The 141788-nt window shown below is 48.7% G+C and overlaps 4 protein-coding genes across 9 annotated transcripts in view; 1 reads left to right on the top strand and 3 right to left on the bottom strand.

The window, feature by feature from the left end:
• GDF15 (growth differentiation factor 15) overlaps positions 1-2161 on the bottom strand; it is a 4814-nt gene extending 2653 nt beyond the window's left edge. The window contains exons 1-2 of one of the 2 annotated variants that reach the window (XM_079961160.1): positions 1691-2161; positions 67-483 (exon numbers count right to left, since the gene is read on the bottom strand). In XM_079961160.1, the coding sequence (XP_079817286.1) occupies positions 67-364 (298 nt within the window). In that variant the 5' untranslated portion in view covers positions 365-483; positions 1691-2161. Of the gene's footprint in view, positions 1-66; positions 667-1690 lie in introns of those variants that run through there. The other variant, XM_079961159.1, reaches the window with a different exon arrangement.
• A 3007-nt stretch (positions 2162-5168) lies between these two features.
• Positions 5169-29286, top strand: LOC307207264 (proprotein convertase subtilisin/kexin type 4-like). The gene is made up of 14 exons (XM_079961082.1): positions 5169-5521; positions 9589-9693; positions 10294-10389; positions 12098-12226; positions 15460-15536; positions 17423-17511; positions 18695-18867; positions 19874-20086; positions 21810-21910; positions 23350-23453; positions 24155-24272; positions 25422-25607; positions 26682-26926; positions 28684-29286. Exons 1-14 carry the CDS (start codon positions 5345-5347, stop codon positions 29163-29165), a joined length of 2295 nt encoding a protein of 764 aa, XP_079817208.1. The 5' UTR covers positions 5169-5344; the 3' UTR covers positions 29166-29286.
• Positions 29287-29625: 339 nt separating this feature from the next.
• Positions 29626-39967, bottom strand: LOC307207079 (uncharacterized protein). Of its 3 annotated transcripts, none has more exons than XM_079960784.1 (4): positions 39917-39967; positions 37087-37947; positions 33114-33327; positions 29626-31538 (listed from the first exon to the last, which is right to left on the bottom strand). In XM_079960784.1, the coding sequence occupies exons 2-4, from the start codon at positions 37910-37912 to the stop codon at positions 31337-31339; spliced, it is 1242 nt and encodes a 413-aa protein (XP_079816910.1). In that variant the 5' UTR covers positions 37913-37947; positions 39917-39967; the 3' UTR covers positions 29626-31336. The 3 variants fall into 3 exon arrangements, with proteins under 3 accessions (XP_079816910.1, XP_079816911.1, XP_079816909.1); XM_079960785.1 differs by lacking the exon at positions 39917-39967 and adding an exon at positions 38914-39183; XM_079960783.1 differs by lacking the exon at positions 39917-39967 and having other exon boundaries at positions 37087-37988.
• A 4712-nt stretch (positions 39968-44679) lies between these two features.
• On the bottom strand, positions 44680-141479 carry CERS4 (ceramide synthase 4). 3 transcript variants are annotated; one of them, XM_079960824.1, is made up of 11 exons: positions 141384-141479; positions 75560-75733; positions 68309-68426; positions 66496-66614; positions 61006-61063; positions 57687-57737; positions 55024-55116; positions 52978-53106; positions 50833-50939; positions 48716-48872; positions 44680-47828 (listed from the first exon to the last, which is right to left on the bottom strand). In XM_079960824.1, exons 2-11 carry the CDS (start codon positions 75730-75732, stop codon positions 47640-47642), a joined length of 1194 nt encoding a protein of 397 aa, XP_079816950.1. In that variant the 5' UTR covers position 75733; positions 141384-141479; the 3' UTR covers positions 44680-47639. The 3 variants fall into 3 exon arrangements, with proteins under 3 accessions (XP_079816950.1, XP_079816949.1, XP_079816948.1); XM_079960823.1 differs by lacking the exon at positions 141384-141479 and adding an exon at positions 119944-120091; XM_079960822.1 differs by lacking the exon at positions 141384-141479 and adding an exon at positions 91806-91962.
• Between the last annotated feature and the right edge of the window lie 309 nt (positions 141480-141788).

The following is a 141788-nucleotide window of genomic DNA, read 5'->3' as shown; positions in this document are numbered from 1 at the left end:
GATTGAAAGTGAACTGAACGATGTCAAATTTTGTGTCAAAAGCTTTAGGAATGCAGTGAAGCTTACCTTTCGCCCTCAAGGTATGAACAGTTTTCGCTGCCGTTGTCAAGGTCTGGTTCGCTCTGAGTTGTGCCAGCATCTCCCGGTAGACCAGGTGAGCCCCTTGCAGCCCACCTTGACCCAAAGCCCCTCGGATGCTGGGAGGTTTCTCCATCCCAAGGCGGTCCAGGATGCTTTGTTTGACAGCCTCCAGTTGCGGGTGGGTGTCTTGGGGGCCGTGGGGTCGCAGGTCAACCACACCGGACAGGAGAGACTGCAGGAACAGCACCCAAAGGCTGGTGGCAAGGTGAGAGGCTCCGGGCATCGTGGTTGGAAGTCAGAGACTTCGGAGGTGGCAAATTTCTCCAGCGAGCTGTGCTTGGCTGGCCCAGACCTTTGGTTTTATACCCGAGGCGAAGTTAAGTCACCAATGACGTGGAAGTACTGTAAACAGAGAAAAGGAAGGGAAAAAAAAGAAAAAGATTTTGACAGTCGGCTGTGTGTGTTTTTCTTCCTTGGAGCAGACAGGTTTATAATAACTCGAAGATGCTTGGGGTGTGTGGGGCCAAAGGCCAGGACTTCTGCCCTCTGCGGCAGTGCCCAAGCGGACAGCGATTTTTGGGAAGCCGCAAAGCGGGAACGGTTGCATTTCCCTCGGTTGTGGACTCTCCTTCCTTGCGGGTTTTTCAGCAGAGGTCGGATGGTCATCTGCCGTGGGTGCTTGAGCCGAGATTCCTGCATTGCTGGGGTTGGGCTGGATGACCCTTGGGCGTCCCACACAACTCTAGTTCTATGATTTTCCATGTGGTTTCCAGGAACTGGGTCTCAGAGGCGTACTCTCGGCTCAAGCATCCAGGACAGATGTCCGTCCAACCTCTGCTGAAAAACCTCCAAGGGAGACCGTTCCACTGTCAAACAGCTCCTACCACCAGAAAGTTATTCTTCATATTTAGCTGGAATCTCCTTTCTTGGAACTTGAAGCCGTGGGTTCAAGTCCTACCCTCCAGAGCTCAGGCTTGCAAAATGATAGGTTAATAATAATAATAATAATAATAATAATAATAATAATAATAATTTATTTATACCCCCGCCCATCTGGTTGGGCTTCCCCAGCCACTCTGGGCGGCTTCCAACAAAACATTAAAATACAGTAATGCATCAAACATTAAAAGCTTCCCTAAACAGGGCTGCCTTCAGATGTCTTCTAAAAGTCTGGTAGTTGTTGTTCTCTTTGACATCTGGTGGGAGGGCGTTCCACAGGGCGGGTGCCACCACCGAGAAGGCCCTCTGCCTGGTTCCCTGTAACTTGGCTTCTCGCAGGGAGGGAACCGCCAGAAGGCCCTCGGCGCTGGACCTCTATAGAGTTCAAATCGGGCTTTCAGCCTGATCCAGGAAGGCTCTCTTTGTGAGTTTGCTCCTTCTCCAAACGAGCCTTTGTCTTTTGCTTTTCTGGCAACTGGTCTGAACAGAAAACATCAGCCAGAGGCGGGTTCGAATCCGCCTCCAAACATGGCCATTTTGTATGTCCAACTAAGGCAAAAGACCAGGATGGGGGGCAGGGGGGGTCACCTGTGGCTCCCTCCATATGTGTATGGCCTCCCAAATCCCACCAGCCTCAACTGAATCGGTGAAGAATGATGAGAGAGACCACCAACATTACACTGCGGGGGTTGGACTAGATGACCCCTGGGTCCCTTCCTTTGATGCAATCACATGATTCTGATGTTCCCTTCCTTTGATGCGAGGCTTCCTTTCAGAACCCCCAGCGCAAACCGGATCGCACCCTCTCAAAAGGGGCTGGAACGTCAAGTGTTTTTTTTGGAATCTGGGCCTCCTTTTCCCATCCAAATATTTTTGCGGTGATTCGACGCCTTCCATTATTGGGTCAGTCGGTGGTGAGCTTTCGTGAAGAGTCTTCGTTCCGAAAATGCCGGCCGGGCGATTTACAAGGCAGAGGAAGCCATAAAACAGGCCCGGGTGATCCGTGTGGAATGAACCCGTCCAAACATTGGAGTCGCGAGGGATGTTGATTCACGAGGGCGTCATTGCCGCTGCATCCCATACGCCACCCCTTCGCCCATCACTAGGGGACCTGCAACCCAAAAACCCTTCCCTGGAGGGAAACAAGACTCTCACAATCATTTCACAACCTCCCCTCCGGGACTAGGAACAAATTCCTCACCATATTTGAGAAGCCGCGAGCCAATTCTGTTGGGAAACCTTCGCTGAAAGCATGGCTTTGGAGCTGTTTGCGAATGTTTCGCCTCTATGAGACCAGAGGGCTGCTCCTTATAGGGTGGGGATTAGCTTTATGGGACGCTGGGGGGCTGGTTTGGGGGGAGCGGGGCCTCACAGGGTGTGGCCCAGGCCCCCAAATCATTTTATTTTTTTAATGGCCTCTGTTCAGGCAATTGATTTAGAGGGGGGAATCCGAATTGGTTTCTCTCAGCCGTCCATGGAGAATTGAAGCTTCTGAGACGTTCGTTGTGCAAAGAGGATCCTTTTCTTTTTTTATATAGAATATTTATTAAAGTTTTCAAAAATAATACAATGTAAAATAAAAAGAAAAAATAACAAAAATACAAAAATAAAAACAATTAAAAACACATAGAATTTCCATTACTTATTTTCTTTTAACTTATTTTCCAGACCTCCTCATACCTCCCTTTTTTGTATTCCAATTCAAATTGTTAGTTCAGCAAATCCTCACCATTAGTTTTTACATATTTCTAAACCTTTTTTTCATATTCTCTTAAGCATTACAGCTGGAAACCACTTAATTTCTTTAGTCTTTAAATTTCTTCCAGTCTTCTTCCGCCGACTCTTTTCCCTGGTCTCGGATTCTGCCAGTCATTTCTGCCACAAAGAGGATCCTTTTCCCGGGAGACTGCAACCTTCTCACAAAGAAAGTATGTCATTTCAGGGTCCCCTAAAAGGGCAGTGAAAACAGCCCAGGAGGTGTCAGCGAGACGCCCAGAAAGCGTTGAGATTCCACAGCAGAAGAATTAATTGAGGCTGCTTCCAGGCAAAAGTCAAACCCCGCTGCTGCAGCTCCATAGAGATTCTTTCCATTCCAGAAATCCAGCGTCATCATTGATGGAGGCGAGAAGAGGACCAAAAGGCCAGTTTTGACCTGGATCCCACCCAACCATGGAGGAGTTGGTGAACTCACTTCTCTGGGCGCCAAGGCCAAAAACAAAACATTTATATATGGGAGTAGTTCCAGGTGGTGCTGTGGGTTAAACCACAGAGCCTAGGACTTGCCGATCAGAAGGTCGGCGGTTCGAATCCCCGCAATGACGGGGTGAGCTCCCGTTGCTCGGTCCCTGCTCCTGCCCACCTAGAAGTTCGAAAGCACGTCAAAGTGCAAGTAGATAAATAGGTACCACTCCGGCGGGAAGGTAAACAGCGTTTCCGTGCGCGGCTTAGTCATGCTGCTGTTGTAAATAAAAATATGCCCTTTTCCCTTATGGGGTATCCAAGAGCCCATATAGAGTCCTTACATAGGTTCCCTATTGGTAGGAGAAAATAACAGAGGCCAACCAGAGAATATTGAGAAGCAAAGCAGCTAGTAAGCTTGATCTTTATTGATCTGTTGCAACAGGGTGCTCCCCTCATACGCAGGAGAGGAAGAGGACCCCAAAAATTGCTGTGCAAGGGCTTATAAAGACTTTTGAAATTCCCATCCTGTAGATCAAGACCACCCCCAGAAACATTATGCATTCATCACAGAAGGGGTGTAACCTAAGACCACCCCTCAGATAAGGCAGATCTAAAACAGAACATTTGCATGTTGTTTTCTCCTGTCGCTTTATTTCCTGTCTGGCAGGTTAAGTAAAGGTAAAGGTACCCCTGCCCGTACGGGCCAGTCTTGACAGACTCTGGGGTTGTGCGCCCATCTCACTTAAGAGGCCAGGGGCCAGCGCTGTCCGGAGACACTTCCGGGTCACGTGGCCAGCGTGACAAAGCTGCATCTGGCGAGCCAGAGCCGCACACGGAAACGCCGTTTACCTTCCCGCTGGTAAGCGGTCCCTATTTATCTACTTGCACCCGGAGGTGCTTTCGAATTGCTAGGTTGGCAGGCGCTGGGACCGAGCAGCGGGAGCGCACCCCGCCGCAGGGATTCGAACCGCCGACCTTTCGATCGGCAAGCCCTAGGCGCTGAGGCTTTAACCCACAGCGCCACCTGCGTCCCTTCACCACCTGCGTCCCTTCGCCACCTGCATCCCTTCGCCACCTGATTGGATTTCTTGGGGAGCCTGGGCAGTCTTTTGTAATGATAAGGCTCACACCCTTATTCAAACACAGATTAAGACAGGATTTGTGAAGGAAGAGACAATGGGGAGGCTTTTCCAGTTTAAGCTTGCAGAGAAAGGATTGGGTCAGTTTAGGAATCAAAATGGTTCCAGGCTGGTCTTCCTGTGTTGATCTATGTATGTGCGGTTATGAACATTGCCATATATCTAAGACCATAAAATTCCTATCACACTGCCCACATGACCCAGAAGCTGTACGCCGGCTCCCTTGGCCAATAAAGCGAGATGAGCGCCGCAACCCCAGAGTCGGCCACGACTGGACCTCATGGTCAGGGGTCCCTTTAGACAGAGATGGCTCCCTGTCATGGATGCTTTAGCTGAGATTCCTGCAGGGGGTTGGACTAGATGACCCTTGGCTCCCAACTCTTAAGATTCTATGATTCTGTGATTCTCTCCATTGATGAATGCCCAGGTACTCTGCAGATGGGCAGAGGCACGCTTTCTCTCTCCTATTTATGACTGTAAACCACTTTTTGCATTAAAAAAAATTGGAAATGTGGTACTTTACAGTTTTATTATGAATATTTGGGCTGATTCTGATGCCAGTAAAAGCATCTATGTAAAAAAGCAATAAATACTGCACGTAGATAAAATCAAGTAGATTGTGGCTGTGCTGTTTTAAGCACACCTGCACCGTTTACAAACGCAAACAAGCAACTTATTCACAATAGGGCGAACGCCTTGCTTTAAGAAAATAAAAAAAAAACTTCAACTCCCAGCAGAACTTGCGCCGCCCGCCCCTTTCCTTTCGCTTTACAAATAAACGCAAGGCCTCACGGGACTCGTAGTTCCCGCGCCCTCCCGTTCCGGCTTCCCGTCGCCATGGCGACCGCGCGCCTCCGAACACGTGGAGCTTGACGAGCCCGCCCTTGGCCCCCTGGCGGCGGGCGTGGAGTGAAAATCGAGGCCCAGGCTTCGGCGGGGCGTGCTAGGCCGCACCCCGCTATAAAAGCCACCTGGGGGGCCAAGTCTTCCGTTCCCTGGAAGCCATGAAGCGGGTGGTGGCTGCGGGGCTGGGGCTCTGCCTCTTGCTCCTCTGGGGCCGGTTCTCCCGAGGGGCCGCGGGGCCGCGCGTCTACCTGAGCAGCTGGGCGGTGCGCGTCCCCGCGGGCGCCCAGGTGGCCCGGCGCCTGGCGCGCAGGCATGGGATGCTTTACCTGGGACAGGTGAGGGTGGCTTGCATCTACCTGGGCAAGGAGAGCAGCAGCCATCCTTCTCCCCAGTGAAATAGGAGGGGGGGGAATAATAATAATAATAATAATAATAATAATAATAATAATATTGTGTCCCCCACCCATCTGACCGCCCTTCTCCAGGGATGAGAAGGGATAGGAAAGATGGGGCCAATTTCTTTCCCTGGAAAGAGTCGGGTCGAGTGTGGCCTCTGAGCACGCGCGGAGTGCATTCTGCACTGGAAGACTTGGTGCCAGCCGTTGGTGGTTGCCCCGATATGGAGTTTTGATTGAGCCGGGTTGATGGGATCGGGGCGACCCACGAGCAGTCCCAAGGCTCTGCCCTCCTAGCTGGGGTCGAGTGTGTCCTCTGAGCATGTCTGGAGTGCTTTTGCACCGAAAGGCTTGGCGCACCCGGACCCAGTGCCCACCCGGAGCAGCGTCCAGGTTTTGCGAGCGGCCCGATAGGCTGCTCTTGGACATGGAGGTTTGATTGAGCTGGGTTAACGTGATCGGGGCAACCCACAAGCTCTGCCCTCCTAGCTCGGGTTGAGGGTAGCCTCTGAGCATATGTGGAGTGCCTTCTGCACCGAAAGACTTTGCGCACCCGGACCGAACAGTCTCAAAGCTCAGCACACCTAGGTCTGGTCCTTACAGATAGACTGTTTCTGAGTATGGGGTTTCCACTTAGTCTTGGTGGCTGATAGCGCCCGGGTGCGGCATCTCAATGCATTTCTTCAGGGAAGTTTTTAATGTGTGACATCGTAGTGTATTTTTGGTCTTTGTGGAAGCCGCCCAGAGTGGCTGGCGAAACCCAGCCAGATGGGCGGGGTACAAATAATAAATTATTATTATTATTATTGTTGCCGCTGTTGTGTCCTGTGGTAGTGTAGTTGCCTTTAAGCGGCAGAAAAGCTATGCATTCCTTTTTGTGTGTTTTGTTTAGAATAGGGTTGTGGGCAAAGTGCCTCTGGACCTATGCAGAATGCCGTAATTGTAACAGCTGACAACTCTTCTGTGATAACACACACACACACACACAGAATCAGAAGTGTAGAATTTGAAGGCACCCCAGAGCTCATCTAGTCCAACCTGCCGCAGTGCAGGAATCTTAGCTAAAGCATCCAGGGCCCACCAGTGTGTAGATATTGCTGGACTCAGCCATGTGAGCAAAACGAAATAGGTCCATGCCCAAGGGAGCTTCCAGTTGAAAATTCAACACAGGGTGGCTATTGAGAACGGTAAGAAATATGGGCTGCATCAGCCAGAGTCGGCATGTTGTTCTTGTTGTTGTTTAGTCGCTTAGTCGTGTCCGACTCTTCGTGACCCCCTGGACCAGAGCACGCCAGGCACTCCTGTCTTCCATTGCCTCCCGCAGTTTGGTCAAACTCATGCTGGTAGCTTCGAGAACACTGTCCCACCATCTCGTCCTCTGTCATCCCCTTCTCCTTGTGCCCTCCATCTTTCCCCACATCAGGGTCTTTTCCAGGGAGTCTTCTCTTCTCCTGAGGTGGCCAAAGTCTTGGAGCCTCAGCTTCAGGATCTGTCCTTCCAGTGAGCACTCAGGGCTGATTTCCTTCAGAATGGTGAGGTTTGATCTTCTTGCAGTCCATGGGACTCTCAAGAGTCTCCTCCAGCACCAGAATTCAAAAGCATCCATTCTTCGGCGATCAGCCTTCTTTATGGTCCAGCTCTCACTTCCATACATCACTACTGGGAAAACCAGAGCTTTAACTATACTGGCCTTTGGCGGCAAGGTGATGTCTCTGCTTTTTAAGATGCTGTCTAGGTTTGTCATTGCTTTTCTCCCAAGAAGCAGGTGTCTTTTAATTTCGTGACTGCTGTCACCATCTGCAGTGATCATGGAGCCCAAGAAAGTAAAATCTCTCTCTGCCTCCATTTCTTCCCCTTCTATTTGCCAGGAGGTGATGGGACCAGTGGCCATGATCTTCGTTTTTTTGATGTTGAGCTTCAGGCCATATTTTGCACTCTCCTCTTTCACCCCCATTAAAAGGTTCTTTAATTCCTCCTCACTTTCTGCCCATCAAGGTTGTGTCATCTGCATATCTGAGGTTGTTGATATTTCTTCCGGCATACCGGAAGAGTCGGCATAACCTTCCATTTTTGAGGTTTCCTTATATATGGTAGTCTTTCATCCCGCCCCCCAAATCGTGCCCCAAAACCAATCCATTGCACCGTTGTTGGCGTCCGTCCATCTTGAGAGACAATGGAGTGCGCCTCCGGTGGTGAAGTACCGCTGCATTGGCAGCACCGAAGTGACTTTCCCAGGGTACAAGCTTGGGCTGTGTGTCTGGAGGTCCCGGGCAGCCCAGACGACAAGTCACCCCTCTTTGACCTCAAGGATGGGTCCAAAGGAAAGCAGAGCGAGATGTTTGGCACCAGCTTGGCTGCAGGAATTGCCGGAAGGAGGTGTACAAGGCGCCATCTAACCGTCTCTAAATCTGTGTCGGATTTCCTCGTGCTTTTTCTTTCCCCAAAGATGTCCCCGCAAAATAGTCAGGGCTTCGGGTCAGAGCTCGTACAAAAACCCACCATCTTTTTTTTTTTTTTAAATAATATTTATTCAGAGTTTTGAAGATTACAAAAGAAAAAAGAAAAAAGAAAATAAAAAACAGAAAAAATACAATCATTTAAAAAAGAAAAAGAACCGATTAAACCTTTACATAACTTTCTTCCTTTACTTATTTCCTTGACCTCCTCACACCTCCCTTTTTTGTATTCTAGTTCAAATTGTTATTTCAGCAAATCCTTCCAACCTTGTTTTTATCTTAATAATTTGATTTAAATATATTGTAATTTTACTTAATCCTTTATATCATTTCTACCAAAACCACATAATTTTCTTTTTCCAACATCTTTCTAACAATCCTTAATTTTACAATATTTTTGAAGATATACTTTAAATATTTTCCAATCTTCTTCCACCGACTCTTCTCCTTGGTCCCGGATTCTGCCAGTCATCTCAGCCAATTCCATATATTCCATCACCTTCGTCTGCCATTCTTCCCGGGTGGGTAGATCTTGTGTTTTCCAATACTTTGTGATGAGTATTCTTGCTGCTGTTGTGGCCAAAAACCCACCTTCTGGACTGTTGGACCCATCCTTGCTCACACCAACACCATCTCCAGGAGCCTGTCTTTGCATGCAAAAATAGGTTTATTTATTCATTCCGTCTAAATCACAAATTTCCTCCCCATTGTATCTTCTCAACAACCCTAGGCCGGAAAGAAAGCACAGGCCACCCCAGGTACTAATCTGACACTCTAACCCAGGGGTCAGCAAACTTTTTCAGCAGGGGGCCGGTCCACTGTCCCTCAGACCTTATGGGGGGCCAGATTATTTTTTTTGGGGGGGAAATGAACGAATTCCTGTGTCCCACAAATAACCCAGAGATGCATTTTAAATAAAAGGACACACATGTAGAAACACGCTGATCCCCGGACCGTCTGCGGGCTGGATTGAGAAGGTGATTGGGCTGGATCCGGCCCCTGGGCCTTAATTTGCCTACCCATGGGATAATAAGGGTAAAGGGACCCCTGACCATTAGGTCCAGTCGTGACCGACTTGGGTTGCAGCGCTCATCTCGCTTTATTGGCCAAGGAAGCCGGCGTACAGCTTCCGGGTCATGTGGCCAGCAGGACTAAGCCGCTTCTGGTGAACCAGAGCAGCGCACGGAAACGCTGTTTACCTTCCCGCCGGAGCGGTGCCTATTTCTCTACTTGCACTTTGATGTGCTTTCGAACTGCTAGGTTGGCAGGAGCAGGGACTGAGCAACGGGAGCTCACCCCGTCATTGCGGGGATTCGAACCGCCGACCTTCTGATCGGCAAGTCCTAGGCTCTGTGGTTTAACCCACAGCACCACCTGCATCCCTACCCCTGGGATAGGTCTTTCCTTTTGTCACTGCCCTCCTTCTGTGTCTTAAAAATGCTCCCTTTCCTCTGTGCTGAAGTTTCCCCCTTGCCTTTTTCAGTCCTGTTGGCCAAGGAGGAGGGGAAAGCTCAGCCTAAGACTTCCTGATTCTTCCTTTTGTTCTGGCAGGTGATCGAGGGGGAGCCTTATTACCACCTGAAGCACAGAGGCATCGCACAGAGGTCACTGACTCGACACTGGGGCTGGCACATCCGTCTGAAGAGAGAGCCTCTGGTAAGCTGAGCGAATTGTGGAAGGGGGCTGCAGGGAGAGAGAGACTCAACTCGTTTTACCTTGGCTCTATCCACTGTTGTTGTTGAGTCTTTTAGTCGTGTCCACCTCTTTGTGACCCCTGGACCAGAGCACGCCAGGCACTCCTGTCTTCCACTGCCTCCCGCAGTTTGGTCAAACTCATGTTGGCAGCTTCGAGAACACTGTCCAACCATCTCGTCCTCTGTCGTCCCCTTCTCCTTGCGCCCTCCATCTTTCCCAACATCAGGGTCTTTTCCAGGGAGTCTTCTCTTCTCCTGAGGTGGCCAAAGTCTTGGAGCCTCAGCTTCAGGATCTGTCCTTCCAGTGAGCACTCAGGGCTGATTTCCTTCAGAATGGAGAGGTTTGATCTTCTTGCAGTCCATGGGACTCTCAAGAGTCTCCTCCAGCACCACAATTCAAAAGCATCCATTTTTCGGCGATCAGTATAGCCGCCAGTAAATTTCATATCAACTCTACATTGCATGCAATCTTGACAGGCAGCCCATAAGATCATACTTGAATCACTGGGGTGGCGAGCGAGGAGGCAAACACTTTTTAAAATGCCCGTCATTTTGCCTTTAGGTCCCCTGGTTTGAACAGCAGACAGTGAAGAGGAGAGCGAAGAGAGCCGTCACAGTCGTCCCCACCGATCCGTGGTTTTACAAGCAGTGGTACATAGTGAGTGTCATCAGAAACAGCCTGGGGCTGGAGGGTACGCAAGGAGTTCATAGAGGTTCCGGCAGGGGTAGGCAACTTAAGGCACGTGGGCCAGATGCGGCCCCATCGCCTTCTCAATCTGGCCCATGGACGGTCCGGGAATCAGCGGTTTTTTACATGAGTAGAATGTGTGCTTTTATTTAAAATGCATCTCTGGGTTATTTGTGGGGCCTGCCTGGTGTTTTTACATGAGTAGAATGTGTCCTTTTATTTAAAATGCATCTCTGGGTTATTTGTGGGGCCTGCCTGGTGTTTTTACATGAGTAGAATGTGTGCTTTTATTTAAAATGCACCTCTGGGTTATTTGTGGGGCCTGCCTGGTGTTTTTACATGAGTAGAATGTGTCCTTTTATTTAAAATGCATCTCTGGGTTATTTGTGGGGCCTGCCTGGTGTTTTTACATGAGTAGAATGTGTGCTTTTATTTAAAATGCATCTCTGGGTTATTTGTGGGGCCTGCCTGGTGTTTTTACATGTGTAGAATGTGTGCTTTTATTTAAAATGCACCTCTGGGTTATTTGTGGGGCCTGCCTGGTGTTTTTACATGAGTAGAATGTGTGCTTTTATTTAAAATGCATCTCTGGGTTATTTGTCGGGCATAGGAATTCATTCATTTCCCCCTCCAAAAATATAGACCGGCCCACCACATGGTCTGCGGGACGGTGGACCGTCCCCCTGCTGAAAAAGATTGCTGACCCCTGGGCTCAGGGGTTGGCCCGAGAGGTTGCTGAGAGAAATGGGGCAAATGTTTTTATTATTGTTTCGATTTTGATTTTATATATTGTGATCTTTTCTGTGAATCGCTCCAAGACCTCTGGGTATAGGGCAGTATATTAAATCAATAAATGAAATAATATATAAATAAGTAAAGGACTTGATTTAAATCATTTTAGTTTTACAGAAAGACTCCTTCTTTGCAACCAGATGAAGCTTTCATTTTTGGAATAATAAATTTTCAGAGTGGTTTTTACTGTTATATCAGAAATGACTGGTTTGGTTATACTGTTAGAAATACATTGACCGATAATTATGAAATTATCGTGAGGTTTAATAAGTTAACTGTTTGGACAACTTTTCTGCTGTACTTTATTGGAAGGAGAAAAGCAATTATTTCCTTAACAATTCGAACCATTTATTTAACGAAAACAATAACATTATAGCCTATGTATCCATGTTGTTTAAGCACATGGATACATAGGCTATAATGTTATTGTTTTCGTTAAATAAATGGTTCAAATTGTTATTAAGGAAATGGTTTTTTCAATTGTTTAAATTGAAAAAAGAAACTTAGACTGAGTTTTAGCACAAATGGAAAAACTGAAAACAAATCCTTATTTCCTGATGAACTTTGGACTACAATGTATTTTAATGTAATGTAACTTATATAATGTAACTTATAGCCTTTGGACTATAATGTAACTTAAAGAGAAAATCATTGGAAAGATTCCCCCCCAAAGCATTTTACTTTAAAGATCTGATTTAAATAAAAAAATCTGATTTAAATAAAGAAAATTCAATTTTTAAAAGAAATCCAATGGTTTTGATTATTTATTTTTAAAAAAATCATTTTTATCCACCTTGCTCCTTTGAAAAGATGGGTTGAGAGAGAGCAAAACAGAACAGTAAAGCCAACCTCGTTTCCTGCCGTCTTTTGTGCTCTTCCATTTCAGAACAGTGATGTGTTTCCGGACCTCAACGTCCTCTCAGCCTGGAGCCAAGGCTATACGGGCTCAGGGGTGGTTGTGAGCATCTTAGATGACGGTATTGAGAAGGACCACCCTGACCTCGTAGCAAACTATGTAGGTAGAATCGGGGTCTCTTGTTTAGGGAGGGGGAGAAACACAGTTCAGCTCATATTTTATTTCACGTTTTCTGAAATGGTAAACGAACTGAAACAAACAGCAACAACTGAAACAAACTTATTGCAGTTACAGATAGGTAGCCGTGTTGGTCTGCCATAGTAAAAAATAATAATAAAAAAATTCCTTCCAGTAGCACCTTAAAGACCAACTAAGTTAGTTCTTGGTATGAGCTTTCGTGTGCATGCACACTTCTTCAGATACACTGAAACAGAAGTCACCAGACCCTTCTATATAGTGTGAAAGTGGGGAGGGGTATTACTCAGAAGGGTGGTGGGATTGGGTGATTGGCAGATAGCTGTGATGAGCCTGTTGACGACTCTTAACGACTGCAATAGGTCTTACAGGAAAAAGCAAGGGGTGAGAAGGTGAAAAATGGCTTTGTCATGTATAATGAGATAAGAATCCAATGTCTTTGTTCAGACCAGGTCTCTCCATGGTTTTAAGTTTGGTGATAAGTTGCAATTCAGCAGCTTCTCTTTCCAGTCTATTTCTGAAATTCCTTTGTAATAGAACAGCTACTTTGAGATCTTGTATAGAATGTCCTTGTATAGATCTTGTATAGAATGCAGGAAGTATAAATGCGATTTATGAGAAGCAGCAGGCTAGTTTAATAAATAATAGTGTCAAGACAGAATGCTTTCCAGTGGAGAAGGGCACCAGACAAGGATGTCCTCTCACCTTTACTTTTTATATTGACGTTAGAAATATTGTTGTCGGAAATAAGGGGAGAAAGAGACCATATATAAGATCAGGGCCTATGCGGATGATATTTTGTTAACAACAGAAGAACCAGAAGCAAGTATCGCTAAAGCAATAAAGATAATATATGATTTCGGCGATGGGGACGCAGGTGGCGCTGTGGGTTAAAGCCTCAGCGCCTAGGACTTGCCGATCGAAAGGTCGGCGGTTCGAATCCCTGCGGCGGGGTGCGCTCCCGCTGCTCGGTCCCAGCGCCTGCCAACCTAGCAGCTCGAAAGCACCTCCGGGTGCAAGTAGATAAATAGGGACCGCTTACCGGCGGGAAGGTAAACGGCGTTTCCGTGTGCGGCTCTGGCTCGCCAGAGCAGCGATGTCACGCTGGCCACGTGACCCGGAAGTGTCTCCGGACAGCGCTGGCCCCTGGCCTCTTAAGTGAGATGGGCGCACAGAGTCTGTCAAGACTGGCCCGTACGGGCAGGGGTACCTTTACCTTTACCTTATGATTTCGGCAAGGTGTCTGGCTTTGGAATGAATATGGAGAAGACAAAACTTATGGTAAAAAATATACAAGAACACAAAGAACTTCAGGAAAAGGTTGGCTTACAGATTGTTAAGAAAGTAAAATATTTGGGTATAGATCTAACTATGAAGAATATCAGTCTGTACAAAAATAATTATGAGAAAGTTTGGAAAGGAATAAAGAAAGATTTTGAAACCTGGAGTAGATTAAAGTTACCATTATGGGGAACGGTCTCCATAATTAAAATGAATGTCCTGCCAAAAATGCTATGTTTGTTCCAAAATATACCAATTATAAATAAAGAGAATTGCTTTGAGGAATGGAGGAAAGATATAACGAGATTTGTATGGCAAGGAGAAAAACCGCAGATAAAATATAAATTATTGACAGAAAGAAAGGAAACGGGAGGATTATCATTGCCAAATTTAAAGTTATATTATGTTTAATTTGGGTAAGAGATTGGATTAGATTGGAAAAACTAATATATTGAAACAAACAGCTTTTCTTCTTCATGTGCCTACTCGATGAGAGGTCCAGAACGTGGCAACACAAGAAGAGGGCCTTTTCTGCGGTGGCTCCCCGTTTGCCTCCCAGTACACTGTACGTTTCCAAGCACAATTCAAAGTGTTGGTGCTGACCTTTAAACCCCTCAACGGCCTCGGCCCAGTAGACCTAAAGGAGCGTCTCCACCGCCATTGTTCTGCCCGGACACTGAGGTCCAGCGCCGAGGTCTTCTGGTGGTTCCCTCCCTGCAAGAAGCCAGGTTACAGGGAACCAGGCAGAAGGCCTTCTTGGTGGTGGCTCCCACCCTGTGGAACGCCCTCCCACCAGATGTCAAAGAGGAAAACAACTACCAAACCTTTAGAAGACATCTGAAGGCAGCCCCATTTAGGGAAGCTTTTAATGTTTAATAGACTATTGTATTTTAATATTCTGTCGGCAGCTGCCCAGAGTGGCTGGGGAAACCTAGCCAGATGGGTGGGATATTATTATTATTATTATTATTATTATTATTATTATTATTATGGAATGCTCTCCCCAGGGAGACTCGCCTGGCGCCTTCATTATATACCTTTATACACTGTATACAACGTATACGTCAAGTGAAAACGTTGTTCTGCAACCAGGCTTGGGGATGATTAACACCCTTTTAAATGTGTTTGTGGGTTTGGGTTACTGGTTTGTGGGGTTTTTTTGTTCTTGTTTTTATCGTGCGCTTCCAGTTTTTATATTGCATTTTTACGTTGTGAACATCCCCGAGGACTGCGAACGAAGGGTAGGATACAAATTTAACAAAATCCTTTGACATTCACACTTGCTGCTGTAGCAGCATTCATAAGTAAATTTATATCCCAATCTGTCCCTATAATTCCCAAAAGAAAAGCTTCTGACTTTTTTTGAACATCCTTTTCAATTCATCGTATATCATTTCCCATTCAGCTTTAACCTTACTACAAGGCCACCACATGTGATAAAAAGAACCTTCTTTCTTTTTACATTTCCAACATTTGTTCTACAGTGATACCTCAGGTTAAGTACTTAATTTGTTCTGGAGGTCCGTTCTTAACCTGAAACTGTTCTTAACCTGAAGCACCACTTTAGCTAATGGGGCCTCCTGCTGCAGCCGGAGCACAATTTCTGTTCTCATCCTGAAGCAAAGTGCTTAACCTGAAGCACTATTTCTGGGTTAGCTGAGTCTGTAACCTGAAGCGTATGTAACCTGAAGCGCATGTAACCCGAGGTACCACTACTGTATTTAGATTTATACATTTTTGCCAATTTACTTGGTGTTAGATACCAACAATATATCATTTTCATATAATTTTCTCTTAAACCACAACATGCTGTAAATTTTATATCCATATTCCACTCTCACCAGACTGCTATTAACTGGTTTTTTTTCTTGTTTCTTGGGAACTGGATCTTCATTGATCTTGGCTTTTTCTTTTAGGACCCCGAGGCCAGTTACGACTTCAATGACGATGACCCTGACCCGCAGCCTCGATACAATGCATGGGATGAGAATCGGTGAGTTTATTCTTCTGCCAGAGTCTTGTGGCGTGGAGTCAGATCTGTTCTGGCAAGCGCGATCCATCTTGGGAGTGGCCGCAACTGGACTGAGGAACACGGAGGAATTACCGTATTTTTTGCTCCATAAGACTTTTCCCCTCCTAAAAAGTAAGGGGAAATGTGTGTGCATCTTATGGAGCGAATGCAGGCTGCGCAGCTATCCCAGAAGCCAGAACAGCAAGAGGGATCGCTGCTGTGCAGCGATCCCTCTTGCTGTTCTGGCTTCTTGGATTCAGAATATTTCTTTTCTTGTTTTCCTCCTCCAAAAACTAGGTGCGCCTTATGGTCTGGTGCGTCTTATAGAGCGAAAAATACGGTATTTGACAAACATTCTTCCTAAATCCTAAATTCAGTACAGTGGTACCTTGGTTCTCAAACTTCATCCGTTCCGGAAGTCCGTTCCAAAACAAAAGCGTTCCAAAACCAAGGCACGCTTTCCCATAGAAAGTAATGCAAAACAGATTAATCGATTCCAGATTTTTAAAAACAACCCCCAAAACAGTAATTTAGCATGAATTTTACTATCTGACGAGACTATTGATCCATAAAATGAAAGCAATAATCAATGTAATGTACTATAAAATAAGACAGTATTGTAGATGATAAAAATTAAAATTGTTACTGTTTTCTTACCTGCACTGATGATCGTCATTGTTTGGATGGGGGGCCTTTTATCCATGTCCGCAGTCACACAATCAATCCATCAGTAGCTGAGCTGGTTTCCACACGGTCACAAAAACAAATGAACCGAAAAAACCTCAGAAACAAAAAATGCAAAATAAATATTTTTTTAAAAAGCGCCAAATTTCTGGAAGTCCGTTTGACTTCTGAAATGTTCAAAAACCAAGGTGCAGCTTCTGATTGACGCAGGCGCCCCGGAAACAATAGCCGACAGCCGCATCGGACGTTTGGCTTCTCAAAAATGTTCGAAAACCGGAACACTTCCAGGTTTGTGGCATTTGGGAACCAAGGCATTTGAGAACCAAGGTACCACTGTACTCTGCATTTCCCCATCAATTTGCAATTTATTATTTTTTTAAAAAAAGTCACCATGAAAATTCACCAGCATTTTAGTGTGAATTTCCCTAAATGTACATGTTTGCATGCCATTTCGCCTCCTGCCCATGAGTTTTCTGCAGCTATTTCCCTTAAAATTATGCACATTATTTCCAGGCGCAGCTCCTAATAGGTGCGTATTTCTGATCCATCCGTTGGCTGGAGAAACGCACTGCAGAACTCTTGTTGTTGTTTAGTCGTTTAGTTGTGTCCGACTCTTCGTAACCCCCTGGACCAGAGCATGCCAGGCCCTCCTGTCTTCCACTGCCTCCCGCAGTTTGGTCAAACTCATGCTGGTAGCTTCGAGAACACTGTCCAACCATCTCGTCCTCTGTCGTCCCCTTCTCCTTGCGCCCTCCATCTTTCCCAACATCAGGGTCTTTTCCAGGGAGTCTTCTCTCCTCATGAGGTGGCCAAAGTACTGGAGCCTCAGCTTCATGATCTGTCCTTCTAGTGAGCACTCAGGCCTGATTTCCTTCCGAATGGAGAGGTTTGATCTTCTTGCAGTCCATGGGACTCTCAAGAGTCTCCTCCAGCACCAGAATTCAAAAGCATCCATTCTTCGGTGATCAGCCTTCTTTTATGGTCCAGCTTTCACTTCCATACATCACTACTGGGAAAACCAGAGCTTTTACTATACTGCAGAACTCAGAGAAGCACAAATTTTAAAACGCAGCAGCGTTTAGGTTTGCGAGTTGCTTTGTTTTTTGGTAGGTTCGCCTTTAAACGCGGAACAGAACTGGACTGCTCCCTTGTCCTTAACTGCTGTTTGCATCTTTTAATCGCAGGCACGGGACTCGCTGTGCTGGGGAGGTCGCCGCCACTGCCGACAACGACGTTTGCGGAGCCGGCATCGCTTATCGGGCAAAGATCGGGGGCGAGTGAGCCCTTGTTTTTGGGATGACTTGGGGAAAGGAATGGGGTTTGGGGTTTGGAGTGAATTGCAAAGAGGATGGCAGCGGAGGAAACAGCCCAGGTTCCCTTCCCAGGAGGCTGCTACAAGAAAGGGGACAAAAGACTCCAGATTATATGACTGGGTTTTTTTGGTTTCATGCACCCCATACCTTTAAAGTACACCCAAAGCCCACACACCTCCAAGAATCCTTTCTCAGCTACAATTCTCAGCATCCTTAAACTACAGGTTTAGAGGTCCCGGGCCCTAAGGAAGTCAGACTATCGTCCACCAGAGTCAGGGACTTTTCAGTGATGGCTCCGACCTCGTGGAATGCTCTGTCCCACGAGACCAGGGCCCTGCAGGATTTAACCTCCTTCCATCTGGCCTGTAAGACAGAGCTATTCCGCCTGGCCTTTAATTTGAATTCAGCCTGATCTTTTATTTACCTTCTCTTCCCTCCCCCTCCCTTTTTATGAAGATCTCCCACTCTGAGACCCCACAGCTAATTCTCCCCTGACCACCTCGCTGGCCTAAGTAGGACCAATTCAGCCAGCTAATTGATTTTTGAATTTTATGGTTATTTGTGTTTTTATACTGTATTTTATGCTGCTTTCATAATTAAATGTTTTAAATTTGTTGTTAGCCGCCCTGAATTGATAATTGATTTATAGATATCAGCAACTTGGTATTAATGTACCTCCTTGTATACGCAGTGAATTTTTTGGGGAAATATTTCTGTTTAATTTGTCTGTTGTGGCTTCAGGTTTAAGATATATTTTGTAAGATATTAAGCTGTATGGAAAACAACTACAGTGGTGCCCCGCAAGACGAATGCCTCGCAAGACGGAAAACCCGCTAGACGAAAGGGTTTTCCGTTTTTCGAGGCGCTTCGCAAGACGAATTTCCCTATGGGCTTCCTTCGCAAGACGAAAACGTCTTGCGAGTCTTGCGAGTTTTTTCCCTTTCCCCCCTTTTTCTAAGCCGATAAGCCGCTAATAGGGATGCTTCGCAAGACGAAAAAACCGCTAGACGAAGAGACTCGCGGAACAGATTATTTTCGTCTTGCGAGGCACCACTGTAAACATATAGATATAAATAAAATAATGGAGACTGCGGCCTGGGAAAACTGACAGAGCATCTCATCCTTTTTCCCTCTTCCTCTCAGGGGTGAGAATGCTTGATGGCACCGTGACGGACATTGTCGAGGCTCAGTCCTTGAGTTTCCACCCTCAGCACATTGATATCTACAGTGCTAGCTGGGGCCCGGAAGATGATGGGAAAACAGTGGATGGTCCCGGCATTCTGGCCACGGAAGCCTTCCGCAAGGGCATAATTAATGTAAGATTTCGCATCCACCCAAACGGTCCCCGGCAAATTGTTTCCAGCGTTTGGAATGCTGCAAGCTGCTGGGCTGAAGTATAGCCTCTTGGGCTTGCTGATCAGAAGGTCTGTGGTTCGAATCCCCACAACGGGGTGAGCTCCCGTTGCTCAGTCCCAGCTCCTGCCGACCTAGCAGTTCAAAAGCACGCCAGCGCAAGTAGATAAATAGGTACCGCTCTGGCGGGAAGGTAAACGGTGTTTCCATGTGCTCTGGTTTCAGTCACGGTGTCCCTTTGCACCAGAAGCAGTTTAGTCCTGCTGGCCACATGACCCGGAAAGCTGTCTGTGGACAAATACCGGCTCTTTCGGCCTGAAAGCGAGATGAGCACCACAACCCCATAGTTGCTTTTGACTGGACTTAACCGTCCGGGGTTTATCTTTTAAAGGTAAAGGGACCCCTGACCATTAGGTCCAGTCATGGCTGACTCTGGGGTTGTGGCGCTCATCTCGCTTTATTGGCCGAGGGAGCCGGCGTACAGCTTCTGGGTCATGTGGCCAGCAGGACTAAGCCGCTTCTGGCGAACCAGAGCAGCGCACGGAAACGCTGTTTACCTTCCCGCCAGACCAGTACCTATTTATCTACTTGCACTTTGAAGTGCTTTCGAACCGCTGGGTTGGCAGGAGCTGGGACTGAGCAACGGGAGCTCACCCCGTTGTGGGGATTCGAACCACCGACCTTCTGATTGGCAAGCCCAAGAGGCTCTGTGGTTTAACCCACCCACAAATGCATCTTTCTTGATGGTAACATTTCCTTACCTCCCACCAGTGCTCGATGGAAAGAGGATTCAGCTTGTTCCCCTACCGCCCCCCCCCCTAGAATCCGGAAACACCCACAATTGGGCTGTAGGGACCAGGTTGACAACCCTTGATCTATGCATATCTACATGCAGGAAATGGATCCATCAGAATGATGCAGCTTTATGGAATTATATCCCCCCAACAGATTTTCTCCTTCTGTTTTCAGGGCCGCCAGGGGCTGGGCTCTCTCTTCGTCTGGGCCTCGGGGAATGGCGGCCTCCGCAGCGACAACTGCAACTGCGACGGCTACACCAACAGCATCTATACCTTGTCGGTGGGCAGCACGACCGAGAGGGGCAGAGTGCCCTGGTACAACGAGGCCTGCGCCTCGACCCTCACCACCACTTACAGCAGCGGGGCGAAAGGCGAAAAGCAGATTGTGAGATGCCTTTTTGCTCGCTGTTTTCTTGACGGGGACGGGAGGGCAGGCAGGGCATTCAGCCAATCTCACACACACGCAGTTTGGTAAAAAGGCTGTTTTCAGAATACATACATCTTCTTCTTTGGCGATCCCTCGTAGTCGAGTAAGATTGTCTTCCATAAACACGGTTTTAACCGTGAGTCCGTAAGTGACTGTGGAGGCCAATTCTGGATCCAAACGTCCTTCTGCAGGGGGGACATAGGTTTCCGGGCAGGAGTTGATCCCGGTGAGGGTTTGCCAAGCGTGCCGTCCGCTTAGCACGTTTCTCCCTTGCGTCCTGAGTTTGAACGTCTTGGAAGCCCACAACACCTTTGGTAAAGGCTGTTCTCCAATTGGATGAACTTGTGAGCAGGATGCGAGCTATGAGTAGCAGAGAGAGTTAGAGATTGCTGTATTAGAGTTAGGATAGGAAAGGAGGAAGATAAGGTCTACAGCAAAGAGTGGAAAGGAAAAATATCACAGAAAATGGGGGGAGGGAAGTCAATAATATAAAAGAAAAACTTACGTCTTGGAATTTTATGTGCAATTTGTGGAAATTTAATTTGATATACACACACTCACACACAGTATATTAAACAACAAGAACAACAAAACAACAACAACAATAAAGACTTGAGAAATGGCCCAACCTCAAAGACCACTGTTAGAGGATTTATATATATGATACCTTTGTTGTTGTTGTTGAGTCGTTTAGTCGTGTCCGCCTCTTCGTGACCCCCTGGACCAGAGCACGCCAGGTACTCCTGTCTTCCACTGCCTCCTGCAGTTTGGTCAAACTCATGCTGGTCGCTTCGAGAACACTGTCCCACCATCTCGTCCTCTGTTGTCCCCTTCTCCTTGTGCCCTCCATCTTTCCCAACATCAGGGTCTTTTCCAGGGAGTCTTCTCTTCTCAGGAGGTGGCCAAAGTCTTGGAGCCTCAGCTTCAGGATCTGTCCTTCCAGTGAGCACTCAGGGCTGATTTCCTTTCGAATGGAGAGGTTTGATCTTCTTGCAGTCCATGGGACTCTCAAGAGTCTCCTCCAGCACCAGAATTCAAAAGCATCCATTCTTTGGCGATCAGCCTTCTTTATGGTCCAGCTCTCACTTCCATACATCACTTCTGGAAAACCATAGCTTTAAGTATACGGACCTTTGTTGGCAAGGTGATGTCTCTACTTTTTAAGATGCTGTCTATGACACCTTAGAATTCCTATAACACCACCCGAAAGCTTCATGCAAGCGTCACAGAAAAAGGCGGTTTGCAACAGAAATGTGAGAGACTGTGGCTTTTGTCTCCTGTTTTGTTGAGATACCTGATAATGTTTGCCGATTGCCTTAACCTGGCTAGTCTTAGTTCTCAAACCCAGTTCACTGGCCTCCCCTATTCACACACAAAACATGCCCTTTTGATTGGATCTGAAGCCTTTGGAGTGAAAAAAACAATTGGGAGAGATTTTCCCCAAGATATTTCCTTCTGCAGAGGAAATATGGGGGCAAGGGGGGGGGTCATTAAGAATAATGGAATTGCAGGATAGCTCTCCTGTACTATTTCGGACCTGTGGTCTATGCACCTTGCCCATGAACATTTGTTTTATTGACGGCACCTTAGAACTCTTATAATAATGGGAGAAGGCTGGCTGTGGAATCTGTGCAACCTGTACTTCTGATTTTGTTTTTGGTGATTCTCTTTCCCCTCGCAGGTGACCACAGACCTGCGCCACACCTGTACCAGCGGCCACACAGGAACGTCGGCTTCCGCCCCTCTCGCGGCCGGCATGATTTCGCTCGCTTTGGAAGCCAAGTAAGAGGGGAGGAGAGTCGGCTAACCTCTTTGGGGTCCAAGGGCCCCACCACAAATCTGACTTCTCAGCTCAGTTGATTTGATCTCTTTCAAATCGGAACCAGTGAAGGCGGTGAAGGTCCTGTGTGAGTGTCTGGAGGCGGTTGGAGGATGGATGGCGGCTAACAGATTGAGGTTGAATCCTGACAAGACAGAAGTACTGTTTTTGGGGTACGGGGCGGGTGGGTGTGGAGGACTCCCTGGTCCTGAATGGGGTAACTGTGCCCCTGAGGGACCAGGTGCGCAGTCTGGGAGTCATTCTGGACTTACAGCTGTCCATGGAGGCGCAGGTCAAATCTGTGTCCAGGGCAGCTGTCTACCAGCTCCATCTGGTACGCAGGATGAGACCCTGCCTGCCTGCGGATTGTCTCGCCAGAGTGGCGCATGCTTTAGTTATCTCCCGCTTGGACTACTGCAATGCGCTCTACGTGGGGCTACCTTTGAAGGTGACCCGGAAACTACAACTAATCCAGAATGCGGCAGCCAGACTGGTGACTGGGAGCGGCTGCAGAGACCATATAACACCGGTCTTGAAAGACCTACATTGGCTCCCAGTACGTTTCCTAGCACAATTCAAAGTGTTGGTGCTGACCTTGAAAGCCCTAAACGGCCTTGGTCCAGTATACCTGAAGGAGCGTCTCCACCTCCATCGTTCTGCCCGGACACTGAGGTCCAGCTCCGAGGTCCTTCTGGCGGTTCCCTCCCTGTGAGAAGTGAGGTTACAGGGAACCAGGCAGGGGCCTTCTTGGTGGTGGCGCCCGCCCTGTGGAACGGCCTCCCACCAGATGTCAAAGAGAACAACAACTACCAGACTTTTAGAAGACATCTGAAGACAGCCATGTTTAGGGAAGCTTTTAATATTCAATAGACTATTGTATTTTAATATTCTGTTGGAAGTCGCCCAGAGTGGCTGGGGAAACCCAGGCAGATGGGCGGGATATAAATAAATTATTATTATTATTATTACTACTACTACTACTACTACAGTGGTGCCCCGCAAGACGAATGCCTCGCAAGACAAAAAACCCGCTAGACGAAAGGGTTTTCCATTTTTCAAGGCGCTTCGCAAGAGGAATTTCCCTATGGGCTTGCTTCACAAGACGAAAACGTCTTGCGAGTCTTGCGAGTTTTTTCCCCTCCCCCCCCTTTTTCTAAGCCGCTAAGCCGCTAATAGCGCTAATCCGCTAAGCCGCTAATAGGGTTGCTTCGCAAGACGAAAAAACCGCTAGACGAAGAGACTCGCGGAACGGATTATTTTCGTCTTGCGAGGCACCACTGTATTATTGATTAGAACCTGGTGATGATAATGCCAAAGTCAGGGGCTCAATCTCCATACAGGCCACCTGCATATTCCTGCATTGCAACTCTTATGATTCTCACTCCCTTCTCCATCTTTATAGCCCATCCCTGACCTGGCGTGATATGCAGCACATCGTCGTGAGGGCTTCCAGGCCAGCCCACCTCCAGGCAGACGACTGGGCTGTGAATGGTGTGGGCCGCAAAGGTGAGGGTGGGGAGACCTGGGATCGCGGCAACATCTGGAAGGCTGCCACATCTGGAGTGCTGCATGTTCCTCCTCCTCCTCTGTCTTTTGTTGTTGTTGTTGTTGTTTAGTCGTCTAGTCGTGTCCGCCTCTTTGTGACCCCCTGGACCAGAGCATGCCAGGCACTCCTGTCTTCCACTGCCCCCCTCAGTTTGGTCAAACTCACGTTCATAGCTTCGAGAACACTGTCCCACCATCTCATCCTCTGTCGTCCCCTTCTCCTTGCGCCCTCCATCTTTCCCAACATCAGGGTCTTTTCCAGGGAGTCTTCTCTTCTCATGAGGTGGCCAAAGTCTTGGAGCCTCAGCTTCAGGATCTGTCCTTCCAGTGAGCACTCAGGGCTGATTTCCTTCAGAATGGAGAGGTTTGATCTTCTTGCAGTCCATGGGACTCTCAAGAGTCTCCTCCAGCACCAGAATTCAGAAGCATCAATTCTTCGGCGATCAGCCTTCTTTATGGTCCAGCTCTCACTTCCATACATCTCCAAATCAGCACTTCCCAAACTTAGGTCTCCAGCTGTTTGGGGACCACAACACCCATCCTCCCTAGCTAGCAGGGCCAGTGGTCAGGGAGGATGGGATTTGTAGTCCACGTTTGGGGAAATGCTGCTCTAATTCCTCCGAGGGAGCAGGATCTCACCATTGTTTCTCTCCCCCCTTCAGTGAGTCACTATTACGGATACGGGCTCTTAGACGCTGGACGCCTGGTGGATCTGGCCAAGAGGTGGAATACGACGGGGCCGCAGAGGAAATGCTCCATCAGAATCGTCTACAAGCCATTGTAAGGGACGGGCTCTCAACAGGCAGAGGGCCTTCTCGGTGGTGGCGCCCGCCCTGTGGAATGCCCTCCCATTAGATGTCCAGGAAATAAACAACTACAGTGGTACCTCAGGTTAAGTACTTAATTCGTTCTGGAGGTCCGTTCTTAACCTGAAACTGTTCTTAACCTGAAGCACCACTTTAGCTAATGGGGCCTCCTGCTGCAGCTGCACTGCCGGAGCACAATTTCTGTTCTCATCCTGAAGCAAAGTTCTTAACCCGAGGTATCATTTCTGGGTTAGCCGAGTCTGTAACCTGAAGCGTATGTAACCTGAAGCGTATGTAACCTGAGGTACCACTGTATCTGACTTTTAGAAGGCATCTGAAGGCAGCCCTGCTTAGGGAGGTTTTTAATGTTTGATGTTCTTTTGTGTTTTTAATATTCTGTTGGAAGCCGCCCAGAGTGGCTGGGGAGACCCAGCCAAGTGGGCGGTGTATAAATAATAAATAATTTATTTATTTATTTATTTATTTATTTATTATTATTAATATTTACACTCATACCTCATAATATTTACAGATGCTTCAAGTTGCGCGTTTTTGGGTTGCGTACCAGGCCAAACCCGGAAGTACAGGAATGGGTTACTTACGGGTTTCAGTGCTCACGCATGCACAGAAGCGCTAAATCGCGCTTTGCGCGTGCGCAGGGGTGCCGAACTATGACCCGTGCATGCGCGGACACGGCGCTGCAAGTTGGAATGCTGCGGGTTGTGAACATGCCTCCTGCACGGATCACGTTCGCAACCTGGGCATCCACAATATTATTATTATTATTAATATTATTATTATTAACCCTCCAAGCAGCTTGGCAACTAATGTGCTAGCTTAAAAAGCCACTTTCTGGGTCATGTGGCCAGCAGGACTAAGCCGCTTCTGGCGAACCAGAGCAGCGCACGGAAACGCCGTTTACCTTCCCACCGGAGTGGTACCTATTTATCTACTTGCACTTTGACGTGCTTTCGAACTGCTAGGTGGGCAGGAGCAGGGACCGAGCAACGGGAGCTCACTCCATCGCGGGATAGCTCCTCTTGAATGGTGCTGAGCATGTTCGAACCCTACTGCAAATAACTCCGCCTCTTCTTCCTCTCCCTCCCCGTTGGCTTTTTGGCAGGCCGATTGGTTCAAGGCTCTCCATCGCCAAAAACGTTACCACCTCCTCCTGCCAGAGGAAGGACCAGAGCATCCGCTCCCTGGAGCACGTCCAGGTCCAGCTCTCCCTCCGCTACAGCCGCCGAGGAGATTTAGCCATCTCTCTGACCAGCCCCATGGGGACCAAATCCACTCTGGTGGCTGTCAGGTAAGGCAAGGCAATATATTGGTACAGTGGTGCCTCGCAAGACGAAAAGAATCCGTTCCGCGAGTCTCTTCGTCTTGCGGTTTTTTCGTCTTGCGAAGCAAGCCCATTAGCGGCTTAGCTGATTAGCGCTATTAGCGGCTTAGCGGATCAGCTGATAAGCGGCTTAGGGCTTAGAAAAAGGGGGGGGGGAGAGGAAAAAAAACCCGCTGGAACTCGCAAGACATTTTCGTCTTGCGAAGCAAGCCCATAGGAAATTCATTTTGCGAAGCACCTCCAAAACGGAAAACCCTTTCGTCTAGCAAGTTTTCCATCTTGCGAGGCATTCGTCTTGCGGGGCACCACTATACATCGTTCCAAACCGAAGTCCATATTGTGATGTCAGCTTCACTGTTTCTGACCGGCCCTAATTTTGCAAATCATGATGGGTTGTACAGTGGTCCCTCGGGTTAAGTACTTAATTCGTTCCAGAGGTCCGTTCTTAACCTGAAACTGTTCTTAACCTGAAGCACCACTTTAGCTAATGGGGCCTCCTGCTGCCGCCGCGCCGCCAAAGCACGATTTTTGTTCTTATCCTGAAGCAAAGTTCTTAACCTGAAGCACTATTTCTGGGTTAGCGGAGTCTGTAACCTGAAGCATATGTAACCTGAAGCGTATGTAACCCGAGGTACCACTGTATTTTGCCCTGAAGCCAGTTTCAAGCCTGTGTTGTGATATTAATCATTATAAATTTCCCCCAAATAAATAAAAGATAGTTAGTCAAGCATTTCCCAATACAGTGGTACCTTGGTTTAAGAACAGCTTAGTTTATGAACAACTTGGATTAATAATAATACCTTTATTGTCATTGTGTTTCCCTTACTCTGGTTCGCCAGAAGGGGTTTAGTCCTGCTGGCCACATGACCCAGAAGCTGTACGCCGGCTCCCTCAGCCAATAAAGTGTATATTATCACCCTTGTTTTAGACACTATGTAATTCTGTGGATGCAGCCCAGAAGAGTGTTAGCTTTATTTGCTGCCGCATCACACCGTCGGCTCATGTTAAGCTCGTGCACGATTTTTCTCTCTTGCCCGCTAGGCCTCATGACACCAGCCGTGAGGGGTACAGGGACTGGTCTTTCATGTCCACACACTATTGGGACGAAAATCCGCGGGGCATCTGGTCCCTTCTGCTGGAGAACAAAGGTGACGCGTACAACACGGGGTCCCTCGACAGCTTTGTGTTAAAACTATACGGCACGGAGGAAGATATGAAGGCGAGACCGGTCGCAGCCTCGATGGTGGGCAGCTGTGCTGTGCGAAGCGCTGATGGAGAATGCCTGGGTAAGTTGCGTCCATCCCTCCTTACCCCAGCCTGCGGAACTCCTTGCCACTGGATCCCAGTATCAAAACAAATGGACTGTTGGGAAATGGAGGGGTAGGGCTCTTTTGGTTTGGTGGGAGGGACCATTAATCTCCCCCACCCCAGGCCGATTTTGGTAGGTGATTGACAGGTGGGGGAGTCCGAACCATCTAGTCATGTGCGTTGATGTCTTTCCTGCTGGGAAATGCAGCGCGCAGCAGGTGCAGACGGCGATTAGACTTTGGAAAGCTGGCGCCGCTGGATCAAGTACCGTATTTTTTCTATAAGACGCACCAGACCATAAGACGCACCTAGTTTTTGGAGGAGGAAAACAAGAAAAGAAATATTCTGAATCCCAGAAGCCAGAACAGCAAGAGGGATCTGGCTTCTGGGATAGCCTCTTGCTGTTCTGCCTTCTGGGATAGCAGCGCGAAGCCTCTTCGGGGCAGCAGGAAGAAGGCTCCCCCAAGAGCCACACTCCCTTTAAAAAGCTTGTGGAGCGTGTGGGGGCTTTTCCACGAGGAGGGAGAAGGGCAGCTCTTTAAAGGGAGCACTGAGCAGAGCCTCCCGCCTGCATTCGCTCCATAAGACACACACACACATTTCCCCTTACTTTTTAGGAGGAGAAAAGTATGTCTTATTATAGAGCGAAAAATATGGTACATCAAATTTGCCACGAGAGTTCTGGGTTTGGAACAAATGCGCAATGAATAATACAGTAAAATCCAAGCCGCGAGCCCCCCGCTGCTTTTCACGCCGTTGACTCTCGAGACGGGTGGATGCCAACAATTCTGAATACAGCCGTGCCTTGGAATAATAATAATAATAATAATAATAATAATAATAATAATAATAATAATTTATTCTTTATACCCCGCCCATCTGGCTGGGTTTCCCCAGCCACTCTGGGCGGCTTCTAACAAAACACTAAAATACAATAACCTATTAAACATTAAAAGCTTCTTCTAAAAGCCTTCAGTGTCTTCTAAAAGTTTGGTAGTTACTTTTCTCTTTGACATCTGGTGGGAGGGCGTTCCACAGGGTGGGTGCCACCACCAAGAAGGCCCTCTGCCTGGTGCCCTGTAACTTGGCTTCTCGTAGCGAGGGAACCACCAGAAGGCCCTCGGCACTGGCCCTCAGCGTCCAGACAGAACAATGGGGGTGGAGACGCTCCTTCAGGTATACTGGACCGAGGCCGTTTAGGGCTTTAAAGCTCAGTACCAGCACTTTGAATTGTGTTCGGAAACATACTGGGAGCCAATGTAGGTTTTTCAAGACCAGTGTTATGTGGTCTCAGCGGCCGTCCCCAGTCCCCAGTCTAGCTGCCACATTCTGGATTAATTGCAGTTTCTGGGTCACCTTCAAAGGTAGCCCCACATAGAGCACATTGCAGTAGTCCGACTTCCAAAACATTCGGAAACCAAGGCGCAGCTTCCGATTGGCTGCAGGAAGTTCCTGCAGCCAATTGGAAGCCGCGTCGAAACATTTGGGTTCCAAAGAACATTCGCAAACCGGAACGCTCACTTCTGGGTTTGCGGCGTTCGGGAGCCGAGACGTTCGACTCGCAAGGCATCCGGCTTCCGAAGTACCACCGTAATGCTGTTTTTACAGGGTAGGGGGGGCCCGTTCCTGGGAATGAGTTCATGGAATCCTGCGGCCGTTCCGACAAAATTTGGGAACCGTTGTTCTCCCCTCCGGCATCTCTCCTGCGTCGCTCACCCTCTCTTTCTCTTCTCAGAATGCCACGGCCCCTTCTACGTCCTCCAGCGCCGATGCGTCTCCTACTGCCCCCCCAGATACTACACCCTCTCCCGGCCCTCGCTGGCTCCCGACGGGACACCCCGCAACGCCCGGTCGTGCGCCGCTTGCCACCCGTCCTGCTACACCTGTCTCGGAGGTGCGGAAAACAACTGCACCGCTTGCCCGCCATTCAGTAGCTTCCAAGAGGCCGCCCACCGCTGTCTCCAGCACCCGTACTACACGTCCCGGGGTGGGGAGGTCGCCCGGGGGCACGGGCACCTTCCGCTCCTGCTTGCAGTGGCCCTGATGTTTGTGGGGCCCGTCGTCTTCTCCCTCCTCTACGGGGCTTACCGCCTGGCATCCCGAAGGGGCAAGGGGCGGAAGGGGGCAGTGGCCCGGGCCGAATCCGGGTCGGAACCACTGTGCCTGAACGAGACAGAGGAATGTTTAAAGGAGCCGCTGCGGAAGCCTTTCCCGTGAAAACGAAAGCTGGGGGACTCGAACCCGGCTCTGCATTGATGCCTTGTTTTGTTTTTTTACTCTCACTCCAAAAAACACCAAACCCTGTTTTTTCTTGAATGCAATACAATCTCAGCCTGTGTATTGTGTGTTTGTGATTTAGGGGTGCAGTTTCAACCCCCCGCCCCCAGAATCTATTTATTTATTTTTACTTATTGAATTCATATGAGGGTCGCGGGTGGCACTGTGGGTTAAACCACAGAGCCTAGGACTTGCCGATCAGAAGGTCGGCGGTTCGAATCCCCGCAACGGGGTGAGCTCCCGTTGCTCAGTCCCTGCTCCTGCCAACCTAGCAGTTCGAAAGCACACCAGTGCAAGTAGATAAATAGGTACCGCTCCAGCAGGAAGGTAAACGGCGTTTCCATGCGCTGCTCTCGTTCACCAGAAGCGGCTTAGTCCTGCTGGCCACATGACCCGGAAGCTGTATGCTGGCTCCCTCAGCCAGTAAAGCGAGATGAGCGCCGCAACCCCAGAGTCGTCTGCAACTGGACCTAATGGTCAGGGGTCCCTTTACCTTTACCTTGCGTCTTTAAGTTTCGCGGGTTGTTTATTATTGCTTGTATCTTGAGGGTTTGTGCCAGAGCACACCTGGTAGCGCTTACCAAAGGGAACTGCGCTCTGCACATGCTCTGTGACATTTCTTTTACTGCTATCCCTGCCCGCTGCAGGCCAAGGCTTCTGGTATTCCTCAGGTCCTTGCTTAGATGGTCCATTCCTGAAAATGGAAAAAGCCTCTGGGTTCACCCTTGACTTTGGAGCTTCCCTTGGGCTTCCAGTTTTCGATATGGGAGCGGGAGGGAACAGCAACACTTTGCGTATGCTCAAAAGCACTATGAACAATCACATCGCTGGAAGGGGATTTCATACGTCACCGATTTCCAACCAGTTACAAATACAGGACATTTGAGTGCGGAAAAGCAAATACCGTATTTTTCGCTCTATAAGACGCACCAGACCACAAGACGCACTTAGTTTTTGGAGGAGGAAAACAAGGAAAAAAATATTCTGAATCTCAGAAGCCAGAACAGCAAGAGGGATCGCTGCGCAGTGAAAGCAGCAATCCCTCTTGCTGTTCTGGCTTCTTGGATAGCTGCGCAGCCTGCATTCGCTCCATAAGACGCACACACATTTCCCCTTACTTTTTAGGAGGGAAAAAGTGAGTCATAGAGCAAAAAATACGGTACTTCTCTCTGCACGTTCCCCAGAGGCTCGATTTAAATCTGTTCTTATTTATGGAAGACATTTCCCCCTTACGACATCAGATGTTCGGTAGGATTGCAGAAGTGTAGAGTTTAAAGTGCCCCCCGAAGTTCATCTGATCCAACCCCTTGGCAACGCAGGAACCTTTTTGCAAAGAGAAATTTCACAGACCAGTAGAGTTGGAAGGGACCCTGAAGAAAATCTAGTCCAACCCCTTTGCAACACAGCTGCCCCACCCGGGAATCGAACCTGTGACCTTGGCGTCATCACCACCACGCTCTCACCAACTGAGCTTTCCACGCTCAGTTGGCAGAAACCCCTGTGCCTTGTGTATACAGTGTGGTACCTCTGGTTGCGAACGGGATCCGTTCCGGAGGCCCGTTCGCAAGATGAAAAGTGCGCAACCTGCAGCGGCGCGTCTGCGCATGCGCGGGTTGCAATTCGCCACTTCTGTGCATGCGCATGACGTCATTTTGCACTTCTGTGCATGTACAAGCAGCGAAACCCGGAAGTAACCTTTTCTGGTACTTCCTGGTCGCCACAGGACGTAACCTGAAAGAATGTAACATGAAGCGGACATAACATGAGGTATGACTACCAGGAAGCGTCGAAAAATCCCCTGCATGTGGAAATTCAGTATTTCCGGGGGGGGGGGGGGAGCTCCAGCCTAGCTTCCTTCTGGAATGCTAACATTTGCTTTTTTAAGGGAGGAGCATTTGACCCTGCCTGCAAATTTAGTCCCTTCTTGCAAAGCCACTGGGATTTTGCAAACAAAACCCGTGTTTCGAAGCAGATGGCTGGTCTCTTTTAAGTCCTTCTGGAGTTGACCCAGAAATTTACAGGGGTGTTGCAGAGTTGCTGTTTTTTTGTGGGGATGGGGCGCTTGAGAAGGGGGCGGGGGGGCGGAAACAGTTTTGTAGGCGCCTCGTCCCTCATCTCTTGGGCATAGTCAATTCAAGCGTCGGAGCAGATGTGTTGCGGACATCGGGCAAGGCTGCAAACAGGAACCCCAAGCCCAGGTGGTAGAGGCAGAAGAGGTTGTAGATACTCATGGCGACTGTTGGGAAGAAGGAGAGGCCGAACCCGAACCCACGGTATGTGCTACAGAGGTGCAGGCAGGCCCAGTAGCAGCACCTGTGAAGCGAAGCAGAGCAAAGAAGAAATTCTCAATCAGCGTTTCCCAAATTTGGTTCTCCGGTTGCTTGGGGACTACAATTCCCATCATCCACGGCCGCCAGTCTTGCTAGCTAGGGATGATGGGCATTGTAGTCCCCAAAGAGCTGGAGACCCAAGTTTGGGAAACTTTGCTCCAAAGGGACAGAAAGAGAACGAACTTGAACATAACTAGAAGTCATTAAGGTTCCTAACCCCAAACAAACGTTGTTCACGTTCAATTTACCTAGAACCTTTCAGGAGAAGTTCAGAGATTTCTGTACCAGATCGGTGAACTTCGATAAACAACCGGTTTGTTCCTATTCAGGGCTCCCCCCCCCCCCAGCTAGAACTCTATTCTAAGAGAACAACAGAGGCGTTCGTGGTGAGTTCCAGCACCTCTTTTTCTAGAAAAATAGCACTGAATTAGTGGCATTTGTTAGGGACGCAGGTGGCGCTGTGGGTTAAACCACAGAGCCTAGGATTTGCCGATTAGAAGGTTGGCGGTTCGAATCTCTGCGACGGGGTGAGCTCCCGTTGCTCGGTCCCTGCTCCTGCCAACCTAGCAGTTCGAAAGCACAAAGTGCAAGTAGATAAATAGGTACCGCTCCAGCGGGAAGGTAAACGGCATTTCCGTGCGCTGCTCTGGTTCACCAGAAGTGGGTTTGTCCTGCTGGCTACATGACCCCGAAGCTGTACGCCGGCTCCCTTGGCCACTAAAGCGAGATGAGCCCCGCAACCCCAGAGTCAGCCACGACTGGACCTAATGGTCAGGGGTCCCTTTACCTTTAGTGGCATTCGTTAAATGCAGCACAAAGCTGCTTAGAGTGGAACCTTGGAAGCCGAACGCCTCTGAACTCGAACGTTTCAACTCCAGAACGATTGAAAATCGGAAGTGATTGTTCCGGTTTTCAAATGATTTTCGGAAGCCGAACGTCCAGCACGGCTTCCAGTTGTTAATAATAATAATAATAATAATTTATTATTTATACCCCGCCCATCTGGCTGGCTCCCCCCAGCCACTCAGGGCGGCTTCCAACAAAACACTAAAATACAATAACCTATTAAACATTAAAAGCTTCTCTAAACAGGGCTGCCTTCAGATGTCTTCTAAAAGTTTGGTAGTTATTTTTCTCTTTGACATCTGGTGGGAGGGCGTTCCACAGGGTGGGAGCCACCACCAAGAAGTGTTTTGTTGGAAGCCGCCCAGAGTGGCTGGGGAAACCCAGCCAGATGGGCGGGGTATAAATAACAAATTACTATTACTATCATCATCATCATCCATCATCATCATCATCATTATTATTCCTGTGTTGCTCTTAAAAGCGGGACTGCTTTCAGAACAATGAGGTCTGGGAACTTGGGTTTTGTTTTTAGGGGGTAGGCTGCAATCTCTTTGAGAGGTACGTTCCTGTTGGGCAAAACCCCTAGACGAAAAGTGTAGAGCAGGATTGCCGGAGGTTACCTAGCCTGGAGATTTGAGGGTTTGGCCCGAGAAAGGTCCCAAGGGTCAGGCAGAGATGCCTAGGGGCCGCAGTCCCCGACCCTGCACCTCACCTTCCAACAGCAAAGAGCCCCACGAGGATCGGGATGAGACCCAAGTGCTCCTGGGGGAGTAAAGTCGCCGTCACCACCACGTTGAGGGCAAAGACAGAGAGCTGGTCCACGGAGCCCACGACAAAAAGCTGGTGGAGGAGGACGGGTCGAGAGCGAGTGCCCAGGGGGCCGACGTTGTCCAGGCACAAGGCAGAAAAAGCCCTCAGAACAATGCCTGCAGCCAGGAGAGAAAGGAGGGCAGTTTTTTTCGGAGACCGTTTCCAGTTCAGCAGCATCGGAGTGAAATGGGAATACAGTGGTACCTTGCGTTAAGTACTTAATTCGTTCTGGACCTAAAACTGGCCTCCTGCTGCCACCGCACAATTTCTGTTCTCATCCTGAAGCAAAGTTCTTAACCTGAAGCACTATTTCTGGGTTAGCGGAGTCTGTAACCTGAAGCATATGTAACTTGAAGCGTCTGTAACCCGAGGTACCACTGTATATCAGACTATAATGATACACTGGGTGAGAGACTTTGGGTACAATATACAACTTACAGCTTGGGAGAAGTTATGAAAACGGGACTTAAAGTTCACGGCGTGTTATACAGTGGTACCTCGGGTTACATACACTTTGACATGTTTTCGAACTGCTAGGTTGGCAGGAGCAGGGACTGAGCAATGGGAGCTCACACTGTCATTGCAGGGATTCGAACCGCCGACCTTCTGATCGGCAAGTCCTAGGCGCTGAGGTTTAACCCACAGTGCCACCCGCGTCCCAACTACAGGTAGTAAAGGTAAAGGGAGCCCTGATCGTTAGGTCCAGTCACGGACAACTCTGGGTTTGCGGTGCTCATCTCGCGTTACTGGCCGAGGGAGCCGGCATTTGTCCGCAGACAGTTTTTCCAGGTGATGTGGCCAGTAGGACTAAGCCGCTTCTGGTGAAACCAGAGCAGTGCACAGAAACACCTCGAGATCTTGGGAAGCTGAATATGGCATATAGATGTAAGAAATGAAAAAGTTTTGTCTTTTTATATTGTGATTTTATGTTGCATCCGCCTTGAGACCTACAGGTATAGGCGGTATATAAATTTACTATACTATATTATTATTATTCGGGACATGGGTGGCGCTGTGGGTAAAAGCCTCAGCGCCTAGGGCTTGCCGATCGGAAGGTCGGCGGTTCGAATCCCCGCAGCGGGGTGCGCTCCCGCTGCTCGGTCCCAGCGCCTGCCAACCTAGCAGTTCGAAAGCACCCCCGGGTGCAAGTAGATAAATAGGGACCGCTTACTGGAGGGAAGGTAAATGGCGTTTCCGTGTGCTGCGCTGGCTCACCAGATGCAGCTTTGTCACGCTGGCCACGTGACCCGGAAGTGTCTCCGGACAGCGCTGGCCCCCGGCCTCTTGAGTGAGATGGGCGCACCAACCCCAGAGTCTGTCAAGACTGGCCCGTACGGGCAGGGGTACCTTTACTTTTACCTTTTATTATTATTATTACTACTAGACCCGGAAGTGTCTCCGGACAGCGCTGGCCCCCGGCCTCTTGAGTGAGATGGGCGCACCAACCCCAGAGTCTGTCAAGACTGGCCCGTACGGGCAGGGGTACCTTTACCTTTACCTTTTATTATTATTATTACTACTACTACTACTGCTACTACTACTAATTTAATAGAAGATTTGGTGACAGTGCTGAGCGTTTCCAGAACACCTCTATTCCCCCTACAGAGCTATAATGCCCAAATTTGCCTGGGGAAAGAGAGGGTCCGATTGTTAAACCACTCTGAGAATTACCGATACATCTCCATAACAGAGGGGACAGCTCCCAGCAGCCTTGACAAACCAGCCTCGCCCATTCATTTCAGTGGGTCTACTCTGAGTAGGGCCAGAGCTGCCTGCAACCTGGGACTTTCAGCCTCCAAGATAAATAACCCACGTTGCTTTTTGCAACGTTCGGAGGAATCGCGGCTTGAAAGCTGCCCACTTTGCAAATTGTTCTGTCCGCTCCTCCAAACGTCCCATTAAGACAGGAATGCTCAGCTTGGGGAAAAAAATCTCTGCGTTTGGACCCCCGCAAATAACACCCCGTCCTCTGTTTGCAGAAATAACAGCAGGTGGCTGGAATTGGTTTTCTCTTTCTGCCTTAATGGAAACAAAGATGGGAAAGGTGATGGGGCAGACAAGAATCTCAGCCGCCCCAAACACATTGAAGAAGAGTTTGGATTTGATATCCTGCTTTCTCACTACCCGAAGGAGTCTCAAAGCGGCTAACTTTCTCCTTTCCCTTCCTCCCCCACAACAAACACTCTGTGAGGTGAGTGGGGCTGAGAGACTTCAGAGAAGTGTGACTGGCCCAAGGTCACCCAGCAGCTGCAGGTGGAGGAGCGGAGACGCGAACCCGGTTCACCAGATTACAAGTCCACTGCTCTTAACCACTACACCACACTGGCTCCACACTGGGACCCATTGGGTTAGAGAATTACTGGTATACATTTCTGGGCACAATTCAAAGTGTTGGTGCTGACCTTGAAAGCCCTAAATGGCCCTGTATCCCTGAAGGAGCGTCTCCACCCCCAACGTCCAGCCCGGACACTGAGGTCCAGCTCTGAGGCCTTCTGGCGGTTCCCTCCCTGCGAGAAGCGAGGTTACAGGGAACCAGGCAGAGGGCCTTCTTGGTGGTGGCGCCCGCCCTGTGGAATGCCCTCCCATTAGATGGCAAGGAAATAAACAGCTCTCTGACTTTTAGAAGACATCTGAAGGCAGCCCTGTTTAGGGAAGCTTTTAATGTTTGATGTTCTATCATGCTTTTCATATTCTGTTGGGAGCCGCCCAGAGTGGCTGGGGAGACCCAGCCAGATGGGTGGGGTATAAATAATAAATTATTGTTATTATCAAAAGGCAAGTGAGAACGGGGGTGGGGGGTGATGGAAGGAGAGAGAAATGGGGGTGATCAAAAGCAGGGTGTCCGAAAGAGGGAGCTAAGGTTGGCGCAGCAATAAAACTGCCCGCACATCTGCAAAGCTAAGCAGGGTTAAATTTGATGTAGGGAGTGTGGGGGTGGGTAGCCATGTGTTGAGATTCCTGGATTTCAGGGGGTTGGACTAGATGACCCCTGGAGGTCCCTTGCGACTCTGCCGTGCTGTGATCCTGCAAAAAGAGAAGGGAGGGGAATGTAACGCGAGAGAAAGGGTGGCAAAAAGAAGAGGAGGAGATGAAAGGGAGAGGCGGAAATAAAGGTTGCGCCACCCAACTCTGGCAAATGAACCCGGAGGGAATTTGGCCCTTGAGAGAGAACGTGTTGTGGAGCCTGAGATGGGAGCTTATGTCTCCAGGGCACACCTGTGGACTTGGAACAGGTCTCCGCAAAAACTACCACCTTGTCCTCATTATGGTGTCAAGGAGATAAACAGCTATCTGATTTTTAGAAGATATCTGAAGGCAGCCTTGTTTTCACTCCAACATTTCCCCGATGAAAATAAGGGACGTCCCCGGGATCAAATCAGAAACCGTGGCGGCTTCTGTAAATTTGGGACTGTCCCTGCAAAATAGCAACATTAGGAGATAATAATATTATTATTAATAATAGTAATAATAGTAATAATTTATACCACACCCATCTGGCTGGGCTTCCCCAGCCACTCTGGGCGGCTTCCAAAAAAAATATTAAAATACTGTAATACATCAAACATTAAAAGCTTCCCTAAACAGGGCTGCCTTCAGATGTCTTCTAAAAGTCTGGTAGTTGTTGTTCTCTTTGACATCTGGTGGGAGGGTTTTCCACAGGGTGGGTGCCACCACCGAGAAGGCCCTCTGCCTGGTTCCCTGTAACTTGGCTTCTCGCAACGAGGGAACCGCCAGAAGGCCCTCGGCGCTGGACCTCAGTGTCCGGGCAGAACGATGGGGGTGGAGATGCTCCTTCAGATATACTGGACTGAGGCTGGAGAGTCTGCACCTTCTGTTTGCTGCTCCCCCAACCCCCCAAAACACACATCTTTTACCGAGGAGAATAGGCAGCCCAGCGACCGGCAGGCAACGAAGAGCCAAAGCGACCCGGCTGGCAAGATCCGGGCAGTCAGGGGCTGGCAGTGGAAGGAAGTAGTAGCTTCCATACAGGAACCACGGAGCCAGGAGGAGGGCGACGAAGGCCGAGGCCACAGCTTTCATGCGCTCGCCGGAGCAGGCCTGGCAACCCCCGCTGCCCCCCGAGCGGGCGGTCAGCTCCCCCGAGGAGCCGTGGTGCAAAACCGGGCAGGCGCCGTCTCCCGCTTCCAGCCAGGGCTGGCGTTCGTGGGGAGGCCGACCAGTCAGTGCGAGAGTCCCGGTTTGGCCGCCTTCTGACCTTCGCTCGGGATCAGGAAGGGGGCAGCGTGGCACGACGTGGACGGAGTCCAAAAAGGATGCCTCTTTGGGCAAGCGGGGGGCCGCAGTGTCGGCTGCAGGCATGGGGGGCTGCCCCACGTCGCTCTCTTCTGGGGCCTGTGGAGGAGGGAGTCTGGGTTGACCCAGAGGGCCTGTAAAGGCTTGAAGAGGTCTGGGAGAGGTCATTCCTTCTTCCTCTTCTTCCTCTTCTTCCTCCTCTCCTTCTTCTCTTCCTCCTTCTCCTTCCTCCTCTGTTTCAGTAGAATGTAGCTCCTCCAGAGACGATTCAGGGCTGTCCGAGATGGGCGCCATTGAAATCTGGGTGTCAAGGTCCAGAAAAGGAGAGAAAGAGAGGTGGTTTGGGTCAATGTCTTGGAGCTGGCCGATGATATTGGCAAGGGAATCTCGGACGCTGTCAAACTCCTTCAGCTGACAGGGGCTGGCAGGGCTCCTTGTGGTCGCCATGGTAGGGAGAGAGGGCGAGCAACGGGCGAGGGTGTCTGGAAAGAAGATGACAGAGGCATGACCTGGCATCCTTGAATAATTGCCCGGCCCCTTCCCCAATGCTACTGCTTCCTGACATTTCAACCGCCCGCCCCCAGAATCTATTTATTTATTTTTACTTATTGAATTCATCTGAGGGACGTGGGTGGTGCTGTGGGTTAAACCACAGAGCCTAGGACTTGCCGATCAGAAGGTCGGCAGTTCGAATCCCCACGACAGGGTGAGCTCCCGTTGTTCGGTCCCTGCTCCTGCCAACCTAGCAGTTCGAAAGCACGTCAAAGTGCAAGTAGATAAATAGGTACCGCTCCGGCGGGAAGGTAAACAGCGTTTCCGTGCACTGCTCTGGTTCGCCAGAAGCGGCTTAGTCCTGCTGGCCACATGACCTGGAAGCTGTATGCCGGCTCCCTCGGCCAATAAAGCGAGATGAGCGCCACAACTCCAGAGTTAGCCATGACTGGACCTAACGGTCAGGGGTCCCTTTACCTTTACCTATGGCAGGGGTCTGCAACCCGCGGCTCCGGAGCCGCATGTGGCTCTTTTACACCTTTGCCCCGGCTCCGGGGTGGATACTAGCGAGGGGAGGAGGCACATTGTGCGCCCCGACACTCCCCACTGTGGCGGGTGCTGTACTGGCTGTGATGTCGCATGGGGGCGGTGTGTGCGTTAGTCACACACCATCCCAACGTCACCTTCCCGCCCGCCCGCCCGCTACATTGTAAGGGGCATGTATGCTGGTCACTGTTTTGAAGGGGAGTGAAGAACACACACACAAAAAAGGGTAACTTGTTAATTTAACGTTTATTTCTATGAGGAGCAGTAATTCTGAGGGGTCAAACAAAGAAATAATAAAAAGTGACAAAAAAGTTATTTTTATAATGACGAGTTTTGCGGCTCCTAGGTTTTTTTTCTTTAGAAACAGGTCCAAGTGGCTCTTTTTGTCTTAAAGGTTGCAGACCCCTGACCTATGGCATAAATGCAGCTGTCTTCCACCTCCAAGCAGTTGACCTCTTTCTCTTGCCCCCAAATGCTGCGGAGGAAATAAATGCAGCCCCCCCCCACTCCTATAGATCCAAAATACAAGGGTTTCCCCACTTCTTAGGAAGGGTTCTGGCCAAAAACAGGGATCTCTCTCGGCCTCTGCCACTCCCCCCCCCCCAAAAGCGGCAAAAAGTCCTGTTGAGTAGGGTTTGTTGTTTGATGCCTTAAAAGTACAGCAAAAGTGGGGAGGGGGGTTGCAACCCCACCCCACCCCAAATCTGTCACCGACTCCCCATTCCAAGAACAAACCTACCATGTTTCATTTGTTGCTTTTAACCCCCCCAGCGCCCCAGCCAAGTTGGGCCCCCATCTGGGCTAAACAGCACCCACATTTTCTGCCACCCCCAGATCCAGCCTGCCCCACACATCCCCCCTCTCCAAATCAACCCCACGCCAACACCCCAAGACTCAAGCGGTGAACCCCCAAAACCTCAAAGGACCCCCAACACTATTCTCTTCCCAGCCCAGCTCTTTTCTGTGTGCTGCCCCCCCAAAAAAATTCCCCACCCCCCAATCAGCCTATCTCCATCATACCACCCCTCAAATCTCGGCCTCTTAACCCATAAGAAAACAAATTAAATTCCTTCTCCAGCTTTCGGCCCCCCCACTCCAGAACAATGTTACCCCCACCCCAGTTTTTACTTCCACAAACAGCCCTCCCCAAATTCAGCCTACCAAACACCACCCTCTTTATTGAGCTTCACCTCCCACTGTGCAACACGCCCCCCCAGCCCCCCCAAAAATCCTTCCCCGCAGCTCTCTGCGTTTCCATCTTGAATTCCTTTTCAGCACCGCTTCTCCTGGCACCCCAGATCTCCCCCCCCCCGATTATCCCCTATTATTTGAGATCTCTTCCCTCACCATGCTGCCCCCCCCAAAAATCGCTACCTCCTATTTTATGGGCGCCCCCTCCCCAATTTTCTTTACCCGTCTGCGCGCGCTTCTCCGGGTTCCGCTAGAAAAAATTGTATTAAAAAAACCTGCTACAAACTTTCACTGATTCGTACTCTGTCCCGCCTCCCCCCCCCCCCGCACATCTGTTCCTAGAGGCTCCGCCCCTCCCCCTCCCACCAGCCAATCGCTGCTCTCAAACGCCAAGCGGCGGCGGGGGGGGCCCCCCCTTTATCAACGCATTCCAAAGCCCCTTCCCCCTCTGGCTGGGAGCCCGGAGGGGGCTGGGCCTGGGGGGGGGGCTAACTTCATTCATGGGGTGTTAACACAAAGAGAGGGTCCTGGGGTGGGGATGGGGTCTGAGCGCAACAGCCTGGGAGGCTTGCAAGGGTTAAATTACAATGGGGGGGGGGGTCCTTCCCTTTCTGCGAATCTAGAAGGCTCCTTTAAGGATGTCTCTGCTGCGGGGAGGGGGCGCTAATTATAGGAGCCAACTCCTAGGGCAAGCATCCCTTTAACCCCCCCAATAAAATATTTGGGGGGGGGCAAAGTGGATGGCCTGTTGTCTTTGTCCGTGGAGTTTTCTTGGCAGGGATACTGGAGTGGCTTGTGGGTTCCTGCTCCAGGTGGATCACATTTAGGCAAAACTCTCCACTATGACCTGTCCATCTATGGCTCATAGCTTTTCTGAGTTATTCAAGCCCCTTTGACATGAAGGATAATATGGTCTGAAGCTCAACATCAAAAAACCCTAAGATCATGGCCACTGGTCCCATCACCTCCTGGCAAATAGAAGGGGAAGAAATGGAGGCAGTGAGAGATTTTACTTTCTTGGGCTCCATGGTCACTGCAGATGGTGACAGCAGCCACGAAATTAAAAGACGCCTGCTTCTTGGGAGAAAAGCGATGACAAACCTAGACAGCATCTTAAAAAGCAGAGACATCACCTTGCCGACAAAGGTCAGTATAGTTAAGGCTATGGTTTTCCCAGTAGTGATGTATGGAAGTGAGAGCTGGACCATAAAGAAGGCTGATCGCCGAAGAATGGATGCTTTTGAATTATGGTGCTGGAGGAGACTCTTGAGAGTCCCATGGACTGCAAGAAGATCAAACCGATCCATTCTGAAGGAAATCAGCCCTGAATGCTCACTGGAAGGACAGATCCTGAAGCTGAGGCTCCAAGACTTTGGCCACCTCAGGAGAAGAGAAGACTCCCTGGAAAAGACCCTGATGTTGGGAAAGATGGAGGGCGCAAGGAGAAGGGGACGACAGAGGACGAGATGGTGGGACACTGTTCTCGAAGCTACCAGCATGAGTTTGACCAAACTGGGGGAGGCAGTGGAAGACAGGAGGGCCTGGCGTGCTCTGGTCCAGGGGGTCACGAAGAGGTGGACACCACTAAACAACTCAACAACAACAAAGTTGATGGGAACTGCCATTCGAATGGTCTGCGTGCACCGCATCATGTGATCCAATATTGTGGGGCGAGGCTTACCTTCTCCCCCCCCCCCATATTTTATTCAAGTTGGCACACCTGGCTCTAATTATTCTTAATGGGGCTTAAATTTGGCTGTGTGGTGGGGAGATGTGTCTTCGTTTCAGTGGCTCCCAGCATCCTCCTTGGCTCGGGAGGAAGGGGCTCCGTTCGGAGGGAGTTGGGGGCTCATGTAAATTTGCTGGGGGCTGCAGCACTAGGAAGCATTGGTTGGCTGGGGCGAGGGTGGTGTAGTGGTTAGAGCAGGGCTGGCCTAAGTTGTTTTGGCCACAAAATGACACCTTTCCACCCACCGCCAAGGAAGAAGGGGTGAGTGATTTGGAACAAGGTGGGGAAATCAAATCAAACAATCTTACCTTTGTGGGGAACACAGAGAAATGTTATTGGGTGACAGAGAAAAAGCGGAACTGCTCAACAGCTACTTTGTCTCGGGCTTATTCAAATCTCCAGGGCTCTTAGGGACACGGGTGGTGCTGTGGGTTAAACCACAGAGCCTAGGACTTGCCGATCGGAAGGTCGGTGGTTCGAATCCCCGTGACGGGGTGAGCTCCCGTTGCTCGGTCCCTGCTCCTGCCAACCTAGCAGTCTGAAAGCGCGTCAAAGTGAAAGTAGATAAATAGGTACCGCTCCGGCGGGAAGGTAAACGGCGTTTCTGTGCGCTGCTCTGGTTCGCCAGAAGCGGCTTAGTCCTGCTGGCCACATGACCCGGAAGCTGTACGCCGGCTCCCTCGGCCAGTAAAGCGAGATGAGCGCTGCAACCCCAGAGTCGGCCACGACTGGACCTAATGGTCAGGGGTCCCTTTACCTTTACCTTTACCTTTATCATATACTTTTTACTAGGGCCTTATGAGCTGCATCCATGCATACTAAAGGACCTTGAGGGTGAAATTTCAGAACCTTTGTCTATGATTTTTGCTTTCAAACCTGGAGGTTCCACTGCAATGATGGTTCATATCTATCCAGACTTCTGTGCCTCCTCCAGGAATTTGCCCAAGCTCACTTTAAAGTTTGTATCTGTGGTTTCATCTGCTCAGGTGGTTGGGCATCTGCCATAGGGCCATCACAACTTGCAAGTCTGTTTAACATCTATATGAAGCCACTGCAAGGGGTTCTGGAGCACAATGCCATTCGCTGATTGCACACGTCTATTCCACCAAATGATTTGAATAACGGGACATGGGCATCTGTATCCCATAACGGGACACGGGTGGCGCTGTGGTCTAAACCCCTGAGCCTCTTGGGCTTGCCGATCAGAAGGTCAACGGTTCGAATCCCCACGACGGGGTGAGCTCCTGTTGCTCTGTCTCAGCTCCTGCCAACCTAGCAGTTTGAAAGCACACCAGCGCAAGTAGATAAAGAGGTACTGCTCCGGCGGGAAGGTAAACGGCGTTTCCGTGCGCTCTGGTTTCCATCATGGTGTCCTGTTGCACCAGAAGCGGTTTAGTCCTGCTGGCCACATGACCCGGAAAGCTGTCTGCGGACAAATGCCAGCTCCCTTGGCCTGAAAGCGAGATGAGCGCTGCAACCCCGTAGTCGCCTTTGGCTGGACTTAAGCGTCCAGGTGTCCTTTTTATTTATTTGAAAGCGCAAAATCCTGGACACAGGAATGTCCAAAGGAAAATTGGGGCATCCTGGGATCAAATCAGAAACTGTTGCGGCTACTTTGAATCCGGGATTGTCTCTCAAAAATAGAGACATTTGGAGGGTCTGCATTCAGGTCAACCTTGCAAGCTTCGCAGACACAAATGCCAGCTCCCTTGGCCTGAAAGCGAGCTGAGCGTTGCAACCCCATAGTCGCCTTTGACTGGACTTAATTGTCCAGGGGTCCTTTACTTTTTAACCTTTTATGATTTGAAGAAGCAGAGTTGGTGCAAATTCTGGACCAGTTGCGAGTTGAATAAAGGCCAATAAAGGGAGAGGGTCTGGTTCACTGGATGGAAGAAAGTTTCTAGCTTTAATCATCTACATGCGCTCTACGTGGGGCTACCTTTGAAGGTGACCCGGAAACTGCAATTAATCCAGAATGCGGCAGCTAGACTGGTGACTGGGACTGGCCACTGGGACCACATAACACCAGTCCTGAAAGATCTGCATTGGCTCCCAGTACGTTTCTGAGCACAATTCAAAGTGTTGGTGCTGACCTTGAAAGCCCTAAATGGCCTCGGTCCTGTATACCTGAAGGAGCATCTCCACCCCCATCATAGAATCATAGAATCCTAGAGTTGGAAGAGACCACAAGGGCCATTGAGTCCAACCCCCTGCCAAGCAGGAAACACCATCAGAGCACTCCTGACATATGGTTGTCAAGCCTCTGCTTAAAGACCTCCAAAGAAGGAGACTCCACCACACTCCTTGGCAGCAAATTCCACTGTCAAACAGCTCTTACTGTCAGGAAGTTCTTTCTAATGTTTAGGTGGAATCTTCTTTCTTGTAGTTTGGAACCATTGCTCCGTGTCCGCTTCTCTGGAGCAGCAGAAAACAACCTTTCTCCCTCCTCTATGTGACATCCTTTTATATATTTGAACATGGCTATCATATCACCCCTTAACCTCCTCTTCTCCAGGCTAAACATGCCCAGCTCCTTTAGCCGTTCTTCATAAGGCATCGTTTCCAGGCCTTTGACCATTTTGGTTGCCCTCCTCTGGACACGTTCCAGTTTGTCAGTGTCCTTCTTGAACTGTGGTACCCATCGTTCAGCCCAGACACTGAGATCCAGCGCCGAGGGCCTTCTGGCGGTTCCCTCCCTGCGAGAAGTGAGGTTACAGGGAATCAGACAGAGGGCCTTCTCGGTGGTGGCGCCCGCCCTGTGGAATGCCCTCCCTTCAGATGTGAAGGAAATAAGCAGCTATCTTCTCTTTAAAAGACATCTGAAGGCAGCCCTGTTCAGGGAAGTTTTTAATATTTAATGCTGTGCTGTTTTTAACACTTGATTGGGAGCCGCCCAGAGTGGCTGGGGAAACTCAGCCAGGTGGGCGGGGTATAAATAATAAATTATTATTATTAATCATGCCTAGAATGTTTTTAAATATATCTGTGAATAGTGCTTAGAGGTTAAATAACAGGTTTGTTTTTTTAAAATGAATGATCAGCTGGAATGGAAACTGCCCGTTGGAAGGCATGGCTTGAACTGGACCTCTCGCATCTCAACTGCAAATTATCATTCTGTGTCTGGGCCATGGCCTCTCCCCCGATCTATAAAAGCAGAATATGAGAACAAAGAAAAAACTCTACCCATCTTGTCCAGAATCCTGTTCTCACAACATGCCACAACGGGAACCCCAAAAAGCATTGCTGCCTCTGACTCTTAAATCAATGCACTTTTAATAAGATCGACATCACAGTCCTGTTGGTGGAAGGGGGGAAAAGTCCTTTAATCTTGCCTTGATGGAAAATTGGCGGCTCCCCCCAGTGGTAATTTTGAGGAAAGACACATATTAGTCTGTTCAGAAGCAGCTAGACAGGTCATGATGGCACCTGTATCCCATTCTAGAACCAACCTCCCAGACCAGGTCCCCGGTTACAGTATATTTTGCATTGTTTGGTTACACGTGCATTTGCCAAGAGTTTACAGGTAGCTCCTCCCTGACATGGAGCGGTGTCCGGCAGCCAACATGCAGCAGTAGTTAGTACTTAGCAGCATATTGGGTTGCTGGCATGCAAGAGCGGGTGGAATTTGACGGCTCGCAATGAGATACTTGCACTTTTTTGTGTGTGAATGCCCCTAGATTTGTTACTGGAAGCTGTTCTGGTTTCTCCCCAACCCCCACCAATATATGTTGGTCCCGGAAGTGGAACAGGATCCCAATAGCAGCTCTCCTTCGGGGCCCAATCCACCAGGGCATTCTCCTATAAAAGGCCCACTGAAATGAACGGAAGGGGTTGATCCTGGCCTAACACTCCGATTCCAGCAGAGCTTTGCTTATGGAAATGCCAATTATTGACCCAAGGTAAAAAGAACCTTGGTGCTGTTTTTTTTTAAACAGATCTATGAAGCGGCAAGGAGAGCTGAAAACAATGCCAACGTATTTAACATCTGGCAAACCCTGGGTTTCAGATAGTACATAGGTAGATGAGTCTCAGAAACCTGGGGCTCAATTTTCCCAGCCCTTTTGTGGTTATGGCGGCACGCATATATTTCCAGAGTTGATGCTAAATACATTACTTCTGGTCAACAAAACACCATAGCCATGAAAATTTATGTCTCAGATTTTTTAGACTCATCTACCCATGTACTATCTGAAACCAAAGGGATGAATTGGTTGTCAAAATTAAATATTTCAGTTCTTCTACCCCATGAATGAATATGTTAGGGACAGACAAGGGCTGTTTGTTTTCATCTCAGTCTATCTGTAGGGCTTCCTATTTTGGCTGTCCTCTTTTGGAAACTGTACGCTGGGGAACCCGGTGCCTTTCAGATATGGTTGTGACCTCCAACATCAGCCAGCACTGGTCAGAGACGATGGGGCCAAATAGGATCCCCAAACCATCTCACTTTCCTTATCCCTAAACTCAGATGGATCTCTTCTCTTGGCCAAATCCAGCCACCCGTTTTCTCACAATCTTACCTTCCGTGGGAATTGTGCAGCAAACACCCCCAACCCAACTCCTGCGGCGTGCTGTGCCGTCAGGCCAGACTCACACGGCTCATCCTCCAGCGGCTCTCCAAACCAGCTTTTCAAAGATCCCATTGGGATTCAATCGGGGTACGTTTAAGAACGTCGAGAGCGCCTCTGAGCGCACGCGGGGTGCGTTTCTCATAGGGCACAAGCCGAAACTGCGGTGGCGATGGTGGAAGGAGGGGGCGGAGGGAAGAAGTTTCTTCTCCTGGTATGTCCCACGGAGGACCTTACGGTCTTCAAACAAAAACATCTTGGAGATCCCGGGCCACAGAGAGGTTAGGCTGGCCTCAACCAGAGCCAGGGCTTTTTCGGCTGTGGCTCCGATCTGGTGGAACGCTCTGCCACAAGAGACTAGGGCCCTGGGGGACTTGACATCTTTCCGCAGGGCCTGCAAGACAGAGCTGTTCCACCAATCCTTTGGCCAGGGCACAGCCTGACTCCCTCCTTTGGCAATCTTCACAGAACTCTAGCCCAATGGTTGCCATCCATTTGATTTGGAGTCATTTTTTAATGAAATGATTTTAGAAGGTTGCATTATTTTATTGTTGTTAGCCGCCCTGAGCCCGGCTTCGGTTGGGGAGGGCGGGATATAAATAAAAAATTAATATTATTATTTGTGTTTCTGACGGGGAGGCGCTAAGAGCGAGCGGATGAAAATGGAGAGAGTCAAATGCTTTTTCTGCTTTTTGTTTTGCTTTTCTTATCTGCAATGAGTTTATTGGTTCCAGCAATTTAGTGCACCCTCTCCCTGTCTAGGTCACTGGAACGGGGACCCCACCTCTCCCCTGTGCTCCCCCCCCCCGCAACCCGTGCTCAGGAAGAGGTCCAATCCTGACTCTTTTTCCTCGGGATTAGCCAGTGGTCCGCTCAACACAGGCGTAATACGTTCACACAAGAAGCAGCAGCGGCAGTGGCAGCAGCAGCAGCAGCGACAACAACAACATCCCTTCATCCTCTCGTTTCTTCTCTCCAAAGAGACAGCAATGTCATTCTCGCTCCCTCTCCTGGAGCACGGCTTCAAAACACAGGCCTTCAACAGCATCCTTTGTCCAATGGCGACCCACCGACGACTCGCCTCCTCCTTCTTGGCTAACCCCACAACCCACCGCAAAAAAAACCCCAGGCAGACCGAGGACTCGATACCCGCCTGAAGACGCATCTCCGCGTGCCCTCGGGACGGAGGCTCGGCCCAGCTTCCGCGAAGACGTCATCGCCTCCCACTCCCACCCCTTTTGATTGAGGAGCTGGGGTCCCTTGTTGTTGAACCCGCCCGCTTTTCCAGCTGGCGGAAGCGAAAACAACCGATTGGGTGGGATTCGAATGGGTCCCTCGCCCACCCAGCAGCCTTGCCAAGCTGTACTCAGGACCGGCTGAATAGAACGGGGGAAGGCTGCCTTTATATTCCACCCAACTTCACCCCTCCCCGCCAGACCTCGCGGCGACCGACGCCGCCCACAGGAAAATATTGCGAAAAGAAGCACAGTCCTTTTGTTGGTTTTGTTTTGTTGTTCCTGGAGGGAGCAGAGAATCAGCTAGGAGGCTATGTTCGCGCCCTTGCGGGCCTACAAGAAGGAAAGACAAGCTGGTATGGACACAGGGGCAGGGTTGGTTAAGGGGCAGGGCAGTCGATGGCGCCAGGCTCGAGTTATCTGGTTTTGGCGTCTCCATTGGCGGCAGGGCTCCTGCCATTCAGTTGCAGCGGGGTTTCCTTGCTGATGCAGCTACCGCTAGGCTCTGCGTGGATAGCGCCATTCCTCTTAGCTTCTTTCACCTGCCCTGCCTCGTCGTCACCCTTCTCGCTTTCGTCCGAGTCGCTCCGGAGATCCTTCTCCATCTGCCGGGAGAGAAACAGCTTTGGTCAACGGCGGCGGCTGCCCCTTTCCTTCTCCCCCATTGTGCGGTTCAATTTGGAGCGCTGGCAAGGGTTACTCCTTGACCAGGGCTGGATGAACCATTGAGCAAAATCAGCCCGTGCTTTAAGCAGCAAGGCCACCACAGAAATCTCCCATTGTCAGGATCGTCTCCACCCCCATCGTTCTGCCCGGACGCTGAGGTCCAGCGCCGAGGGCCTTCTGGCGGTTCCCTCACTGCGAGAAGCCAGGTTAGAGGGAACCAGACAGGCTCTGGTTATCTCTCGCTTGGACTACTGCAATGCGCTCTATGTGGGGCTCCCTTTGAAGGTGACCCAGAAACTACAACTAATCCAGAATGCGGCAGCTGGACTGGGGACTGGGAGCGGCTACTGAGACCACATAACACCGGTCTTGAAAGACCTACATTGGCTCCCAGGACATTTCCGAGCACAATTCAAAGTGTTGGTGCTGACCTTTAAAGTCCTAAACGGCCTCCGTCCAGTATACCTGAAGGAGTATCTCCACCCCCATCGTTCTGCCTGGATGCTGAGGTCCAGCACCGAGGGCCTTCTGGTGGTTCCCTCACTGCGAGAAGCAAAGCTACAAGGAACCAAGCAGAGGGCCTTCTCGGTGGTGGCGCCCGCCCTGTGGAACGCCCTCCTACCAGATGTCAAAGAGAAAAACAACTACCAGACTTTTAGAAGACATCCAACAGAATATTAAAATACAATAATCTATTAAACATTAAAAGCGTCCCTAAACAGGGCTGCCTTCAGATGTCTTCTAAAAGTCCATTAAAAGTTGTATAATTTAACTTAGGCAAACGGTCGCACCCGCCCACTGACCCTCGCCCAATTCCGGTCCCTACCGTGCCACTTTTGACAAACTTGTAGACCATGTGGATGATTAAGAAAGACCAGAAGATGTGGAGAAGTTGGAGAATCATCAGAAGGGCATTCATGAAGTAATAGCCAAAGAAAGGCTGGTAGAGTTCCATTGAGTAGTAATACGTGTTGTAGATGACCCTGTGAGGAAGGGATTAATAACAACAACAGCATTCAGCAGCCCTTCCTTTAGTCTGACATCAGTTAAAGAACAACAATATAGTTTAAAAGAAATTTCCACCACAAGCGAGTTGTAAAAATGTGCACATCGATTGTCTAAGTCAGGGGTCAGCAAACTTTTTCAGCAGGGGGCCAGTCCACTGTCCCTCAGACCTTGTGGGGGGCCGGACTATATTTTGACGAAAAAATAATGAACGAATTCCTATGCCCCACAAATAACCCAGAGATGCATTTTAAATACAGTGGTACCTCAGGTTACATACGCTTCAGGTTACATACGCTTCAGGTTACAGACTCCACTAACCCAAAAATAGTGCTTCAGGTTAAGAACTTTGCTTCAAGATGAGAACAGAAATCGTGCTCCGGCGGCAGTGGGAAGCCCCATTAGCTAAAGTGGTGCTGCAGGTTAAGAACAGTTTCAGGTTAAGAACGGACCTCCGGAACGAATTAAGTACTTAACCTGAGGTACCACTGTAAAAGGAGACATTCTACTCATGTAAAAACACCAGGCAGGCCCCACAAATAACCCAGAGATGCATTTTAAATAAAAGGACGCATTCTACTCATGTAAAAACACGCTGATACCTGGACCATTTGCAGGCCGGATTTAGAAGGCGATTAGGCCGGATCCAGCCCCCGGGCCTTAGTTTGCCTACCCATGGTCTAAGTCCAAGGCATGCCTTCTAAATGTCCCTATTTTCTTGGGACATTTCGTAGATTTACAGAAGCGGTCCCGGTTTCTGATTTGATCCCAGAATGGAAGTAAGCGTTCCAGTTTGCGAACATTTTTTGGAAGCCGAACATGCTCTGTTTTGAGTGTTATGTTTTCGATTTGAGTGTTACGCTGAGGTCTGTCTGTTTTTGCTATGTATTTTGCGTTTTTGTGGCTCTTTTTGTTTTCATGACTGTGGAACCCAGTCCAGATGGATTGTGTGACTGCAGTACATTGTTTATTGCTTTCATTTTGTGGATCAATGGTCTCGTTCGATAGTAAAAATCATGTTCAATTGCTGTTTTAGGGGTTGTTTTTAAAAGTCTGGAATGGATTAATCTGTTTTGCATTACTTTCAATGGGAAAGCACGCCTTGGTTTTGGAACGCTTTGGTTTTGGAACGGACTTCTGGAACGGATTAAGTTTGAGAACCAAGGTAACGCTGTATAACATAAACAGATTGGTTCGGGTCCTACCCTTCGGAGAAAACGAAACTGCTCCATCTCCCATAGAACAGCCCTTCAGATCCCTATCACATATAATATCTCAATCGCGTCTTCCTTGAGCTAAACGTACACAACTTTCTCAACCATTCCTCATAAGGCTTAGTTTCTAGAGGCCTGGCTGTGCTTGGCACACATTCCAGCTTGTCAATAGAGATTATTTGACTGATTTGTTGATTTCTATACTGATTAAAGGTAAAGGTAAAGGGACCCCTGACCATTAGGTCCAGTCGTGACCGACTCTGGGGTTGCGGCGCTCATCTTGCTTTACTGGCCAAGGAAGCTGGCGTACAATTTCCGGGTCATGTGGCCAGCAGGACTAAGCCGCTTCTGGCGAACAAGAGCAGCGCACGGAAACGCCATTTACCTTCCCGCCGGAGCGGTACCTATTTATCTACTTGTACTTTGACGTGCTTTCAAACTGCTAGGTTGGCAGGAGCAGGGACCGAGCAACGGGAGCTCACCCATCGCGGGGATTCGAACCGCCGACCTTCTGATCGGCAAGTCCTAGGCTCTGTGGTTTAACCCACAGCGCCACCCGCGTCCCTTTCTATACTGCTTAATATATATCAAAAATCTCTCTAAGCGGCGTGCAAAAAACCCAACAATGAAGCAACAACAGACAGGTCCCACCCACCGGAGCAGGGGGAAAACCAAGATTTCTCGATTTTCTAGCCCTTGGGATATTTGAAGGTGTCTTACTTACTTGTAGGGGAAAATAACCAGGCGGGTGAAAAGGAAAACAGCAGAGAAAGTGAGGAAAAGGATGTCACATACACGACGCCATTTCAGATAGTTGAATATCTTCGTGGGCTGGAGAAGGGTGTGGGGAGAGACGGGGGGAGGAAAATGACAGAGGGACACAAATGAGGTTTCCTTTCAGCTTGTGACCGGACTGCAAAGTTTCTCTGAGTTTTCAGTGCAAACTCCAAAGATCACAGTGAACTGCAGTGGTGGCTTGTGTCCTTTGGGGTGGGTGGAAACCAGGGAGCCCCACAGGTAAAGGTAAAAATAAAGGTAAAGGACCCCTGGATGGTTAAGTCCAGTCAAAGGCGATTATGGGTTGCGGTGCTCATCTCGCTTTCAGGCCGAGGGAGCCGGCGTTTGTCCGCAGACAGCTTTCCAGGTCATGTGGCCAGCAGGACTAAACCGCTTCTGATGCAATGGCACACTGTGACGGAAACCAGAGCGCACAGAAACGCCGTTTACCTTCCTGCCGGAGTGGTACCTATTTATCTACTTGTGCTGGTGTGCTTTCGAACTGCTAGGTTGGCAGGAGCTGGGACAGAGCAACGGGAAGCTCACTCACGGGGATTCAAACTGCCGACCTTCGGATCGGCAAGTCCAAGAGGCTCCGTGGTTTTAGACTACAGCGCCACCTGTGTCCCAACAGAAGGCGACACCAGAGCCACTGATTCTCATATTGCATCCTCCTGCTCTTCCCTGCTGAGTTCTGCAAAGGGCAACTGTGAGTCTATGGAAGAGGAAGAATCTGCCCTCTCAAGTTGGCATAAACAGCCAACTTGGACTGGCTGTGATTGATGGGGCAGTTTGCCATTCACCTTGTTATAAAATTTCAGGGAGCCCTCACATACCCGTCACACACTCCCCAGATTGTTTCAAGGTATGGCAAAAAAAAATATTTCTAACTATATCTGGCAAGGGGGAAAACCCGAGAATAAAATATTGATAGATACAAAAGAAAGAGGTTTCCCCCTTGCCAGATATGAGATTATATTATGAGGCATCTCGTCTTTGTTGGTTGAAGGAATGGATGACATTAGAGAATTCACATATATTAGACGTAGAAGGTCATGATAATATTTTTGGCTGGCACGCTTATCTATGGTGCGAAAAGGTGAAAGTCCATAGGGATTGAAATCAATTTCCATCAGGAGTGGGGCCAATACAGAGTTCAGCATCTACATCTAGGTATTGGGCAAATTCCCATGAGAGGATGCATCCAGGGCTGGCTTACCCAAAGGCGCCAGGGGTGTGGGGCACCCGGGCGCCGGGCTCTCAGGAGTGCCAGGCCGAGAGTCCTGGGCAGAGATTTGGAGTCGGGGAATTGAAGAGCCAGGCCAGCCGAGTGTAGCAGAGCCCATCGGAGCGCCACAGGCTTTTCTGCTGCGGGCACTGAGGCAGCCAGCTGACTCTGCCCTTCTGGGATTGGCGGGCTGTCGAGAGGCCCACCCAGTGCATGCACACTGCTCACATGAGGCACATAACTTCCCTGCCAAGTCTCTGCGGGGATTACTCTCTTCCCAGTGGCACAGCTGTCAAGCGTCCCTTATTTGGCGGGAAAGTCCCTTATCCCAGCGCCATGTCCCGCTGCTGTCCCTTATTGATGATGTCCCTTAAATTTCCCGGGTTTCAAAGCAAGCAGCTCCTCTCCCTCGTTCCCTCCCTGCTGGCCAGGGAGGAGGGAGGCTCCAGCTGTGTTGCTTGGCTGCGTTGCTCACCCAATAAGGAGTCTAAGAATGACTAGGGGGTGGAGCTTGCATGCCTTGTGCCGATCAAATCAGCCGCGTTGCCTGGGGACTCGCCTTTGCTCAGCACTTCCCAGCGGAGAGGTGACGGTGGTTTTCCTTGCTGCATCCCCTTTGCTGGGTTGCTGCGCTGTGGGAACCACCGCTTGAGGCTTCGCTTGGCTGCTGGCTGGGCTTTCTGCCTTTGGCTCGGAGGGGCTCAGAAGTCGAACATACCTGTGCTTGGAAAATCCCTTATTTTGGCTGCTGATCCCTTATTTTCGAGGCTGCTGGTCCCTTATTTTCGAATCTGTAAGTTGACAGCTATGGGCTAGGCCAGCCCCTCTGGGTTTCCCCCCTTCTGGGGCAGGGGCGTCACTTACCTCCAGGAAGCAGTCGGATGCATCGTGGATGACCATGACGAGGGTGCCAATACGGATGTAGTTGGCGCAGTAGGAGAAGCTGATGAGGAAAATCGTGGCTGCATGGTGGACAATCTGTTCGCTGAAGTCCTGTAGTGCCGCGGGGAGAGAAAACAGCAATGGAATGGCTGAGGAAGCGAGGTGGATATATCGTTGGTATCTACCGTATTTTTCGCCCTATAGGATGCACCTTTTCCCCTCCAAAAATGAAGGGGAAATGCGTGTGCGTCCTATGGGGCGAATGCAGGCTTTCGCTGAAGCCTGGAGAGCGAGAGGGGTCGGTGCGCACCGACCCCTCTCGCTCTCCAGGCTTCAGGAGAGCCGCAGCGCCAGTCCCACAAGGTCGGAGGACAGCGGGGAGGCGGAACGCCGCCATCCCGCTGTCTCCCGATGTGGTTTGGAGGCGGGCGGCGGGGAGAAGAGCACTTCTCCCCGCTGCCGGCCCCACAAGCGCCTGGGGGGGAAATATTTTTTTTCCTTTATTTCCCCCCAAAAAAACTTGGTGCGTCCTATGGGCCGGTAACTGGCAAAAACGTATACAGTGGTACCTTGGAAGTCGAATGGAATCTGTTCTGGAAGTCCGTCCGACTTCCAAAACGTTCGGAAACCACGCGCCGATTCCGATTGGCTGCGGGAAGCCTCTGCAGCCAATCGGAAGCAACGTTGGACGTTCGGGTTCCAAAGAACGTTCGCAAACCGGAACACTCGCTTCCGGGTTAATTTAAAGGAGCATATTAAATGAATTTGGGTATGCAGAAGATAATAATAATAAAAATAATTCTATACATTTCATTAGTTTAATGATCCATTTGACATTTCAAAAGTTGACTTCCTTTCCCCTCTTAAATGTATTTTCAATATCTTCTGCATATCCTAATTAAATTAATTTGCTCATTCATTCATCTACTAATATTACCCTATTTCAGGCACGGCCAATTCTGGCCCTCCAGCTGTTTTGGGGCTACAGTTCCCATCATTCCCGACCACTGGTCCTGTTAGCTAGGGATGGTGGGAGTTGTAGTCCCAAAACAGCTGGAGGGCCAGGATGCCTGCCCTATTTGCTCAAGTTTAATGCGCCATCAAATCTAATGCGCATATTAATTTCCAGAACCTTGAAACCCTCCCAGAGGTATTTGCTGGCGCATGTAAATGTGCCGATGCGTGCCTTAATTTCCGCGAACATAATCTGGCCGAAAAAGGCGAGCGTTCGAATTCTACTGGCGAAGTATTGGAAGATGCAAGAACTACCTACTCTGGAGGAATGGCAAACAAAGGTAATGGACTTTATGGGACTGGCTGAGATGACGGGCAGAATTCGCGACCAGGGGAAGGAGACAGTGGAAGAGGACTGGAAGAAATTTAAAATATACCTTAAAAACTATTGTAATATTGAGGAATGCTAAGATGTCAGGGGGTAAGAAGCAGAGAATTGCAGTTGTAACTATTAAGCTAAAGGAAATTTAATGAAAGGGAATTAGGATAATTGACTAAAGGGTTGCTAAAGAATCACTAAACAAGGATGCAGGGATGGGGAGGTATGGGGAAGTCATAAGAAAGAAGGGAATGAAAATATAATCTTGAAGTTATACTGGTTTAAATGTTTTGCATGTTTTTGTTTGTGTTTTGAACTTTTTGTTTTTCTGTTTTGTATTGTTTTTAATATATGTTTGGAAAACGAATAAAAATTATTTAAAAGAAAAAAAAGAAAAAGGCGAGCGTTCAAGTAAATGTGGTATTCATCGGGGGAAGGTTTTCACCTGGTGCCTACAGACAGGCAAGGAAGGCGCCCGGCGAGTTTCCCTGGGGAGAGCGTTCCATAGACGGGGAGCCACCACAGAAAAGACCCCGTTCTCATGTTGCTGCCCTCTGGACCTCTCATGGAGGAGGCCCATAAAGAAGGGACTCAGAGGATGAACCTAGAGTCTGGGACGGTTTATAGGGAGAGAGGCACGTCTTAACTTGTTTGAGTTTCGACTGACTGCGCCCCCCAAAAATGTTTCCACTCACCTTTCTCTTGATGTCAAAAGGCAGCGTGAAGACCAGCGAGCAATAAAACGACAGCTCCAGCATGTAGTAGCTGAAGATGGAGGGGAGAAGAGGCTGCGGGGCCAAAAACGAGAGGCGTAGGAAGGAGAGAGAGAAGCAAGGTTATTCGGATAAATCTGAAAACGCATCTCAAGACTAGACTACCGCCGTGGGCTTTGCGTGGGGCTGCCCTTGGGCCCGGTCCGGTAATCTCAGTCTGTTTGCATTTAATAATAATAATAATAATAATAATAATAATAATAATAATAATAATTTATTTATACCCCACCCATCTGGCTGGGCTTCCCCAGCCACTCTGGGCGGCTTCCAACAAAATATTAAAATACTGTAATACATCAAACATTAAAAGCTTCCCTAAACAGGGCTGCCTTCAGATGTTTTCTAAAAGTCTGGTAGTTGTTGTTCTCTTTGACATCTGGTAGCAGGACATTCCACAGGGCGGGCGCCACCACCGAGAAGGCCCTCTGCCTGGTTCCCTGTAACTTAGCTTCTCACAGTGAGGGAACCGCCAGAAGGCCCTCGGAGCTGGACCTCAGTGTCCGGGTAGAATGATGGGGGTGGAGATGCTCCTTCAGGTATACTGGACCAAGGCCATTTAGGGCTTTCAAGGTCAGCACCAACACTTTGAATTGTGCTCGGAAACGTCCTGGGAGCCAATGTAGGTCTTTCAAGACCGGTGTTATGTGGTCTCGGCAGCCGCTCCCTGTCACCAGTCTAGCTGCCGCTTTCTGGATTAGTTGTAGTTTCCGAGTCACCTTCAAAGGTAGCCCCACGTAGAGCGCATTGCAGTAGTCCAAGCGGGAGCATGCACCACTCTGGTGAGACAGTCTGCGGGCAGGGAGGGTCTCATCCTGCGTACTAGATAGAGCTGGTAGACAGCTGCCCTGAACACAGATTTGACCTGTGCCTCCATGGACAGCGGTGAGTCTAAAATGACTCCCAGGCTGCGCACCTGGTCCTTCAGGGGCACAGTGACCAGGGAGCCCTCCACACCTGCCTGCCTCCTGTCCCCCCAAAGCAGTACTTCTGTCTTGTCAGGATTCAACCTCAATAATAATAATAATAATGTTTATTTATACCCCGCCCTCCCCAGCCAAGGCCAGGCTCAGGGCGGCTCACAAGCAATAATAAAAGCAAGTTGAATGAATACAACTTAAAAACAAGATTAAAATACAAGATTAAAATAGTAGTGCAGAAATGAATGAAACAAGAAGCTGTATTGTTTTTAATATTCGGCTGGAAGCTGCCCAGAGTGGCTGGGGAAACCCAGCCAGATGGGCAGGGTATAAATTTATTATTATTATTATTATTATTATTATTATTATTATTATTATTATTATTATCTGCGTCAGGCATAGCAATAAAGCAGGCATGTCCAAAGACTGTTTTGGGGGCCTAATTCGGCCTTCAACCCTAAAAGAAACTCAACAACTTCAAACTTCAACAACTTTGGTCGGCCCCTCACGCATGTTCACTTCATCAAATCTGACCCTCTTTGAAAAAAGTTTGGGCACTCCTGCAAAGCAACACGACGATATACAAAGAATAGAAATAAAAAGTCAATAATATAAAACGCATTTTAGGGTTTTGAATTGATAGTCAAATAGTGGATCTTATTCTGATTGCCCCAGCTAAAAACCTTGCCACCTTTGCTGTCACCTTCTCATCTTGATCTGCCAGGAGAAAGGACGCTTGGGCAGTGGCTGGGCGACCCGGAATGGACGATAAAAGAAGGGTGATAATCTCATTCCTCAAGTCTTTATAAAGAGTGCAAGCCAGAAGGGTATGCGCCACTGATTCGGGACTGCCATCTCCACAGGGACATAAGCATTTTTCGTGTGGAATCTGTTGGAAGTCCAGTCAAGGGCAAGACATTCAATCTTGCGAGAGTAAAATCCCGTCTATGTTTTAGAATTGCTAGGTTATGCAGATAGGGTGCCAGAGAGTCAAAATGGGAAGGTGGGAAATTGTCGTACCACGGGCAAAATTTCCTTATTGTGACCCAGTTGTTCTGATGCTCGATTATCATTTAAGTTAAAGGTAAAGGGACCCCTGAACGTTAGGTCCAGTCGTGGCTGACTCTGGGGTTGCGGCGCTCATCTCGCTTTATTAGCCGAGGGAGCCGGCGTACAGCTTCCAGGTCATGTGGCCAGCAGGACTAAGCCGCTTCTGGCAAACCAAAGCAGCACATGGAAACGTCGTTTACCTTCCCGCCGGAGCGGTACCTATTTATCTACTTGCACTTTGATGTGCTTTCGAACTGCTAGGTGGGCAGGAGCAGGGACCGAGCAACGGGAGCTCACCCCATTGCGGGGATTCGAACCGCTGACTTACTGATTGGCAAGTCCTAGGCTCTGTGGTGTAGCCCACAGCACCACCCGCGTCCATGATTATCATTTAGGCACTGACAAATTGGACTGTTTGCTTTACTAAAACCCAAAGTGAGTAGCTGTTGTGGGGATAAAACCACAAGAGGGAAGTGTCTGATAGACAACTTTTGCCCAGGCGCTCTTGTGACAATCTTGTAGCAGATTCTTAGTGCAGAAAGTATTGATCTGATGTGTAGAGATCTTTTCCATCCTGATTAATTCAGGAAGGTTATCGGAAGCTTCTCGGCTGCTTACCTGTTGTGGATACCTGACCCAACACTCACGGTGGTCCCAGAACCAGGGTTTCTGCAAGGAGACAAAAATCTGTAAGAATAATTGCACATATCTCTATTGTCCCATCTGCCCCATAGGAAAACGGGTGGCAACATACAACTTTAGGGCCAGATGTTGGGATATTGGGTGTGGGGAGCTCTGGGAGTTGTCGTTCAACAACATCTCTTTCCCCTTAAGGCATTTTCAGGACACAGGCTGCCCCTGTGACTGTAAATTGCTTTAGAGTGGTTCCTTGATGTGGGAATGTGGAGGGTGGCAGGAGAGGATATATTGTTGATTAATATCCATCCTAACTTGCGCTAGCAAGTTTCTTACTTAGCAGAGTTTACACCCCCTTTTTTACATGCACATCAGACGGCTGGCTGCAGGCTCGTGTGAGCCTCTCACTATTATACAATTCAGTCTGTCTCAGATTGAATTGTACGTTCCTGGTAAGTTCCCTTGAATCCCTCTTAAATGAATAAAGACGTGTGGGGAAGTTCAGGGTGGCAGGAGAGGATATATTGTTTATTAAGATCCTTCTTAACTTGCGCTAGCAAGTTCCTTTCCGTAGCAGAGTTTACATTCCTCTTTTTACATGCACATCAGACGGCTGGCTGCAGGCTCGTGTGAGCCTCTCACTATTATACAATTCAGTCTATCTCAGATTGAATTGTACGTTCCTGGTAAGTTCCCTTGAATCCCTCTTAAATGAATAAAGATGTGTGGGGAAGTTCAGGGTGGCAGGAGAGGATATATTGTTTATTAAGATCCTGCTTAACTTGTGCTAGCAAGTTCCTTTCCGTAGCAGAGTTTACATACCTCTTTTTACATGCACAGCAGATAGCTGGCTGCAGGCTCGTGTGAGCCCCTCACTATTATACAATTCAGTCTGTCCCAGATTGAATTGTATGTTCCTGGTAAGTTCCCTTCAACCCCTCTTAAAAGAATAAAGACGCCACAATCTTATTCAAAGTCAATAAAAGAAGTTGACTCACATCAGTTCACAGTTGGATTCCTGAAGGCAGACTTAGTTACAAATATGTACATGTGGATCTACCCCATATGGGGGAATAATCCCAGTGATTCTGCTAGCTGAGAGCTAGCAGAGCAGTTCTAGCTAAAGGCTGGTCAAATGAAGAAGGAAGTCAAAAAGAGAGAGGGGCGCTGTGTGACTCGTCCTGTTATTACCTGGACAGGTAAGGTCACGTCCACTTTCTATCACACGCAAAAGGAATAAAAATAATAATAATTTATTATTTATATCCCGCCCATCTGGCTGGGCTTCCCCAGCCACTCTGGGTGGCTTCCAAAAAAATATTAAAATACTGTAATACATCAAACATTAAAAGCTTCCCTAAACAGGGCTGCCTTCAGATGTCTTCTAAAAGTCTGGTAGTTGTTGTTCTCTTTGACATCTGGTGGGAGGGCGTTCCACAGGGCGGGTGCCACAACTGAGAAGGCCCTCTGCTTGGTTCCCTGTAACTTAGCTTCTCGCAGTGAGGGAACCGCCAGAAGGCCCTCAGTGCTGGACCTCAGTGTCCAGGTAGAACAATGGAGGTGGAGACGCTCCTTCAGATATACTGGACCAAGGCCAGCACCAACACTTTGAATTGTGCTCGGAAACGTCCTGGGAGCCAATGTAGGTCTTTCAAGACCGGTGTTATGTGGTCTCGGCAGCCGCCCCCAGTCCCCAGTCTGGCTGCCGCATTCTGGATTAGTTGTAGTTTCTGGGTCACCTTCAAAGGCAGCCCCACGTAGAGTGCATTGCAGTAGTCCAAGCGGGAGATAACCAGAGCATGCACCAGTCTGGCGAGGCAGTCCGCAGGCAGGGAGGGTCTCAGCCTGCGTACCAGATGGAGCTGGTAGACAGCTGCCCTGGACACAGAATTGACCTGTTCCTCCATGGAAGGATGCTCCAACCAGGAGGAACAGGAAGTTTTGACTGGCTGGACCAAACATCCCCTCGCATGTCTTCTCTAGCATTACAAGGAATGTTGTACTTGACTGCCTCTCATGGGTCACAGCCCATACTTGGTACTCAACTGGCTTGGCTCACAAACAAATTGGCTTCCGAACGCCGCAAATACCGGAAGTGAGTGTTCCGGTTTGCGGACTTTTCCGGAAGCCCAACCTACAACGCAGCTTCCGATTGAGTGCAGGAAGCTCCTGCAGCCAATCGAAAGCCGCGCTTCGGTTTCCGAACCGTTTCGGGAGTCGAACGGACTCCCGGAATGGATTAAGTTCGAGAACCAAGGTACCACTGTTAATTGTATTTAGTGCCTGCATTTTATTTATTTATTTTTCAAAAAAACCCCCAACACATTCCATTTATAGTTTTCAGTTTTACAACAAATAGGAAAAGGGACCCCTGACCGTTAAGTCCAGTCATGGCTGACTCTGGGGTTGCGGCGCTCATCTCGCTTTATTGGCCGAGGAGCCGGTGTACAGCTTCCAGGTCATGTGGCCAGCATGACTAAGCCGCCTCTGGCGAACCAGAGCTGCACACGGAAACACCATTTACCTTCCCGCCGGAGCGATACCTACTGATCTACTTGCACTTTGACGTGCTTTTGAACTGCTAGGTTGGCAGGAGCAGGGACCGGGCAACGGGAGCTCACCCCGTCGCGGGGATTTGAACCGCCGACCTTCTAATCGGCAAGTCCTAGGCTCTGTGGTTTAACCCACAGCGCCACCCCCATCCCTTTACAACAAGCACATCATTATTAATATCACTTCGTTATCCCTGACTTCCCTTCCCCTGCATTCCACGGTTCGTTAAAATTTCCCCTGTTTGACTGTATATCTGAAATACCCCTTTAGCCTTTGATTCCCCCCTTCTGTCTTATTTCATTTTATTAATCTTTCTGTGCTCTGATTATTCTAATAATCTGCTGGCGTTTTAAGATGTTTACAAAATTTCCTTCACGTATTCTGCAAATTTCCCCCTGGTTCTTTCTTAAAAACTGCCCATTCACAGCACCTCTGTGTAATCTGCGGGTCACCACAGTCCGACTGCAGTTTTGTCATCGGACCTCAGCCTGCCTTTTGGATAAGGAGCTAAGAAGCTGAAAAGTTTCCTTTCAGATGTGAAGGAAATAAGTAGCTATCTTATCTTTAAAAGACATCTGAAGGCAGCCCTGTTTAGAGAGGTTTTTAATATTTAACGCTGTATTGTTTTTAACACTCAATTGGAAGCCACCCAGAGTGGCTGGGGAAACTCAGCCAGATGGGCGGGGTATAAATAAATTAATTATTATTATTATTATTATTATTATTAAGTGTTGTTGTTGCAACTCACGTCGTGAAGGACTGCCAAACCGGTGCAAAAGGATGTGTAGTAAAACGTGCACCTCCAGCTGGAAGAGAATAAGAAAAATCAGGGCAGATCTGTGAATTCATGACTTGGGAGCAGGACTAAGATGAACACCAAACAAGAGTCCAATGGATACAACTTGTTTTTTTTGTTTTAATAAATAATAAATTTTATTAGCATTTTCCACACAACAACAGCACGAAAAATATCAAAAAATAACAATACACAAAACACAAAAACCAGCAAAACAAATCCATATCTTACAAGTTAATAATATAAACACTAAAAAGAAAAACCAAAATTGACTTCCACCAATCCCACAGCACCTCCTTTACCTCTCATTGTATCATCCTGTTTTCCTTATCATTTCTATCCTAGCATCTAGATATAAATCCCTCTTTCTTATCCTTTCACTTCACAAGGTTATTCCAGACTCAGCCAGATTTCTGTCCTCAAACCTTGGCTTTTAAGGTATTCATTTAGGCGCTCCCATTCCTTTTTCACTTCACTTTTTGAATTTTGTCTTATTATATCTGTCAATTTGGCTAATTCTAAATATTCTGAAAGCTTACATAACCATTCTCCCCTAGTGGGTAACTGATTCCCTTCACTGGATACAACTTGAGTTCTCCCAATATTCCACAAAGCGGTTTTGTCTTACAGGGCACATTTTCTATATGCTAACTTGGCTAATATACTAACTTGGCTACCTAGACAGCATCTTAAAAAGTAGAGACATCACCTTGCCAACAAAGGTCCGTATAGTAAAAGCTATGGTTTTCCCAGTAGTGATATATGGAAGTGAAAGCTGGACCATAAAGAAGGCTGATCGCCGAAGAATTGATGCTTTTGAATTCTGGTGCTGGAGGAGACTCTTGAGAGTCCCATGGACTGCAAGAAGATCCAACCTCTCCATTCTGAAGGAAATCAGCCCTGAGTGCTCACTGGAAGGACAGATCCTGAAGCTGAGGCTCCAAGACTTTGGCCACCTCATGAGAAGAGAAGACTCACTGGAAAAGACCCTGATAGATGGAGGGCACAAGGAGAAGGGGAGGACAGAGGACGAGATGGTTGGATAGTGTTCTTGAAGCTACCAGCATGAGTTTGACCAAACTGCGGGAGGCAGTGGAAGACAGGAGTGCCTGGCGTGCTCTGGTCCATGGGGTCACAAAGAGCCGGACACGACTAAACAACAACAACTTGGCTAATATGTGGATTTTTGTTGTTGTTGTTGTTATGCACACTTCTTCCTAGTAGAATTACATTTTGTGCAGGTTACTTGCCTGGAGATCTGCGCTGCAAAAATTCTGGGAAGCGTGAATTTTGGAAAGACGACAGTGTTTCAAGTCCATATATTGTGCATATTAAAAAAGGTTGGTCTTAGTATGCGTATTGAATTGAGTTTCACCCACATTCCTAATTCAGATACACATTTTGTCTCATTCAGTGCTGGATTTACGTATAAGCTAAACAAGCTATAGCTTAGGGCCCCACTCTCTTGGGGGCCCCCCGAAAAAATTGAAAGGAAAACAACAACCTGGATGTACATTTCAAAAATATAAGATAAAAAGAAATAAAATAAAACCTACATACAGCAACAATGGCAAAGGGCTTGGGATACCTATTAGGTCCATCAATTACCATATAGCATATAATCGACAAAAAAACACAGCGGCAATTTGTTGTTGACAAAGGACAGCTGGACATATAAAGGGCCCCATTACCTTCAGTAGCTGAGGGCCTCATCAAACATAAATCCCGCCCTGGTCTCATTGTACAGATTTCTAAGTGTGTATCATGTTTAGAGACATTTTTAATGTTTGATGTTTCATGGTGTTTTTAATATTCTGTTGGGAGCCGCTCAGAGTGGCTGGGGAAACCCATTCAGATGGGTGGGGTATAAATTATTATTATTATTATTATTATTATTATTATTATTATTATTATTATTATTATTATTCTAGATGAGGGCCTCGGTCCAGTATACCTCAAGGAGTGTCTCCACCTCCATCGTTCTGCCCGGACACTGAGGTCCAGTTCCAAGGGCCTTTTGGCGGTTCCCTCCCTGCGAGAAGCCAAGTTATAGGGAACCAGGCAGAGGGCCTTCTCGGTAGTGGCACCCGCCCTGTGGAACGCCCTCCCACCAGATGTCAAAGAGAACAACTACTACCAAACTTTTAGAAGACATCTGAAGGCAGCCCTCTTTAAGGAAGCTTTTAATGTTTAATAAAGGTAAAGGTAAAGGTACCCCTGCCCGTACGGGCCAGTCTTGAAAGACTCTAGGGTTGTGTGCTCATCTCACTCTAGAGACCGGGAGCTGGCGCTGTCCGCAGACACTTCCGGGTCACGTGGCCAGTGTGACATCGCTGCTCTGGCGAGCCTGCACCAGCGCAGCACACGGAACGCCGTTTACCTTCCCGCCGGAGCGGTACCTATTTATCTACTTGCACTTTAAGGGTGCTTTCGAACTGCTAGGTGGGCAGGAGCTGGGACCGAAAGACGGGAGCTCACCCCGCCGCGGGGATTCGAACCACCGACCATACGATTGGCAAGTCCTAGGCACTGTGGTTTTACCCACAGCGCCACCCGCGTCCCGGTTTTAATGTTTAATAAGTTATTGCATTTTAGTGTTTTGTTGGAAGCCGCCCAGAGTGGCTGGGGAAACCCAGCCAGATGGGTAGGGTATAAATAATAAATTATTATTATTATTATTATTATTATTATTATTATTATTATTAAGAGGGCAGTCCAACTTTTCATACCCAGTGGGTTGCAAGAAGTGCTTTGACACAGAACCCAGAGACTGTACACTGAATTAAATGTCCATATCTCACGTTAAAGGGTTTGCAGTATATTTATTATTATTTAATAGGCACGATTAATATATTTAAATGTAATCAAATATGTACAATTAAACACACAATTAATAGATTAAATGAATTTAATTATTAAACAGATTTAATACGCCATTAGGTGCATGCGCTTTCGTCGACAGCACCTGACACAAAAAGATGTTTAAGGCTTTAGGATGTTGCTAGATAATGTAGCCACTTCTGCATTTTGGTGCTCTATTCAGATGTGGAAATATGAAGGATAATTAAGTTCTGCTTTTGTGTACTATGCTCGAACCTCTATTGGCATATGGACAAGATTGCAGCAGAGCTGAGTGCAATAAAACCGCTCCGCAAAATTTGCATCTAATACTTTTGTTAATGTTGCATGATGTTCACAAACCCTTGTGTTGCAAAAACCTGGCTGCTGTCTCCATCTAATCTCCATCCTGAGTAAACACCAGAAAGGATAACTTTTATCTGAGTGCCGCTCCCTGTAACAACCAACTGATTAGTTAATTTAGATTGAACCATCTGATACCGGGGGCTGTGCAAAACAACAGGCAGGGCTGAGTCTAGATTATATGATAAAGGTAAAGGTAAAGGGACCCCTGACCGTTAGGTCCAGTTGTGGCCGACTCTGGGGTTGCGGTGCTCATCTCGCTTTACAGGCCGAGGGAGCCGGCGTACAGCTTCTGGGTCATGTACGTTTCCGAGCACAATTCAAAGTGTTGGTGCTGACCTTTAAAGCCCTAAATGGCCTCGGTCCAGTATATCTGAAGGAGCGTCTCCTCCCCCATCGGTCTGCCCGGACACTGAGGTCCAGCTCCGAGGGCCTTCTGGCGGTTCCCTCACTGCGAGAGGCCAAGTTGCAGGGAACCAGGCAGAGGGCCTTCTCGGTGGTGGCGCCCGCCCTGTGGAATGCCCTCCCATCGGATGTCAAGGCGATGGACAACTACCTGACATTCAGAAAACATCTGAAGGCAGCCCTGTTCAGGGAAGTTTTTAATATGTGATATTTTAGTGTATTTTTCATCTCTGTTGGAAGCCGCCCAGAGTGGCTGGGGAAACCCAGCCAGATGGGCGGGGTACAAATAATAAATTATTATTATTATTATTATTATTATTATTATTATTATTATTATTATGTGGCCAGCAGGACTAAGCCGCTTCTGGCGAACCAGAGCTGCGCACGGAAACGCCGTTTACCTTTCCGCTGGAGCGGTACCTATTTATCTACTTGCACTTTGACGTGCTTTCGAACTGCTAGGTTGGCAGGAGCAGGGACCGAGCAACGGGAGCTCACCCCGTCATTGCGAGGATTCAAACCGCTGACCTTCCAATCGGCAAGTCCTAGGCTCTGTGGTTTAACTCACAGCGCCACCTGCGTCCCTTAAGAACAAACTTAGTTGGTCTCTAAGGTGCTACTGGACAATTTTTTAAAATTTTTAAATACATTTTGACTGCGTCAGACCAACACAGCTACCTACCCGAGTCAAAATATGTAGCTCTACTCGATTTCGCTAAAGGCAACAACACTCTATTTACTGGTTGCTGCTAATAGGATTCAATAATAATAGGATCAGGCCGAAAGAAGCAAATAATAATAATAATAATAAATCACTTGGATATTGCTAGGAAAATAGGCATGGCACTTATTCCAGATCTAACAGCTTCACTTAAGAAGCTGTTGCTTTTAGGAAATTATGATTCAGAACTGATAAATCTGACCAATGCAGACAAAGAAAATAGAATTGTGAACTCCAAGGGTCTAGAGTTTCCCAAATTTGGGTCTGCAGCCGTTTCTGGACTACAATTCCCATCATCCCTGAGCGCTGGTCCTGCTAACTGTGGATAATGGGAGTTGTAGTCCCCCAAACAGCTGGAGTTTGGGAAACCCTGTTTTAGAGTCTCCGGGCCTTTTAAGCTTAAACATTGCCATTTCTGGGTGAAATATCTTAAACCAGCCCAGAAATGGAAGCAAGAAGAAATCCCGACGAAAGAAGAATGGCATATAAAATTAACGGGCTATGCAGAATTGGATAAAATGACAGGAAGGATTCGAAACCTGCAGGACCAGAGATTTACAGAAGATTGGAAGAAGTATACGAATTATTTGAAGAGCAATTGTCATCCACAAATTACATTAGTAGGACTACAAGAAGTTTTGTATGAAACGTTACGAAATAGGAAAAGGATAGAGATATTAGTTATGAGATTTAAATGTACAGTGGTACCTCATGTTAAGTACTTAATTCGTTCCGCAGGTCCGTTCTCAACCTGAAACTGTTCTTAACCTGAAGCACCACTTTAGCTAATGGGGCCTCCTGCTGCCGCCGCGCTGCCAGAGCACGATTTCTGTTCTCATCCTGAAGCAAAGTTCTTAACCTGAAGCACTATTTCTGGGTTAACGGAGTCTGTAACCTGAAGCGTATGTAACCAGAAGCATATGTAACCCGAGGTACCACTATGTATGTATATTAAGAGATTAGATTGGAAAATTTTCAGACATGATTGATGGAAGTCAAAAAATTGTATAAGGTGCAAAAGTATGTTTAATTACTGTTGAAAATGATATGTTAAAAAACTAATAAAATTATATATGAAATAACTTAAACTGCGTGTGTGTTTTGATGTTTTTTACCTGGCTTCGCAGAACTTCTTGGTCAAGCTCGGCCGGTCCTGGTTACGGCGATATCGAAACCATCGCTCCACCTGCCTGGGCTGTAAGTCGCACTGTTTGGCCAGACCGACAAGTTCCCCCTGAAAAAAAAGCCGGGGAACAGGTAGATTGCAGTAGATCACGGGAAACACCTCCCCCCCAATCTAAAAAACTCAATGTCTCTTAGCTCAACAACTCTAGCAGATCGCCGCCAGTTTTGTTATAGCGGGAGAAGATCTAAGTCTCTTGAAAGTTGGATGTCAGTTGATTGGCAGGTGGGTGTGGCTTGGCAGACTGTCGGTCAGGTGGTCGACAGGTGTGTTATCCCACCTACCTATTAAGGTTGGCCCCACAGGGCCAAAAAAGTTCAACACCCCTGCTTTAGGTTTTAGCTATGGTTTATTACTGATGGCTAACATGGCTAATATAGAGGGACGTGGGTGGCGCTGTGGGTTAAACCACAGAGCCTAGGGCTTGCCGATCAGAAGGTCGGAGGTTCGAATCCCTGCAATGACGGGGTGAGCTCCTGTTGCTCAGTCCCTGCTCCTGCCAACCTAGCAGTTCGAAAGCACATCAAAGCGCAAGTAGATAAATAGGTACCGCTCCGGCAGGAAGGTCAATGGCGTTTCCGTGCGCTGTTCACCAGAAGCGGCTTAGTCATGCTGGCCACATGACCTGGAAACTGTACGCCGGCTCCCTCGGCCAATAAAGCGAGATGAGCGCTGCAACCCCAGAGTCGGCCAGGACTGGACCTAATGGTCAGGGGTCCCTTTACCTTTTTAACATGGCTAATTGAAAACCAGACAGTTGTAGAAAAAGTGATCTGGATGCAATTCCATGCATACATGTTTTTGGGGCCAGGGGCCAGTTGTGGGGGACTCCCTGGTCCTGAATGGGGTCATTGTGCCCCTGAAGGACCAGGTGCACAGCCTCAGAGTCATTTTGGACTCACAGCTGTCCATGAAGGCGCAGGTCTATTCTGCATCCAGGGCAGCTCCATCTGGTACGCAGGATGAGTCCCTCCCTGCCCACAGACTGTCTTGCCAGAGTGGTGCATGCTCCGGTTATCTCCCGCTTGGACTACTGCAATGCGCTCTATGTCAGGCTCCCTTTGAAGGTGACCCGGAAACGACAGCTAATCCAGAATGCGGCAGCTAGACTGGTGACTGGGAGCGGCCCCTGGGACCACATAACACCAGTCCTGAAAGACTTACATTGGCTCCCAGTATGTTTCCAAGCACAATTCAAAGTGTTGGGGCTGACCTTGAAAGCCCTAAACGGCCCAGTATCCCTGAAGGAGCGTCTCCACCCCCATCATTCAGCCCAGACACTGAGGTCCAGCTCCAAGGGCCTTCTGGTGGTTCCCTCCCTGCAAGAAGTGAGGTTACAGGGAACCAGGCAGAGGGCCTTCTCGGTAGTGGCGCCCGCCCTGTGGAACGCCCTTCCTTCAGATGTCAAGGAAATAAACAACTATCTGACTCTTAGAAGACATCTGAAGGCAGCCCTGTTTAGGGAAGTTTTTAGTGTGTGACATTTTATTGTGTTTTCAGTATTCTCTTGGGAGCTGCCCAGAGTGGCAGGGGAAACCCAGCTAGATGAGCGGGGTATAAATAATATAATATTATTATTGTTGTTGTTGTTGTTGTTTCTCTTTTTCGGAGGGGAGGTGCTGGTGTTCTACATTCACATTCCACTTTGTTTAGTGGCTGAAGAATAGCAAATCTCGCAGGAGAAAAACAGCCCTCCTTCTAGTAACCAGTAGAACCTGGTTGCAAAGACTTCTGCAGCCACTTACGTCTTTGGGGATTTTCCCTTGCGTGGTGTAAAAAGCTTCCAGGACGGGGTTCGGAGGAGCTTTCCTTCGTACTTTCTCCCTCAGTCCCATTTTTCTGCTCAGCGGCACAGCGATGATCCTAGAGGAGAATGAGTCGGGTAAGCAGGCGTTGTTCTCTGCCTGGGTTTGGTCACAAGATGCCAGGAAAAGGAACAGAAGGCAACTTGGGGTCAAACACTGCTTGTTAGCCACTTGGGACGCGGGTGGCGCTGTGGGTTAAACCACAGAGCCTAGGACTTGCCATTCAGAACGTCGGCGGTTCGAATCCCCACAATGACGGTGTGAGCTCCCATTGCTCGATCCCTGCTCCTGCCAACCTAGCAGTTCAAAAGCACATCAAAGTGCAAGTAGATAAAAAGGTACCGCTCCGCCGGGAAGGTAAACGGCGTTTCCGTGTGCTGCTCTGGTTTGCCAGAAGCGGCTTAGTCCTGCTGGCCACATGACCCGGAAGCTGTACGCCGGCTCCCTCGGCCAATAAAGCAAGATGAGCGCTGCAACCCCAGAGTCGGTCACGACTGGACCTAATGGTCAGGGGTCCCTTTACATTACTGGAGTCACTACAGGTAGAACGAGGCTTCCTTGCTGTCGTCACAAATAAAGGTAAAGGACCCCTGGACGGTTAAGTCCAGTCAAAGGCGACTAGGGGGTTGTGGCGCTCATCTCGCTTTCAGGCCGAGGGAGCCAGCGTTTGTCCGCAGATTGTTTTCCGGGTCGTGTGGCCAGCAGGACTAAACTGCTTCTGGTGCAACGAGACACCGTGATGGAAACCAGAGCTCATGGAAACACTGTTTACCTTCCCGCCGGAGTGGTTTTATCTACTTGCGCTTTGACGTGCTTTCAAACTGCTAGGTTGGCAGGAGCTGGGACAGAGCAACAGGAGCTCACCCCGTCGCGGGGACTCGAACCGCCGACCTTTGGATCCCTGCTCCTGCCAACCTAGCAGTTCGAAAGCACGTCAAAGTGCAAGTAGATAAATAGGTACCCCTCCAGCGGGAAGGTAAACAGCGCTTCTGTGCGCTGCTCTGGTTCCCCAGAAGCGGCTTAGTCCTGCTGGCCACATGACCCAGAAGCTGTACGCTGGCTCCCTCGGCCAGTAAAGCGAGATGAGCGCCGCAACCCCAGAGTCGGCCATGACTGGACCTAATGGTTAGGGATCCCTTTACCTTTTACCAGCTCTGTGATTCTGTCCCCTTCCACACGCCCAAAGCAGTTTCCAGAAAATTCTCAATATCCCTCGCTCCCGAAACCCTTTTTGCCTATAAAGCAGCCGCTCTGTAATGGAGCAATTATCTCTCAGAGCGATGCTCTCCGGCCTTTATAGAGATGGCTCATCAATAAATACTCATCTGGCTCTTCCTTTAAACCCCGTCGCCCCAGGGACTGGCTGTGCTTACAGAGAAGCAATTTAGCAATGCCTGAAGGCAGGCTGTTGCAGCTTACAAGATGAAAATGTGAGGTGGAGGCTGGATCCAGTCTAGCACCCACAAGTCGTAAAAGAGAAAAGGCAGATGCAGATGCCCAGAGGCAATGTAGGTTGAAAGACATGGGTTGCAGAGAACTGGTTTCAAATCCCCAACTACCTATAGGAACGTAAGTCCAGCATCCCATTCCCGTGGCCACCTTGTGTCCCAAATGCAACATTATGACTGGGGGCAAGTCTTCCCTCTGTAGAAGCTCAGTCCTGCCAAAGAACTCTTAATTATTGGTTCCGTCTAAATCTAAATCCACCCGGTCTACTGCCCTCAGTGACACAAGACCCCCATAAGAGTGCGTGGTCTAAAACTGTGCACCAAAAATTCCTCTCCTTTTTTTAAAATAATAATTTTTATTAAGTTTCTTACAGATATAACACATATCACAACAAAAGAAAAACAGAGAAAAAAGAAAAAAGACAAATCACAAATATAAACAATAAAATAAAATAAAAACAAGGTACCTAAATACCTAAACAAGCTAAACAACACAAACTAATTAATTATTTGGACTTCTAACCTTATAAACATATTTTGGGCTTCCTCTGAGCCCTCCCATCTGAATTTCCTTGTAATTAAAATGTAGCAGTTTTCTGGTATCATTTTTTAAAAACACAGTATTCCAATTAAAATAAAATTTCTTAACTTTCCTTTAGGTTCTAAATCTTATTTATTTAATTAACTCTTAATTTAATCCTAGGCCTAATCTGGTACTTTCAAGTCATTTCTAATTTTTGATATCACAGTATTCATTCAAATAGTCCTTAAATTTCTTCCACTCTTCTTGGTATTCCTCTTCTTTTTGGTCGCGGATTCTTCCAGTAAGGTCAGCCAGCTCCATATATCCCATCATTTTCATCTGCCATTCTTCCACAGTTGGTAATTCTTGTGTTTTCCATTTCTTGGCTATAAGAATTCGAGCAGCCAAAAATGGCTCTCCTGCGGACTCCACCTACATCAGCTTCTCACTATGGGGTTTATTAAAGCAAAAAAGCTAATTGGACAGCGTCTGAAGGACTTAGAGCAACAGAACAATCTGGCCATTATAAAGAAACTCTGTCCTTGGTATGCCTTTCCCCCCCCTTCTCAGTTCATATTTGTATAAATTGTTGTTTAGTCGTTTAGTCGTGTCCGACTCTTCGTGAGCCCAGCATGAGTTTGACCAAACTGTGGGAGGCAGTGGAAGACAGGAGTGCCTGGCGTGCTCTGGTCCAGGGGGTCACGAAGAGTCGGACACAACTAAACGACTAAACAACAAACAACAAATATGTTGGAAGCCGCTGAGAGCGGCTGGGGCAACCCAGACAGATGGGCGGGGTAAAAATAATAAAATTATTACCTACAGGACCGCCTCTCCTGGTATGCCCCGCGGAGGACCTTAAGGTCCACAAATGACAACACCTTGGAGGTCCCAAGTTGCAAGGTGGTTAGATTGGTCTCAACTAGGGCCAGGGCCTTTTCAGTACTGGCCCCGACTTGGTGGAACGCTCTGTCACAAGAGACTAGGGCCCTGCGGGACTTGACATCTTTCCGCAGGGCCTGCAAGACAGAACTGTTCTGCCTGGCCTTATGTTTCCCTCCCCTTATGGTTTTGATCTATGGGCTACTTTTAAAATGAGGCTGCATTTTAACCTGTAATTTAAATTGGTCCCCCCCATTATGTTTTTACTGTAATTTTACTGGTGTTAGCCACCCTGAGCCCCACTCTGGCTGGGGAGGGCGGAGTATAAATAAAAATTATTATTATTATTACTAGATAAAGGTAAAGGTACCCCTGCCCATACAGGCCAGTCGTGTCCGACTCCAGGGTTGCGTGCTCAGCTTGCTCTACAGGCCGTGAGCCGGCGCCATCCGAAGACACTTCCGGGTCACGTGGTCAGAGTGACGAAGCTGCAACTGGCGAGCCAGCACCAGCGCCGCACACGGAAACGCCGTTTACCTTCCTGCTATAAAGCGGTCCCTATTTATCTACTTGCACTTAACAGTGCTTTCGAACTGCTAGGTGAGCAGGAGCTGGGACCGAATGACGGGAGCTCACCCAGTCGCGGGGATTCGAACCGCCGACCATACGATCGGCAAGTCCAAGGCACTGAGTTTTTACACACAGTGCCACCCGCGTCCCATTATTATTATTACTACTACTATTATTATTAGTAGTAGTAGTACAGTGTTGTTGTTGTTGTTGTTTAGTTGTTTCCGGCTCTTCGTGACCCCCTGGACCAGAGCACGCCAGGCCCTCCTGTCTTCCACTGCCTCCCGCAGTTTGGTCAAACTCATGTTGGTAGCTTCAAGAACACTGTCCCACCATCTCGTCCTCTGTCCTCCCCTTCTCCTTGTGCCCTCCATCTTTCCCAGCATCAGGGTCTTTTCCAGGGAGTTTTCTCTTCATATGAGGTGGCCAAAGTCTTGGAGCCTCAGCTTCAGGATCTGTCCTTCCAGTGAGCACTCAGGGCTGATTTCCTTCAGAATGGAGAGGTTTGATCTTCTTGCAGTCCATGGGACTCTCAAGAGTCTCCTCCAGCACCAGAATTCAAAAGCATCCATTCTTCGGTGATCAGCCTTCTTTATGGTCCAGCTCTCACTTTCATACATCACTACTGGGAAAACCATAGCTTTTACTATACGGACCTTTGTTGGCAAGGTGATGTCTCTGCTCTACCTCAGGTTAAGTACTTAATTTGTTCCAGAGGTCTGTTCTTAACCTGAAACTGTTATTAACCTGAAGCACCACTTTAGCTAATGGGGCCTCCCACTGCTGCTGCACGATTTCTGTTCTCATTCTGAAGCAAAGTTCTTAACCCGAGGTAATATTTCTGGGTTAGTGGAGTCTGTAACCTGAAGCGTCTGTAACCTGAAGTGTCTGTAACCTGAGGTACCACTGTATTTTGCTTTCAGAGGCTTAATTTGGCTGAGACAGCTCTGCAACTGGGGCTTAAACATGCCATGGAAAGTCATCACCTTGGGTGCCAAGCGTGGGTGACTGGGTAAGCTTCATTGGGGTGCAGAACAAAGTGTACCCCATTTCTCCAGGCTTCCATGAGATTGCTTTAGATAAACAGTTCGGGAAAGCTTGGCTATCCGTGCCTTGTGGAAGTCACGGACAGCAAGTTGTGGCACGACTCCTCATAGACCAGGAATGTTTAGGAATGCTGGCAGTTAACCAAAATTCAGCTCCAAAGGTTCTTCAGTCCCTGGAAACTTCACTTTTGAATCTGGATGCCAACAAAAGCCAGAATTTCACCTTTTGTAAACTTCTTAAGATAAAACCAGGTTGTGCAGAACAGGGCTTGTCACAGGGATTCCTGCAGGACTGTTTTGGAGCTCTGTCAGAGGCCTTGATAGGCAGACTATCCTCTACCAGGACCAGGGCCTTTTCAGTGATGGCTCCGACCTGGTGGAATGCTCTGTCCCACGAGACTAGGGCCCTGCAGGATTTAACCTCCTTCTGTCGGGCCTGTAAGGTAAAGGTAAAGGTACCCCTGCCCGTACGGGCCAGTCTTGACAGACTCTGGGGTTGTGCGCCCATCTCACTTAAGAGGCCGGGGGCCAGCGCTGTCCGGAGACACTTCCGGGTCACGTGGCCAGCGTGACATCGCTGCTCTGGCGAGCCAGAGCCGCACACGGAAACGCCGTTTACCTTCCCGCTGGTAAGCGGTCCCTATTTATCTACTTGCACCCGGAGGTGCTTTCGAACTGCTAGGTTGGCAGGCGCTGGGACCGAGCAGCGGGAGCGCACCCCGCCGCAGGGATTCGAACCGCCGACCTTTCGATCGGCAAGTCCTAGGCGCTGAGGCTTTAACCCACAGCGCCACCTGCGTCCCCTGTAGGACAGAGCTATTCCGCCTGGCCTTTAATTTGAATTCAGCCTGATCTTTTATTTCCCTTCTCATCCCTCCCCCTCCCCTTTTATGAAGATCACCCGCTCTGAGACCCCACAACTAATTCTCCCCCGGCCGCCTCGCTGGCCCAAGTAGGACCAATTCAGCCAACTAGCCCTGGGGATTATCTAATGCTTATTTCCCCTAAACTGATTTTTGATTTTTATTGTTATTTTTTATACTGTATTTTATGCTGCTTTTATAATTGTTTTAAATTTGTTGTTAGCCGCCCTGAGCCCGGTTTTGGAACTGGGAAGGGAGAGGTATAAATAAAATTATTGTTATTATTATTGATGCTGGCCATCAGAAGTAAAACGACAAATGTTCTGAAAGAGTCGCTGCCAGCCCGTGGTGTAGACCAGGCATGTCCTAAAGGTTGATCGCGGGGGTGTCTGTATCGCAGGTCGATCCCCTCCCCCCAAAAGCTAAACAACTTTGGTCTCTCCCTCCAAAAAAAGCTCGGCAACTGTTGGCAACGACAATGGGTAGATAGCTGTCAGTATTTTTTAATACTGGGAGTCCATCGCAGTCGTTCGGTAGTTGGACCTGCCTGGTGTAGACGATACAGTGAAACCACAAGGGGCAAGGCTAGAAGGCGTTTTCGGGAGTGGCACCCACCCTGCAGACGTCAAAGAGTTCCACAACTATATAATTTTTCATAGACATTTGAAGGCAGCTGTGCTCCAGGAAGCTTATAATGTTTGATTTGGAAGAAGCAAAGATCGCCCACGTTGAAGCAAGGATTCTTCAATGTCAACTTCGTTGGACTCGTCACGTTGTGCGAATGCCTGCTTATCGTCTTCCAAAGCAACTACAGTAGTACCTCGGGTTAAGTACTTACTTCAGGAGGTCCGTTCTTAACCTGAAACTGTTCTTACCCTGAAGCACCACTTTAGCTAATGGGGCCTCCTGCTGCTGCCGTGCTGCCGGAGCATGATTTCTGTTCTCATTCTGAAGCAAAGTTCTTAACCCGAGGCACTATTTCTGGGTTAGCGGAGTCTGTAACCTGAAGTGTATGTAACCTGAAGTGTATGTAACCCTCCAGTTGGAGAACAGTCCCAGCTCCTGCCAACCTAGCAGTTCGAAAGCACGTCAAACTGCAAGTAGATAAATAGGTACCGCTCCGGCGGGAAGGTAAATGGCGTTTCCATGCGCTGCTCTGGTTCGCCAGAAGCAGCTTAGTCATGCTGGCCACATGACCCGGAAAAACTGTCTGCGGACAAACGCCGGCTCCCTCGGCCAGTAAAGCGAGATGAGCACCACAACCTCAGAGTCGTTTGTAACTGGACTTAACTGTCAGGGGTCCTTTACCTTTACCTTTTTTATCCTAATAAAATGATTCAGGGACCTTTTCCCCCAGTGACCTTCAGCTGGATGCCACAAACAAGGTGCAAAGGGCAACAATTTTCCGCCACGAGTTTCCCCCCTCTACCCCCAGAAACTAGTATTTAGAGGTAGGCTACCCCTGAACATAAGGGATGCAGGTGGCGCTGTGGGTTAAACCACAGAGCCTAGGGCTTGCCGATCAGAAGGTCGGCGGTTCGAATCCCCGCGACGGGATGAGCTCCCGTTGCTCGGTCCCTGCTCCTGCCAACCTAGCATGTCAAAGTGCAAGTAGATAAATAGGTACCACTCCGGCGGGAAGGTAAACGGTGTTTCCGTGCGCTGCTCTGGTTCGCCAGAAGCGGCTTAGTCCTGCTGGCCACATGACCCAGAAGCTGTACGCCGGCTCCCTCGGCCAATAAAGCGAGATGAGCGCCGCAACCCCAGAGTCGGCCACGAGTGGACCTAATGGTCAGGGGTCCCTTTACGTTTACCCCTCAACATGTTGGCTCGTCAGAGCTTGCATCGATTTAACATACCTTTCGAAGAAGAAGCGGATCACCACAAGCAGGAGCGCCAAGGGCAGGCTCAGCAGGAGGTGGCGAGGCTGAGGGTAGCTGATCTCTTCTGTCTCCTTCATGTCCTCCCAGGTGATCCCGGGCGGGAGCCAGTATTCGTGGCGCCAAATCCATTCGGTCACTGGTAGCACCATCCTGGATGCAGAAGAGGAAAGAGAGAACGAGGTGAGAGGGAGACAATGGTGAAAATATGTGGCGAGGCAGCGTCGTGTAGTGGTTAGAGTGTCAGATCTGGGAGAGCAGGGTTCAACTCCTCATTTGGACACGAAGGTCACTCTTTATCTTTACAGAGGGAGAAGGAGCCCGATATAATAATAATTTATAATAATAATTTATTATCTATACCCCACCCATCTGGCTGAATTTCCCCACCACTCTGGGTGGCTTCCAATTGAGTGTTAAAAACAATACAGCTATATTTCCTGAACGCCTTCAAGGCATATCTCCACCCCTTTGGGAAACTTGAAAGTCAATGCTTTCACATACAGTGGTATCTTGCTTCTCAAACTTAATCTGTTCTGGAAGTCCGTTCCAAAACCAAAGCGTTCCAAAACCAAGGCGTGCTTTCCCATAGAAAGTAATGCAGAACAGATTAATCCGTTCCAGACTTTTAAAAACAAGCCCTAGAACAGCAATTGAACATGAATTTTACTATCTAACGAGACCATTGATCCACAAAATGAAAGCAGTAATCAATGTGCTGTACTATAAAATAAATAACACAGTATTGTAGATAATAAAAAATAAAGTTATTATTTTTTCTTATCTTCACTGATGATAGTCATTGTTTGGATGGGGGGCTTTTATCCATTTCTACAATCCCTCATGCAATCAGTAGCTGAACTGGGTTCCAAACAGCCACAAAAACAAATGAACCGGAAAAGCCTCAAAACGCAAAACAAATAGCAAAAAAACAAAAGTGCCAAACTTAATCTGTTCCGGAAGTCCGTTTGACTTCCAAAATGTTCGAAAACCAAGGCGCGGCTTCTGATTGGTGCAGGCACCCTGGAAACAATAGCTGACATCTGCACTGGACATTCGGTTTCCAAAAAACGTTCGAAAACCGGAACACTTACTTCCAGGAACCAAGGCGTTTGAGAACCAAGGTACCACTGTATATTTGTTTTGGGCTGTAAAACTGTTGCCACACCCTGTTTTGGAGCGAATCAGACCAGGTTGGGGTTTGGGGTGGTAGCTATGAGGCTTGAGTTTCAATCTTGGTCGGGTGATGCAAAACAACCACAACAGTTTGGCACATGTTAGGAGAGGGTTCCAAGGCTGCATTTTGTCTCCCTGCTTATTTAACTTATATGCAGAATTCATCATGTGAAAGGCTGGGCTGGATGAATCCCTAGCCGGAATTAAGATTGCCGGAAGAAATATCAACAACCTCAGATATGCAGATGACACAACCTTGATGGCAGAAAGTGAGGAGGAATTAAAGAACCTTTTATTGAGGGTGAAAGAGGAGAGTGCAAAATATGGTCTGAAGCTCAACATCAAAAAAACGAAGATCATGGCTACTGGTCCCATCACCTCCTGGCAAATAGAAGGGGAAGAAATGGAGGCAGAGAGAGATTTTAGTTTCTTGGGCTCCATGATCACTGCAGATGGTGACAGCAGCCACGAAATTAAAAGACGCCTGCTTCTTGGGAGAAAAGCAATGACAAACCTGGACAGCATCTTAAAAAGTAGAGACAAAGGTCCGTATAGTTAAAGCTATGATTTTCCCAGTAGTAATGTATGGAAGTGAGAGCTGGACCATAAAGAAGGCTGATCGCCGAAGAATTGATGCTTTTGAATTATGGTGCTGGAGGAGACTCTTGAGAGTCCCATGGACTGCAAGAAGATCAAACCTCTCCATTCTGAAGGAAATCAGCCCTGAGTGCTCCCTGGAAGGACGGATCCTGAAGCTGAGGCTCCAAGACTTTGGCCACCTCAGGAGAAGAGAAGACTCCCTGGAAAAGACCCTGATGCTGGGAAAGATGGAGGGCGCAAGGAGAAGGGGACGACAGAGGACGAGATGGTGGGACAGTGTTCTCGAAGCTACCAGCACGAGTTTGACCAAACTGCGGGAAGACAGGAGTGCCTGGCGTGCTCTGGTCCAGGGGGTCACCAAGAGTTGGACAGGACTATGCGACTAAACAACAACAACAACAACAACAGGAGAGGGCTCCAAATTTTGGGAAGATGGAGCAAGCTCGTCTCCTCCTGCTCCTGGAAGGTAGGACTCAAACCAAGGGCTTCCAGTTACGAGAAAGGAGAAGCCGACTAAACATTTGGGGGGGGGGAACTTTCTGGTGATTTAAGAAGGGCGGTAAGAACCATTCATTAGTGGAACGATGGAGGTTTTTAACAGCATCAGAAAAAGATCAGGAAATCCAGAACTGCAAAATTCAGGTTTGTGTTCAGAGAAGTATCCCTCAGTGAAGCTTCAATGGATGATAAACTGGTTCTGTCTAGACGTTCATCTTTCTCTCTCTTTCCAACGCCTTGTGGAAAGGCTACTGTATTCCTTATCTTCACCCCCCCACACACACACCAAACCACACTTGATAATTTGAAATAGCAAAATCAGCTTTGTTTGTTACTTAACCGCAGGCTGTTTGTATACAGCCTGCTCCTGTAACATTTAAAAATTCAAATGCCGTTCCTTTGAAAACAAAACTGAGGCAGAGACCTTTTCTGTAGGCCCCACCTGTTGGTATTAAATGCAATTATAATTGCAAGCTGGCTTCCAGACAACGGAGGACGTGTTCGCAATGCATGTTGCAATGAATGCAAAGGAACAAACCACAAACAACATTTCATACGGAGACTGCAACAGAAAATCGGGATAACTTGGCTCTGCAGCATCTCACGAGGAACTCGGGAGAATAGTTGCTATTAAGGCTTGGGGAAAGAATCACGGAATCACAGAATTATAGAATTGAAAGGGACCCTGACAATCATTTAATGCAACCCCCTGCAATGCCGGAATATGCAGCTGTCCCACACGGAGATCGTGTTGTTTCAGGTTATCATCCTCGAGGTGGTAAAAGTTTCTGTTTATCATCAGTGGGGTGGTAAAAAGGATGATTGGCAGCTGCATTCACTTCCGCTCCCAGAAGACTCCTGAATATCTCTTCACTCCCCACACCAAAAATAAAAAATTCAGCACACACAGTCGTACCTTGGCTCTTGAATGCCTTGTTAGTAAAGGTAAAGGGACCCTTGACCGTTAAGTCCAGTTGCGGACGACTCTGGGGTTGCGGCACTCATCTCGCTTTATCGGCCAAGGGAGCCGGCGTACAGCTTCCAGGTCATGTGGCCAGCAGGACTAAGCCGCTTCTGGCGAACCAGAGCAGCGCACGGAAATGCCGTTTACCTTCCCGCTAGAGCGGTACCTATTTATTTACTTGCACTTTGACGTGCTTTCGAACTGCTAGGTGGGCAGGAGCAGGGACCGAGCAACAGGAGTGCCACCCGCGTCCCTGAATGCCTTGTTACTCGTACGTTTTGGCTCCCGAACACCGAAAGTGTTCCAGTTTGTGAACGTTTTTGGGAGGCAGAACTTCCTGCAGCCCATCGGAAGCCGAACCTTGATTTCGAACATTTTCAGAAGTTAAACGGACTTCTGGGAACGGATTACGTTCGCGAACCAAGGTACGGCTGTAGTTTGCTTTCCTGAGCTGCAAACGACAGACAATTTGCAGAGATGGACTCAATATCATGATACAGACCTCAAACCAGTTTTGGACGATATCTTTTTCTGGGAAAAGAGGTGCCAGAACTCACCGTGATCGCTTCCCTTGTTCTTTGAGAATGGCAACAGTGCCCACCTGAGAGGTGCTGGAACTGTGTTCCGGTGAGATCTGGCTGAAAAAAAGCGCTGGATATATCAATATCCAGCCCTAATGGGTGGAGTGGATACTTCTGCTTTGTTTTGTCAGCAGGTACATTTGGATCCATCCCTCTGGAGACAGCCATACAAAGGAGGTTGGCCGTACATTCACAGGGAAACCAAAATGCTTGTTTACAAAGCTATTGCACCACCAAACTTACTGCATGCTTGTGAAACATGGACCAGTCATAAACGCCATCTCCAACTCCTCGAAAGATTCCATCAACGGTGTCTCCAAAAATATTTACACATCACTTGGGAAGACACCAGTGTGGAAGCGATGATTCTTCAACATCAACTTCATTGGACTGGTCATGTGGTGCGGATGCCTGATTATTGTCTTCCAAAGCAACTACTCTATTCTGAACTTAAAAATGGAAAGCGCAGTGGTGGTGGCCAACCAAAGAGGCTTAAAGACTCTCTCAAGGCAAATCTTTAAAAAATGTAGTACAGTGGTGCCTCGCAAGACGAAAAGAATCCGTTCCGCGAGTCTCTTCGTCTAGCGGTTTTTTCGTCTTGCGAAGCAAGCCCATTAGCAGATTAGCGGACTAGCGCTATTAGCGGTTTAGCGGCTTTTAGCGGCTTATCGGCTTAGTGGATAAGCGGCTTAGAAAAGGGGGGGGGGGAACCCGCAGGAACTCGCAAGACATTTTCGTCTTGCGAAGCAAGCCCATAGGAAATTCGTTTTGCGAAGCGCCTCCAAAACGGAAAACTCTTTTGTCTAGCGAGTTTTCCGTCTTGCGAGGCGTTCGTCTTGCGGGGCCCCACTGTACAGTGGTACCTTTGGTTGCGAACGGGATCTGTTCTGGAGGCCCGTTCGCAACATGAGCAGAACACAACCCACGTCTGCGTGTGTGCGGGTCACAATTCGCCGCTTCTGCGTACGCACGTGACGTCATTTTGAGTGTCTGCGAAACCCAGAAGTAACCCATTCTGGTACTTCCGGGTCGCCACGGGACACAACCTGAAAACGCTCAACCTGAAGCAAACATAACATGAGGTATGACTGTATAAACACCGACAACTGGGGAACACTGGCCTGCGAGCGCTCCAATGGGAGAACAGCCTTTTCCAAAGGTGTCCTGGGCTTTGAAGACACTCGAACTCAGGACGCAAGGGAGAAACGCGCTAAGAGGAAGGCACACTTGGCAAACCCTCACCGGGATCAACTCCCACCTGGAAACCCATGTCCCCACTGTGGAAGGGCGTGTGGATCCAGAATTGGCCTCCACAGTCACTTACGGACTCATTGTTAAAACCGTGTTTATGGGAGACAATCTTACTTGGCTACAAGGGATCGCTGAAGAAGAAGAAAGAAGTAGAAGCATGTAAGGCAATGGTAGCCTGTTTGGCTTCCATTCAGAGGGAACACCCAGCCCAGCGACAAAATGCAAAAATGCAGAACAGTCCGTGAGGCTCCTCTTAAGCTGCGTCGTTCTTTGGGAATTACACCCACAGGAAAGCAAAGCTTTTCTCGTCACAACCTCCTGACATTTTCCCTGTGGTTGTGATTCAGCTAGCAAGGGTGAGTGGGTGGGTGGGTGGCAGGGCCACGAAAGCTCAGCGAAGGTTGATCTCCATGAATGGGGGAGGGATCAAGTTTCCAGCATGTCTCCCTTTGAGTTGGATTTCCGAGCCTTGAGTCATCGCATCTGGCCTCGCTCCAAATTTCCAGCGTTATTTTGGAACACGACAGAGAGCATCGCTTGACGCAAGGCCATGGGCGTACAGAACTTGCTTCCCTTTCTCCCCGCTTGCCATCAAAACACCCTCCGACGTTTCTCCGATGAAAATAAGGACATCCTATTCCATCCCCTCCAACAGTTCTCCGATAAAAGCAGAGACATTCCTGCCAACACTTCTCTGATGAAAATAGGGACATCCTATTCCACATGCAAGGTTAAACCACAGAGCCTAGGACTTGCCGATCAGAAGGTCAGCAGTTCAAATCCCCGTGACGGGATGAGTTCCTGTTGCTCGGTCCCGGCTCCTGCCAACCTAGCAATTTGAAAGCACATCAAAGCGCAAGTAGATAAATAGGTACCGCTCCAGCGGGAAGGTAAACGGCATTTCCGTGCGCTGCTCTGGTTTGCCAGAAGCAGCTTAGTCCTGCTGGCCACATGACCCGGAAACTGTACGCTGGCTCCCTCGGCCAATAAAGCAAGATGTGCGCCGCAACCCCAGAGTCAGTCACGACTGCACCTAATGGTCAGGGGTCCCTTTACCTTTATTCCACATGCTCCCAGAAATTCTCCGATGCAAATAAGGACGTCCTAAGGAAAAGCGGGACATTCAAAGATAAAATCAGAAACCGGGGCAGCAGCTAGACTAGGGACTGGGAGCGGCCGCCAAGACCATATAACACTGGTCCTGAAAGACTTCCATTGGCTCCCAGTATGTTTCCAAGCACAATTCAAAGTGTTGGTGCTGACCTTCAAAGCCCTAAACGGCCTCGGTCCTGTATCCCTGAAGGAGCATCTCCACCCCCATCGTCCATCCCGGACATGGAGGTCCAGCTCCGAGGGCCTTCTGGCAGTTCCCTCCCTGCGAGAAGTGAGGCTACAGGGAACCAGGCAGAGGGCCTTCTCGGTGGTGGCTCCCTCCCTGCAGAATGCCCTCCCATCAGATGCCAAGGAAATAAACCACTATCTGTCTTTTAGAAGACATCTGAAGGCAGCCCTGTTGAGGGAAGTTTTTAATGTTTGACGTTTTATCGTGTTTTTAATATTCTGTTGGGAGCCACCCACAGTGGCTGGGGAAACCCAGGCAGATGAGCAGGGTAAATAAATATTATTATTATCTGTAAATCTGGGACTGCCCCTGGAAAATATGGACATTTGGAAGGTCTGAAATATTTGGCACTTTGCAGCACTTTGACAGCCCATCTCTCACTTTGGGGCTGTCCACGTTCCCGATTTTTCTGGCTCCAATATCATAGAACTGTAGAGTTGAAAGGGACCTCAAGAGTCATCTAGTCTAACCTGCTTCTATGCAGGAATCTCTTGCCCAGAGCGGGACTCGAACCCAGGACCCTGATATAAATGTTTGTGCATTTGTGCTTGCGTACCTACCCTTGCCAAGGCTCCATTCTGATGAGCCTTCATTGATACCCATCCTTGAGGACGATATTGGGTCACACCAGGACGTTTTGACTCAGAGAAGGCAACCCAACCTGCTTGAGGTTCGGCTACCCTGATCGGCCTATGAGATACCAATGTGTGATGCACAATGAGTTAGGGAACAGCCCATTCAATTGCCAAAGGTATGTGCCTGTTTGGCATACATTTAACTCCATTAATTGCAGACAATAATCTTTGCTTTTCACGAGCACCCTATAATTCCATTTCTCAATCACCTGCTTGCTAAAGTTCCATTGCACATATCTAATGAATCAGGCTGAAGGAGAGAAATTGGAGAGAATCTCTCACCGGGAGAATCTGCGACCAGAAAGAAGAAGAACACCAAGAAGACCAGAAGAAATTCAAATACTATTTGAATAAATATTGTAATATTAAAGATATGTACAGTGGTACCTTGGGTTAAGTACTTAATTCGTTCCAGAGGCCCGTACTTAACCTGAAACCAGTGGCGTAGCGTGGGGGGTTCAGGGGGGGCCGGCCGCACCAGGTGCAACACCTGGGGGTTAGGGTTAGGGGGCGCAAATCCACGGGTTAGGGGGTGCAAATTACTTGCCTTGCCCCGGGTGCTGACAACCCACGCTACGCCACTGCCTGAAACTGTTCTTAACCTGAAGCACCACTTTAGCTAATGGGGCCTCCTGCTGCTGCCGCGCCGCCGGAGCACAATTTCTGTTCTCATCCTGAAGCAAAGTTCTTAACCTGAAGCACTATTTCTGGGTTAGCGGAGTGTGTAACCTGAAGCGTATGTAACCTGAAGTGTATGTAACCCGAGGTACCACTGTAATCACTTGAAAGAATCAATTAGGCCTAGGATTTAAATTGGGATTAAATATATAAATAAGAAAATGTATGAAAAGAAAAGTTAGGAAATATGATGATGACTGTGATATAGTTTATGAAATAATGATCTAGGAAACTGCTATATATAATTACTAAGAAATTCAGATGGAAGAGGTTTGAGGAAGTCAAATAATATGTTTATGAAGATGGATCTTCATTAATTAATTGTTAGTCAAGTGATGATTTGTTGTATTGTATGTTTTATATTCTTTCTTCTTCTTTTTTCTGTTTCATTCTTTTCCCTTTATTATTGTAAACTTTTTCTTCTTTGTTATCTTTATGTATGGAAAATAATAAATATTTTTTTTTTAAAAAAGAAATTGTATGCAGTTCACGTTTAAAGGGGAACCGACTTCTCTTGCATCCAAAAAATGCACAAACCGAAAAAATAGGCGGCCTTTGAAATCTTCACTTCTCCAAATTACTGCAAATCACTCCTCCGTACGAATGCCAAATTCAGAAATACAGTGGAAGGTTGCTCAGATTTGCAATCAAGCCGGTCGCTGTGTCCTTCATTTCAGCAATTTCAGGAGTTCAGGGATATTTCTTTTAAAACAAATTAGCAAGTTGCATGTCCTTGTTTCTCAATTTGATCCTTCCGGCAAGGTTTGGGTTTTTTTGCACGTTTCGCGGTATTTTATGCATTATGACTTGACGTTATCTTTATCGATCATAGTTTAGTGATTCTTCATTGTAATCGTTGTGTAAACTGTTCAGTTATTATCTGCTGGTTCAGTTTTATTGTTTACTATCACATTCTAACGGATTATTGCTTATTGCTTTCGTTGATCTAGGTTTTTCATTTTAAAGTTATGTTTTGATCGTGACTTTTCTCGTATTGGACCAAGTTGTTATTAGGTTGTGATCTTTGCTGTTCCTTCCAACTTGCCAACCGCCTTGTATATCGTAACCCAGAAAAGGCGGGTACTCAGATTTAAAGCGAAATGAAATTGGTGAACCTCACAGACAGGGCTCATCTTGTGAGTACCAGAAGCGGGGTCGATTTTTCTTTTGCAAACATAAAAAACCCTGAAGCCTTTCTGTTAGGGATTGTAGAAAAAGACCTGCCAAGGAAATTGAAAAACATTTTCATGTATGCGACAACGGCGGCAAGAGTCTTAATAGCACAGGGATGGAAGAACTGAGAAATCCCGACCAAAGAACTGTGGCAAGAGAAACTGATGGACTATGCGGAATTGGTGAAACTGACATATAAGCTACGTGATAAGGACAAGAAACTGTGATTTTAAGGAAGAATGGGAACCCTTTACAAAGTACCTAAAGAAACAAGAAAATGAACTGGACTCCTTGGCAGGTTTTGAATAAGCACTCACAAACTTTTATTGATAATGTTGTTTAGTCGTTTAGTCGTGTCCGACTCTTTGTGACCCCCTGGACCAGAGCACGCCAGGCACTCCTGTCTTCCACTGCCTCCCACAGTTTGGTCAAACTCATGCTGGTAGCTTCGAGAACAGTGTCCCACCATCTCGTCCTCTGTTGTCCCCTTCTCCTTATGCCCTCCATCTTTCCCAACCTCAGGGTCTTTTCCAGTGAGTCTTCTCTTCTCACGAGGTGGCCAAAGTCTTGGAGCCTCAGCTTCAGGATCTTTCCTTCCAGTGAGCACTCAGGGCTGATTTCCTTCCGAATGGAGAGGTTTGATCTTCTTGCAGTCCATGGGACTCTCAAGAGTTTCCTCCAGCACCATAATTCAAAAGCATCCATTCTTTGGCGATTTGCCTTCTTGATGGTCCAGCTCTCACTTCCATACATCACTACTGGGAAAACCATAGCTTCAACTATACGGACAATTCAAAAGCATCCATTCTTCGGCAATCAGCCTTCTTTGTGGTCCAGCTCTCACTTATTGATAATAGCTAGTCAGATAAATTAAGGATCTATACAATTTCGTAACATGCAGAGAATAACCTTTGTTGATAAAGCAGAGAGAGGAGCTGAAGGAAGTCCAGGTGGGGAGGGGTGGGTGGGTAACGTTATGGGGAGTGGGGAGGAGGAAAAACAGGGGGGGGGGAATTAAGGAGGATATAATTTTTGATAAAATATTTTCTTGAAATTCCTAATACAGTGGTACCTCGGGTTACATACGCTTCAGGTTACATACGCTTCAGGTTACAGACTCTGCTAACTCAGAAATAGTGCTTCAGGATAAGAACTTTGCTTCAGGATGAGAACAGAAATTGTGCTCCGGCGGCGCGGCAGCAGCAGGAGGCCCGATTAGCTAAAGTGGTGCTTCAGGTTAAGAACAGTTTCAGGTTAAGAACAGACCTCCGGAGCGAATTAAGTACTTAACCAGAGGTACCACTGTGTGTATAGATGATAGATAGATAGATAGATAGATAGATAGATAGATAGATAGATATAGATAGATAGATAGATAGATAGATAGATAGATAGATATAGATAGATAGATAGATGACAGATAGATAGATGATAGATATAGATAGATGATAGATAGATATACATATAGATATAGAAAAGATTATTCTTTTGCAAACATGTTCGGCTGGGAAACCTGCCCTGAACCTTTGCCGTTTGCATGGAAACAGATCTGTGTGCTAGAAACTGTTTGCAGCAAAGATGTAGGCCTGGCCCTCGCTTCCCTTCAGCTTTCCTTTGTCACCGAGAAAAGGAGAGCAAGTCATGGGGCAGCCAGCCAGATTCCCTCTTTGCTCCCTCGCCACTATAAATTCCAGCCTCGTCCGCAGGGCCTGCGAGTGGCAAAGGCTGCCTGCACTCGCTGTCTGGGAAGGAGGAGAGGTTTGCAAACCTAAAGGACGGGGAGTCAGGAGAGAAATTCTGCCCCTAAATCCATCTCCTTCAACATCCTTTCCCCAGTTGGGGTCGTTTAGATCGGGGACCTCTCCCATGCCCAGGGTGGGGCCAGGAGCAAAAAGTGCTTCTGTAGAAGGTTGCCTTAGAATCATAGAATCATAGAGTTGGAAGAGACCACAAGGGCCACCGAGTCCAACTCTCTGCCAAGCAGGAAACACCATCAGAGCACTCCTGACATATGGTTGTCAAGCCTCTGCTTAAAGACCTCCAAAGAAGGAGACTCCACCACACTCCTTGGCAGCAAATTCCACTGTCGAACAGCTCTTACTGTCAGGAAGTTCTTCCTAATGTTTAGGTGGAATCTTCTTTCTTGTAGTTTGGAGCCATTGCTCCGTGTCCGCTTCTCTGGAGCAGCAGAAAACAACCTTTCTCCCTCCTCTATGTGACATCCTTTTATATATTTGAACATGGCTATCATATCACCCCTTAACCTCCTCTTCTCCAGGCTAAACATGCCCAGCTCCCTTAGCCGTTCCTCATAAGGCATCGTTTCCAGGCCTTTGACCATTTTGGTTGCCCTCCTCTGGACACGTTCCAGTTTGTCAGTGTCCTTCTTGAACTGTGGTGCCCAGAACTGGACACAGTACTCCAGGTGAGGTCTGACCAGAGCAGAATACAGTGGCACTATTACTTCCCTTGATCTAGATGCTATACTCCTATTGATGCAGCCCAGAATTGCATTGGCTTTTTTAGCTGCCGCGTCACACTGTTGGCTCATGTCAAGTTTGTGGTCAACCAAGACTCCTAGATCCTTTTCACATGTACTGCTCTCAAGCCAGGTGTCACCCATCTTGTAATTGTGCCTCTCATTTTTTTTGTCCAAGTGCAATACTTTACATTTCTCCCTGTTAAAGTTCATCTTGTTTGTTTTGGCCAATTCTCTAATCTGTCAAGGTCGTTTTGAAGTGTGATCCTGTCCTCTGGGGTGTTAGCCACCCCTCCCAGTTTGGTGTCATCTGCAAATTTGATCAGGATGCCCTTGAGTCCATCATCCAAGTCGTTGATAAAGATGTTGAATAAGACTGGGCCCAAGACAGAACCCTGTGGCACCCCACTAGTCACTCTTCTATCATTGGTGGGCAAAAGATTTTGGATAAAATATTCAGTTAGAATCCTGGGAAAGGTTAGGTAAAGGGACACCTGACCATTAGGTCCAGTCGTGAGAGCCAGTGTGGTGTAGTGGTTAAGAGCGGTAGTCTTGTAATCAGGGGAAACCGGGTTCGCGTCTCTGCTCCTCCACCTGCAGCTGCTGGGTGACCTTGGGCCAGTCACACTTCTCTGAAGTCTCTCAGCCCCACTCACCTCACAGAGTGTTTGTTGTGGGGGAGGAAGGGAAAGGAGAATGTTAGCTGCTTTGAGACTCCTTCGGGTAGTGATAAAGTGGGATATCAAATCCAAACTCTTCTTCTTCTTCGTGACTGACTCTGGGGTTGCAGTGCTCATCTCGCTTTACTGGCCGAGGGAGCCGGCGTACAGCTTCTGGGTCATGTGGCCAGCATGACTAAGCCACTTCTGGCAAACCAGAGCAGTGCACGGAAACACCGTTTACCTTCCTGTCAGAGCGGTGCCTATTTATCTACATGCACTTTGACGTGCTTTCGAACTGCTAGGTTGGCAGGAGCTGGGACCAAGCAACGGGAGCTCACCCCGTCATTGCGGGGATTCGAACCACCGACCTTCTGATCGGCAAGTCCTAGGCTCTGTGGTTTAACCCACAGCACCACCTGCATCCCTTGGGAAAAGTTAGAATCCTATCCATTCTGAAAGGAAATCAGCCCTGAGTGCTCACTGGAAGGACAGATCCTGAAGCTGAGGCTCCAAGACTTTGGCCACCTCATGAGAAGAGAAGACTCCCTGGAAAAGACCCTGATGCTGGGAAAGATGGAGGGCACAAGGAGGAGGGGACGACAGAGGACGAGATGGTGGGACAGTGTTCTCAAGCGACCACATGAGTTTGACCAAACTGCGGGAGGCAGTGGAAGACAGGAGTGCCTGGCGTGCTCTGGTCCAGGGGGTCATGAAGAGGTGGACATGACTAAATGACTCAACAACAATTGGTATCTAAAGCCATTGGCTCATGTTTCCATGCAGCCAGTCCATGCAGAATGCAGGCACCCTATATATAGGTAAAGGTAAAGGGACCCCTGACCCTTAGGTCCAGTCGTGGCCGACTCTGGGGTTGCGGCGCTCATCTCGCTTTACTGGCCGAGGGAGCCAGCATACAGCTTCTGGGTCATGTGGCCAGCAGGACTAAGCCACTTCTGGCGAACCAGAGCAGCGCATGGAAACGCCGTTTACCTTCCCGCCAGAGCGGTACCTATTTATCTACTTGCACTTTGACGGGCTTTCAAACTGCTAGGTTGGCAGGAGCAGGGACCGAGCAACGGGAGCTCACCCCGTCGCAGGGATTCGAACCGCCAACCTTCTGATCAGCAGGTCCTAGGCTCTGTGGTTTAACCCACAGCACCACTCGCATCCTCTATATATAGAAAGGAGCAAACCAGTGATATTTTAGGGAGCAGGCTAGCAGGCGGGGCTCATGACTTACATCATAGGAGCCTACACAACACCAAACACTGTTGCTGTGTGTAGGTTTTGGTTCATTTGTTTTTTATCTTATATTTTGGAAATGTGGTTTTTTTCCTTTAATTTTTTTGGGGGTCCCCAAGAGAGTGGGGCCCTAAGTTATAGCTTGTTTATCTTAAACGTAAATCCGGCACTGGGCAGAGAGCACAGTCATCAGGATTAGTTCCTCCTTGAATATCTCTGATTCAGCAGCAAGCCCAAGAGGCTCTGATCTCTTCCCACCCCAAAAAACCCACACATACACAACCAGCTCCACGATAATCTCTCCAAAACTGGCGGATCTACTTACTCATTCCATGCAACAGCTAATCCCGCACTTTCCTCATCTTGGTTTCAACAATACCACACACACGCTGTATTGTTTAAGGTTCCGAAGGGAAGCACCTAAATTTCTTAATCGATAAATCAACAACAACAATTCTCTATCAACAGCACTCCCCACTGAGCAGTTAGAATGTTTCTGCACACTCCACGCTTTCGCAAAAGCTTAAGTGATTAGCTAGGGAAAGGGTGCAACTCACAGCTAACTACATGTAGACTCCACCCAGATTTAGGCTTGTTTTGATACCGGCATGTGTCAAATATTTCCTATAATCTGCTTCCACTTCTCGGCAAAGGCTACTCACTACAAGACTGAGCTATGAATCACGGAAGTTCCTGGTGTGCATCTTCGCTCAAAGCAAGCCAGATTTTTTTCTCACCTTTAGTGAAAACCTGGACAAAGTTGCTGTCATGTTTTTGTTGTTGTCAAAGTTGTTGAGGTTTTTTTTTTGTTTTTTTTTTGAGGAACATCTCTTCCCCCCACCCCCCAAAATGTTTTTGGGTTTTTCTATGATTTTAAGGTCCGTATAGTAAAAGCTATGGTTTTCCATGAGTGATGTATGGAAGTGGGAGCTGGACCATAAAGAAGGGTGATCACCGAAGAATGGATGCTTTTGAATTATGGTGCTGGAGGAGACTCTTGAGGGTCCCATGGACTGCAAGAAGATCAAACCTCTCCATTCTGAAGGAAATCAGCCCTGAGTGCTCTCTGGAATGACAGATCCTGAAGCTGAGACTCCAATACTTTGGCCACCTCATGAGAAGAGAAGACTCCCTGGAAGAGACCCTGATGCTGGGAAAGATGGAGGGCACAAGGAGGAGGGGACAACAGAGGACGAGATGGTGGGACAGTGTTCTCGAAGCTACAAAAATGAGTTTGACCAAACTGCGGGAGGCAGTGGAAGACAGGAGGGCCTGGCGTGCTCTGGTCCAGGGGGTCACGAAGAGTTGGACATGACTAAATGACTAAACAACAACAACAAAAGCAAGTGAACACCGGTAATTAAAAACAAAAGAGCAAAACCTACATGTGTACCTAACTCTATACTTTAGAAAGTTGTTTGCTCGCGGTGCATTTTGGGTAATGATATCAAGATTTGCACAATGGTGCCCGAGGGTGATCAGCAGGATTCCGCCAATGGTGCCATTTTGAATCAAGATGGCGGGCAGGACCTGTCAAAAGCCTGCTTATTCTAACCACTGAACAACGCTGCCTACGAGACCGCTGGGACCACGTGCGCAGAGAGAGCTACATTTTACCCGCAAGTAAATGGTTCAAAACTGAGACTCCCTGCAAGGTAATAATAATAATAATAATAATAATAATCTAGATAATGATGTACCAAAAAAGTTGGTTCTCTCTCTCTCTCTCTCTCTCTCTCTCTCTCTCTCTCTCTCTCACACACACACACACACACACACACACAAACATTGTATGCCGAAAGAAGGAGAGGTTTAAAACAAATGGCTTTTGAGAACAATGGAGTAAACGGAACTGGCAAGATTAACAGCAAACAATAGAGACCAAGATTTTCCCCAAAATAATAATTGAGGACTGGAGACCTGTCACTGAGTATTTAAAGAACTACTATAGGGATGCGAAAATGTGAGCAGGACTTGAAATATGAGCAACGGAGTTATCTGTTAAGATAAATAGCTTAAAATATACATGAGAAAGGTGAATATGGAAAGGAGGTTGGGAAGTCAATGGAAAAAGTCATTTATTTATGTTAACATTTGTGAAATTTTTCTCTTTTTTGTGTGTGAAAACGCCAATAAATAACATTTGAAATAGTAGCAGTAAAGGTAAAGGGACCCCTGACCATTAGGTCCAGTCGTGGCCAACTCTGGGGTTGTGGCGCTCATCTTGCTTTACTGGCCGAGGGAGCCGGTGTACAGCTTCCGGGTCATGTGGCCAGCAGGACTAAGCCGCTTCTGGCGAACCAGAGCAGCACACGGAAACGCCGTTTACCTTCCCGCCAGAGCGGTACCTATTTATCTACTTGCACTTTGACGTGCTTTCAAACTGCTAGGTTGGCAGGAGCAGGGACCGAGCAACGGGAGCTCACCCCGTCGCGGGGATTCGAACCGCCGACCTTCTGATCAGCAAGCCCTAGGCTCTGTGGTTTAACCCACAGCGCCACCCGCGTCCCATATAGTAGTTAGTAGTAGTAGCAGTAGCAATAATAATAATAATAATAATAATAATAATAATAATAATAATAATAATAAAAAAACAGGAATGGGACGTCGAGGGCCGCATTCCGCTTTGGGATAACTTTCTAGGGGCCGCACCAATTCGGCTGACAAATACATTCTCCTTCTCTCTCTCTCTCTCTCTCTCTCTCTGTTTCTCACACACACACATATAAACACACACACACACCTGCTGCTCAAATCTCTCCATCTTTCACCCAGGTAACCCAAGAGCACCACTGCAATCGAAGGACAACCTCCACGCAGGTGAAGCCTCGGCCTTCGCGAGGGCCGCATGCCTGGCTCCCTGGCCCTCAGGCAGGTAGGACCTGCTCCGAAACGGAGCAAGCCGAGCAACCCACTCCCGCAGAGACCACCCCAAAGCTCTGACCTTGCACAAAAGCCGCTTTTGAGGTCCAAAGCGGCTCCCTCTGACAACGCTGTTGCAGCTTCCAGCCTCTGCTCAGGGCAGGAAAAGCAACAAATGAGATTAAGCTGATGTTTCCCTTTAAGGATCCCTTTTTATCAGATTAACTCGGCTGCCTCCACCCACGGTTTGCATTCTCTCTCTCCTTTAATTTGGTGCAAGGCCACAGATCTTTGCAGCTGCCAGTTCCTTACCTCAAAGGTTGCTCGAGGAGAGGAGACCGTAATGTTCCGAAACTCGCACTCGCACCCTGCAGATGTTTCCTGCCCGGCAGCCCACGTGCAAACCAGAGCTGCTTCTGCAGGAAGGCAGCTCAAATCAACCCCTCGCTTTTGCCCATGTTGCCTAGTGTGCGCAGCACTGGCTGGCAGCAGCTGTTTTGGGGGCACGGAAGGGTTATTCCCGCAATCTGCCGACTTATTCGGCACCCTCTTGCATTTCTCTGGTGTCCTGTTCCAGGCTTCCTCAACCTCGGCCCTCCAGGTGTTTTTGGCCTACAAATCCCATCATCCTTAGCTAGCAGGACCAGTGGTCAGGGATGATGGGAATTGCAGTCTCAAAACATCTGGAGGGCTGAGGTTGAGGAAGCCTGTCCTATTTCATCATCAGCATCATCAGCATCATTGTTTTTAATGCAGTGGTACCTCGGGTTAAGTACTTAATTCATTCTGGAGGTCCGTTCTTAACCTGAAACTGTTCTTAACCTGAAGCACCACTTTAGCTAATGGGGCCTCCTACTGCCGCCGTGCCGCCAGAGCACGATTTCTGTTCTCATCCTGAAGCAAAGTTCTTAACCTGAAGCACTATTTCTGGGTTAGCAGAGTCTGTAACCTGAAGTGTATGTAACCTGAAGCGTATGTAACCTGAACCGTATGTAACCTGAGGTACCACTGTATTCTGTTGAGAGCTGTCCAGAGTGGCTGGGGAACCCAACCAGATTATTCTTATTATTATTAGGGACGTGGGTGGCTCTGTGGGTTAAACCACAGAGCCTAGGACTTGCCAATCAGAAGGTCAGCGGTTCGAATCCCCACAACGGGGTGAGCTCCCATTGCTCGGTCCCTGCTCCTGCCACCTAGCAGTTCAAAAGCACGTCAAAGTGCAAGTAGATAAATAGGTACCACTCCGGCGGGATTGTAAACAGCATCTCTGTGCGCTGCTCTGGTTTGCCAGAAGCGGCTTAGTCCTGCTGGCCACATGACCTGGGAAAAACTGTCTGCAGACAAACGCTGGCTCCCTCGGCCAGTATAGCGAGATGAGCGCCGCAACCCCAGAGTCATCCATGACTGGACCTAATGGTCAGGGGTCCCTTTACCTTTACCCCTAACCATTAGGTCCAGTCGTGGCCGACTCTGGGGTTGCGGCGCTCATCTTGCTTTACTGGCCGAGGGAGCCAGCGTTTGTCTGCAGACAGTTTTTCCAGGTCATGTGGCCAGCATGACTAAGCTGCTTCTGGTGAACCAGAGCAGCACATGGAAACACTGTTTGCCTTCCCGGCAGAGCTGTACCTATTTATCTACTTGCACTTGGACGTGCTTTCGAACTGCTAGGTTGGCAAGAGCAGGGACCGAGCAACGGGAGCTCACCCCGTCATTGCGGGGATTCGAACCGCCGACCTTCTGATCGGCAAGCCCTAGGCTCTGTGGTTTAACCCACAGCCCCACCCGTGTCCCAGTGGTTAGGGGTACCTTTACCTTTTAATGTAAGAGGCAGGGAGAGACTATTTCTACTTCTCAGGCGGTGGCTGTTTGCCCCTCGGACATCCCTTCCTCTTGTGGCACCACCCGCTGCCTGCAAGAATGTTAGTGCATTCCTCCTGGGACTCCAAAACATGCCTCGGATTGTCCCGAAATATTTGCATCTTCCTCTGCTTCTTCCAGGAGGTAGGCATACAGATCGTGATGCTCCTCTGATGGCCTGCCAGCTTTCTGCAGAGGTCGCCTGGCAGGCTGGATGGAACGAGAAAAAGTGTTTCCTCTCTTGGCAGGACGGTGGGAACTTCAGGAGATTCCTGAGGCTCTGTCTCCTGCATCAAAAGCCCAGGATCCTGTTTTTTCTGGTCCCTCCAGGAAAAAAACCCCACAGGCAGGAGGGCAGGAGCTCCTCTCCCACTGTGACTCGCAAGAACTTCAGAGGTGTCTCGGGTACGGCCAGTGGTCCCATTTTGCCCAGCATCCGGTTCCCACAATGGCAGAGCCATTGGTCTCAGATGCCTGCAGACAAGACCTCCTGTTTTGCTATCACTCATTAGACAGTAAGACAATAGCTCTGCTAGATCAGACGCAAGGAAGGTCTCATAGAGCATTCTGTCCCCCACCCTGGCCAAAATCTGCAGGTGATGTTTTTTCTTGAGATGAGCACAACCCACCAATAACCTGCAGATCTCAAGCTCTCAAATTCTCGAGCCTCTGTTGGCAACATAGGCAGGATTCCAGTGGGGTTTGGCGCCATAAAACCGCTTTGCAAAATCTGCAGACTTAATGTCGATTGAATATTAGCAAGTCCTCGTTGGGTGGTTCAGACACCGGGCTGCTATCTCCATCCTGCGTAACCACAACGAAGGATAACCTATGTCCATCTGATTGCCACTCCCTGCTAACAACCAATAGATTAATGAATTTGTTGTTGTTTAGTCATTTAGTCATGTCCGACTCTTCGTGACCCCATGGACCAGAGCACGCCAGGCACTCCTGTCTTCTACTGCCTCCCGCAGTTTGGTCAGACTCATGTTTGTATTTAAAATTTATTATTTATACCTCGCCCATCTGGCTGGGTTTCCCCAGCCACTCTGGGCGGCTCCCAACAGAATATCAAAAGCACGACAGAACATCAAACATTAAAAACTTCCCTAAACAGGGCTGCCTTCAGATGTCTTCTAAAAGTCAGATAGTTGTTTATTTCCGTGGCATCTGATGGGAGGGCGTTCCACAGGGTGGGCGCCACCACCGAGAAGGCCCTCTGCCTGGTTCCCTGTAACCTCGCCTCTCGCAGGGAGGGAACCGCCAGAAGGCCCTCGGAGCTGGACCTCAGTGGGGGTGGAGACGCTCCTTTCATGAGAGAACACAAGATGTTTGCATATCTCTGGAGTGCCAAAAACAGCAAGCTGGGCAGACAGAAGAGCCCTTGCACACTTGGCAAGGAGCTTTATTGCCCAATTGTACCCAAACTCTAGTAGCCTCGAGGTTAGATTAGTGCAAACCAGTACATTAGCACAATGCAGAACTGTCTCTGAAGACAGTTCAGAAACTTCAACCAGTGTAGAATTCGGCAACCAAGTTGCTCATTGGGACAAGACAGTTTGAGCATATTGCAAGGATCCAGACACTACTGCACTGGTTGCCAGTGACCTTCTAAGTGTCCCTATTTTCCAGAGACAGTCCTGGATTTACAGAAGCCATTTGCCGCAGACTGTCTTGCCAGAGTGGTACATGCTCTAGTTATCTCTCGCTTGGACTACTGCAATGAGCTCTACGTGGGGCTACCTTTGAAGGTGACCCGGAAACTACAACTAATCCAGAATGCGGCAGCCAGACTGGGGACTGGGAGCGGCTGCTGAGACCATATAACACTGGTCTTGAAAGACCTACATTGGCTCCCAGTACGTTTCCGAGCACAATTCAAAGTGTTGGTGCTGACCTTTGAAGCCCTAAATGGCCTCGGTCCAGTATACCTGAAGGAACGTCTCCACCTCCACCGTTCTGCCCGGACACTGAGGTCCAGCTCCGAGGGCCTTCTGGCGGTTCCCTCCCTGCGAGAAGTGAGGTTACAGGGAACCAGGCAGAGGGCCTTCTCGGTAGTGGCACCCACCCTGTGGAACGTCCTCCCACAAGATGTCAAAGAGAAAAATAACTACCAAACTTTTAGAAGACATCTGAAGGCAGCCCTGTTTAGGGAAGCTTTTAAAGTTTGATGAATTACAGTATTTTAATATTTTTTTGGAAGCCGCCCAGAGTGGCTGGGGAAGCCCAGCCAGATGGGCGGGGTATAAATAATAAATTATTATTATTATTATTATTATTATTATTATTATTATTATTATTATCATTATACCTTGGTTTTTGAAAAACTTGATTAAGAATGCTGCAAACCTGGAAGCAGGTGTTTTGGTTTGTGAGCTTTGCCTTGGAATAAGAACATGTTTCGCTTCCTGTTGAGTGTGTTCCATTTGTAAACTGAGTCCCCCGCTGCTATGGGAAAGCATGCCTTGGTTTAAGAACGCTTTGGTTTAAGAACGGATTTCTGGAACGGATTAAGTTCATAAACCAAGGTACCACTGTACCTGAAGGAGTGTCTCCACCCCCATCTTCCAGCCCGGACACTGAGGTCCAGCTCCGAGGGCCTTCTGGTGGCTCCCTCCCTGCGAGAAGCGAGGTTACAGGGAACCAGGCAGAGGGCCTTCTCGGTGGTGGCACCCGCCCTGTGGAACGCCCTCCTACCAGATGTCAAAGCGAACAACAACTACCAGACTTTTAGAAGACATCTGAAGGCAGCCAGCAGAGAGCACTTCACTGGCTAGCGATTATCTTCTGGGCCCAATTCAAAGTACTGCTTTTGACCTATAAAAGATGCACATTCAGACCCTCCAACTGTCTCTATTTTCCAGGGACGGTCCCGGTTTCTGACTTGATCCCAGAATGCCCCACTTTCTCTTAGGACACCCCTCTTTCCATCTGAGACACGCTGGAGGGTATGGAATAGGACATCTCCGTTTTCATCAGAGAAATGTTGGAGGGGACGGAAATGCAAACCACATTTGCACATCTAAAGAGGAACCAAAAGCATTCTCTTTAAAAGAGAGGGGGGGAAAGATGGGGATCTATTTTCTAACCCTGCTGCCCAAGCAGCAAACTCAGAAACGCAGCCGCTGCTCTTTTGACTTTCCCGTTTTAAAAATAAACGCGGCCCGGCTTGTCTCGTGAACAAGGCCGTGCGTCGCCTGTGCAATGCTGTCGCACGCCAGAGTCGAAGGTGTCCTCGGAAGTGCATGACAAGGCTTTTCCTCCGTCCCCCCAATCTATTTTTGCCACACAATCCGCTTTGCACTTTAAGTCCCCAAGGCTCTCTCTCTCTCTCTCTCTGTGCGAACGGGGATAAAGAGCTCTGAGGGATTTCAGATGCTGTGCAAGAATAGCTGCAGCTTAATCCTACCCAGGGCAGACGGACAACGTTTCCAAGGAGAAGGAAACTTCGCTGGCGACAAAAGGGTGGAATAGGAAGCCGTCGGAACCAGCATCTACACCTGCATCTCAGGGAACCTCTACCTATGGAAGACAGCGGTGGTTGCCTCCAACTAAATCCTACTCAGAGTAAATCCATTGGAAATAATGGGGGTGCCGGCCAATTTCAGTCCCTCTGTCTCATGGGTAGGCAAACTAAGGCCGGATCCGGCCCAATCAGCTTCTAAATCCAACCCACGGACGCTCTGGGAATCAGCGTGTTTTTGTTGTTGTTGTTGAGTCGTTTAGTCGTGCCCGACTCTTCGTGACCCCCTGGACCAGAGCGCGCCAGGCACTCCTGTCTTCCACTGCCCCCCGCAGCTTGGTCAAACTCATGTTGGTCGCTTCGAGAACACTGTCCAACCATCTCGTCCTCCGTCATCCCCTTCTCCTTGTGCCCTCCATCTTTCCCAACATCAGGGTCTTTTCCAGGGAGTCTTCTCTTCTCATGAGGTGGCCAAAGTCTTGGAGCCTCAGCTTCAGGATCTGTCCTTCCAGTGAGCATTCAGGGCTGATTTCCTTCAGAATGGAGAGGTTTGATCTTCTTGCAGTCCATGCGACTCTCAAGAGACTCCTCCACCACCATAATTCAAAAGCATCAATGCTTCAGCGTGTTTTTACATGAGTAGAAAGTGTCCTTTTATTTAAACTGCATCTCTGGGTTATTTGTGGGGCATAGAAATTCATTCATTTCCCCCCCAAAAAAGATAGTGTGCCCCCCCACAAGCTCTGAGAGACAGTGGACCGGCCCCCTGCTGAAAAAGTTTGCTCTATCTCATAGCTATGTTTCACCATAAGATCAAGGACCGAGTTACAACGATGCAAAAAACAAGACCTGCTTTTATAGAATCCTAGAATTGCCATCCCTTTGAAAAACAAAACGAAGGCAGAGACTTTTTTCTCTCTCGGCCCCTCCTGTCGTATATTAAACGCAATTATAATTGCAACTTGGCTTTCGGACGCCGGCAAACGTTTTTGCAACACAATAAAGGAAGAAACAACAAACAACATTTCGGACGCAGATCGCAAACGGAGAATCGGGAGCGCTTGGCTCTGCGGCGACCGGCGAGAATCTCGGGAGAATTGTTGCAATGAAGGCTTGGAAGGAGAATCGTAGAATCACAGAACGGTAGACCCTAGACATCATCTAGTCCAACCCCCCTGGAAGGCAGGAATGTGCAGCAATGCCCCAGACAGAGATCAAACCTGCAACCTTGGCATCATCAGCACCACACTCTAACCAAAGCGGTCCAGATGTCCCTTGTGGTCTGTTCCAACTCTAAAATTGGATCATCTATGAAATCTCAGTGGGTTCAAATCCCACGCTGGGCAAAAAAAAGATTCTTACAATGAAGAAACCAGAAGCCTTTCTCCTTGGTACTGGAAGACACAAGATCTACCCACCCGGGAAGAATGGCAGATGAAGGTGATGGACTACATGGAACTGGCGGAAATGACTGGCATGGAACTGGCGGAAATGACTGTTTCAAAGCTGCCTAATTTATCGTGGCTTCTTGGCCATGCGAATCCTGGGAACTGTAGCCAATAAGGGAGCTGAGAATCCTGTTAGAAATCTAATGGGGGATTCACAGTCCCTGACGGCACCATAAGTACTTTATCCCTGCTGGCAAAGGAATCGAAGAATCGTAGATTTGGATGGGACCCCCAGAGGTCCTCTATCCCAACCCCTTGAGATGCAGGAATCTCACCTAAAGCATCCATGCTAGATAGCCCCCCAACTTCTGCTTAAAAACCTGCAAGAATGGGCATGGTTGGCCAATTGGTGCCAAAGAAGGACAGAACTTTTTTTTATGTATGCGACAACAGCAGCAAGAATACTTATCGCAAAATATTGGAAGACACAAGATCTACCCACTCTGGAAGAATGGCAAATGAAGATGATGGACTACATGGAACTGGCGGAAATGACTGGCAGAATCCGAGACCAGGGAGAAGAGTCGGTGGAAGAAGATTGGAAGAAATTTAAAGACTACAGAAACATTGTAAAATTAAGGAATGTTAGAAGGAGGCTGGAATGAAGTTATGTGGCTTTAGCAGAAATATTATAAAGGACTAAGTAAAAATAGACTGTTAATGGATGAAAGGAGGAAAGGTAAAGTTACATTATATTAAGATAAATTATAGGATAAAAATTGGGAAGGATGGAAAGGATTTGCTGAAATAGCTAACCGAACTAGAATACAAAAAAGGGAGGTGTGAGGAGGTCGCTGAAAAAAGTAAAAGAAAGTTAATAACATTGAAAGTATTGGATGTGTTTTTTTTTGTTTGTATATGTAGTATTTTTGTTTTTGTATTGTATTGTATGGTTTTGTTATGTTTAATTCTTTTTTTTTCTCTTCTGTAACTTTCAAAACTTTAATAAATATTATTTTTTTTAAAAAAAAACCAGAAGCCTTTCTCCTTGGAATAACAGGTGTTGAATTGCCCAAAAAAGATGTAAAAGTATTTTTTGTATGCCACAACTGCTGCCCGGGTTTTACTAGCCAAAAAATGGAAAACACAAGAACTACCAATAATTGAAGAATAGCAGATGAAGATGATGGAGTTTATGGAGCTGGCTGATCTCACTGGGAGAATCCGCGACCAGAAATAAGTGGAACATCAAGAAGACTGGACGAAATTCAAAGACTATTTGAATAAATACAGTAATATTAAAGATATGTAACCACTTGAAAGAAACAATCAGGCCTAGGATTAAACTGGGGTTAAATTTATAAATAAGAAATTGTACGATAAGGAAAGTTATGTAATATGATTGGACTGTGATACGGTTTTTTGAAATATTGATATTGGAAACTGCTACATATAATTACTAAGAAATTCAGATGGAAGAGATTCGAGGAAGTCAAATACTATGTTTATGAAGATGGATGGTACTTAATTTTAATTAATTAAGTGGCAATATGCTGTATCTTTTTTCTTGTTTCTTTTTTATCTTTTTTCTGTTTTATTCTCTGTCTGTTTTTATTACTGTTAATTCTTTTTTATTATGTTTATCTAGTGAAATTAATAAATATTATTTGGGGGGGAAAGACTCCTACATTGCGGCGGGTTGGACTAAATAATAATAATAATAATAATAATAATAATAATAATAATTTATTATTTATACCCCGTCCATCTGGCTGGGCTTCCCCAGCCACTCTGGGCGGCTTCCAAAAGAATATTAAAATACTGTGATACATCAAACATTAAAAGCTTCCCTGAACAGGGCTGCCTTCAGATGTCTTCTAAAAGTCTGGTAGTTGTTGTTCTCTTTGACATCTGGTGGGAGGGCGTTCCACAGGGCGGGTGCCACCACCGAGAAGGCCCTCTGCCTGGTTCCCTGTAACTTGGCTTCTCGCAGGGAGGGAACCACCAGAAGACCTCGGAGGTGGACCTCAGTGTCCGGGCAGAACGATAGGGGTGGAGACGTTCCTTCAGGTATACTTCATCCTTCAGATGACTTTGGGAGGGTCCCTCTTTCAATTCAACCATTCTAGGATCCTACAAAAGGGGCAGTTTAAAACCCCTTAACCAGGCATTGCCAACGTCGTCCTCCTCCTCTTCCTCCCTCTGCTTGGCTTATTTGGCGACTTTCTCACCGTGAAAAGCTCGTTCATATCGCACCCAGAGGAGACCCCAGTCCAGGCCCAATCCTGTTCCTTTAGACCACTGGTTGTATGTCCCCTGATACTCTGCCAACCCTCCATTCCACTTCATTTTCTCCAGCTCCTCTGAAAGTTACATAACTTTGCATTCTTGTCACAGATGTTTTTGCAGAACGAGATCTGTCTGCTCAAAAGCGAAGCTCGGAAGCGGGTCTCCGTTAAGTGTGAAAGGGGATTTCCTGTGCAGAAAGTTTCGCCGACGAGCGGTTAGGAAGAATAATAATAATTCACTAGACTGTACGGAACCATCTGAAATTTGTGGGGGAAAACAATCCTTTTTAATTCTACAGGCCCAAGACATGGAATCTAACAAAGGGACAATATGAAGGGACTCTCTGATCCCTTACAACGGCAAAAAGATGTAGTATGAACAGGAATAATAATAATAATAATCGAGGGACGCGGGTGGCACTGTGGGTTAAACCACAGAGCCTTGCCAATCAGAAGGTCGGTGGTTCGAATCCCCGCGACGGAGTGAGCTCCCGTTGCTCGGTCCCTGCTCCTGCCCACCTAGCAGTTCGAAAGCACGTCAAAGTGCAAGTAGATAAATAGGTACTGCTCCGGCGGGAAGGTAAACGACGTTTCCGTGTGCTGCTCTGGTTCGCCAGAAGCGGCTTAGTCCTGCTGGCCACATGACCCGGAAGCTGTACGCCGGCTCCCTCGGCCAGTAAAGCGAGATGAGCGCCACAACCCCAGAGTCGGCCACAACTGGACCTAATAGTCAGGGGTCCCTTTACCTTTACCTAATAATAATAATATGGCTTTCTTTAATGACTGAAGAGATGTACAAATTCGCTAGACACGAACAAGTTGCGTGCAATTACAGACTTGCCATGCACAAAGTCAACAGTATTTGGAATTCCATTTTATAAATACCCTATTAGGTTAAGGTTTGGTGAACTACAATAATATTATTTTTGGTAATGCATACAGTTTTTCTGTTGTGCTGTTTTGTTTTCTTACACTGTCCTGTTTCTTTTCTTCTTCTTTTTTGTCCCTTATCTTACATCGCGCACTTGTATTTACGTGGTTTTTAGAAAAATAATAATTCAATAAGGAATATAAAACTATATACGGTATATGTACCTCTCTCTCAACAGATATGAAACTTGGGGATAAAGTTTTCACTGCCATCCATTACAGGCTGTGTCCTAAGATTTAACCTTATCATAACCCTCAGAGAACAATTTGTATAGTCTGAGGATCAAAGTAATGAAAACATTTCTTTTTTTAAAAAAAGGTTGCAAGGGGAAGCCAGCGAAATCTGGGTAAGAACATTTTGAGCCAGGAGTTTAGAATTTAACTTTGCGGGGGCCTCAAACACTCATTGTCCTGATCTGCTAATGGGGAACGAGAGACGCAGAGAGAAACCAATCTTTTAAAGATCACCATTTAATGATTAATATTTAATTTCGCTGCCCAACCAGCCTGGACGGAATTTTGAAACCACGCTCCCAGCACCTAAAGGAAGCAAGGCAAAAATATGAACCAGTCATCCCAACGGTCTGGGCACTGTGTTTATGTGTGATCAAAGGGATCTCCATAAACAGAATTGATGTGTGTGCGCAAGCTCTAATTTGCAGGTGGATCCTATTCTTTTGCTTGGGGGAAAGATGCAAAGAAGCTGTGAGAAGGGCAAATTACATGTTAGAGGGCATTGTTTGATTTCATTCACGCAGGTTCTTTTATTTATCCTAGAGCTGGAAGCGCCAAGCCCAAACCCCTGAAATGCAGGAATCTTTTGCCCAATGTGGGGTTTGAACCCGCGAGCCAGAGATTAAGAGTCTTGAGTTCTACTGGCTGAGCTAAGGGGGCCGATTCGCAAGATTAAAAACAGACATCACCTTGCCAACAAAGGTCCGTATAGTTCAAGCTATGGTTTTCCCACTAGTGATGTATGGAAGTGAGAGCTGGACCATCAAGAAGGCTGATCGCCAAAGAATGGATGCTTTAGAATTATGGTGGTGGAGGAGACTCTTGAGAGTCCCATGGACTGCAAGATGATCAAACCTCTCCATTCGGAAGGAAATCAGCCCTGAGTGCTCACCGGAAGGACAGATCCTGAAGCTGAGGCTCCAAGACTTTGGCCACCTCAGGAGAAGAGAAGACTCCCTGGAAAAGACCCTGATGCTGGGAAAGATGGAGGGAACAAGGAGAAGGGGACAACAGAGGACGAGATGGTGGGACAGTGTTCTCGAAGCCACCAGCATGAGTTTGACCAAGCTGCGGGAGGCAGTGGAAACAGGAGTGCCTGGTGTGCTCTGGTCCAGGGGGTCACAAAGAGTCGGACACGACTAACGACTAAACAACAACAACATGTGCCAGCTGCTGCACATAGAGGGTTGTAGTTGAAGAACTCATGGTCAGAGCAGACCAATTAGACCAGGATTCCTCAACCTCAGCCTTCCAGATGTTTTGAGACTACAATTCCCATAATCCCTGACCACTGGTCCTGCTAGCTAGGGATCATGGGAGTTGTAGGCCAAAAACATCTGGAGGGCTGAGGCTGAGGAAGCCTGAATTAGACATTATTAACAGGGGGTGTGTGGAGTGTTAGGGGAGGGCAGAACCTCTGTTAGGGGGCACACCATGCTCCTTCTGGGGTAGTTTGGGCAGCTTTGGTCCCTACCCTGCACTCAGCTCTCACCTGCGGCTCCTAGAAGCTGTCAGCATGCGACAGCGGCCATGCCAGGGACAGCTTTGACTGGCTGGCTAAACCAGGCACGGGGAGCCTCAAACCCATATAACACCGGTCCTGAAAGACCTACATTGGCTCCCAGGACGTTTCTGAGCACAATTCAAAGTCTTGGTGCTGACCTTGAAAGCCCTAAACGGCCCAGTATCCCTGAAGGAGCGTCTCCACCCCCATCGTTCTGCCCGGACACTGAGGTCCAGCTCCGAGGACCTTATAGCGATTCCCTCCCTGCGAGAAGTGAGGTTACAGGGCACCAGGCAGATGGCCTTCTCGGTGGTGGTGCCCGCCCTGTGGAATGCCCTTCCATCAGATGTCAAGGAGATAAAGAACTACCTGACTTTTAGAAGACCTCTGAAGGCAGCCCTGTTTAGGGACGTTTTTAATGTTTGATGCCTTACTGTATTTTAATATTTTGTTGGAAGCTGCCCAGAGTGGCTGGGGAAGCCCAGCCAGATGGGCGGGGTATAAATAATAAATTATTATAATATTATTATTATTATTATATTCCAAGCTCTGAATCCTGTTTTGAGGTCTGGCATTACTTGGCTGCTTCTGGGCTGCTATTTGTATCAACTACTCCTGGCTCTCTGAACTTGACCATCTTTGTCTCTCTGCATTGTGGTTTCTGCTTAATGCATTGTTCTGAGTAGGACCTGATCCCGTCGAACGCAGTGTAGACCAGAGTTAATGCGTTATCCTTCCACTTGCCAGGAGAGTCTCCGTGATCGAAACAAACATGAGTTGCTTCTGAGCAATGCAACCACGTTCCTTCCGGGCTAAATCCTACTTAGAGAAGACCTGCTGAAAACAATGGCCCTAGACAGCATCTTAAAAAGTAGAGACATCACCTTGCCAACAAAGGTCCGTATAGTTCAAGCTCTGGTTTTCCCAGTAGTGATGTATGGAAGTGAGAGCTGGACCATAAAGCAGGCTGATCGCCAAAGAATGGATGCTTCTGAATTCTGGTGCTGGAGGAGACTCTTGAGAGTCCCATGGACTGCAAGAAGATCAGACCTCTCCATTTGGAAGGAAATCAGCCCTGAGTGCTCACTGGAAGGACAGATCCTGAAGCTGAGGCTCCAAGACTTTGGTCACCTCATAAGAAGAGAAGACTCCCTGGAAAAGACCCTGATGCTGGGAAAGATGGAGGGCACAAGAAGAAGGAGATGACAGAGGGCGAGATGGTGGGACGGTGTTCTTGAAGCTACCAGCATGAGTTTGACCAAACTGTGGGAGGCAGTGGAAGACAGGAGTGCCTGGCGTGCTCTGGTCCAGGGGGTCACGAAGAGGTGGACACAACTAAACGACTAAACAACAACAACAAGTTGCCGTCGGTATCTTCCTGCTGCCAAGGGCAAAGTCAAACTGCTGTGTTAGCAGCACCAGAGTTGACCTCCCGCCGGGGCAGAAGTTGTTTTTGTTGTTGCAATCCATCTGCACACCTGTCTTACCCATAGAGGCTAGTGGCGTGGGGTTCCAGGGCGCCAAGTTCTGGAGGGCGCCAAGCAAGAGTCCGGGGAACACCAAACGAGCGCGCTGGGTGAGCGAGGGTGCATGCGCCGTTCCCTCTGAGCATCGGCTTGGTTTTTTCCCTTTTAGCCTGCAGGCACCGAATTCTGCGGGGCACCAGAAGGCTAAAAGGGGAAAAACCGAGCCAACGCTTGGTGGTAGTTGCACACGCGCTCTCGCTCGCCTGCCGTGGCCATCGTGGTACGAAGAGGCCAGCTGAGCCAGGAGGTGCCACGTCCAGCCTCCATCTCTTCCCTGCTGGAGGAGCCGCCCTCCAGCCGCTGCCCGCCTCCTCCAGCCCTAAAAAAAAGGTTGACAACTCTGGGAAAGAGTTGCCAGAGGGATCTTTCCACCACGGCACCGGATATGCTTAAAATGGCCCTGTCATAGCTGTCAACTTACAGATTTGAAAATAAGGGACCAGCAGCCTTGAAAATAAGGAATCAGTAGCCAAAATAAGGGATTTTCCAAGCACAGGTATGTTTGACTTCTGAGCCCCTCCCAGCCAAAGGCAGAAAGCCCAGCCAGCAGCCAAACGAAGCCTCAAGCGGTGGTTCCCACAGTGCAGCAACCCGGCAAAGGGGATGCAGCAAGGGAAACCACCGTCACCTCTCCGCTGGGAAGCGCTGAGCAAAGGCGAGTCCCCAGGCAATGCGGCCAATTTGATTGGCACAAGACATGCAAGCTCCACCCCCCAGTCGTTCTCAGACTCTTTATTGGGTGAGCAACACAGCCAAGCAACACAGTTGGAGCCTCCCTCCTCCCTGGCCGGCAGGGAGGGAGGGAGGGAGGGAGGGAGGGAGAGGAGCTGCGTCCTTTGAAACCCGGGAAATTTAAGGGACATCATCAACAAGGGACAGCAGCAGGACATGGCGCTGGGATAAGGGACTTTCCAGCCAAATAAGGAACAGTTGACAGCTATGGGCCCTGACCATCTGTCTCGAGAGATGGTGGAACGTGCCTTGTCTCCAGGGTGCAAGCCGGGGCAGTGTGTCTGGAGGTCCTGGGTGCCCAGATCACAAGACCCACCCCCTCTCGGCCTATCCTATCCTCGCATCCTTGTGGGAGGAGGAGGAGAAGGGATGGAGCTGGAGAAAGAGAGAGAGAGAGAGAGAGAGAGAGAGAGAGAGAGAGAGAGAGATGATTGGCGTTCTTTTCCTGGTTTCCCTCGACAGGAAAGGACAGTACAAACCCGGGGATGCACACATCCTGCTGAGCCGAACTCTGGAATGGAAATGGAGACGGGTGCATGAATGCTGATGCAGGGCTTGAGCTGGACGGCCGAAAGTGATAGGAAAGACAACCCTTTGCCAAAGACAACACTGGAACTAAATCCCTTTGCTGGGCAACGAGCAAGAGAGAAGGGTTACTAGTGTGAAAGACGTCATTTGTTGTTGGGCCATGGAAGGCCAGGAAGAGACATCATGGACAACCAATCTCAGCTGAGACCTTACTTGCCCACAGACTGTCTGGCCAGAGTGGTCCATGCCCTGGTTATCTCCCACTTGGACTACTGCCATGCGCTCTACGTGGGGCTACCTTTGAAGGTGACCCGGAAACTACAACTAATCCAGAATGCGTCAGCTAGACTGGCGACTGGGAGCGGCCGCCGAGACCATATGGGACTCAGTCATTTTGGACTCGCAGCTGTCCATGGAGGCGCAGGCCAGTTCTGTGTCCAGGGCAGCTGTCTCCCAGCTCCGTCTGGTATGCAGGATGAGACCCTACCTGCCCGCGGACTGTCTCACCAGAGTGGTCCATGCCCTGGTTATCTCCTGCTTGGACTACTGCCATGCGCTCTATGTGGGGCTACCTTTGAAGGTGACCCGGAAACTACAACTAATCCAGAATGCGTCAGCTAGACTGGCGACTGGGAGCGGCCGCCGAGACCATATAACACCGGTCTTGAAAGACCTACACTGGCTCCCAGTAGGTTTCTGAGCACAATTCAAAGCATTGGTGCTGACCTTGAAAGCCCTAAACGGCCTTGGCCCAGTAGACCTGAAGGAGCGTCTCCACACCCAAACCCTCCAAGTGAGCTTTTTTTCCTGGGACAGTTCCGGATTTACAAAAGCTGTCCCAGTTTCTGATTTGCTCCCGGAATGTCCTGATTTTCCTTAGGACGTCTCTATTTTCATCGGAGGAATGTTGGAGGGGATGAAGATATGCGAGCCCTGAGCCAAGGAGATAAGGAACTCCACAGTCTTTAGAAGACATCTGAAAGCCGCGCTGTGCAAGGAAGCTTTTAAAGGTTTATTATGTTTTAATTTATGCTGGATGCTTCCCAGAGTGGCAGGGGCAACTCACTCAGATGGGTATTATGATTATGACTGTGATTATTAAATAGTAAAAGGTAAAGGGACCCCTGACCATTAGGTCCAGTTGTGGGCGACTCTGGGGTTGCGGTGCTCATCTCGCTTTACTGGCCGAGGGAGCCGGCGTACAGCTTCCGAGTCATGTGGCCAGCAGGACTAAGCCGCTTCTGGCGAACCAGAGCAGCGCACAGAAACGCCGTTTACCTTCCCGCCGGAGTGGTACCTATTTATCTACTTGCACTCTGACGTGCTTTCGAACTGCTAGGTTGGCAGGAGCAGGGATCGAGCAATGGGAGCTCACCCCGTTGCGGGGATTCGAACCGCCGACCTTCTGATCGGCAAGTCCTAGGCTCTGTGGTTTAACCCACAGCGCCACCCGTGTCCCTATTATTAAATAGGATGTCCCTATTTTCAACGGAGAAATGATGGAGGGCATGCATTTCTCGAGGTTTATGTCAAGGCACACTGTTTATCTTTCCTCCTTTCCCTCTCCCCTTGCCCCTCCTAAGTCTTCGGAATCCAAAGTGTTTCCTTATCAGCAAGTGGAAACGAGAACCAGCCTCTCATCTTGCCCAGTGGGAAATAATACTGAAATAAACAACAAAATCTTCTCCTTTCCTAGTGGCGTCTCTGTACGCAACTCCCCTGGCTCGATTGCGGCCGGCTCACAGCGCCGGGAATCCTGTGTACATTTTCGCCGCTGTCTAAATATTGGATCAGCAGCTGTTCCTTTGTCTGGTACTCTGGTCATGCTGTTCCTTTGTTTTTAAGGAATAATAGGACTTGCAGGGCCTCGAGGCTTAAGTGGCCTCTGTGTGTGGCTTTAGGAGTCCTTACTTCCATCTACGGCCCTAATAATAATTATAATAATAATAATGTTATACTCCGCCCATCTGGCTGGGTCTCCCCAGCTACTCTGGGCAGCTTCCAACAAGATATTAAAACACAACAAAACATTAAACGTTAAAAACTTCCCTAAACAGGGCTGCCTCCAGATGTCTTCTAAAAGTCAGGTAGTTGTTTATTTCCTTGACATCAACACAGGGTGGGCACCACCACCGAAAAGGCCCTCTGCCTCCTACTTGTAACCTCACTTCTCTCAGGGAGGGAACCACCAGAAGGCCCTCGGAACTGGACCTCAGTGTCCGGGTTGGACAATGGAGATGGAGAAGCTCCTTCAGAGATACTTTGCAGAGACAGTTTAGGGCTTTCAAGGTCAGCACCAAGACTTTGAATTGTGCTTGGAAACGTCCTGGGAGCCAATGTAGGTCTTTCAGGTCTTGGCGGCCGCTCCCAGTGACCAGTCTAGGTTGTTGTAGTTGTAGTTTCTGGGTCACCTTCCAAGGTAGCCCCACGTACAGCACATTGCAGTAGTCCAAGCAGGAGATAACCACAGCATGCACCACTCTGGCAAGACAGTCTGGGGGCAGGGAGGGTCTCATCCTGCGTACCAGATGGAGCTGGTAGACAGCTGCCCTGGACACAGAATTGACCTGCGCCTCCATGGACAGCTGTGAGTCCAGAATGACTCCCAGGCTGCGCACCTGGTCCTTCAGGGGCACAGTTACCCCATTCAGGACCAGGGAATCCCCCACACCTGCCCACCCCCTGTCCCCCCAGAACAGTGCTTCTGTCTTGTCAGGATTCAACCTCAATCTGTTGGTAGCCGCCCAGAGTGGCTGGGGACGTTTTTAAAGAAAAAAAATAATGTTTTATTAAGTTTTGTTGGAAGTTGCCCAGTCAGATGAGGGGAGTATAATTATTATTGTTGTTGTTGTTGTTGTTGTTATTGAATAAAGGTAAAGGTAAAGGAAGGGAAGTGGGTGGTGCTGTGGGTTAAACCACAGAGCCTAGGACTTGCCGATCAGAAGGTTGGCGGTTCGAATCCCGGCGACGGGGTGAGCTCTCGTTGCTCGGTCCCAGCTCCTGCCAACCTAGCAGTTCAAAAGCACGCCAGCGCAAGTAGATAAATAGGTACCACTCTGGCGGGAAGGCAAACGGCGTTTCCGTGCGCTGCTGCAGTTCACCAGAAGCGGCTTAGTCCTGCTGGCCACATGACCCAGAAGCTGTACGCCGGCTCCCTCGGCCTACAGAGCGAGATGAGCGCCGCAACCCCAGAGTCATCCGCGACTGGACCTAACTGTCAGGGGTCCCTTTACCTTTAAGTTTTTAAATAAGTTGGAAGCTGCTCAGGGTGCCTGGGGCAACACAGTCAGATGAGGGGGTGTATAAATATATTATTATTATTATTATTATTATTATTATTATTATCATCAAATAAAGTTACAGGTAAAAGACCCTTGACAGTTAAGTCCAGTCGCAAACGACTCTGGGGTTGCAGTGCTCATCCCGCTTTATTAGCCAAGGGAGCCGGCATACAGTTTCCGGGTCATGTGGCCAGCAGGACTAAGCCGCTTCTGGCGAACCAGAGCAGTGCATGGAAACGCCTTTTACCTTCCCGCCGGAGCGGGACCTATTTATCTACTTGCACTGGTGTGCTTTCGAACTGCTAAGTGGGCAGGAGCAGGGACCGAGCAACGGGAGCTCACCCCGTCATTGTGGGGATTCGAACCGCCGACCTTCTGATCGGCAAGCCCTAGGCTCTGTGGTTTAACCCACAGCGCCACCCACATCTGTTATGGAATAGGACATCCCTATTTTAATCCGAGAAGGGCTTTAGGGTATGAAATGTGCAATCAGAGTGAGTCATCTAGGGAGAATGCACTGACTGCGATTCTGGAATATAGGGAAGTTTCTTCTTCTGAATCAGAGCATTTACTGTTCATAAGAACCCAAGACCCTCCTGGGTCAGCACAAAAATCTACGAGGTCCAGAATCTTCTCCTGGCAGTGGGCTGCCAGACTCCCCAGTGAGAAGCCTGCAGAGGAGCTGAGTACGCACTCCGTCAATGGCTGCTAGCCATGAAGGCCGGGCTGGATGAACCATTAAGGAAAATAAACACAAGGCAAAGGGGGACACAACAGAAATTGAAAGCCCTTAACGGCCTCAGCCCAGTATACCTGAAGGAGCGTCCCCACCCCCATCGTCCATCCCAGACACAGAGGTCCACCTCCGAGGGCCTTCTGGCAGTTCCCTCCCTGCGAGAAGTGAGGCTACAGGGAACCAGGCAGAGGGCCTTCTCGGTGGTGGCTCCCTCCCTGCAGAATGCCCTCCCATCAGATGCCAAGGAAATAAACCACTATCTGTCTTTTAGAAGACATCTGAAGGCAGCCCTGTTGAGGGAAGTTTTTAATGTTTGACGTTTTATCGTGTTTTTAATATTCTGTTGGGAGCCACCCGCAGTGGCGGGGAAACCTAGCCTGATGTGCTGGGAAAATAAATGTTATTATTATCTATAAATCCGGGACTGTCCCTGGAAAATATGGACATTTGGAAGGTCTGAAATCTTTGGCACTTTGCAGCACTTCAACAGCCCCTCTCTCTTTAGGGCTGTCCACGTTACTGATTTTTCTGGCTCCAATATCATAGAACTGTAGAGTTGGAAGAAACCCCAAGAGTCATCTAGTCTAACCCACTTCTATGCAGGAATCTCCTGCCCAGAGTGGGACTCGAATCCAAGACCCAACCACAAAATTAAAAGACGCCTGCTTCTTGGGAGAAAAGCAATAGCAGTGGAAGAAATGGAGGCAGTGAGAGATTTTACTTTCTTGGGCTCCATGATCACTGCAGATGGTGACAGCAGCCACGAAATTAAAAGACGCCTGCTTCTTGGGAGAAAAGCAAGGACAAACCTAGACAGCATCTTAAAAAGCAGAGACATCACCTTGCCAACAAAGGTTCGTATAGTTACAGCTCTGGTTTTCCCAGTAGTGATGTATGGAAGTGAGAGCTGGACCATAAAGAAGGCTGATCGCCGAAGAATTGATGCTTTTGAATTCTGGTGCTGGAGGAGACTCTTGAGAGTCCCATGGACTGCAAGAAGATCAAACCTCTCCATTCTGAAGGAAATCCGCCCTGAGTGCTCACTGGAAGGACAGATCCTGAAGCTGAGGCTCCAAGACTTTGGCCACCTCATGAGAAGAGAAGACTCTCTGGAAAAGACCCTGATGTTGGGAAAGATGGAGGGCACAAGGAGAAGGGGACGACAGAGGACGAGATGGTGGGACAGTGTTCTCGAAGCTACCAGCATGAGTTTGACCAAACTGCGGGAGGCAGTGGAAGACTGGAGTGCCTGCCGTACTCTGGTCCGGGGGTCACGAGGAGTCGGACACAACTAAACAACTAAACAACCCCTTGCCAAGGCTGCATTCTGATGAGCCTTCATTGATACCCATCCTTGAGGACGATATTGGGTCACACCAGGACGTTTTGACTCAGAGAAGGCAACCCAACCTGCTTGAGGTTCGGCTACCCTGATCGGCCTATGAGATACAAATGTGTGATGCACAATGAGTTAGGTAACAGCCCATTAAATTGCCAAAGTTATGTGCCTGTGTGACATACATTTAACTCCATTTATCACAGACAGTTGGGACACGGGTGGCGCTGTGGGTTAAACCACAGAGCCAAGGACTTGACAATCAGAAGGTCGGCAGTTTGAATCCCCGCAATGACCTGTTGCTCGGTCCCTGCTCCTTCCCACCTAGCAGTTCGAAAGTACGTCAAAGTGCAAGTAGATAAACAGGTACCACTCCAGCGGGAAGGTAAACGGCATTTCTGTGCGCTGCTCTGGTTTGCCAGAAGCGGCTTAGTCATGCTGGCCACATGACCCGGAAGCTGTACGCCGGCTCCCTCGGCCAGTAAAGCGAGATGAGCGCCGCAACCCCAGAGTCGGCCACGACTGGACCTAACGGTCAGGGATCCCTTTACCTTTACCTATCACAGACAATAATCTTTGCTTTTCATAAGCACCCTGTAATTTCATTTCAAATAAATAATAATAATAATATCAACAATCCACACTTAAATCCCTGGACCATATACAGTGGTAACTCGGGTTACATACGCTACAGGTTACATACGCTTCAGGTTACACACTCCGCTAACCTAGAAATCGTGCTTCAGGTTAAGAACTTTGCTTCAGGATAGAATAGAAATCGTGCCCCGGCAGCGCGGCAGCAGCAGGAAGCCCCATTAGCTAAAGTGGTGCTTCAAGTTAAGAACAGTTTCAGATTAAGAACGGACCTCCGGAACCAATTAAGTACTTAACCCGAGGTACCACTGTAGTCCAGACCATATCGCGATTTGGCGCAGGTAGAGGCATCGATTTCAGCCCAGCGAGTCGAAGACTGACTTCCACCTACAAAGTCGACGGTGAGGAAACCAGCAGTGACTACGAGGAAGAGACACTCCCAGGTCTGAACCGCAGTGGCATCTCTAGAAAGAAGAGGGAATTTCCCTGAGACAGTTCCTGCCAGTCCGTGTGGGCAGTATTGGGTTCAATGAGCCAACAGTCCGGCTCGAGAAGTCGCAGCTTCCTGCAACCCCATTTTAAAGTGCTCCAGAACCGTGAGGAATCTTGCTTTGGGACTGCAGCTCCGCAGCGCAATGCACCCCCAGCGTGCGCAAAGCCCCGAGTTCGAATCCTGACGAGATCCCCAGTTAAAAGGGTCTGGTTAAAAGTTAAAAGGGCTCGTATTTTGCTGCTCGTATTTTGTTAGCTAAAAAGTGGAAGACCCAAGAATCACCAACAACAGAAGAATGGCAGGTGAAGAGGATGGATTTTTCGGAGCTAGCCGACCTCACCGGAAGAGGAGGAGGAGTAACAGTAAGAGTGGAATAAATTTAATGATTACTTAGTTAAATTTGTTAAGTTAAGCTAACTGAAAACAGCTTGCAGATACCTAATGGGCTTAGGATTTTATTTACGTTAAGTGATGAATTAATATGTTTAATTCCATAAGGTCAAGATCTAAGGATGTTAATGTTTAAGATAAATTTCATAAAAATTGGGATTTGGAGAACCGTTAAAAGGATATGCAATGAAATTCAACCAAGGGGAAGCGAGGAAGTCACTTAACAAAGTTAATAAGTGTAATTTTCAATAATATGTTTGTTTGTCTTGTGTGCTTGTTTGTTTATAATATTGTGAAAACTAATAAAATTTTGGGGAAAATGAAAAGAAAAAAAAGTTAAAAGGGCTCTTCTTCCTTGGAGGTTTTTAAGCTGGTTGGTCACCTGTCAGGGATGCTTGAGCGGAGATTCCCGCATTGCAGGGGTTGGAGTAGATGACCGCTGGGGACCCCTCTCTACACTTTTTGATTCTAGCTCCTCTCTGGGCTACAAGTACCCACCTCCTTCCACCGTTCCTCATAAGGCATAAGCAGATGATGAGGGGAGCTCTCTTTGCTGAAACCCTTATGAGCTTCTGCCAGTCAGACACTGGTCTGTATTTGAGGAGGGCAACCAAAATGCTCAAAGGCCTGGAAACGATGCCTTATGAGGAACGGCTAAGGGAGCTGGGCATGTTTAGCCTGGAGAAGAGGAGGTTAAGGGGGGATATGATAGCCATGTTCAAATATATAAAAGGATGTCACCTAGAGGAGGGAGAAAGGTTGTTTTCTGCTGCTCCAGAGAAGCGGACACGGAGCAATGGCTCCAAACTACAAGAAAGAAGATTCCACCTAAACATTAGGAAGAACTTCCTGACAGTAAGAGCTGTTTGACAGTGGAATTTGCTGCCAAGGAGTGTGGTGGAGTCTCCTTCTTTGGAGGTCTTTAAGCAGAGGCTTGACAACCATATGTCAGGAGTGCTCTGATGGTGTTTCCTGCTTGGCAGGGGCTTGGACTCGATGGCCCTTGTGGTCTCTTCCAACTCTATGATTCTATGATTCTATGACGAAGCGCTGCAGGAACACCATAATAAAGGACATTTCTGCCCCTGTCCCCGCAAAAAAAGAAAAAAAGAATACTGGTAACTGAAGTTTGGTACTGGGAATTGTAGCGCTGTGGCGGTCAAACTGCAGTTCCCAGGAGATCCTTGCATGCTTTAGATGTGCCCAGCCTAAGGCACGTTAATCGAAGGTCTGCTCTGCGTATGTTTTAGTCAGATAGAGCCTAACACAGTGGATCTCAACCTGTGGGAGGTGTTGTTGGACTACAACTCCCATCATGCCTGAGCTCTGAGCTTGCTAGATGTAGTTCAACAACATCTGGGGACCCACAGGTTGAGAAAGGCTGGCCTAACGGATGGACTTTGACTTCTGTCCTAACAAAAATTAATGGCATTATTATTATTAATCATTATTATTATTATCATCATCATTAATTAGAGTTTATATACCAGCCTATACCCGGAGGTCTCAGGGCGGTTCACAGAAAAGATCACAATATATATAATCTGAATAAAAACAACAACCCAATAACACACACACACACCAGAAAAAAGCCACATTTTAAAAGGGTATAGGATGTCAAACAGATCGACCAAAGGCCTGGTTAAAAAGGAACGTTTTTGCCTGGTGCCTAAAGGTGTGTAATGAAGGCGCCAGGCGAACTTCCCAGGGGAGAGCATTCCACAAACGGGGAGCCACCGCAAAGATGGCCCCGTTCTTGTGTTGCCACCCTCTGGACCTCTCGAGGAGGGGGCACACGAAGGAGGGCCTCAGAAGATGATCTCAGGGTCTGGGTAGGTTCATATGGGGAGAGGGGGTCGGTTTTTTTTTAAAATGGGAGAAGGGAATCAGTGAATCTTTCCCATATTTCTATGTATAGGGCAGAGAGAAAGTGGCATAGACCCTATAGCAGCTAAATCTCTTGCGGAGGAATCAAGCCAAGAATTCAGACCCTATAGCAGCTAAATCTCTTGCAGAGGAATCAAGCCAAGAAGAGAGGTGAGGGTTCAAGGCTGCCTGGAAAGGTTACCCGATGACCTGCATGATTTCCCACAACGGGGTGAGCTCCCGTTGCTCTGTCCCTGCTCCTGCCAACCTAGCAGTTCGAAAGCATGTCAAAGTGCAAGTAGATAAATAGGTACCACTCCGGCGGGAAGGTAAAGGGCATTTCTGTGCACTGCTCTGGTTCGCCAGAAGCGGCTTAGTCCTGCTGGCCACATTACCCGGAAGCTGTACGCCGGCTCCCTCAGCCTGAAAGCGAGATGAGTGCCACAACTCCAGAGTCGGCCACGACTGGACCTAACGGTTAGGGGTCCCTTTACCCCTTTACCTTTTTAAACTGCTAAAGATGAAATAAAATGGAAATCAGATAGGTAGGACTTGGGGAACAATCTTTAGAAAAATAAGGATATGACAAGGATTTATTTGTCTTTTCTGTTTGTGTTTTTTATTTGTGTTATAAAAAAAAATTTGGGGGGGAAAGGTGGGCATTTTTCTCTACATCACAGCGCTGTGCAGAGCGGAACGGTTTCAATCCCTTTTCCCGTCGTAGCGCCACTCTGGGAAAGGAAAGCCAGACCGTCTCCACTCTTCAGATGATTTATATAATAATAATAATAATTTATTTGTACCCCGCCCATCTGGCTGGGTTTCCCCAGCCACTCTGGGCGGCTTCCCTAGAGACCAAAAATACACTAAAATATCACAGATTAAAAACTTCCCTGAACAGGGCTGCCTTAAGATGTCTTCTGAATGTCAGGTAGTTATTTATCACTTTGACATCTGATGGGAGGGCGTTCCACAGGGCGGGCACCACTACCGAGAAGGCCCTCTGCCTGGTTCCCTGTAGCTTTGCTTCTCGCAATGAGGGAACCGCCAGAAGGCCCTCGACGCTGGACCTCAGCATCCGGGCAGAACAATGGGGGTGGAGACGCTCCTTCAGGTATACTGGGCCGAGGCCGTTTAGGGCTTTAAAGGTCAACACCAGCACTTTGAATTGTGCTCGGAAACGTACTGGGAGCCAATGTAGGTCTTTCAAGACCGGTGTTATGTGGTCTCGGCGGCCGCCCCCAGTCACCAGTCTGGCTGCCGCATTCTGGATTAGTTGTAGTTTCCGAGTCACCTTCAAAGGTAGCCCCACGTAGAGCACATTGCAGTAGTCCAAGCGTGAGATAACCAGAGCATGCACCACTCTGGCGAGACAGTCCGCGGGCAGGTAGGGTCTCAGCCTGCGTACCAGGTGGAGTTGGTAGACAGCTGCCCTGGATACAGAATTTACCTGCGCCTCCATGGACAGCTGTGAGTTCAAAATGACTCCCAGGCTGCGCACCTGGTCCTTCAGGGGCACAGTTACCCCAATCAGGACCAGGGAGTCCTCCACACCAGCCTGCCCCCTGTCCCCCAAAAACAGTACTTCTGTCTTGTCAGGATTCAGCCTCAATCCATTAGCCACCATCCATCCTCCAACCGCCTCCAGACACTCACACAGGACCTTCACCGCCTTCACTGGTTCTGATTAGAAAGAGAGGTAGAACTGGGTATCATCTGCATATTGATGGACACCCAGTCCAAACCCCCTGATGATCTCTCCCAGCGGCTTCATATAGATGTTGAAAAGCATGGGGGAGAGGACGGAACCCTGAGGCACCCCACAAGTGAGAGCCCAGGGGTCTGAATACTCCTCTCCCACCACCACTTTCTGAACACGGCCCAGGAGGAAGGAGCGGAACCACTGTATGACAGTGCCCCCAGCTCCCAGCCCCTCTAGACGGTCCCGAAGGATGTTATGGTCAATTGTATCAAAGGCCGCTGAGAGATCCAGCAGAACTAGGAAACAGCTCTCACCTAATCCCAGGTGTGTGGCGGTGCAGATGACAAAAGGCACTCTGTGGATGCTCAGAGGCAATCCAGATGGGCAGCGGGCAAGCGGGCTCTGAGTGCAAGATCCCCACCATCAACCAGCATTCAGAACCATAGCTCACTGGGCAGAGACCGAGACTCGCAATCTCAAGGTCCTGGGTTCGAGTTCTGCGTTGGGTGAAAGATTCCTGCATTGTAGGGGGTTGGACTAGATGACCCCTGTGGCCTCTTCCAAATCTGTCTCCAGCCATGGAAGCAGAGCTGGGCCACCCTGGCTAGCAGCCATCAATAGCCCAATCCTCCTTGAAATTGCCCAATCCGCTTTCAAGGCCACCCCAGTTGATGGCTACTGTGGCAGGGAGTTCCATAGTCTCACTCGGCATGATGGAGGATTTTTTTGTTTGTCCGTCCTGAATCTTTGCAACACTGAGCTTCACTTCTAGTGTTACGAGAGAGAAAGGCCTCTCCCAAAAAAAATACATGATTTTAAAAGCGTCTGTGCTGTCACCACTTCCCTGCCAAAAATCCCCCAAGCCTTCTTGTTGGTGGCCCCTTGTTATATATCTGTGCTCAGCCTACCTCAAAGGGCTGTTGCGATCCAGGTCAGGTTCCGAGGGAGGAACTTAAAACTACCCCGAAGTCCTTGCAAGGAAAAGGTTGACGAAGACTCAACCTGCCGAAAACGCCTGTTATGTGGGTGGCGCTGTGGGTTAAACCACAGAGCCTAGGACTTGCCGATCAGAAGGTCGGCGGTTCGAATCCCTGCCACGGGGTGAGCTCCCATTGCTCCATCCCTGCTCCTGCCAACCTAGCAGTTCGAAAGAACGTCAAGTGCAAGTAGATAAATAGGTACCGCTCCAGCGGGAAGGTAAACGGCGTTTCCGTGCGCTGCTCTGGTTCGCCAGAAGCGGTTTAGCCATGCTGGCCATGTACGCCGGCTCCCTCGGCCAATAAAGCGAGATGAGCGCCGCAACCCCAGAGTTGGCCACGACTAGACCTAATGGTCAGGGGTCCCTTTACCTCTACCTTTACTACTAATGATGTCCCCCTTTTCTAAAAGTGTACGGCAACACAGTCAGAAAGCCACATAATCCAATAGGCTCCAATTGTGCAATACGATCAGTAACATAAGATAATCAATAACACGAGAAATCGAGACCCAGCGATTTCTGAAAGCCGTAACAGAACCTTTCAAAGAAACACACACACAAATCAAAACCGAAACAGCGCACCGGAGCTCAACAGTTTGGAAACCCCCGTTATAGGGTTGCCAACTTTATTTCCCGACGCCTGCTCCTGCGCCTTTTGTGGCACATGGGCTACAGAGGAAATGAGGGGGGACACACACACTTCCCCTCCTTTCTTGCAGCACGGGCAGCTCTTAAAGGCTTAGGGGGAGGGCCGAAGGGGCACCAAAAAAAGAGTTGGCAACACCCCCAACTGGGAAGAGGCAGGGAGAAGAGAGCCCAGCTTAGGAAGGCAGCAGCCTATTGAGGTGGCAGCTTGACCAGCTCTTTTTCCAGGCACCGCAAGGCCAGCTGCAAGGGAAAGTTGGCGACTGTGGTTGCTGCCAGCGAATCAGCCCTGCCAACTGGGGGGGGGGGGAGAGGCTCTCCCCGCCCCCACAAACACCACCCACGTGTCCCTTTCCCCAGAGCAGTATCTTTGGCACGGCCGGGCATGCCCTGGCCTTGCTGCAGCTTGCCCCCAAAACTGGGCACTGCCGGGCGAATCCTGGGCCCATCTATTATCCCTTCTGCCTCGGTTGTCTCTCGACTTCCACGTGGCGGAATAACGGGGAGAGCCTGCCCCACGCTTAGGGGCTCCTGCTCCTCTTCGCCCACTGGCCTCGCCCCCAGGGCTGAGCCGGGCTGCTTCAGGCCCCTGCCCTCCCAAAATATACCCTGCCAACTGGGCACTGTCGAACCGACTAGCTGCCAACTACTCACAAGGCCGAGTCTCTTGGAACAGCAAAATTCAGCCTGCCTTCTTCCTCCCTCCCTCCCTCCCTCCCAGCGCACGGCTCTGGCACTGCCAACTTCTCCACACAGAGAACAAGCCGTTATGTCCCAGGGCGGAGGGCAGTCCTGATGGCCTCTAGGTGCCCCTTCCCAGTCTCGATTGGGGCCTTTTCTCTCTCTCTCTGAGTGTGCCCTAAACTGTGCCCACCCTACAATAAGGCCCATTCGCTACCAACACCCTCCCTCTTGCCTCAAAGCTGCCAGTGCCCACCTGATGCCACTGGTGCCCTTTGTGAGTGTTTGTGGGGGCTGTCTCTTCCAGCTCTTCGCCTGCTCTGTCTGGATGCCCTCTGGGTGCCCCTTACCGGCTGGTACCCAATTTCTACCAAACCAAGCGCCCCTTCTTCGTCCTAGTTCAGCTTTGGCACTGAGCCGGCGTTGCCCACCAGCCAAGAGACACCCCCTGGCAGGGGTGCCAACTTGAATAAAATATCGGGGGGGGGGTGTATGTTTGCCCAGGTAAGCCGTGCCCCGCATAATCACAAGACATGGCGCCTGCTCACCATTTGAATGGCAATGCCCATCAACTTTGTGGAGCCCACTCCCTCAAATATTTTACCGGGGGAGTCAAGGGACCTCGGCGCCTTGAGGCTGGCTCCCGTGCCCCCAGGGGCCCCCCCTCCAGGCGCGATACCCCCTCCCCCAAAAAACCACCCTCCTTCTTTTCCTGACTCACTTCTGACAAGCTTCCCCGCCCGGGTCTGCTGCGCCCATCGCCGTGCCCCCTTTGCCCAGATGTGCCCATGGAAGAAAGATGGGCGGCGTCGGCGACGCACCCCCCCAACCCCCCCCCCCACGAATCCTTGCTTCAGATCTAGCATTGTGGGCTGTGCCAACGCTGATGATGCCCAGCTGGCGTTTGGGGAGGGAGCGCCCGACGCCGGCTGATGCACAGCCCTGGGGCGCTGTCGCTTCCAGAGCGCGCTGCCTGGGCACTGCCCCTTTCCCCCAGGGAGGGGGGACCCTCCGTCTCTCCCCCCCCAGCCCCCCCCCGCCAGCCCCCTCCCTGCTCGCATTCAGACCTGCTGCTCCGGCGCGCGCGTCTCCGCCGCTTCTCCGAGGCGCCTTCCGTCGGCTCCGGAGTTCGCCGGAGCTCCGGGTCAGGGTGGGGGGAGACGGGGCGGCCCCGGGAAGGAGGAGTCCCGAGGAGGCGGGCAGAGGCGCTCTCGCTTCGCTTTCCCTCCTTCCCTCCCTCCCGCCTGCGCTTCCCCCTCCTCCGGGGCCGAGAGGGAGGAGCGGAGCCTGTGGATCATCGAGAGCGACGGGGAAAGGCGCAGGAGCAGCCGTGCCTCTGAGCGCGCGCAGAGCGCGGCCAGCCCTAAGCGCAAAAACGCGCGCGCGCCTTGTTGTTGTTGTTGGTTGGTTTGCTTGCTTGTGATTAAATAAAAATAAAAATAAAAAATGTGGTCGGATTCTCCCCGCGAGGGGGAGGGCTCCTGGCTGGCCGTGCCTCTGAGCGCACGCAGAGCGCGGCCAGCCCCAAGCGCAAAAACGCGCGCGCGCCCTGTTGTTGTTGTTGTTGGTTGGTTTGCTCGCTTGTTATTAAATAAAAATAAAAATAAAAAATGTGGTCGGATTCTCCCCGCGAGGGGGAGGGCGCCTGGCTGGCCGTGCCTCTGAGCGCGTGCAGAGCGCGGCCCGTTCCAAGGGCAAAAACAAACGCGCGCCTTGTTTGTTTGTTTGTTTTTAAAGGGGCTCAGTTTCCTAGGATTTCTTCTGGGTTCTGGAAGGTGTGGAGTAATAATAATGAAGCAATTGGGCCTCTGAGCGTGTGCAAAGAGCTCCCGGCCCTAATGGCGATAATGATGGTGCGCGTTGCTGTTTGCTTGTTTTTTTGCTTTCTTGTTTATTTTTAAAGGGACTCCGTTTCCTGGGATTTATTCTGGGCACTCTGTTTTGGGCCCTGGAAGGTGTGGAAAATGAAGCAGGGCCTCTGAGCCCGTGCAGAGTGCCTTTCACACTTCCTCATGGATAAAAAAGAGGGTTGGGTTTTTTTTGGGGGGGGGGCTGTTTAAGAGAGGCTCAAGCATGGGAGTAGCCAGTGGGGGCAGGTGCCCTCTCCTCAAGTAAATAAATAAAAACGCTTAACTAAAAGTAGAAATGGTAGAAAAATTTGAACAGATTTTTCTTGACACCTTAAGGCCAGAAGGTGTGGAATTAAGAATTTTTAGTTTTAATTATTCACATCCCAGGTTCCCCCAGAGGAGCTCAAGGTGGTTTCCTTTTTAATTTTTTTAAATTTATGTTAAATTTATAGGCCGCACTTCATCTGTTGGTCTCCCATTTCGGCCTCGCAACAACCCTGTGAGGTCGATCAGGCAGAGAGAGAAGAGAAGAAGAAGAGTTTGGATTTGATATCCCACTTTATCACTACCCTAAGGAGTCTCAAAGCGGCTAACATTCTCCTTTCCCTTCCTCCCCCACAACAAACACTCTGTGAGGTGAGTGGGGCTGAGAGACTTCAGAGAAGTGTGACTAGCCCAAGGTCACCCAGCAGCTGCATGTGGAGGAGCGGGGAATCGAACCCGGTTCCCCAGATTACGAGTCCACCGCTCTTAACCACTACACCACACTGGCTCTTAGACGGTAACTGGAAACCTAGAGAGCAAGTGGGGGTTTTAAGGGGACTCCGTTGCCTAGGATTTCTTCTTGGCACTTGAGGCGGGGCCCTGAACGTTGTTGGAATAATAAGAATCACATAGGTTACCAGGTTTTTTAAAATGAATCCGGGGACACTTTTCAACTTCAATGGATTTTGTATGGGGACTGATTTGTAAATCTGGGGACTGTTCCCGGGAAACAGGGATGTCTGGTAACCTTATAGTGTCTCTGAGTATCTGCAGAGTTCCTTTTGCACAATCCCAATGGATAAAACACAGGTGGTCTTTTTAATATATTTTTTAAGAGGCTCAGTAATCTCGGGATTTATATGCGAGTCTCAAAACTGGACCCTGGAAGGTCCAGTGTTTTGACAACAGCAGCGGCACGTTGTTGTTGTTGTTTAGTCATTTAGTCGTGTCCAACTCTTCGTGACCCCTGGACCAGAGCACGCCAGGCCCTCCTGTCTTCCACTGCCTCCCGCAGTTTGGTCAAACTCATGTTGGTAGCTTCGGGAACACTGTCCCACCATCTCGCCCTCTGTCGTCCCCTTCTCCTTGCGCCCTCCATTTTTCCCAACATCAGGGTCTTTTCCAGGGAGTCTTCCCTTTTCATACTATTCAGTAATCCATTGACTGATGAAGCGTGTAGCGTGTAATATATCTGGAGAGGTAAATGGTAAAGGTAGAGGGACCCCTGACCATTAGGTCCAGTTGCGGACGACTCTGGGGTTGCAGCGCTCATCTCGCTTTATTGGCCGAGGGAGCTGGCGTACAGCTTCCGGGTCATGTGGCCAGCAGGACTAAGCCGCTTCCTGCGAACCAGAGCAGCGCACGGAAAGCCGTTTACCTTCCCACCGGAGTGGTACCTATTTATCTACTTGCACTTTGAGGTGCTTTCGAACTGTTAGGTTGGCAGGAGCAGGGACCGAGCAACGGGAGCTCACCCCGTCATTGCGGGGATTCGAACCGCTGACCTTTGATTGGCAAGTCCTAGGCTCTGTGGTTTAACCCACAGCGCCACTCGAACAGGTCTCCTTTTGCCCACTCACGTTATTCTCACCAGGGTGGTGGCTTTGATTTGCCTTCCTGTGATTGATCCATGCATACGGTTTCGTGTTTCCAACTCAAGACCCGTTGAAGAACATCTCATCCAGTTCAATCTTTGAAAAAACAGCTTTGAGAAACTTTTTCACATTCTCCAATCTGCTACCCTTGCCATTGCTGGGGTTGCCGTTCTGTGATTGGACTTACGCTACTTGTTGAACGGTTCATTTATCCAGTCTGTATAACATTTATTGCACATGTACCTTGTTAAGATACAATTGTAGATGTTATCCGCTCCATGTTTACAGCGTCTCCAGGCTTTGTTTTGCACATGACACCTTTGTTGCCTGAATGGTTACAAGTCTATCCCTATTCTAGCTACTACTCTAGTAAATTTGGTTTTATACTTAAAAGCCAGTTTGTGGTGTTGTCGTTTTGTTGCATTACTATTACTGTCACCACATTTGATACTTTGTGTATATACCTTGAGATACGACAACAATCTTGAAATAGAGCGTTGCACTAGATACACTGTAAACACCCTTTTTATGTGTTATTCAGTCGCAGAAGTGATTTGGTTGTGAGAACGGCGCTGCAAAATAGAGGAGACCGAGTTTCGAATCACAGAATGGGAATCAAACCTGAAACCTTGATGTTACCAGCAGTACTATGCTCTAAAAAAAAAGGGGGTGGCGATTTTTGGGGTTTGAGTCATTTAGTCGTGTCCGACTCTTGGTGACCCCCTGGACCAGAGCATGCCAGGCACTCCGGTCTTCCACTGCCTCCCGCAGTTTGGTTAAACTCCTGTTAGCAGCTTTGAGAACACTGTCCCACCATCTCGTCCTCTGTCGTCCCCTTCTCCTTGTGCCCTCCATCTTTCCCAACATCAGAGTCTTTTCCAAGGAGTCTTCTCTCCTCATGAGGTGGCCAAAGTATTGGAGCCTCAGCTTCAGGATCTGTCCTTCCAGTGAGCACTCAGGGCTGATTTCCTTCAGAATGGAGAGGTTTGATCTTCTTGCAGTCCATGGGACTTCTCCCAAGAAGCAGGCGTCTTTCGATATACCATATTCATTTCTAATTCACATCCCGTTCCTTATATTCAATTATGAACTCCTTGATTTTTTACTTTTGTTTCCTATTCCCATTATCCACCTGCTATTGTTTTATCGATTCCTGCTCCTTACATAACAGCAACATCTTCCCTTAAAGAACGAAAGAGGTTTATGTCATCCCATCGTCCGTCCACTTAAACATCATTTCTTATTACCGTATTTTTTGCTCTATGAGACTCACTTTTTCCCTCCTAAAAAGTAAGGGGAAATGTGTGTGCGTCTTATGGAGCGAATGCAGGCTGCGCAGCTATCCCAGAAGCCAGAACAGCAAGAGGGATTGCTGCTTTCACTGCGCAGTGATCCCTCTTGCTGTTCTGGCTTCTGAGATTCAGAATATTTTTTTTCTTGTTTTCCTCCTCCAAAAACTAGGTGCGTCTTGTGGTCTGGTGCATCTTACAGAGCGAAAAATACGGTATTTCTATATTAATTTTTTTCCCTTTTCCATCTTGCGACGGAACGGCAGGCTGTTCTAAGATCTCTGCAGCCACCTGCGAGGTGAGCTGCACAGATCAGAGGTGGCGAAGAGGAAAAGAGAAGCAACTGATATGCAATTAAAAACCATATAGCACTCAGCACCGGGCAGTACCAGGCGGAGAGAATTTGCTAAGTGGTCCCCTAAGGCCCAAAGCAATTTTCAATCGGTCCCATGTGGGAGAGGAATTTGGGAAATGCTGATGTATGTGGTTCTCTGGTTAATGGCTGCTTGGCAGACTGAGCCTGGATCTCTGACCAAGTTACAGTGGCCAGTTGGGTGGTTGTGGGGAGCTTAATAATAATAATAATAATATATTTATACCCCACCCATCTGGCTGGGTTTCCCAAGCCACTCTGGGGGGCTCCCAACAGAATATTATTATTAATAATAATAAAGTGATAAAACATCAAGCATTAAAACTTCCCTAAATAGGGCTGCCTTCAGATGTCTTCAAAACGTCAGACAGTTGTTTATTTCCTTGACATCTGGTGGGAGGGCGTTCCACAGGGAGGGCGCCACCACCAAGAAGGCCCTCTGCCTGGTCTCCTGTAACCTCACTTCTTGCAGGGAGGGAACCGCCAGAAGGCCCTCGGAGCTGGACCTCAGTGTTCGGACTGGACGATGGGGGTGGAAACGCTCCTTCAGGTCTACTGGGCCAAGGCCGTTTAGGGCTTGAAAGGTCAGCACCGAAACTTTGAATTGTGCTCGGAAACATCCTAGGAGCCAATGGAGGTCTTTCGGGTGTTATATGGTCTTGCCGGCTGCTCCCAGTCCCCAGTCTAGCTGCCGCATTCTGGATTAGTTGTAGTTTCCAGGTCACCTTCAAAGGTAGCCCCACATGGAGCGCATTGCAGTGGTCCAGACGAGAGATAACCAGAGCATGCACCACTCTGGCGAGACAGTCTGCGGGCAGGGGGTGTCTCATCCTGCGTACCAGATGGAGCTGGGAGACTGTTGCCCTTGACACAGAATTAACCTGCTCCTCCATGGACAGCGGTGAGTCCAAAATGTGGGGCATAGGAATTCATTCATTCCCCCCCCAAAAAAAATATAGTCCGGCCCCCCCACAAGGTCTGAGGGACAGTGGACCGGCCCCCTGCTGAAAAAGTTTGCTGACCCCTGTTCTTAGCGAGCCTAGGTAAAGCTAAAGGGATCCCTGATCGTTAGGTCCAGTCATGGCCGACTCTGGGGTTGCGGCGCTCATCTTGCTTTATTGGCTGAGGGAGCCGGCGTACAGCTTCCGGGTCATGTGGCCAGCATGACTAAGCCACTTCTGGCGAACCAGACCAGCGCACGGAAATGCCATTTACCTTCCCGCCAGAGTGGTACCTATTTATCTACTTGCACTTTGACGTGCTTTCAAACTGCTAGGTTGGCAGGAGCAGGGACCGAGCAACGGGAGCTCACCCCGTTGTGGGGATTCGAACCACCGACCTTCTGATCGGCAAGTCCTAGGCTCTGTGGTTTAACTCACAGTGCCACCTGGAGTTAAATACCATCTGTGAATCATTTTCAGGTCATTCTCTGGGTGTGCTCCCATTTTACAGGGGGATAACTGAGGCTTAGCAGCAAAGGACTGGCCTTTGCGGAAGTCTGAGCCCAGATCAAATCCTGCTCTTCCCTCCCTCTTCCTTTCCCCACCCTCGGTCCGCCAGCTCCCCCTCCCTGGGACTGTCCTGCGCGATCAGCCTTGAATAGGCCGTCTTGACCGGTGCAAAGTTTTAAATAAACAGCAGAGGCCAAAAGGCATTGATTCTGCCTCTCCCCCCTGGAAGGATATCTATTCCGCAGGAGACAAGAGGCTGCCTAGCGATCAACTTTTGTGTTTCCACCTAGCGAAGGCTCCCTCTCCATGTTCTCTTAGGCCATCGAGAAAAAAGCCTTTACAGTAACTAATATTCTTTGAACAGCTGTGCCGATCACTTAGCCGACAAGCTCCTTTGTAATCCAATTCTGGAGGAGCATACTGTACAAACCCTCCCCGTGCCAACTTGGCACGGCCCGTTCGCTGCTGGCATCCCTGGGCGGTTCTGACGTCGCGACTGCACACAAGCTCCGAGCGGCACCTCGCGCTAGATCAAGCAAAATGCAAAAAAAACAACAACCCAACAACCTCGAACAAACAGCTGCAGGTTGTTAGCCCTGCAGACAGGTGTGGCGTAAAGGTGGGAAGGCACAGATCCAGCCTCAAGTCTCCCTAAAGCAGGTGTGGGAACCTTTAGCAGAATGAGGCCCATATTTCCTTCTAGCTAAAGGCCGCGGGGCCATGTGGTCACTCTGGGTAGGGGAGAGGGAAAGGGAGGCAATTGAAACGTGAGCCCACCTGAGATTTCTCCGAGGAAAATAGGGATGTCCTATTCCAGGGGTTGATGCTGTGGGCGGGAAGGTAAACGGCGTTTCCGTGCGCTGCTCTGGTTCGCCAGAAGCGGCTTAATCATGCTGGCCACATGACCCGGAAGCTGTACGCCGGCTCCCTCGGCCAGTAAAGCGAGATGAGCGCCACAACCCCAGAGTCGGCCATGACTGGACCTAATGGTCAGGGGTCCCTTTACCTTTACCCCGCTGCTATGGGAAAGCACGCCTTGGTTTAAGAAAGCTTCCAGCATATATAAAAACATAATAAAACATTAAATATTAAAATAAAACTTCCCTTGGGGGTCCGGTAACTCCATCACCTCCAACATTTCTCCATCCTAGGGAAAAGCGGGATAATTTTGGATCAAATCAGAAACTGGGACGGCTTTTCTAAATCAGGGAGGTCCCTGGAAAATAGGGACACTTTGAGGGTCTGCTATTGTTGCAGAAGAGGGGTTTAAACCACTCTGAGGATTGTCGTTTCACAAGGGGAGCCTCTCTTGACCTTCTTAACAGACTACATTTCCCAGGATGCTTTGGGGGAAGGCATTATTGTTTGAGGACAGGGACATTCTAAGAAAAATAGGGACATCCTAAGGAACAGGTGGCGCTGTGGGTTAAAGTCTCAGCGCCTAGGGCTTGCCGATCGAAAGGTCGGCGGTTCGAATCCCTGCGGCGGGGTGCGCTCCCGCTGCTCGGTCCCAGCGCCTGCCAACCTAGCAGTTCGAAAGCACCTCCGGGTGCAAGTAGATAAATAGGGACCGCTTACCGGCGGGAAGGTAAACGGCGTTTCCGTGTGCGACTCTGGCTCGCCAGAGCAGCGATGTCACACTGGCCACGTGACCCGGAAGTGTCTCCGGACAGCGCTGGCCCCTGGCCTCTTAAGTGAGATGGGCGCACAACCCCAGAGTCTGTCAAGACTGGCCCGTAGGGGCAGGGGTACCTTTACCTTTACCTTTAAGGAACAAAGGGACTTTCAAATCGGAAACCGGGATGGCTTCTGTGAATCTGGGACTGTCCCTGGAAAACAGGGCAACTCGGAGGGTCTCTCCTCCAACTCATCTCTGACCTTGCATTTCCTGCATGCTCCAGGCAATCTGCACATTCTCCGGTCAGGATGCAGAGTCTCCAAGAAACGTGCTCTCCCACTCCCACCCCCTTTTCCGTTGAGAAATGTGCAGTTATCTATATCCTTGGGCTGCTGTTTCTCCCCTGCTTAATCTCACATGGCCTAAGACCTATCACCTTCTTATCTGCCAGAGGGTAGGAAGACGTGCGGGTCCCTGATAAAGATTATCTTTCCCCCCTGTTAACGGAAAAATCCGAGGGCTCCTTTGGACAAAAAACAAAGACACCAACCAGGATTACTTGGAGCAAAACAGCAGCCTGTAGGCTTGGCCTTTATTGATCTGTTGCAACAGGGTGCTCCCCTCACCCACAGGAGAGAGGAGGAACCCAGAAAAATGGTGTGCAAGGCCTTATAAAGGCTTTTGAAATTGCCACCCTGTACGCAGGTGGCGCTGTGGGTTAAAGCCTCAGCGCCTAGGACTTGCCGATCGAAAGGTCGGCGGTTCGAATCCCTGCGGCGGGGTGCGCTCCCGCTACTCGGTCCCAGCGCCTGCCAACCTAGCAGTTCGAAAGCACCTCCGGGTGCAAGTAGATAAATAGGGACCGCTTACCAGCGGGAAGGTAAACGGCGTTTCCGTGTGCGGCTCTGGCTCGCCAGAGCAGCGATGTCACGCTGGCCACGTGACCCGGAAGTGTCTCCGGACAGCGCAGGCCCCCGGCCTCTTAAGTGAGATGGGCGCACAACCCCAGAGTCTGTCAAGACTGGCCCGTACGGGCAGGGGTACCTTTACCTTTACCTTAGATCAAGACCACCCCCAGAAACATCATACATACATCACAGAAGGGGTGTAACCTAAGACCACCCCCCAGATACATCACACCTACATCACAGAAAAAGCGGTCTAAAACAGAAATTTGAATGTTGTTTTTCTCTTGTCCTTGTTTATCTCCTGTCTGGCAGGTTACTTGATTAGATTGCCTGGGTAGCCTGGCCAGTCTTTTGTAATGATAAATACTTAGTTTCTGGGCCAGGTCACAGGCTCACACCCTAGTCATATCTTAAATGTGCCCTTAAGACAGGATTTGTAAGGAAAGAGACAATGGGGAGGTTTCCCATTTTGACCTTGCAGAGAAAACATTTGCTCAGTTTAGGAATCAAAATGGTTCCAGGTCGGTCTTCCTGTGCTGATCTATGTACGTGCTTCGTTGGTACACTTACAAACATTACCATATATCTAAGACCATAAAGGGCTGCAGGTGGCGCTGTGGGTTAAAGCCTCAGCGCCTAGGGCTTGCCGATCGAAAGGTCGGTGGTTCGAATCCCTGCGGCGGGGTGCGCTCCCGCTGCTTTGTCCCAGCGCCTGCCAACCTAGCAGTTCGAAAGCACCTCCGGGTGCAAGTAGATAAATAGGGGCCGCTTACCAGCGGGAAGGTAAACGGCGTTTCCGTATGCGGCTCTGGCTCGCCAGAGCAGCGATGTCACGCTGGCCACATGACCCGGAAGTGTCTCCGGACAGCGCTGGCCCCTGGCCTCTTAAGTGAGATGGGCGCACAACCCCAGAGTCTGTCAAGACTGGCCCGTACGGGCAGGGGTACCTTTACCTTTACCTTTAAGACCATAAAATTCCTATCATAACCCAAGACCTATCCCCTACTTATCAGCCAGATGGTAGGAGGCTGTGAGGGTCCCTGATAAAGATTATCTCCCCCCCCCCCACACACACATAAACCGGTCCCAGCTGGTGAGATTGCAAGCGCATTCACATGAGAAGCGTATGATGGGTTTTTGTTTCAAAGCTGCCTAATTTATCGTGGCTTCTTGGCCATGCGAATCCTGGTAACTGTAACCGATTGAGGAGCTGAGAATCCTGTTAGAAATCTAATGGGGGATTCACAGTCCCTGACGGCACCATAAGTACTTTATCCCTGCTGGCAAAGGAATCGAAGAATCGTAGATTTGGATGGGACCCCCAGAGGTCCTCTATCCCAACCCCTTGAGATGCAGGAATCTCACCTAAAGCATCCATGCTAGATAGCCCCCCAACTTCTGCTTAAAAACCTGCAAGAATGGGCATGGTTGGCCAATTGGTGCCAAAGAAGGACAGAACTGATGGGGTAGTGTGTCCTAGACCTGGACCTGTCTTAATTCTTTTATTACCTTTTTAACCTAATGTCCCGAGCCTATTTTGGGGCCATTATATGCTTTATATACATTCGCAGTAATATCGCTTTGAATTTTGTTTGGTTGTTTGTCTCTAGCATTTTTATTTTTTTTAATCCTGCTATGGCTGTATGCTAATGCAATAAAGGTTTGATTGATTGGCTAGCCAGGGATTCCCCCAGGCAGACCTCACCCTTTGACTCCAAACGCTCCTCTTTTCCCCCTCCCGCCCTATCTGATCCTGAACACGAGTTGATCTTTGGACAGCACATCAGCAAAAAAACCCACAGATCCCTCGTTCGCCTAATCTGGCACCGAGAGCTGCTGACATGTCACCGGAGAGCGATTGCGCTCGCATCTCTCCCGACGATCCGGACGGGGCAATGTCTGTTCAGCGAGACGGTTAGATTGTGCTGACACCAGATCTCCGGATTTCTTGGAAAGGAAGCGAGGACATGACCGCGGGGAGGGCTGCGAGGCTGGGAATTGTCTCTGGGAAACAACCAGGGCCTTGTTTCTGCCTGGATGGGAACTGATGTGTGTGCCATGTGTGTGTGTGCACGCGCACGCTTTTTCCTTTTCACCAAATCGCGTCTGCTTGGACTCCCAACCCTGAGCTCCGTCGCAGCTTTGACCTGCAATTACCAGGCCTCTGAATCTCTCCCAGAAAAACAACGCAGAAGGTCTTTATCCTCTAATCCCCTTATCTCAAGGCTTGTGATAACTAAAGTGGTCCGCGTACAACTCTGAACATTCTTAGAAAATTCAGTAAATATGTTCCTTACATGTGCCTGGTGGTTTGGAGGGCTCTTTGCCCTGAAGACCTTACAGTTTAAAAAAGGTCAAATTTTTACATACGGGCCTGGCTCGCTTGTGACACCAAACCATGCTTTGCTCATCATTAAACCATGGTTTAGCGGCATCCTGCTGAAACCCATGCATATAATTTTTTAATTAAATTTTGTTCCACAACTTAACATACTCATTTTTACATCCTTGAGATATCAATGACTTCTTCTCTTTCCATGGTTCATTTTGCATACCATAAACCCCTACATATTTTACAAAAACTATACCATTCAGTTCCCCATTATTACATCCTTCAAAACTTATTTACACTGTTGAATTTATATTAAGGCTGCCAACATTTGCAGATGTATACAACCCCCCCTCTCATATATTAAATAAATGTTTTCCAATCTTCTCTAAATGTTCTCTTATTCTCTTCTTGTTCTCTTATTCTATATGTTAAGTCTGCAAGCTGCACATATTCTGTCAACTTAAGTTGCCATTCTTCTTTGGCTGGGACCTCACTCGTTTTCCATTTTTGGGCTAACAAAACCCGGGCCGCAGTAATGGCATACATAAATAACTTTATTATTTTTTTTTGACACCTGGGAATTTCAGTCTGAATTATCACCAACAGAATGGACTCTGGGGTTTTTTTTTTGGGGGGGGAGTACTTTTAAACATTTTCCCCCCAATTCATTATAAATTATTTCCCTATACTCTTTTACCCTTTTAAAAGTCCGCGACACGTGAAAGAAGAAGAAGAAGAAGAGTTTGGATTTGATATTCCGCCGTTCACTACCTTTAAGGAGTCTCAAAGCGGCTAACATTCTCCTTTTCCCTTCCTCCCCCACAACAAACACTCTGTGAGGTGAGTGGGGCTGAGAGACTTCAAAGAAGTGTGACTGGCCCAAAGTCACCCAGCAGATGCATGTGGAGGAGCGGAGATGCAAACCCGGTTCACCGGATTACGAGACTACCGCTCTTAACCACTACACCAAACTGGCATGTGATGCCTTCTGCGTCTTTGCATCTTCAGCGCTTATCTGATGCAGTCTTATGCATCTTTGCAAGTCTAAAGTTAAAGGTAAAGGTCTCATGAAATGCAAAGATTATTGTCTGTGATAGGTAAAGGTAAAGGGACCCCTGACCATTAGGTCCAGTCGTGACCGACTCTGGGGTTGCGGCGCTCATCTCGCTTTACTGGCCGAGGGAGCCAGCGTACAGCTTCCGGGTCATATGGCCATAGGGTGGCATACAAATTTCTTAATTTATCTGTAAGCTGCCTTGAGTCCCAGTCGGGGGAAAGAATGGGGATAAATAAATATATCATCAACAGCGTAGAATTGCTATACCCCCAAGGACACCCCCCAACCCACTGCAATGAAAGAATTGTAGGAATATTGCAGGAGTATCATTATTCAGATGGGATGCCGGTGGCGCTGTGGGTTAAACCACAGAGCCTAGGACTTGCTGATCAGAAGGTCAGCGGTTCGAATCCCCGCGACGGGGTGAGCTCCCGTTGCTCGGTCCCTGCTCCTGCCAACCTACCAGTTTGAAAGCTCGTCAAAGTGCAAGTAGATAAATAGGTACCGCTCCAGCGGGAAGGTGAATGGCATTTCTGTGAGCTGCTCTGGTTCGCCAGAAGCGGCTTAGTCCTGCTGGCCACATGACCCAGAAGCTGTACGCCAGCTCCTTCGGCCAGTAAAGCAAGGTGCCTATTCCTTTACCTTTATGCCACCCTATATCTGCAGGTCTTACCATAAAATCACAAGATAAAAAAACGAAATAATAAAAACAAGAACGACCCAATAACACCCCCCCACCAACCTACACACTTCCCATTTAAAAGCAGTATGAGGTGTTAATCGACCAAAGGCCTGGTTAAAGAGGAACGTTTTCGCCTGGCCCATAAGATGTATAATGAAGGCGCAAGGCGAACTTCCCTGGAGAGAGCCTTCCACAGATGGGGAGCCACTGCAGAGAAGGCCCCGTTCTCGTGTTGCCACCCTCCGGACCTCTCGAGGAGGAGACACATTAAGAAGGGTATCAGAGGATGATCTCAGGTCCGGGTAGGTTCATATGGAGAGCAAAGTCCTTGTTGCTGCTTTGGTGAAGAAAAGCAAACTTGCTTCGGCTGTGGCGCGGAGGACAAGCAATGGCGGAAGAGGGGTCTGACCCTGCCGCTGCAGAGGAACAGCGTTTTGGGGAATGTGGCCTGACGTGGCAGAGCAAAGTTTGTGCACTGATCTGTTCCTTGACGTGGGCATCTGAGTTTTGCAACGGCAAACTGCAGGGAGGGGGGGTACCCAGTGCGCCGTCAATGCCACCGTGAGGTGTGCTCGTCCCATGCACTGTGGGCACCCAGCCATGCGGGGTACAATTATTATTTTTAAAGGCCTTGCCAATAAGCCAGGACTGCGATAAGGGGCTATAAATAACCCGCGTCACGAGAGAGCTTCATGCTCACGGCTTCCTGCAGAAGCAACACAGATGGGGTTTGCATTCTGTGTCTCTCCGGAAATGAGAGAAGGAGACGTTGGGGTGTGTGTGTGCATGGGAGCCAAGAAGCCTTCAGTAGCCAGCAGCCAAAACCAGGGGAGTCGACCTCTACCTCTGCCCCACGGGACCCACTTGCTTTGGTGGCAAAAACCCTGCAGCTTCGGAGAGCCAAAAGAGAAACAGTTCCGGCCCTATCATTGGGCAAAGGGAGACGGCCGCTTCAGTCGACAGATCTTGAAAGGCCCAGAGGGCTGGATGGAAAATTGGCATGAATCAGAACTGAGGGCCTTGACTTAGAAGGTTAATTATAGCTGGAAGAGATTACTGTAATCGGAAATTAAAGCTCCTTGCGGAAAGTCTGACATCTTTTAGCTTGGCTTGCCCGAAAAGGAATAGCCAAGCGACCTGCAACCATTCTTAATAAAACCATAGCAAAGCTGTTGGTCTGAGTTTGAGCTCTGTGACACACTGGGCAATAGATATAGGTCACAATATAGATTTTAACCTCTGGGGAAAACTCTGGAAAAGTGACTTGAAGTTCACAGCATGTTATTCTTTGAAGGAGAAGAACTACTTGGAAATGATTCACAGATGGTATTTAACTCCGAGTAGGCTTGCAAAGGAGGGACGTGGGTGGCGCTGTGGGTTAAACCACAGAGCCTAGGGCTTGCCGATCAGAAGGTCGGCGGTTCGAATCCCCACGATGGGGTGAGCTCCCATTGTTAGTAGATAAATAGATACCGCTCTGGTGGGAAGGTAAACGGTGTTTCCGTGCACTGCTCTGGTTCGCCAGAAGCGGCTTAGTCCTGCTGGCCACATGACCCGGAAGCTGTACGCCGGCTCCCTTGGCCAATAAAGCGAGATGAGCATCGCAACCCCAGAGTCGGTCACGACTAGACTTAATGGTCAGGGGTCCCTTTACCTTTCATCAAGCTCAGGAGTGTCTACACGAACTGGCAGCCGCTCTCCAGGGATTTCAGGCAGCTGCTGGGCTGCTGGCAGGAACCGAACCCAGGACTCTCTGCATGCCTGTCTCAGCTTACAAGCGTACAGAGGCCAGGATCCCTGTCTTATCAGCAACTGCTTTGTGAATGGCCAATGCTGATAACATGAAATCATTGTCGGGTTTCATTTTCTGCACGACAGTTGCCTCTGACCTCGTTTGTTCCCCTCTTAACCACATCCCAGACATGCGCATTGATTCAGAAAGGCAAATAGACGGCCAGAGACTCAATAAATAATGCCTTTGCAACTGGTCAGCAAAAAAATAAATGTTTACCACAGGACTTCCTGTTGCTTCTGCTACAACAGAGTTATTTATTTATTCCATTAAGACACCACTTCCTCTGCCCCCGCTGGCAACCCTGTACGGGGAAGGGTTTTTTTTTATTTAATATTTTATTCTGTTTATATATACAGTGGTACCTCGGGTTAAGTACTTAATTCGTTCCAGAGGTCTGTTCTTAACCTGAAACTGTTCTTAACCTGAAGCACCACTTTAGCTAATGGGGCCTCCTGCTGCTGCCGAAGCACGATTTCTGTTCTCATTCTGAAGCAAAGTTCTTAACCTGAGGTATTATTTCTGGGTTAGCGGAGTCTGTAACCTGAAGCGTATGTAACCCGAGGTACCACTGTATGTTCAAAGCTGGGGCAACCCAAACCAGTCAGATGGACAGGGTATTAAAAAAAATAAAATTATTATCATTACTATTATGATGATGGAATAAGACGTCCCTAGCTTCATCGGAGAAATGTCGAAGGGTATGAGAACATCCTTTGCTCCTAAACGCAGGGGTCAGCAACCTTTTTCAGCTGTGGGCCAGTCCACCGTCCCTCAGACCATGTGGGGGGCCGGACTGTATTTTTTGGGGGGAAATGAACGAATTTCTAAGCCCCACAAATAACCCAGAGATGCATTTTTATATAAAAGCACACATTCTACTCATGTAAAAACACCAGGCAGGCCTCACAAATAACCCAGAGATGCACTTTAAATAAAAGGACACATTCTATTCATGTAAAAACACGCTGGTTCCTGGAACTGAGAAGGTGACTGGGCTGCATCCGGCCCCTGGGCTTTAGGCTGCGTAAAGGTAAAGGGACCCTGACCGTTAGGTCCGGTCGTGGACGACTCTGGGGTTGCAGAGCTCATCTCACTTTACTGGCCGAGGGAGCTTCCGGGTCATGTGGCCAGCAGGACTAAGCCGGTTCTGGTGAACCAGAGCAGCACACGGAAACGCCATTTACCTTCCCGCCGGAGTGGTACCTATTTATCTACTTGCACTTTGACGTGCTTTCGAACTGCTAGGTTGGCAGGAGCAGGGACCGAGCAACGGGAGCTCACCCCGTCATTGCGCGGATTCGAACTGCTGACCTTCTGATCAGCAAGCCCTAAGCTCTGTGGTTTAACCCACAGCACCACCTGCGTCCCATTTAGGTTGCCTACCCCTGCCTAAACAGTTTTCTGCGTCAGTCTGGGTTGTAACCGTTACCCTTTGGGAAAAAAAGCAACCGCTACCAGTTTAGGACTGTTCGATGGGGCATTTAATCTCAGCACCGATCTGGTTATAAAGTCACCGCGATCTGAGCCCAGCAAAGCATGTGTTTTTCACAGGCAGGGTTCCAAGTTCAATCCGTTTCCATTTCTGCTGAAAAGGAACGGGCAGGAGCGACCGGGAAAGCTGCTTCTCTGCTCGAGTCCCTGGAGAGTCAAACTGGGCTGCGAGGCAGCTTCCTAGGTCCCTATTAAAGGCTCCACCCACAACAATGAGGACTGGAATCTTGATTTGTTTTTAGCTTGGTGGTAGAGCATAATCTTTCTTGGGCTCCATGATCACTGCAGATGGTGACAGCAGCCACAAAATTAAAAGACGCCTGCTTCTTGGGAGAAAAGCAATGACAAACCTAGACAGCATCTTAAAAAGCAGAGACATCACCTTGCCAACAAATGTCCGTATAGTTACAGCTATGGTTTTCCCAGTAGTGATGTATGGAAGTGAGAACTGGACCATAAAGAAGGCTGATTGCCAAAGAATGGATGCTTTTGAATTATGATGCTGGAGGAGACTCTTGAGAGTCCCATGGACTGCAAGAAGATCAAAACTCTCCATTCTGAAGGAAATCAGCCCTGAGTGCTCACTGGAAGGACAGATCCGGAAGCTGAGGCTCCAAGACTTTGGCCACCTCATATGAAGAGAAGACTCCCTGGAAAAGACCCTGATGTTGGGAAAGATGGAGGGCACAAGGAGAAGGGGACGACAGAGGACGAGATGGTGGGACAGTGTTCTCGAAGCTACCAGCATGAGTTTGACCAAACTGCGGGAGGCAGTGGAAGACAGGAGGGCCTGGCGTGCTCTGGTCAAGGGGGCCACGAAGAGGCGGACACGACTAAACGACTAAACAACAACAACAGAGCACAAGATCTGCATGTTCCAGGTTCCGTCCCCAGAATCTCCTGGTACAACTGGCTGAGACCCCCCCCCTCTGTAAATATCTTATTTTTCCATCTTTTAATAATTTCAGGGGGGGTGGGTTCATAGCTGTCAAATTTTCCTCTTTTTTTAAAGGGAAATTCCCTTATTCCGAATAGGATTCCTCACAAGAAAAGGGAAAAGTTGATAGCTATGGGGGAGGGGGGGTTTACAAGAAATTTTCTGCACCGGGTACCACCTGACATTGCTACACCACTGCTTGGAAGGCTCTTGTAGGCTAGGGCAATCAACACTGCTCTGGACAGACACCCCCCCCCCCAAAAAAAAATAATGATTCATTTATTTACACATGCAAGAACAGCAGCAGAATCTTATATGCACAGAACAGGAAAGAAGAGGATATACACCAACAGTAGAATAATGGATTTTAAAGCAAATGGACTGTGAGGAACTGGCGGAACGAACAGCAAAAGTAAGAGAACAACACGAAGGTCTCTACATGGAAGAACAGAAGCCCTTTTTGGAATATCTGAAATAATATCGTAATCAGATGAGACCGCGAGCAGGGTCTGAAATATTGATAATATATGAAACAGAATAATATTTCTTAGGTGCCTCAAGAACCGCCTCTCTCCAAATTTGAGGATGGGTGGCGCCTAACAGATTGACGTTGAATCCTGACAAGACAGAAGGACTGTTTTGGGGGGACAGGAGGTGGGCAGGTGTGGAGGACTCCCTGGTCCTGGATGGGGTAACTGTGCCCCTGAAGGACCAGGTGTGCAGCCTGGGAGTCATTTTGGACTCACGGCTGTCCATGGAGGTGCAGGTCAGTTCTGTGTCCAGGGCAGCTGTTTACCAGCTCCATCTGGTACGCAGGTTGAGACCCTCTCTGCTCACAGACTCTCTTGCCAGAGTGGTGTATGCTCTGGTTATCTCCTGCTTGGACTACTGCAATGTGCTTTATGTGGAGCTACCTTTGAAGGTGACCCAGAAACTGCAACTAATCCAGAATGCGGCAGCTAGACTGGTGACTGGGGGCGGCTGCCGAGACCACATAACACCAGTCCTGAAGGCCTACATTGGTTCCCAGTACATTTCCGAGCACAATTCAAAGTGTTGGTGCTGAACTTTGAAGGCCTAAAAGGCCTCGGTCCAGTATTTCTGAAGGAGCATCTCCACCCAAATCGTTCTGCCCGTACACTGAGGTCCAGCTCCGAGGGCCTTCTGGTGGTTCCCTCATTGCGAGAAGCCAAGTTACAGGGAACCAGGCAGAGGGCCTTTTCGGTAGTGGCACCAGTCCTGTGGAACACTTTCCCATCAGGTGTCAAAGAGAAAAACAACTACCAGACTTTTAGAAGACATCTGAGGGCAGCCCTGTTTAGGGAAGCTTTTAATGTTTAATAGAATATTTTATTGTAATATTTTGTTGGAAGCTGCCAAGAGTGGCTGGGGGAACCCAGACAGATGGGCGGGGTATAAATAAATAAATAAATAAATAAATAATAATAAATGAACCTACCCAGACCCTGAGATCATCCTTTGAGGCCTTTCTTCATGTGCTGCCTCCTTGAGAGGTCCGGAGGGTAACAACATGAGAACAGGGCCTTTTGTACGGTGGCTCCTCGTTTGTGGAATGTTCTCCCCAAGGGCGGCTTGCCTGGTACCTTCATAATACACCTTTAAGGTGCCAGGCAAAAATGCTCCTCTTCAACTAAGTCTTTGACTGATTAACATCTGATGCCCTTTTAAAATGTGTGGTTTTGGGGGGAGGGTGTGATTATTGAGTTGTTCTTGTTTTTATTTTGATTACGTGTCTGGTGTTTTTTATAGGGCGGTATGCAAATTTATTAAATAATAGTAAAATGGGGTTGAGAAAGGCACGGAGGGAAAGGTGGGAAGTCCAAGTGAAAGAGAAATGTATAACGAAGTTAGAGTATGGAATATATACCGTATGCAAATGTTTTAAAGCTTAATAAACAAAAAACAACGGCCCGACACTGCGACTGACGAACATATGGTCCGCCTAAGGTTTCTCCCTCTTGCCCCTTAGATATCTCACATCTGGAAACCCAGGCGAGGCAGACGGCAGCATTTGTGCTCGCGTGCATTTCAAAACTGAACTCGCAGCAGAGCCCAAAAGGCCCAAAGACGCGTGACATAATAAGGCTATTGTTCTATCTCAGAGAGCCAGCCGAGAAACAGGGGCTGCTCCCAGGAAACGGGGGCAGTCGAAACAGTTCGGAATCTTGGAATGTTTTCCAGCTCTCCAGCAACACTCATTACAAAACGTCAAGCCTGCCTTTTGGCGTGAAAAAGGATAGGGTTCAATTTTTTTAATTTGCCTAAAATTTTTTAATTTAATTTGCTACCTGAAACTTCCTGGTTCCCACACCTAATGTGCCGCCTTGAGTTTTGCTTAGGATCGTGAGACTCGCACGACTTTTAAGCCGTCCTCAAATAGGGCTGTCCTTGCTTTTCAAGATGCAGTCTAAACCTAGACAGCATCTTAAAAAGCAGAGACATCACCCTGCCGACAAAGGTCCGTATAGTTCAAGCTATGGTAATAATTACCATAATTACCATAATAATTACCATAATTATTAATTATTAATTAATTAATTAATTAATTAATTAATTATAATAATTACCATAATTACGCAGGTGGCGCTGTGGGTTAAAGCCTCAGCGCCTAGGGCTTGCCGATCGAAAGGTCGGCGGTTCGAATCCCTGCGGCGGGGTGCGCTCCCGCTGCTCGGTCCCAGCGCCTGCCAACCTAGCAGTTCGAAAGCACCTCCGGGTGCAAGTAGATAAATAGGGACCGCTTACCGGCGGGAAGGTAAACGGCGTTTCCGTGTGCGGCTCTGGCTCTGGCCAGAGCAGCGATGTCACGCTGGCCACGTGACCCGGAAGTGTCTCCGGACAGCGCTGGCCCCTGGCCTCTTAAGTGAGATGGGCGCACAACCCCAGAGTCTGTCAAGACTGGCCCGTACGGGCAGGGGTACCTTTACCTTTACCTTTATGGTTTGCCCAGTAGTGATGTATGGAAGTGAGAGCTGGACCATAAAGAAGGCTGATGTAGCCAGCGGGACTAAACCGCTTCTGGTGCAACGGGACACCGTGACGGAAACCAGAGCGCACTGAAATGCTGTTTACCTTCCTGCCGTAGTGGTACCTATTTATCTACTTGCACTGCCATGCTTTCAAACTGCTAGGTGGGCAGGAGCTGAGACAGAGCAACGGGAGCTCGCTCCATCGCGGGGATTCGAACCGCTGTCCTTCCAGTCGGCAAGCCCAAGAGGCTCAGTGGTTTAGACCACAGCACCACCACTTTAATCTAGGTCTTGTTCGCCACAACGAAATGTCTATTCCCCCTTGGGGTCCCTTCCAATGTTGCAGTTCTACGATTCTATGATCTCAGCTTCATTGCTTGAATGCAGCTTGCTATTAGAACAATTTGCTTGTCCCAGAATCCAATAAGGAGAAGCACACACATTGGAAATGCAAATTAACTATGGAACAAGACAGAGGTTTTTTTTAACTGTGGTCACCAACTCTGGCCGCCAACACAAATCTACATAGTTGCAACTGGACCCGCCACCAGTTGCAAAACACGCCTGGTACCTGGGGAATTTTGAACGCTACTAGGGATGTGAAAGGGACGCGGGTGGCGCTGTGGGTTAAACCACAGAGCCTAGGACTTGCCGATCAGAAGGTCGGCGGTTCGAATCCTCGCGACGGGATGAGCTCCTGTTTCTCGGTCCCTTCTCCTGCCAACCTAGCAGTTCGAAAGCACGTCAAAGATCAAGTAGATAAATAGGTACCGCTCCGGCGGGAAGGTAAACGCCGTTTCCGTGCGCTGCTCTGGTTTGCCAGAAGCGGCCACATGACCCGGAAGCTGTACGCCGGCTCCCTCAGCCAATAAAGCGAGATGAGCGCCGCAACCCCAGAGTCGGTCACGACTGGACCTAACGGTCAGGTGTCCCTTTACCTTTACCTTAGGGATGTGAAAGGGCTCATTTCCACCCATTCCTCTCGGAATCTGCTGTGTACAGCAATGTTTCCGTTCTGCTGCAGTTTGGGTTCTGCAGAAACACCAACATTATTCTGGGTTGCCGTTTGCCGTGGCCAAATTTACCAGTGCAATTCTTTACATGATCGTCGCAGCATTCATTTGAACGACGGCAGCAGGGGGCGACATAATCAATATGACACCGGATGAAAATATTGATCCCAAACTTCAGACGGTGGGGAGGGTATGACGACAGAGAACACCAATTATATTGTCCAAATCTCTCCATTCACTCACCCATTATTTGCCCCCTTCCCCCTTCTGCCTCACTATCCCCCCCGCAACCACCCTTCTTTCCAAACAGGTCGAGATTTGATCGAATCACTCCATAGATCACACATCAAAAGCGCAAGCAGAATCCATTTCGACTCCACCATCAGAAAGCCTAAGCGCGTCCAAGATGCCACATCAACGCCTATGCAAAATGAAACATCTTGCTGCCGCAGCTCAGCTCTACAAATCAAAAGGGAGCAGGGCAGGCGAGCATGGAAGCCAACCTGCATCCTTAAAAAACAGACTCTCCACCGCAGTTGTCTAAAAGGGATCCCAGATCCCTTTCCACGAGCTCTGCTGCGAAGGAAACTCCCAAGTCAAATGCACTTATAACAGAAAGCTTGCTCCAATATTTCATAGAATTGGAAAGGGCTCCAAAGCTCATCCAAACCAACCCCTTAATAAGCGCCCTCTAAGGCACCTCGGCTTTTACAACCCTATTCCAGGCAGGCACTCAGCAGGCCTGCACTTTTACAAAACAGCACCAGTTGGACACCTGCCTGTCGCACACTCTGTCTCAGGGTGCGGGGCAGGAAGAGGCGAGGTGGGCACACCTGAGCATATCGGAGCAGTTCCCCCTTACCTTCTCCAGCTGCAGCCGAGGCGAGAGCTCTTCACCCGTTCGGAGAAATTACCCAAAGTGAAGTGTTGGCCGGCCTTGGACTCTGCGGACCAAAGTTTATTAGCTGATGGCTGTCGGGAGACGAATGCCAGAGAGTTAGCAGATCAATGTCTGAAGCCACGGGAGGGAGGGGGAGCCCGGCTGGCTGGCAGGAACAAAAGGCAGATGATAACCAGACACCTTTCCCCCAGAGCAAGATCTTCTACGTGGAATTTGTTGTTGTTGTTTAGTTTAGTCAAACTCATGCTGGTTGAGAACACTGTCCCACCATCTCGTCCTCTGTCGTCCCCTTCTCCTTGTGCCCTCCATCTTTCCCAACATCAAGGTCTTTTCCAGGGAGTCTTCTCTTCTCATGAGGTGGCCAAA

This window comes from Podarcis cretensis (assembly GCF_951804945.1).
Source record: "Podarcis cretensis genome assembly, chromosome: 18".
In the NCBI taxonomy this organism is placed as follows: domain Eukaryota; kingdom Metazoa; phylum Chordata; class Lepidosauria; order Squamata; family Lacertidae; genus Podarcis; species Podarcis cretensis.
This window is presented reverse-complemented; position numbering and strand designations above follow the sequence as displayed.

Bases quoted from the DNA above. Each gene is read 5' to 3' on its own strand.
- LOC307207264 (XM_079961082.1), top strand. From the start codon at position 5,345: ATGAAGCGGGTGGTGGCTGCGGGGCTGGGGCTCTGCCTCTTGCTCCTC. The intron at 5,522-9,588 runs GTGAGGGTGGCT...TTGTTCTGGCAG, and splicing joins GGATGCTTTACCTGGGACAG to GTGATCGAGGGGGAGCCTTA. The intron at 23,454-24,154 runs GTGAGGGTGGGG...TCCCCCCTTCAG, and splicing joins GAATGGTGTGGGCCGCAAAG to TGAGTCACTATTACGGATAC.
- LOC307207079 (XM_079960783.1), bottom strand. From the start codon at position 37,981: ATGCCAGGTCATGCCTCTGTCATCTTCTTTCCAGACACCCTCGCCCGT. The intron at 33,328-37,086 runs GTAAAAGATGTG...TCCTGGCTGCAG, and splicing joins TGGGCTGCCTATTCTCCTCG to GCATTGTTCTGAGGGCTTTT. The intron at 31,539-33,113 runs GTGAGGTGCAGG...TTCGCTTCACAG, and splicing joins GGGCTCTTTGCTGTTGGAAG to GTGCTGCTACTGGGCCTGCC.
- CERS4 (XM_079960824.1), bottom strand. From the start codon at position 75,732: ATGGTGCTACCAGTGACCGAATGGATTTGGCGCCACGAATACTGGCTC. The intron at 61,064-66,495 runs GTAAAAAACATC...ATTCTCTTCCAG, and splicing joins AAGAAGTTCTGCGAAGCCAG to CTGGAGGTGCACGTTTTACT. The intron at 47,829-48,715 runs GTAGGGACCGGA...CTCTCCCGGCAG, and splicing joins AGTTTGTCAAAAGTGGCACG to ATGGAGAAGGATCTCCGGAG.